At 38.0% G+C, this 134931-nt stretch overlaps 13 protein-coding genes, 4 non-coding genes and 2 pseudogenes across 25 annotated transcripts; 10 read left to right on the top strand and 9 right to left on the bottom strand.

The window, feature by feature from the left end:
* Nucleotides 1–44: 44 nt before the first annotated feature.
* Nucleotides 45–3908, top strand: LOC121780736 (annotated as a pseudogene).
* A 2804-nt stretch (nucleotides 3909–6712) lies between these two features.
* On the top strand, nucleotides 6713–10640 carry LOC121781689 (annotated as a pseudogene).
* A 14321-nt stretch (nucleotides 10641–24961) lies between these two features.
* LOC121780536 (4-coumarate--CoA ligase-like 6) lies at nucleotides 24962–28326 on the top strand. The gene is made up of 6 exons (XM_042178113.1): nucleotides 24962–26302; nucleotides 26439–26628; nucleotides 26712–26857; nucleotides 26981–27048; nucleotides 27832–27934; nucleotides 28022–28326. Exons 1-6 carry the CDS (start codon nucleotides 25220–25222, stop codon nucleotides 28133–28135), a joined length of 1704 nt encoding a protein of 567 aa, XP_042034047.1. The 5' UTR covers nucleotides 24962–25219; the 3' UTR covers nucleotides 28136–28326.
* A 1001-nt stretch (nucleotides 28327–29327) lies between these two features.
* Nucleotides 29328–30801, bottom strand: LOC121781971 (G-type lectin S-receptor-like serine/threonine-protein kinase At1g67520). The gene is made up of 2 exons (XM_042179667.1): nucleotides 30311–30801; nucleotides 29328–29956 (listed from the first exon to the last, which is right to left on the bottom strand). Exons 1-2 carry the CDS (start codon nucleotides 30799–30801, stop codon nucleotides 29449–29451), a joined length of 999 nt encoding a protein of 332 aa, XP_042035601.1. The 3' UTR covers nucleotides 29328–29448.
* A 2418-nt stretch (nucleotides 30802–33219) lies between these two features.
* LOC121781687 (G-type lectin S-receptor-like serine/threonine-protein kinase At1g11330) lies at nucleotides 33220–40679 on the top strand. The gene is made up of 9 exons (XM_042179395.1): nucleotides 33220–33478; nucleotides 33596–33755; nucleotides 38069–38712; nucleotides 38924–39022; nucleotides 39113–39291; nucleotides 39381–39591; nucleotides 39668–39905; nucleotides 39989–40139; nucleotides 40214–40679. The coding sequence occupies exons 1-9, from the start codon at nucleotides 33220–33222 to the stop codon at nucleotides 40520–40522; spliced, it is 2250 nt and encodes a 749-aa protein (XP_042035329.1). The 3' UTR covers nucleotides 40523–40679.
* Nucleotides 40680–43533: 2854 nt separating this feature from the next.
* On the top strand, nucleotides 43534–46170 carry LOC121782939. Its single transcript, XM_042180952.1, has 3 exons — nucleotides 43534–44087; nucleotides 44613–45559; nucleotides 45635–46170. The coding sequence occupies exons 1-3, from the start codon at nucleotides 43561–43563 to the stop codon at nucleotides 45985–45987; spliced, it is 1827 nt and encodes a 608-aa protein (XP_042036886.1). The 5' UTR covers nucleotides 43534–43560; the 3' UTR covers nucleotides 45988–46170.
* Nucleotides 46171–46360: 190 nt separating this feature from the next.
* On the bottom strand, nucleotides 46361–48823 carry LOC121780862. Its single transcript, XM_042178504.1, has 4 exons — nucleotides 48521–48823; nucleotides 47815–47927; nucleotides 47635–47719; nucleotides 46361–46854 (listed from the first exon to the last, which is right to left on the bottom strand). The coding sequence occupies exons 1-4, from the start codon at nucleotides 48731–48733 to the stop codon at nucleotides 46765–46767; spliced, it is 501 nt and encodes a 166-aa protein (XP_042034438.1). The 5' UTR covers nucleotides 48734–48823; the 3' UTR covers nucleotides 46361–46764.
* A 786-nt stretch (nucleotides 48824–49609) lies between these two features.
* LOC121782583 (putative F-box protein At3g52320) lies at nucleotides 49610–62343 on the bottom strand. 4 transcript variants are annotated; one of them, XM_042180481.1, is made up of 4 exons: nucleotides 62106–62343; nucleotides 61363–61646; nucleotides 61231–61243; nucleotides 49610–49854 (listed from the first exon to the last, which is right to left on the bottom strand). In XM_042180481.1, exons 2-4 carry the CDS (start codon nucleotides 61638–61640, stop codon nucleotides 49795–49797), a joined length of 351 nt encoding a protein of 116 aa, XP_042036415.1. In that variant the 5' UTR covers nucleotides 61641–61646; nucleotides 62106–62343; the 3' UTR covers nucleotides 49610–49794. The 4 variants fall into 4 exon arrangements, 2 of the variants coding, with proteins under 2 accessions (XP_042036415.1, XP_042036416.1); XM_042180482.1 differs by lacking the exon at nucleotides 49610–49854 and adding an exon at nucleotides 50678–51063 and having other exon boundaries at nucleotides 62106–62338; XR_006046431.1 differs by lacking the exon at nucleotides 61231–61243 and having other exon boundaries at nucleotides 62106–62337.
* A 2638-nt stretch (nucleotides 62344–64981) lies between these two features.
* Nucleotides 64982–72938, top strand: LOC121782306 (protein TOPLESS-RELATED PROTEIN 2-like). 4 transcript variants are annotated; one of them, XM_042180101.1, is made up of 25 exons: nucleotides 64982–65822; nucleotides 66261–66440; nucleotides 66533–66646; nucleotides 66780–66938; nucleotides 67094–67271; nucleotides 67367–67484; nucleotides 67578–67684; nucleotides 67795–67933; nucleotides 68076–68185; nucleotides 68309–68378; nucleotides 68480–68553; nucleotides 68638–68733; nucleotides 68796–68891; nucleotides 69028–69155; nucleotides 69758–69992; nucleotides 70098–70265; nucleotides 70354–70461; nucleotides 70553–70696; nucleotides 70801–70911; nucleotides 70995–71177; nucleotides 71306–71434; nucleotides 71540–71635; nucleotides 71763–71948; nucleotides 72018–72190; nucleotides 72495–72938. In XM_042180101.1, the coding sequence occupies exons 1-25, from the start codon at nucleotides 65743–65745 to the stop codon at nucleotides 72685–72687; spliced, it is 3375 nt and encodes a 1124-aa protein (XP_042036035.1). In that variant the 5' UTR covers nucleotides 64982–65742; the 3' UTR covers nucleotides 72688–72938. The 4 variants fall into 4 exon arrangements, with proteins under 4 accessions (XP_042036035.1, XP_042036036.1, XP_042036034.1 ...); XM_042180102.1 differs by having other exon boundaries at nucleotides 64983–65822; nucleotides 67581–67684; XM_042180100.1 differs by having other exon boundaries at nucleotides 64983–65822; nucleotides 67358–67484; nucleotides 67581–67684.
* Nucleotides 72939–75500: 2562 nt separating this feature from the next.
* On the top strand, nucleotides 75501–80087 carry LOC121780938 (DNA (cytosine-5)-methyltransferase CMT2-like). Of its 2 annotated transcripts, none has more exons than XM_042178598.1 (11): nucleotides 75501–76316; nucleotides 76698–76729; nucleotides 76822–76927; nucleotides 77120–77224; nucleotides 77318–77437; nucleotides 77540–77630; nucleotides 77705–77907; nucleotides 77989–78054; nucleotides 78130–78434; nucleotides 78514–78580; nucleotides 78768–80087. In XM_042178598.1, the coding sequence occupies exons 1-11, from the start codon at nucleotides 75576–75578 to the stop codon at nucleotides 79923–79925; spliced, it is 2994 nt and encodes a 997-aa protein (XP_042034532.1). In that variant the 5' UTR covers nucleotides 75501–75575; the 3' UTR covers nucleotides 79926–80087. The 2 variants fall into 2 exon arrangements, with proteins under 2 accessions (XP_042034532.1, XP_042034531.1); XM_042178597.1 differs by having other exon boundaries at nucleotides 77537–77630.
* Nucleotides 80088–80728: 641 nt separating this feature from the next.
* Nucleotides 80729–83011, top strand: LOC121781138. Its single transcript, XM_042178836.1, has 5 exons — nucleotides 80729–80867; nucleotides 81164–81492; nucleotides 82080–82159; nucleotides 82229–82287; nucleotides 82530–83011. The coding sequence occupies exons 2-5, from the start codon at nucleotides 81175–81177 to the stop codon at nucleotides 82832–82834; spliced, it is 762 nt and encodes a 253-aa protein (XP_042034770.1). The 5' UTR covers nucleotides 80729–80867; nucleotides 81164–81174; the 3' UTR covers nucleotides 82835–83011.
* An 8515-nt stretch (nucleotides 83012–91526) lies between these two features.
* On the top strand, nucleotides 91527–104837 carry LOC121781021 (myb family transcription factor PHL11-like). The gene is made up of 8 exons (XM_042178698.1): nucleotides 91527–91575; nucleotides 91827–91828; nucleotides 96475–96577; nucleotides 103795–103871; nucleotides 103944–104013; nucleotides 104223–104286; nucleotides 104375–104444; nucleotides 104523–104837. The coding sequence occupies exons 1-8, from the start codon at nucleotides 91527–91529 to the stop codon at nucleotides 104835–104837; spliced, it is 750 nt and encodes a 249-aa protein (XP_042034632.1).
* A 41-nt stretch (nucleotides 104838–104878) lies between these two features.
* LOC121781020 (isoflavone reductase homolog) lies at nucleotides 104879–107199 on the bottom strand. Its single transcript, XM_042178697.1, has 3 exons — nucleotides 106668–107199; nucleotides 105213–105657; nucleotides 104879–105126 (listed from the first exon to the last, which is right to left on the bottom strand). The coding sequence occupies exons 1-3, from the start codon at nucleotides 106995–106997 to the stop codon at nucleotides 104963–104965; spliced, it is 939 nt and encodes a 312-aa protein (XP_042034631.1). The 5' UTR covers nucleotides 106998–107199; the 3' UTR covers nucleotides 104879–104962.
* Nucleotides 107200–114971: 7772 nt separating this feature from the next.
* On the top strand, nucleotides 114972–116818 carry LOC121780799 (bifunctional pinoresinol-lariciresinol reductase-like). Its single transcript, XM_042178427.1, has 4 exons — nucleotides 114972–115409; nucleotides 115551–115791; nucleotides 116274–116477; nucleotides 116597–116818. The coding sequence occupies exons 1-4, from the start codon at nucleotides 115080–115082 to the stop codon at nucleotides 116758–116760; spliced, it is 939 nt and encodes a 312-aa protein (XP_042034361.1). The 5' UTR covers nucleotides 114972–115079; the 3' UTR covers nucleotides 116761–116818.
* Nucleotides 116819–117685: 867 nt separating this feature from the next.
* On the bottom strand, nucleotides 117686–117782 carry LOC121783130. The gene has a single exon (XR_006046545.1). It is a non-coding gene; the product is annotated as a small nucleolar RNA R64/Z200 family (small nucleolar RNA).
* Nucleotides 117783–117836: 54 nt separating this feature from the next.
* On the bottom strand, nucleotides 117837–117922 carry LOC121783129. Its single transcript, XR_006046544.1, has one exon. It is a non-coding gene; the product is annotated as a small nucleolar RNA U54 (small nucleolar RNA).
* Nucleotides 117923–117983: 61 nt separating this feature from the next.
* LOC121783118 lies at nucleotides 117984–118061 on the bottom strand. The gene has a single exon (XR_006046534.1). It is a non-coding gene; the product is annotated as a small nucleolar RNA SNORD18 (small nucleolar RNA).
* Nucleotides 118062–118148: 87 nt separating this feature from the next.
* LOC121783128 lies at nucleotides 118149–118262 on the bottom strand. The gene has a single exon (XR_006046543.1). It is a non-coding gene; the product is annotated as a small nucleolar RNA Z199 (small nucleolar RNA).
* Nucleotides 118263–119881: 1619 nt separating this feature from the next.
* LOC121782131 (protein ENHANCED DISEASE RESISTANCE 2-like) lies at nucleotides 119882–130228 on the bottom strand. Of its 2 annotated transcripts, none has more exons than XM_042179854.1 (24): nucleotides 129957–130228; nucleotides 129650–129795; nucleotides 129301–129558; nucleotides 128937–129011; nucleotides 127672–127725; nucleotides 126697–126762; nucleotides 126459–126562; nucleotides 125018–125085; nucleotides 124821–124937; nucleotides 124620–124660; nucleotides 124410–124510; nucleotides 123882–123977; nucleotides 123459–123523; nucleotides 123299–123370; nucleotides 122998–123153; nucleotides 122283–122512; nucleotides 122171–122210; nucleotides 121921–122075; nucleotides 121708–121809; nucleotides 121505–121549; nucleotides 121287–121427; nucleotides 120696–120791; nucleotides 120224–120325; nucleotides 119882–120089 (listed from the first exon to the last, which is right to left on the bottom strand). In XM_042179854.1, exons 3-24 carry the CDS (start codon nucleotides 129442–129444, stop codon nucleotides 119967–119969), a joined length of 2193 nt encoding a protein of 730 aa, XP_042035788.1. In that variant the 5' UTR covers nucleotides 129445–129558; nucleotides 129650–129795; nucleotides 129957–130228; the 3' UTR covers nucleotides 119882–119966. The 2 variants fall into 2 exon arrangements, with proteins under 2 accessions (XP_042035788.1, XP_042035787.1); XM_042179853.1 differs by having other exon boundaries at nucleotides 129650–129790.
* Between the last annotated feature and the right edge of the window lie 4703 nt (nucleotides 130229–134931).

Here is a 134931-nt window from a genome sequence, read left to right as displayed (position 1 = left end):
CCCTCCCTATATATCTCCCATTTTTTCATGTAAACCAAGAAGAGGAGAACCATTAGCAATGGCAGTCTCCACTATATACTCACTCAACTCAATCTCCACACCACCAAAAACCCCACTCCCCCTTCTTCCCCCAAAAACACATCCTCTTCTTCACACCACCACAAAAGACCCCTCAGAGGTCGGCGCTCCGCTCTGATATCATGCTCTGCCGAGGAGAAGACCGTCGTGATCGCCTAGCCGCCGACTCGGGTGCGGAAAGTCCACCTTCATGCGGCGGCTGACCTCCGTCTTCGGAGGAGCAGCCGAGCCCCCGAAAGGCGGGAACCCGGACTCGAACACGCTGATAAGCGACACGACGACAGTGATATGCCTGGACGACTACCACTCACTGGACAGAACCGGACGGAAGGAGAAGGGCGTAACCGCACTGGATCCCAGAGCGAATGACTTCGATCTAATGTATGAGCAAGTCAAGGCGTTGAAGGATGGGACGGCTGTTGATAAGCCAATTTACAACCACGTTAGTGGTCTACTGGACCCGCCGGAGGTAATCAAGCCTCCCAAGATCCTCGTTATCGAAGGCTTACACCCAATGTGAGTATTCCTTATCCATAATTCTATGGTTAGGAATTTTGCTTTTGTCCATGTCAGCATATCTGCTGCTGACCCCATGCACTCTTTATCAACGATAAATCCAATCTTATCATTTTCTCCACTTTAACTATTTATCATCATTTTTATAATATAAATGAGTACATAAAATTAAAAGTGATTACTAATGTGGTACTGAAGAGAATAGTCGACTAAATCATAAAATTTCATTTTGTTCAATTTCGTAAGAAAAGAAAATGGAAAGTTAAATAAAGAAATTTCAATTTTTTCCTTTACTGTCACATTTCTGTATAAAAGATGTCTTTTGGTAATGCATAAACAAGGTCGTTTCAATAAACTAATTCTTTATATTTACCTTTCTTTATGTATTTCTATCTTATTTTAACAAAAAAAATCGCTATTTTTGAAATATCAACCAAATATTTAATGATTAGATATCACTTTCATAGTTTTGTGAGACAGGTCAACCTTTTATCAAATTTTAATTAAAATGACTATGATTTTTGAATGAAAAAACGTAAGCACGTTTTTGAGTTGTGATCAAAATAAAATTAAGAGGGAACCTCTTTTTTAGTACACCAAAGTCCCAAATGAGCAAATTTGATCTGTAACACTTCATAATATCTTTTAAGGTCCATCACTATAAGTTAATATCAATTCAACTACTTTTTGGCTATTTTCAATATTTTCATGACCAAAGTATCCTTAAGGCAATTAAGGCAATTCAATCTATTTATTCATCCACTTTTTTCTTTTTTTCTAATTTATTTGGGATTAACTTTAATAGATCTTATACTATTATTACTAATATATACCATACCTTATTTGAATACTATGATAGTACTTTCTAGTGCTAGTTAGTACTTTTATATGATTACATTCTCAATTATTTAAATAAAACTAAGATAAATATTTTATTTTAATTAATCTCGTATTTTATTAAACTGAAATTTAAGTTAATCATAATATATAATATATACTACGTTGAAATAAAATTTAATAAAGTAGAAAAAATATGATTCACGAATAGTAAAGGGAATAGATATGGGAATTATGAACAGTTTCATGATGTTGTAAATGACCTAATGATAATATTAAGACGCGACATTATGAGCTTAAACAATTGATAGCAACTATTAATTTTTTATTTAATTAAACAATCATAAATTTAAATTAATCATATATTCAACTAAGAATGTCATTGTCTTTTTTATTAAATTGATTATTGATAATTTCAACTATTTTTTTAGACTACAATTACTACTTAAGAGTAGATAAAATAAAACTTAGTTCTTTTGAATTATTTAAGATTCTATGTATGTTAATAAATTTTATTTTATTTTTAATTATCAATTTTGTATTGTACTTAAAAATAACATATTCTATGTATAGCTTTAAGATTGAAAAATTAATATTCCATCTAATAAATTGAACTACTTTTATATACAAATATTGTATAAGTATAATGTTTACATATATTTATATCTAAGTTATTTCACTATTAATATAAATATAGTACAATGATTTAAAATATTACAAATAAGTAAAACTAAACGTAAATAATTAAAAGTAATGGAATATTACTATCATTAAGATATTTTTATATTGAAATTAAAATTAGAGGGAACATCTTTTTTGGTACATCAACTATCCCAAATTACATACTACTACTTTAATGAAAATGAGAGGGTAAATAGATTGAATTGCCCTCATTGGCCTTAAGGTACTTTGGTCATGAAAATATTGAAAATAGCCAAAAAGTAGTTGAATTGATATTAACTTATAGTTGATGGACCTTAAAAGATATTATGAAATGTTACGGACCAAATTTACCCATTTGAGATAGTTGGTGTACTAAAAAAGAGGTTCCTCTAAAATTAATTCCTAATGCAAAATTGCAGAACCAAAACAGGAAAGTTACTTTTCAGAATCATTTTAGTCCATTTAGAAAATTCGAATTAGAAAAACATGAGGTGATCATATCAAAGTATAAGTTTCTTAAATGAGCAAAAAAAATGTTATCTAAAAATGACCTCAATGATCTCCATGTTTTAATAATAGAATTTTCTAAAATGAATTTAAGATTGAATTTTACATATATCATAATCCTATATTTTTTTGTGTACTAGTCTTCAAAATTAGTTTTATATCATAATCCTATACGTATTTTTTTTGTGTACAAGTCTTCTAAAATAGTTTTATGTTATGTGTGAAGGTACGATGAACGTGTTAGAGACCTCTTGGACTTCAGTATTTACCTTGACATCAGCAATGAAGTCAAATTTGCATGGAAAATTCAGGTAATTTCCCCTAAATAGGAAAAAAAGCAAACCTTGATCATAATTTTCAAGTAGGTATTTTGGGCATGATGAATGGTGCAGAGGGACATGGCTGAAAGAGGGCACAGCCTTGAAAGCATCAAGGCCAGCATTGAAGCCCGAAAACCGGACTTCGATGCTTACATCGGTAAATAACCCTAACAACTTCCTCTGCATCTTCACAAAACACACATTCAATAGATGGTGATGTTGATGATGATCTTGAACTAAAATGCAGATCCACAGAAGCAGTTCGCGGACGCTGTGATCGAAGTGTTGCCAACGCAGCTGATCCCGGACGACAACGAGGGCAAAGTTTTGAGAGTGAGACTTATAATGAAGGAAGGTGTCAAGTTCTTCAACCCTGTCTACCTCTTTGATGAAGGCTCCACCATTTCTTGGATTCCCTGTGGAAGGAAGCTCACTTGCTCCTACCCCGGCATCAAATTCTCCTACGGCCCCGACACTTACTACGGCCAAGAGGTATGTATGTATCCCTTCATTTCCAACCTTGTTTCATCTCATAAATACCATATTGAAATCTTATGTTTGTATTGAAATTTGTAGGTTTCTGTGCTGGAAATGGATGGGCAGTTTGACAGACTGGATGAGTTGATCTATGTGGAGAGCCATTTGAGCAACCTTTCGACCAAGTTCTATGGAGAAGTGACGCAGCAGATGTTGAAGCATGCGGATTTCCCTGGGAGCAACAAGGGACGGGGCTTTTCCAGACGATCGTTGGGTTGAAGATCAGAGACCTCTTCGAGCAGATTGTGGCGACCAGGGCGGCTGCTCCCCTCGCAGCTACAAAGGCATGACGAGTTGAGATAAGTGTTGGTGTTGTCTGTTTGTATTTTTTATCTGAGTTCAAACTCTGTGGAGGCTTGTACCATAGAGAAACGACTTTTGCACATATTTGAAATGGAGGAATCCTATAATCATAAACACATCAAATCAAAATATTGATTTTTATCAAAAGAGTTCAATAGATTGGGAGAAGCAGCCTTAGATCAAAATAAAGAGTATAAACAGCAATCAACACAAAAGTTTAACCTTCCGACAATTATAACAAACAAACAAACTAATTCATCATCATTCAGATTTATACCTACAACAGGATTGACGCCAGAATCATTCCCACCCTAAAACAAAGATTCGAAATCGACTGACGCAGGTACCAAGTCGCCGAGGTCGATCCATCTCCCGATTCTGCAGATTTCACCACTGACCTTTTCTTCAGATGCGATTTGTTTGGAACAACGACCCGGAATTTCGATCCGAGAATTAGGGTTCATCGCGATTTCTCTGAGAAAATGCCATTCCTGGACATGGGGTGAAGAGAAAATGGTGGCGATTGGGGCGAAGAAGAGAGGGAAATGGAGGAATTGCAGACACAGTTTATTCCGGGAATTTTTTTCTTTTTAAATTTACAGTTTTGTGTTCGTTGCTTTTGTGGGTCCCTTCACTGGAGTATTAAACTCTGCTACTCGGCAATTTTTTTTAGAATGTCTATTTCATTTTTAAATAACTATTATCTCGTTATACTATTGAATCTTTTTTAGGTTTAGAACAAAAGTGCCAATTAGTTAAAAAAAAGCGTTTTTTTTCTACCAAGATTATGATTATCGTTAACTACGTGACTGATATTGGCTCCTAAATAAAAAATAAGCATGCACAATCCTTCCTATTGTTTTTTAAATTTTATTTAAATTATAAAATTATCACTTTTTTATGCTTGTATGATTATTTAATTGTTTTTATATATATAACTCGTGTAATTCTCTAAAAAAATACTTGGTGCTTGTAATTTGAAAATCACAGTGTATGCTAGCTTCAAATTTCGTACTAGAATTTTGTTAATTATCAAAGAAGTATCTTCTCTGCAATAAAAAAAAATATCTTCTCTAAATGTTGATCACCAAACTGTTTGACATGATCATTCGACTCATAACTCATTCCCTAACAAAGTAAAATTTACAATCAACACATATTCTAAGATATAAGTAAAACATGATTAGATACAATATTACATATACATACTATAGTTAAAGAATCATATTGACTAAGATTACGGGTTTTTTTTTCCAATTATTGAACTCTATATGCCAATTCTTAAAAAAGAATAAAATAAATAAGAGTCGTCGTTACGTGTGGACACAGTATGCATACAAGTTTATTTAGGTTTTATGAATGTGGTGTGCTAATTTCGATGCAAATATTATAGTTTGATGCGTAGATACCTAATATAGATTATTCCTCACACTCTGTAAATTACAGTATATACATAGGACTCATTTGGTCGTGGTTGCGTTAGTGTACTAACTAATTTATAATAATAACTAATAATTTTAATTTTTTTTTATTAAATTATCAACACAAGATATAATTATCCATACAACATGTAAATTTAAATATTAACATAAAGACATAAGTTTATCAACACAAAAAGATTGATAAATTTATATCTTTGTGTTGATATTTTTAACATACAAAATTGATATTTAGTTATTAGTTATTACTATAAAAACCACACTATAATTGATTAATTGTTTTATGTCCAACTTTCAAGGGTCCACTATAATTGATTAATTGTTTTAAAATAATACTCCATGAGCAACTTGCATAAATTACTAAAAGAGAATAGAATTAATACCTCACGTTATGTTGCTTTTGGTAGAAAAAAAATAAACATTCCACTTTGCAAGTTCAATGATGTCTTTATATCTCTCTTTTTTTCCATTCCTTTTACCTTTCTCATTTGAATACATAAAAAATGACAACTTTCTAGGCTTTTGTTATACAAAAGAACATCCTATTATAAAATAATCATGTGTTAGTTGTTACAGAATTGATTTTTTTTTTAATGAAAATGAACTTAAAAAATATTCCAGATAAGCTTTGGGATCATGAGCTAATCTAAACTACGTTAACTCATAGTCAACCAAGCTTTGTCATCTGCAATAACCCAAAATCGCGGCGAACAATCAGCGATTTGCCATGATCAACCACCGCCTCCCCGCGGCGGAGCACCGCCAGAAAATCAAGAACCCACCCACTCCCAAAAAAAAGAAGAAAAGAACCTTTTCACACTTTGTCAACTCTACAAACCCAGAAATCATTGCGCCACCTCCACTAATAAACAAGGCACAATCACGAGCACAAACCAAAACCAGACATTTCCAATCCCCATCTTCTAAAATTCTTCTCTCTCAGTTACCAAATCCAAAAGCAACAAAAAAATTCGTCACTGGTCCCAATATTCCACACGACACACAAGCATGAGCAAATTTCTATATACTAATAATATTCCACCTAAAAATAAACTAGCCATTACCCATCATGACCCACTACTACTATAATCAATGTGCACAGATTGTATACATCCCATTAACTAGCCCTTTTCCAGAGCATAAAGACAAGGAAACAAGCCACCAAAAACACAATTTTTTTCAGCAAATGAGGTGTTTGTAGTTTTGTGATTGTGCCAATTAACAGCAATGGATAACCAAAACAGCATCTTCATTTGCTACACCTTTGATAAAGTTCTGTTACATGACCTTTCTACTAACTACCCACTTTTCTTCTACTTCCTTCCTTTCCCTTTTCAAAAGATCACTTTTTTTGTGTGTGTTTGAGTTGAGGAAATGGCGAGTCTTGGGGATATAGGGGTGTCGGCGCTGATCAACCATAATCGGCGCCTTCACATTCTTGCTGGCCTTTGCCTTGCTGAGAATCCAGCCAATCAACGACAGAGTTTACTTTCCCAAATGGTACATGCTGGGAAGAGGACCAGCCCCAGGAGCTGGGGTGGGGTGGTGGGCAAATTTGTCAATTTGAATATCATGACTTACTTCACCTTTCTCAACTGGATGCCTCAGGCGCTAAAGATGAGTGAGTCTGAGCTTATTAGCCATGCTGGGCTGGATTCTGCTGTTTTCTTGAGGATTTACACTCTTGGGTACTTGCAATTTTCCTTCTTTTCTGATTACTAGATTCTTGTGATGAAGTTTTCCAATGATGAAATTTGTAATCTTGAGTTGAATTTTGTGTTTTTAATGGTTTCGATCTGTGGTCTTGCCAAAGTTTTCATCTTTTTTGTGTGCTCTGGAGTGGCGAGACTTTTTTACTTCATATCAGAAATGTATGATTTCTGGTATAAAAATTTCTTCTTTTTACAATTTTTGTAATTTAATGGTTTATATACCTGGTGGCTTAGTGCATCTTCAGAATTCAAGAAGAAGCTCATATGATTTTGAGGATTGATTCTTAAGATTCTTTTTGAAGTTGATTTTTACTTCATATAGTATGTAGGAAAGATTCCCATACCAGTACAATGTACAATGTATGTTGTTACACAGTTTCTAAACTCAGCTAATTTCATTTAAGAACATCACTTCAAATAGGCATCCTTGTACATACATTTTGTAACATTTCTAGGATGAAATGAGATACAAATTAGTGTTCGTAGTTGGTGGGATTCTTTTGACTGACTGTTTAAAAGGAAAAAAGCTCTTGAAAGTTTTTTTTAGAAAATCAGCAAATGTCCTGTTTTGGGGTCCAAGCATATTTTGATCAAATTTTGGTGTTTGCTAATAATGTTTTGATTTGTATCCTTTTTACCTCTATCAGGTTGAAAATATTTGCACCAATAGCAACTGTGGCACTCTTAATTCTGATTCCAGTGAATGTATCTGATGGAATTCTATTTTTCTTGAGCCGCGACTTGGTTGTCAATGACATCGACAAGCTTTCAATCTCAAACGTTCGCCCCAAGTCTTATAAGTAAGTTTGTGGCCCTCTTCCCCCCCAAAAATGTCTTGACCTACTAAATAATTTCAAGTACATTTTGCATGAAACATAAAGCATAGTGTTTGGTGATGTCCATTTTTGCTTTACAGTCTATTTCCTTTTCTTTTTTTTACCTCACCTCACGATTTCAAGGCCGAGGAGATGAATTTGGTTGTTGAATCTCAGGTTTTTTGTCCACATATCGATGGAGTACTTGTTTACTTTCTGGATATGTTACATGCTTTATAAGGAATACAGTATAGTTGCTTCAATGCGGCTTAAATTTTTGGCTTCTCAAGAAAGGCGTGCTGAGCAGTTCACGGTTAGTTGTGTGGTCTTTTCTGTAACTCGAAACGTGATACTTGATCAAGAGTCAATCTGATGATATCATATAGATATAGGATATGCTGTATCATGAGACATTTACTTATCGAAGTTATTTAATAATCCACAGGTTCTTGTAAGAAACGTACCACATATTTCAGGACGCTCGATATCTGACAGTGTTCAAACCTTCTTCCAGAGAAACCATCCAGATCATTACCTATGTCACCAGGTGCTAGAATCTCTCATACAAATTTTCTTCTGAGCAACAGACTCTTGTTCATTACCTTTCATGTGCTGTTACCAGGCTGTGTACAATGCTAATAAGTTTGCCAGGCTCGTTAGGACAAAGACACCGTCTTCAGAACTGGCTCGACTATCACCAGCTGAAGTTTGAGAGGCATCCAGACAAGAGGCCTAAGACGAAGGTACAATTCGTAAAAAACAAGTTTCTCTGGCTTAAGACTTAGTCGAGCTTTACTGGTTTTTATCGTGTAGAGAGGCTGCCTCGGGCTATGGGGTAAAAGAGTGGATGCAATCGACTACTATAAGGGGCAAATAAATTATCTTGACAAAAAAGTAAGTCTGAACACTAAGCTAAGCTTGATCAACAACTTATTTCATCTTGTCCTGACAAGATACGAATTTTCATGCCTTGCTCTTAGTTGACGATGGAACGCCAGAAGATTCTAAAAGATCCTAAAACCATAACACCGGCTGCATTTGTGTCGTTTAGTTCAAGATGGGGAGCGGCTGTTTGTGCGCAGACACAACAGAGCAAGAACCCCACACTATGGCTGACAAATTGGGCACCTGAGCCTCGTGATGTATACTGGAGGAACGTTACCATACCATTTGTTTCACTCAGCATCCGACATCTAGTGATATCGTTGTCTGTGTTTGCATTGGTCTTCTTCTACATGATACCTATTGCTTTTGTTCAGTCCCTAGCCAATCTGGAGGGCTTGGAGAGAGTTGCACCTTTCCTCGAGCCATTAATTGAATGGTAAGTGTCGTTTTCCACATCAAAGCATATAATTTACTTCGTGTGCAGTTTAGTTTCTACACGAAAACGACATCTGTATGTCGATTTGCAGGAGTTTTGTGAAGTCATTCCTACAAGGTTTCCTTCCAGGTCTTATTCTTAAGATCTTTTTATACTATCTCCCTGCGATCCTAATGGTAATGTCGAAGATAGAGGGGCACATAGCATTTTCCGTGTTGGAACGAAGGACTGCTGCAAAATACTACTACTTCATGCTTGTCAACGTGTTTCTAGGCAGCATCGTGGCAGGAACTGCGTTCCAGCAACTTGATGCTTTCATTCACCAATCTGCTGAGCAGTAATGTTCCTTCCTTGATTCTCTCGTTGTTTCGTGTTGGAGGCTTCAGACTAATTTAGACTCGTTTTGGTTGCAGAATCCCGAGAAATATTGGTGTATCAATACCAATGAAGGCTACTTTCTTCATCACATACATAATGGTCGATGGCTGGGCTGGGATCGCTTGTGAAATACTCCGGTTTAGGCCTTTGGTGATTTTCCACTTGAAGAACATGTTCATTGTGAAAACCGAGAGGGACATGGAGTTGGCGATGGACCCTGGAGGTGTCGATCTCCCAGAGGCTTTACCGAGCCTTCAGCTGTATTTCCTTCTAGGCATTGTTTACATGGTCGTTACGCCAATCCTCCTTCCATTCATCCTCGTCTTCTTCGCCTTGGCATACTTTGTCTATCGCCATCAGGTGATCAATGTGTATCACCAGCAATACGAGAGTGCTGCTGCGTTCTGGCCTCATGTTCACGGCCGCATTGTAGCAAGCTTGCTCATTTCACAGCTCCTCCTGTTGGGCCTATTGAGCACGAAAGAGGCTGCAAACTCGACTCCGTTGCTAGTGATGCTGCCCGTGCTGACCCTGTCGTTCCACAAATACTGCAAGAATCGCTTTGAGCCTGCGTTCCGGAAGTACCCTCTTGAGGTAATCTGATTGAACTTACTTCAGGATCAAGAAATGTGGTAGTGTCAAATCGGGTTGTGATATATGCAAAACTCAATCTTAATAACAAACTACCGAATCAACACAAAGGTCATTATTGGTCAAATTTTTAGTTCATTTTAGAAAGGATGACCTAAAATGATCTAAAATGACCTCCGTATTTATAAAATCTGGATATTCTAATCAACTAAAATAACCTCCGTATTATCCAAAAACGACAGTTGTGCAGTTTTTGCATTGGGAATTAGTTCTATTTTGATCACAGTCCGTGTCAAATATAACTTCAGGAAGCCATGTCGAAGGACACACAAGACGGTGCCTCTGCATCTGACGTGGACGTGAAATCCTACCTGGCAGACGCGTACCTACACCCCATCTTCCGGTCATTCGAAGAGGTGGATCTCGTGGAAGTGAAGGTCGACACGGATCCAACCCCGACCAAGGAAGCCAGCCCTTCTCCGAGCGAGCCCAGTTCGCCCTCCCCTGCTCATCATGAGCACAAAAAGGAAGAAGAAGACGAAGACGAAGACGAAGAAGAAGAGGTGTCGCACACTGTGCAGCACCATGAATTCGGACAGGCCTCACGGCGCGTACCAGTATGAACTGGATCAGCATCATCAGGTGTATCAGTATGAGCTCCAACAGCCTCCTTACAATGGCTATCACTATCATCATGAAGTGGAATCACCCACCAATGTACATAGATATGATGAGAGTAGTGAGCCTCACTATCACTACTATCACTATTGAGGTATGGTTTCTGTGTAATGGTTTGGTTTTCAAATGTAAAGAAAGCTCTTATCAGAAAATAACTACCATCTGCAGTTACATATGTAAATGAGTTGTTCAATTTAATTACTCCATCCGTCAATAATCATCCCAATTTACCATTTTTGTCCATCCGTGAATAATTGTCTCTTTTTGACTAACTTTATTTTACTCATATTTATTATAAAACTAATATATAAAAATATGATTCCGTGATTTAGAATGAATGACTATTTTCTCATCATATGGACATAGTAATTTAACAAGGCACGCAAGATACAATTTATTTTATTATTGGGCCTTTATCGGCATACATTAGAAGCAATACTTGGCATCAGATCCAACACTTTATTCAACGTAACTTTAAAATTAAATAAGGAAAAAGGAAAGTTGGATTTGACGCCAGACTCCAAAAGATATAATTTTTAAGTGATGAAGGGAGTGCGAAGGACGTATCCACATTCATCAACCCAAACCCAGACGCGATCACAGCGGAAATCCTTGGTGACGGGAGTTCCGTCTAACAGGATTATCGCATGCACAAACGGATTCTCACTCTCTATCACAACGGCCGCCTCTTCGCCCTTCTTCCCCACTAGCTCTGGCCATGAATCCTTCCCTGTACATAGGCAAAGCCAATATTTCATCTCAAGTGATATACTACATAAAGACATATTTAATGAAAACGAAATGAAGAGAGAGTTAGGTGGTACTTGCCTAGACACTGTGATACATCCACAATTGATTCCATGATTTATTTTTGTTGAGTTAAGTAGATGATTGTTGATGATATGTTTGCACAAACTTCAATCCATATTTATATAAAGAAATGCACACGTGTTTGAAAGTAATTTTTTTTTGAAATTGGTAGAGACAAAGAGTATATGTATCACGTTTACAATGAAGTTTGGACAGTTGTTGATTTCAGTTGTTATGTAGTATTTGTGAGGAGATAGATGATGGTCCAAACTTTCACCCTTCTATCCATCACACACACAACTTTGATCTTATCCTTTTTCTATAAAATATCAAGATTAATTGGTAGTACTAATTGTTTTTTATTTTTTTATTTTGTTACTACAATTTTAGTTTTATATTTCAATTTTCAATATTCAGTTTTCGTTTTTCCGATTTCAATTTTATTTTAATTTATTCAGTTTAAATTTTTCTAAAAAAAATTGTTTCCAGCTCCACTACAAAAAAAAGTGTTAAATAGTAACGGAAATTAGTGATGGCGGTTGCTAGCTCAACAACTAGTGACGCCTATGTTTCCGTCAAGGGGTGGATAGTAACTTTAGTGCGGAAAATTATGTCACTAATATTTTTTGATAAAAAATTTTTAATGACGGTTTTGTGGAAACTTACTCTGTCACTAATTTGTTAAGTGAGGAAATTTTACTTATTAGTGATGGATAATTTCGTCACTAAATAGCGAGTTTATTGTAGTGTCTCCTTGTAATTTTTGAAAAAAAGTGAATCGAGATGAAGGGACTTCGATAAGGAACAACAATGAGACTAATTTGCGAAATAGTGTTATTTTTTTGGAACATTTTGGGACGGTTTAAAAAAACTAGAACTAATTTAATGGAATGGTCAAATAACTTTTTTTCCCAAAATGGTAAAGTAAATGTCAATCCAAAAAAAAGTTAACACGTTTATTAAGTCCATTAAATAGAATCCGACAGAGTCAAAGCCCTTAAGTTGTTCAGAGATTTAATTAGTAAGAAAATAAAATATATATCTTGTACTCCAGCAAAAATATTACAACTCCATCCATCAAAATATTATCTATTTATATTGTTTTATTTATATATTTTTATTTTGTTTTACCGCCTCTATGCTGTTCTTCCCCACCAACTATGGCCACGAATCCTTCCCTATATATACACACATACATTTATTAATAAAACTACAACTCAAAGTGATATATAGACCTATTCAATGAAAACAAGATGTAAAGAGAATTAAATAAGGAGATCTTGCCTTGACATTCATTTATTATCGATTGCATTTTTAATTCCTGCTTAGTGAAGTAGATGATTGGTGATGCAAGATTGGCATAGACTTCTGTTAAGGCCTTATTACCTCAACGTGATCGGCGGCGGGGTTGCGCGGCGATCCAACGATAACTCCGGCGTCCTACACAGGATCGGCGGCGTCTTCTAGCAGCGGCTGTGCGCGGAGGATTCTCCGTCGGGCAGCGGCGAACTAGGTTTAGATAAACTCACGTATTTTGTGGGCAAATATTGTAATTCTTATTCATCCGTAACTTGATAAACAAAGCCCTATTTATAGACTAAGGACCCTAGGGTTGGTTCGACTTCTAAACCTAATGCATCTCGGGAAAGAACCAACAAAGAAAACCCGAAACGGAGCTTATAGATATGCTCGACTCATTAAAATAACTAAGTTACCAAAAATAAGAAAGACATAAAAAGGAAATAAAATCTAAAAGGAAAAAGAGAATCCTAATTCTACTTCGCGACGTAATCGCCGAATCGGAGAGGCGCGCGCCGAACTCTTCTTCCCCTTGTTGTCGCGACCGACGTCTGCATGTCGTTCTCGCCTCTCGCTGATCTTCCCTCCGATCTCTCGACGTCGCCATGCAGATTTTCGGCGTCGCCATGCAGCTCGGCATTGTGCTCTTCGGCGTCGCGCAGCTCGGCATCGTGCAGCTCGGCGTCGCGCAGCTCGGCGTTGTGTTGATGCGGTGGTTGCCTGGGAATCGTATCACTCCCCCCTCCATAGCAACCTCCTTGTCCTCAAGGAGCACATTTGGAAACTTGCGCTGCACTAGTTCCAGCGGTTCCCACGTCGGCGACTCAGTTCCATCGGACCAACGAACCAACACATGCTCCAAGGGTCGATCATCGTGCCATAACATGCGTCTGTCCAACACCCGGACCGGATAGACAACCGGCCGATCTCCAAAGAATTCAGACGGCAGGTCCATGCCCATTCCCGAGTCGTTGCCTGCCACAAACGCGCGAAGGAGGCTCACATGAAATACGTTGTGGATCCTACTCCCTTCCGGCAAGCGCAATCGATATGCAACTGGTCCAATACGCTCTAATATCTCAAACGGGCCATAGTAGCGACGAGCTAGCTTGGCCGACCGTGGACGAGCCACCGAGTGCTGCCTATATGGTTGGAGCTTCAATAGGACCAAGTCACCCACCTTAAACTCCAAGTGGCGACGATGTTTGTTAGCGGATTCGCGCATACGCTGCTGTGCGCGTTCCAAATTTCGCCTTAACTCCACCAATAACTCCCCTCGTTGGCGTATCAATTCCGCCGCCTCCGGTGGCGTCGACCTCGAAGGTTCCGCAAAAATCAAGCTCGGTGGGTCCCGGCCATAGAGGGCCTTGTACGGAGACATTCCCAAGGCCGCATGATGGAAACAATTCAAAGCCAGCTCCGCCCAAGGTAGAAAATTTGACCACTTGGATGGACGATCGGCAGTGAACGCTCGCAGATACTGCTCCAATCCCCTGTTCCGTACCTCCGTCTGACCGTCCGATTGCGGGTGGTAAGCCGTTGAGAAGTTCAATTTCGTGCCACTAAGCCGCATCAAATCCTTCCAACATTGGTTTAAGAACACCGAGTCCCTGTCCGAGACCAACGTCTTCGGAAAACCGTGATGGCGAACAACTGTATCAATAAACACATTGGCCACTTTTATCGTATCAAAATTCGTCGGCAATGGGGCAAAATGTGCATATTTAGACAAACGGTCCACGGCCACCATGACTACAGTGTAGCCCCGTGATTGCGGCAAACCCGTAATAAAGTCCATGGAGACATCCTCCCACACTTGGGACGGAATTGGTAGCGGTTGTAACAACCCTGCAGGCTTCTGGGTAGAGTACTTCGTCGTCTGGCACACCACGCAAGCTTCGACGAACTGCTTTACCTCCTTCTTCATATTCGGCCAGTAAAAATCCGCAGTCACGCGACGCAGCGTACGCTCGAACCCAGGGTGGCCCGCTGATTTCGAGCTGTGGTATTCGATCAATATAGGCGTCCGTGCCGATGATCGTGAGCTCACAAATATTCGACGATTGTAGTATACCAGCCCGTTCACCAATGATAAATGCGGTAGGGCCCGCCCCTCCTTTATGTCCCTCGTGATCTCCCGCATCTCCGGGGACGAAGATGTTTCCTGACGAAGCAAGTCCACAAGGTGCGGAATAGGATGGGACGCTGCTGTGAGGAGGGCGCACGCGTGCGCTGCTTCGTCGCCCTCGTCGGCGTCCGAGGTCGTGTCTGTGTCCAGGTTCGCCTCGGCTGTCGAGGACGCGTCTTCGTGCAGGTCAGGCTGCTCGGCTTCCTCGCGGCGGGACAACGCGTCGGCTGCTCGGTTTGTGCTCCCCTTCTTGTACTCAATACGGAACTTATATCCCATGAGTTTGCGCGCATACAGCTGCTGATCCGGCGTTTGCACTATCGCATGGAGCAATTCTTTCAAGCTCCTCTGATCACTCCGAATGACAAACTCCCTCCCTAACAGATACTGACGCCATTTCTGCACTGATTCGACGATGGCATATAATTCCTTGTGATAAGTGGACGCGACCCGTCGTCGCGGACCCAGTTTCTTACTGAAGAATGCAATTGGGGTGATTGTCTTGGAGTAGCACTGCCCCAATGCCCGTGTTCGAGGCATCCGTCTCGACGCAGAAAGTCTTATCAAAATCTGGCAGACGAAGTACGGGGGCTGTCGTCATTGCTCCTTTCAGGTCTAAGAAACTCGAATCTGCTTCCGGGGTCCATACAAAGGCATCCTTTTTCAACAGATCCGTCAAGGGAGACGCAATCAAGGCGTATCCGGCTATGAAGCGGCGGTAATAGCCGGTTAATCCCAAAAACCCGCGAAGCTGTCTCACATTCTTTGGTTTCGGCCAAGCCGTCATTGCACTAATTTTATTTGGGTCTGCTTTAAGGGATCCATTGCTGATCAAGTGTCCCAAATATTCCACGGTCGATTTGCAGAAAGAGCACTTTGATAATTTGACGACGAAACTATTGGTCTGCAGAACCATCAATACTGCGGACAAGTGTTCTTCATGAACTTCCATAGTCGGGCTGTAAACCAGTATGTCGTCGAAAAAGACAATGACGAACTTTCGTAGCATAGGTTGAAAAATCGCGTTCATTGCCGCCTGGAATGTAGACGGGGCATTCGTCAACCCAAAAGGCATCACCAAGAATTCGAAATGTCCGTCATGGGTACGAAAAGCCGTCTTAAATACATCTTCGTCATGCATCCTTATCTGATGGTAACCTGATCGCAAGTCAAGCTTGGTGAAAACACGAGCTTTACCCAATTCATCAAAAAGCTCGTCCGCTGTCGGGATAGGGAAATGATCCGGCACTGTGGCGGTGTTCAGCGCACGATAGTCGATGCAGAAGCGGAAGGTACCGTCTTTCTACGAATAAGGAGTACCGGTGAAGAAAACGGACTGTTGCTTCTCTGGATGATACCTTGCTCGAGCATCTCTTTGACCTGCCGCTCTATCTCGTTTTTCTGAAAGTAGGGATAGCGATACGGCCTGACGTTGATTGGCTTCGTGCCTGGCAACAAATGTACCCGGTGATCATAGGGGCGTGACGGAGGCATCCCGGATGGCATGTTGAACACCGGTCGGAAGGTCTCCAACACTGTCGTGATGGGTGGTGTTAGATCAGCAGGAAAATCCTCCCGGACATCTTGTGTGGTAATAGTGGTTTCCGGTTCCAAGAGCATGATCTCAAAAACCTCTAACCCGATCGATGGAGACATCAAAGCAGCCAAGGACGTTCTGTCTATCTTGCGGGGCGGTGGTACCACCCCCTTCAAAGTAATAGGTCGCTCCTTGTGAGTGAATTCCAAAGTTTTTCCTGCGAAATCTGCGGTCACCTTGCCCAACGACTCCAGCCAATCCATTCCTAGAATTACATCTGGGCCGTGAATAGGCAGGTATATGTAAATCCACCAAGAACACCGACCCTTGTACCTCCAACTTCGTCTGTTTGGACACGTGAGTGCACAGTAAGGCCCCCCCGTTGCCTACAACTACCTTGAACGGCCTTATCGGCGAGAGGGGTAAGTGTAACGATTCCGCAATCTTAGGGTGTAGAAAATCCCTGTCGCTACCCGTGTCAATTAAGACACACACCTCGTGGTCCTGTATGCATCCCACGACCTTCATCGGACGAGAACGACGACCACCGTCCATCGCGTGAATATGCGAAATATCTGTTGGCACAGACTCATCAACCGCTTGGTCCTCCGCAACACCGTCGTTCTCATCGTCCTCCTCCGCATAGCCATAGCAATCGCTGTTTGCACACGTGCCCTACAATCCACTTCTCGGGGCAATAATAACACAAACCCTGACGAGCTCGCTCCGCCTTTTCCGCTTGGGATACCCGTATCATGCCGGGTCGCGGCCTTTCCCCACTGCGACCCACTGAACCCGTGGTCTGGCCCACGGCGGTTGTGACCGATGCGGATGTCGGTGCTGCCGAGGTACTTGACTGCCCCCGTCCATCACGATTCTGCCAAGCGCGACGAGGCACGGTTGAAAAGGCTGCCTGTGCCCCACGGTCATGTATCTCCTCCGTCCACTCCAAATCAAGGCCATCGCGGCTGCCAATGATTCCGGTCTGTGCAACTTCACGCGCTCCTGAATGTCCGGTTTGAGGCCAGCTACGAACAAGTGAATAACTCTGATTCCGGGACTCCATGGACCCGATTCAAATATTTTTCAAATGTATTGTGGTACTCCAAAAGTGATCCCGTTTGCGTGAGTTTGGCCAACAACCCAAAGTAATTTTGAAAACTCTTTCTATCGAAACGGTGGCGAACGTCCCCCAGAAACTCATTCCACGTGACGAATTCGTTATTCGCGCAGTAATTAAAGACCCATTCAGCTGCAGGTTGATCAAACAGCATCACCGCGTAATGTAATCGTTGAGCCTCGGGCATCATAAGGTGATTGAAATAATATTGGACCTCTTGCGATCCAATTAGTCGCGTCTGACCCGTCGAACCTGGGCGGATCCATCTTTACCCCCGGTGGTCTGTCGAAACCAGGCACGGTACCCTGATATCGCTGGGGGGGGTCCCAGCATGTCGGAGGCCGGTCGTATGATTGATCGAACCCTCCGGGCGCCAGCCTCGAGTTGGGGGTTCCCTGCATCGTCCATCCCGGACCATGGCGACCCCATTGATCGCGTCTCAGCCTCGTGTCGGGTTGCCCCTCGCGTAAACCCCAATTAGGGTTTTTACCCCCGAACAAATGTCCCTCCGTTGCGCATGCGACGTGTCTCATCAAATCCCCAATCGTCTTCGTCGTCATACTCTGGCGGATTCACCGCTCCGCGTGACCAAGAACTTCCAAGATTCCCGCCGCGGCGATCCGGATCTTCCCTCGCTGAATCGAATTTCTCCAAACGTTCCAACCTCTCCAAAACCTGAGCCAAGGTAGTAGTGTTGGTCTCTTCCCTGCGCGACTCCTCGGGTTGGCGAATCTCCCCCTCGCCGTCGTCCCCATGTTGTCGGTGGAAACCCCCACCGTCGCGGCGGTTCGTCCTCGGCGGACGACCCCCGAATCTGTATGGCGGGTAGGAATCGTTGTGTCCCCCCCCCCAAACGGCCTTGCCGTATTGTCGAAACCTTTCATGAGTACTGGATGAAAGCACCAGATGTTAAGGCCTTATTACCTCAACGTGATCGGCGGCGGGGTTGCGCGGCGATCCAACGATAACTCCGGCGTCCTACACAGGATCGGCGGCGTCTTCTAGCAGCGGCTGTGCGCGGAGGATTCTCCGTCGGGCAGCGGCGAACTAGGTTTAGATAAACTCACGTATTTTGTGGGCAAATATTGTAATTCTTATTCATCCGTAACTTGATAAACAAAGCCCTATTTATAGACTAAGGACCCTAGGGTTGGTTCGACTTCTAAACCTAATGCATCTCGGGAAAGAACCAACAAGAAAACCCGAAACGGAGCTTATAGATATGCTCGACTCATTAAAATAACTAAGTTACCAAAAATAAGAAAGACATAAAAAGGAAATAAAATCTAAAAGGAAAAAGAGAATCCTAATTCTACTTCGCGACGTAATCGCCGAATCGGAGAGGCGCGCGCCGAACTCTTCTTCCCCTTGTTGTCGCGACCGACGTCTGCATGTCGTTCTCGCCTCTCGCTGATCTTCCCTCCGATCTCTCGACGTCGCCATGCAGATTTTCGGCGTCGCCATGCAGCTCGGCATTGTGCTCTTCGGCGTCGCGCAGCTCGGCATCGTGCAGCTCGGCGTCGCGCAGCTCGGCGTTGTGTTGATGCGGTGGTTGCCTGGGAATCGTATCAACTTCACACCATATTTATATATAGAGAGAGATATGATTATATGAACACGTTTATAATGAATTTTTTTAAAATGCGTAGATAATGAGAGTACATATTTCACGTTTAGAATGAAGGTAGGACAGTTGTTGATTGGTATTTTTATTTGCAATTTTGGTTGTTAGGGGTGTGATCAAATACTAACTTTTTACAGTAATAACTAATAACTAAATATCAATTTTGTATGTTAAAAATATCAACACAAAGACATAAATTTATCAATCTTTCTTGTGTTGAAAATTATGTCTTTGTATTGATATTTAAATTTACATGTTGTATTGATATAATTATGTCTTTGTGTTGATAATTTTAATATACAGAATTGAAAGTTATTAGTTATTACTATAAATTAGTTAGCACACTACTAACGCAATCCTTGGTTGGTTGTTATGATGAATTTTGGTTGTTATTTGCAAAATTTGATCATATCACATTTCTAAGTAGCATTCTCCCCTTCAAACAAACAACTTTAATATATCATTTCCTTGCTATTCCATCTGTCCCTGAAAGTACTGTATTATAAATTTTAGATTGAAGTAAGTGAGGCCGGAAGAGAAAATATAATGAAAGTAGTGCTATAACGTTAGTGTAGAATGGAATCTACATTATTAGTAATGTAATTGAATTTTCAAAATTATACTTTATTATATTTTCAGGAACGGACAAAGAAATAGTTCATACTTCTCATTTACGAATGGAATATGACTTAGCACATTTTTTATAAATATTTTTATCATACATATTTGTTGGTCTCTGTATTAATAGATAACTCTTCCCATCCTAGAAGTGAAAATATAATTATAATTTAAATATCTTGACATAGGTATACGCACCACTAAATATGTAGTAGTAGTATCAACGTTTAAATGTGATTTTGTAACTAGTTTACGCAAGTATTTGATTTAACGCAATATTTTCTTGAATATATATATTATATACATGTAGAAATGTGATTTTGTCACTAGTTTGTCCCGTATTAGATTAACGCAATATTTTCTTGAATTGTTTAGTGAATACAAATTGAAAACTTTACTTCTCACACAAAACATTTTTTTCTATCAGAATATATTCCTGAAAAAATGAATTCCTCGGTTTATGCCCATCCCCTTATAATTAAGAATACATAATAAAATCCACATTTTTTTAAATTAACGTCAATTTTGCAAAAAAATATGCAATTCTCTCTATCTAGAAAGGCTCTACCCACTATAAAACTGAAAATATGATTAAAATTCAAAAATTTTAGCTTATATATACGCACCATTGTATATTTTTTTATAATTTTGTAATTAGTTTATCCAATATTACACTTAACGCAATATTTTCTGGAAATATTTACTGATTATAAATAGAAAATGCCAGTTCTCACAACACTTGACATACATTAGGAGCAATACTTGACATCAGATCCAACACTTTGTTCGACATAACTTTAAAATAAAAAAAGGAAAAGGAAACGATGGATTTGAGACCGACTCCAATGATATATGATTGTAGCTTTAAGTGATGATGGGAGTGCGAAGGACGTATCCACATTTATCAACCCAAACCCTGACGCGATCGCAGCGGAAATCCAAGGTGAAGGGAGTTCCGTCTAATATGATTATTGCATTCACAAACGGATTCTCACTCTCTATCACAATGGCCGCCTCTTCCCCCTTCTTCCCGTCTTAGTTCTGGCCATGAATCCTTCCATGTACATAGTCAAAGTCAAAATTTCATCTCAAGTGATATACTCCCTCCATCTCATAGTAGGAGTCACTCTTATTGTAGGCACGAGTTTTAATAAATATAAAGAATAGTAGGTTGGAAAAGTTAGTGGAATATGTGACTCACTTTTCATATTAGTTTTATAATAAAATATGAGTGAAGTGAGTTAGTGGAATATGAGACCTACTTACTTTTCATGGTAAAAACGAAGTGTGACTCTTATTGTGGGACGACCAAAATGACAAAGTGTGACTCTTATTATGGGATGGAGAGAGAGTTAAGGTGGTACTTGCCTAGACAGTTTGACGCATCCACTATTGATTCCATGATTTATTTTTGTTGAGTGAAGTAGATTATTTTTTATAATAGACTTGCCCAAACTTCACACCATATTTATAGAGAGAAATGCACACATGTTTAAAGTGAATTTTTGTAAAATAGGTAGAGACAAAGATATTGAGAGTATAATTCACGTTTAGAATGAAGTTTGGCCAGTTGTTGATTGGTGTTTTTAAATTTTTTTTTTCTAATATCTGTTGTTAAGTAGTAGTATGTATTTTTGAGGAGATAGATGATGATCCAAACGTACACCCTTCTCTCCATCACACACACAACTTTGATATTATTTCTACAAAATATCAAAAGATTAATTGGTAGTACTAAACTACTAATTGTTTTGGCATTAGTTGACTTTGAATGTTAAACTGTTATAAAATCTTAGTTTCATTCACAGTTAACAGTCTTTAAAATATTAACACAGTATATCAAATTGAGGATTATGATAGTTTTAAAGTTATCTTGTCATTTGCTTTGATGTCGTGTGATGAATTGTATTGCATCATCTTTTACCTTTGAAGAAAGTAGGATATTTGTGTGTTTTCTTTCAAATTTTTTATTTTTTGGATTTTGTTAGTACTCCATCTGTTCCTTCATAGTTGAGGTGAAACTTTTTAGCACGGAGTTTAAGAAAAAAATGTTGAGTGTGTTAAATAAATCGATTAAAAAAGTAGGAGAGAGAAAAAAGTAGAGAGGATAAAATAAAAAAAAAAGTGAATAAATTAGAGAGAATAAAGTAAGAGGGAGAAAAAGATTACTATATATGGAAAAAAACTCAACTATGAAGGAACTTTTCGAAATGGAAAAACGTCTCAACTATAAGGGAACAGAGAGAGTATTCCTACAATTTTAGTTTTTTTTGTTTCGATTTTCAATATTCGGTTTTCGTTTTATCTGTTTCAATTTTATTTGGTTTTAAAAGATTGTTTACAGCTCCTTACAATTTTTGAAAAAAAAATGAATCCAAATCCGAATGCCAATACAATTGGTGAAGGGACATCGATAAGGGACAACAATGAGACTAATTTGCGTTAATTAGTTCTTTTTTTTTTTCGCATAAAAACATTTTGGGACGGTTTCAACTTTCACAACAAACTAGAATGGAATGTAGATATATACTTAGATTAAATGTCAAACAAACTTTTTTCCCAAAATGGTTAAGTAGACTTCAATTAAAAAAAATAGTTAAACTGGTTTATAAGTCCACTAAATAGAATGGAAAGTAGATACATACTTAAGTATATTTCTTACTCGACTTCTGATGAATGTAAATCATGTAACAATGTAATTATATACTTCATCTGCCATGAAAAATAGTTCCCATTTTATCATTTTAAGGTTTCTATGATATAAAAACTTTCTCTCATATTTTATCCATTTTCCCCCTCTTTTCTTTTTTTTCTCTTTCTTTCTCCTACTTTATTTACTTTTTCTCCAATCTCTTGTACTTTACCAATTTCTTATTAAAATTCATGTTGTCCACAAATAGAACTATTTTTTCGTAGACACATGGAGTACTAATGTTACACAACAGATGGATACTTTAATTGCCATGACTGTATTTTCGTAGGTTTAAATGCACATGGATATAAATTTTTTTCTACATACTTGTATGCTTACCTCTAATTATATGGTAGTACTAATATAGATGACTCAAAATACTACTCTTTGATGATGAGACTACGAATTCCGGATTACATGTAAGCTATTAATAACACTTCGTAGCAGATTTATGTAAAATAAAAATTATATTATGATTTGTTCAAATATTACAATGATTCCAAAAAATCTTTCAATAGCCACCTCTATATAACTGTACTACAACTCACGCATTGGTACGATTTGTACAACAAATCTCTTGAAAAAGAGAAATTTTGAATTCTCAACTTTGATGCCTTGATGGTGCGTGAATATATATAGTTTTAGATTTACAAGAACAATTTCTTATTAAATCTAAACGCCAAATTTATTTCCCAATATCATTCACAATGTATTATAACAAGACATGCAAGATGCAATTTATTTATTGGACATTTCTCGCCCTACATTAAGAGCAACACTTTATGTAACAATACTTAAAATAAAAAAGGGAAAGTTGAATTTGAAGCCGTCTCCAAAGTTAGGGAGTATAATAAAGTATTCAAGTAATGATCGGAGTGCGAACAACATATCCACAACCATCAACCCAAACACAGACGCTATCGCAACAGAAATCCTTGGTAATAGTAGTTCCGTCTTTCAGGACTATAGCCTTCACATATGGATTCTCACTCTCGATCACGATAGCCGTCTCTTCGCCCTTCTTCCCCACCAACTCCGGCCACGAATCCTTCCCTATACATACACACATAATTCATAGATATCAAATGACATATAGACATTTAATGAAAGCAAGATGAACAAGGTGGTACTTGCCTAGACACCTCGACATATCAAAAATTATTGCATGCTTGATTCCTGACAAGTGAAGTAGATTATAGTTAATGATGGATTTACACACTTCACACCATATTTATAGAGATAGATTGAAAGAAAGAGATTCACACCGTTTAAAAAAAAAATAAAAGAAGAGAAATAGTGATACTTGGAGAGTACATCTTTCACATTTTCGAACAATTATTGATTGGTTATTTTTATTTACAATTTTCCTCTTATGAATTTATGAGGAGACATCTATATGGTCCAAACTTTCACGCTTCTCTCCTTCACACAAAGCTTTGATAATTGATAACAACTAGAAACAATTTTACTCACATTCAAAATACAAGTTATATATCATAAATTGATCAAATATTACAAAGATTTCTAACAATCTTTAAAATATCCAAGTTATTTAAATTAGACCACCTCTAAATAAAATTGTAATACCAAAAACCTCTTAATAAAGAGAATATTGAGTGTATGTGTTCGATTTCCTTTTCTTTTCTGCCCATTTGCAGAAAGAAAATTTTCTTGAAGAAAACATCTTCCAGGCTATAAATAGTCTGGGCTGGAGAATGTCTGAAGACAGTGAGCCCAAATTATAATTAATGTCACTTTAATCCAATAAGATATTGTCAATTACGTACCTCCACACCATGCCCTCTATACTTGAGAGTATTTTGAGCCGAAAAATATCAAAAAGTTAGTATAACAATTCTATATATGTATCAAAAATATATTTATATATAAAATTATAAATGGCTTCATAAACATATGTAATGTAGAGACTTTTCATCTTCTCATATTTGTATACGTTAGTTTATGAATCATATTTTTTCTTTATTGGAATTTTTTTGTTCACGTTATTTATAATTTTTATATAAATATATTTTTTATAATTAATGTCCTATATATGTATTTTATTTTTAACTGTCTCATTTAGTTACAAGCCATTTATAATTAAATAAAAATAATCAAAATTAAATGTTGTAACATGACATCTTGATAATTAAATTTATGATTTCAATTTTATATTTAATACTATATTTAAGAATTTTATAATATTTTAATTTACTTTCTAAACTTTGAAGAGAAAGAATAAAATAGGATTTAATATAAAGTGATTGAAAAATATCAATTCAGGTAAGGAAGATTATTAGTATTGGACATAAATGTTAGGTTTCACTCTTCCCGTGTGTATGTCGGCCTTAGAAATTCGCAGCCGTTAAAGTTTCCATCAATCTTCGATCTTCTCCCACTTTCTGCACTTTCAGCCACATATATTCATATCGTGATTTCCATCTTATTCCAGTTTTATTCCAAATTGCCTAGCGGATTTCAGGACACATAAAATTTTGATTGATAAAAATGCTGTCTTTACATTTTTGAGGAGATACGCATCACAAGTAGTGTGGGATTACATTTCATATCACCTTATTTTGTGGTGCTTTTCGCAGATTCCTTTGTACTCTTCTGGCGCTACTTTAAATAGCCAAGAAAAATATATGCTCGTCTTAATTTAAGCATTTTAGCCTTTCATCCTCTCTGGTCTCTCCATGGCTGCATTGTCGAAAGCCCATGTTGAGTTGAGTGATGGGATTAATGAAACAATAAAGTTGACAGAATCCCATCCTTCTTGGTATTCACCTCAAACAGGGATATATTCCAGCAAATACCCTTCAATCAACCTCCCTTCTCAGCCTCTTCTTGATGTTGTTTCCTTCATTTTCTCACATAAACACAATGGCCTACATGCACTCGTTGATTCGGCATCTGGGCTTTCGGTTCCATACTCAAAGCTCTTACCTTTGGTGAAATCCATGGCTGCTGGCCTCCACCATTTGGGAGTGAAGCAAGGTGATGTAATCTTGATTTTGCTGCCCAATTCTGTTTGTTTCCCTGTAGTTTTCTTGGGTGCTTTGAGTCTCGGTGCAGTTGTGACCACCATGAATCCCTTGAGTAGTTTGTTGGAGATAAAAAGACAGTTTCTTGATTGTAATGCATCTTTAGTATTTGCTGCCATTGGTAAAGTTGATGAGTTAGTTAATGCCTTAGGGGGTTGCCATGTAGTTGGAGTGCCCGAAGCTTTAGATGTCAACTCTCTGTCTAGTAATGATTCCGTTTTCCATAACCTGATTTCTAGTGATCCTGCAATGGCACCGAGGCCTAGAATTGTGCAGCAGGACACTGCCGCGATTTTGTACTCATCGGGCACTACTGGTAGGTCTAAAGGTGTTATGTTGAGCCATGGGAACTTCATAGCTATGATTGAGCTTTTTGTGAGATTTGAGGCTTCCCTTTATGACTATCCTAGTTCAGAGAATGTCTACTTGGCTGTTATCCCAATGTTCCATGTGTATGGATTGTCTCTATTCGTTTTGGGATTGTTGTCGTTGGGGGGTACTATTGTCACTATGAAACGATTCAATGCTATTGAAATGGCGAGATCTATTGAGAAATATGGTGTCACTCACCTTCATTCTGTTCCACCTATACTGGTAGCATTGACAAAGAAAGCTAAGAAAGGTTGTGCCAGTAGTTTTCGGAGTTTGAAGCAGGTTTGCTGTGGGGCAGCTCCGTTGAGCGAGAAAAGCATCACTGAACTGGTTGAGTCACTCCCCTATGTTGATTTCATTCAGGTATTTCGTATGCAGATGGCTTTATCTTACTTAGTTTATGGCTAATCCCTTTGTGATGATTTAATGGTTAGAACCTGCATATACTATAGGTAGTTTGTTCCAAATATATCGAGAATGACAATGATTTTTTGCTCAGGGTTATGGTATGACAGAATCAACAGCTGTGGCAACTCGTGGCTACAATACCATCGGAGCTCACAGATATTCGTCTGCAGGACTTCTTTCGCCTAATGTTGAAGCTAAAGTGGTAGATTGGGTCAAAGGCGCTCACTTGCCTCCAGGTTCCGTTGGTGAGCTATGGTTGCGCTCACCTGGAAACATGAAAGGTAATTGATTTTCCTCTTTGTCGTTAACATCATAAACTCAAAGAAGTTCTGTAGATATTGATGTTCGGATCATGTTGCTACAGGGTACTTGAATAATATTGAAGCAACGATGGTTGCACTCGACAAAGACGGTTGGCTACATACGGGGGACATTGTTTATTTCGATCAAGAAGGATACTTGTATGTGATTGACCGCTTGAAAGAGGTCATCAAGTACAAAGGCTTCCAGGTTTTCCTCCGTCTGCGCTAATTAAGCAACTCCAGTTGCCTATATTCATGAACCATAAAAGTTTGATGTAGAATTACTGCACTGTGGTTATTGATTCTGGTTTGGTCATTCTGTTATATTCAGATTGCTCCTGCTGATTTAGAGGCAGTTTTGATGACACACCATGAAATTCTTGATGCGGCTGTTACAGGGTAAGAGCGAGTTGTTGAAAGATATTCTGTCCATTAATTGATATCTATATTACGTTAAAGTTTGACATGGATCTTATAGTGATGAACCTACGAAACCTGGTGTTTTTCCCTACTGGTTTTATACTTGAATTTGTTGATTTTGCGAGGAATGTGTCACTGCTGATACTTGATATGGATTAGTATTTGGATTCCAGGTCAGAATAAATTGATTTATGTGGAGTATCACACGGCATATTGCTATGCAGGTCTGCCTGTCGTTGAGTCCTAGTAATTCTTGCTTTTGAGACATGAGGAAGTTTATGTGTATAACAGATGCTGTTGTTTTGATTCAATTGCTTGAGGGGTCATTGTTAGTTCATCTTATGCTCTGAAACGAAAACTCATAAGGTCGGATGACTTAAATGGATCTCGCTCAGAGTATCGTTGATCAGTGAAGACTTATCCTTTCTATAACTTTTTCATAATGTAGATCTTAATTGCCTAGCCATCAAATTTTCAGAAATGCAAGTTTTGTTACCAGATGAAAGTGCAATAGTCATCTCAATTTCTCTAACACTGATCTGATCCTTATTTCGCCAAAAACTCGTCTTGAAATTCTCGTCTCCTCTTCATGAAAACTCCTAGTTAATCTGTCTGTTGCTTTACTGGAAAACTGCTGGTTTGAGTAAACAATAGTAATTCATGTGTTCCTTTGGCATGGACAAATTGTTTTTCAAGTGACTCTGTAATTTCTACTAGTTAATGAATTCTGACCAGGACATTTTGACCCTTCGTACGAAGCAGTATGAAGGACGAAGAAGCTGGAGAGATCCCCGTTGCATTTGTTGTTCCCAGAGAAGGGAGTTTCCTCACCGAAGCAGCTGTGATGAACTACGTGGCGAAGCAGGTCCCATTCTTGCTGCTTTCATCAGCTAACCGATACTGTTATAGCTTTCGTTGTATTGTTGTCACAATTTAGCGTCGTTTGATGCAGGTTGCACCTTATAAGAAAGTGAGGAAGGTCTACTTTCGCTCGTCTATACCGCGATCGCCTGCAGGAAAAATACTAAGGAGAGAGCTCAGGAACATGTTAATTTCCAAGCTTTAGGCCTATATACATTTATATACAGAAGCAGTCTACAGATATGCTGTGAAAAGATTGTGACTGAAGCAGAAGAAGAAAATTGCATTCTTTCATGTGCATATTGGGATCACCTTCATGTTTTATCAACAAAATTTGTGCATTGATCTTTTCTTTTTGCCATTGCAATGAAATTAAGATCCCATTCAATGTATTAACCAACAAATAGATATTTATGCAGTATTATAAAAGTCTATACAAGTTATTGCTCATAATCACTATTTTTAATATGCACTAGATAAATTTCCTATCGTGAAATAGTCCATAAATCACAAAAAGTACTACTATTTTGTAATTAATGTACATACCGCCTTCGTCCAAAAAAAAAATAAATTTTTAAAAATATTATAAATGTTAATGTAAAATTAATTAAGTAAGAAAACAAAAAATAACTTAAAATATTTTTTCATGTAAACCGAGACCAACACATTAGAGGATAACTTACTAAGTTACTATATATAGATAATGATTAATTTTGGTAGACTGCCCAAAATAGAAAATTATTTATTGTCGTGAATAAAAATACTTCATCCGTTTCACTGAAGATGACTCACTTTTTTTTTGATTTGTCAGAATCAAGATGACTTATTACTAAATATGGAACATCTTTATCTCTACCTTATTTTATACTCCCTCCGTCCCAGATAATTTGTCCCATTTTTCCATTTCGGTCCGTCCCACATAATTTGTCACATTTCACTTTTACTATTTTTGGTAGTGGACATCATATTCCACTAACTCATTTCTACTCACATTTTACTATAAAACTAATATATAAAAATATGACTCACATTCTATTAACTTTTTCAACTCACTTTTCATTACATTTCTTAAAACCCGTGCCCGGTCAAAGTGAGACGAATTATCCGGGACGGAGGGAGTATTTCTTACTTTAGTCCCTCTAATTTACACACAAAATAAAAAAAAAACTGCATAAAATCTCGTGTTGTCGTGTCATTTTCGTTTTGATAGAAGTAGTAATAAATAAGGAGCTAAAGTTGGCCTAAGAATGGTCATCAGTCAAAGTCAAAATCAATATCGATTCCACATTATATATTTCTACATAACATGAATTCGAAAAGGTCAAAATTAACGAGTGTTTAAAGACTGTTCAATTAAAATTAATATGTTTATGATATTGTATTGTCCCCCCTTGAAATTCAAAACAATAAAAACATTCCACTCCCATCTAAATATATAAATAAGGTCGATTTACATGAAATTCTCTATATAATATCAACAAAACATAGTAAACAAGTAATCATAATGCACACAACAAATTAGATTACAAACAGCACCAAGTCCAAAACCACCGCCGCGAATGCAAAACCAGCCCACGCACGTAACCCCGCCGCCGCACTATCAGGCGGCGGTGCCGGCTGCTCCGCCGCTGCATCAGGCCGCGCGAGAAACATGGACCTGTCGACGTCAACTATGTCTCCATCGGACTCCAGCCTCCAGCCCGACAAAACCGGCGCCGGCGACCCGGGAAACGGCAGCACCGTGAACATAACATACTCCTCCTCCTCCTCTGCAGTGAAGTTGAAGTTAAAGTTAAACACATCGCGCCCGATACCCACATTCTCGAACTCCGCCCGTGACTGCCCCGCCTCGTCGCGGTAGTATTTCAGCTCGCCGCTCCTCCATATAGCAGCCCCGCGCCTCCTCACCACCAAATTCCTCGAGCTCGAATCCCACTCCATAGAGTAAGCTCCCGGGGCCGGATCGTTCTCGGCGGCCCAAGAAGTCAGTGTCCAGTTCCTCTTGATGCTTCGTTCAACGCCGAGCCTACAAAATAAAAAAAGAATGGCTAAGAAATTATTTTAATCCAATTAAAGGCGTCAATTTATGTTTATAATTATACCACCGACGCTTAAAAAATTCGTCTTTATTTTTGTGTTTCAACTAAATTTAGGGAAGACAAATGAAACATCCCAAAAAACAAAAGAGTACTACTCCTAGTTTTTAATGATTTAGTTAAATAATAGGGTCCACTTACTTACCTAAAATGGGGGGAAAAATGAAATTTTAAATCGCATATGTAAAGCCTTTCTATAAAGTGGAGTAATTTTTCAAAATTTTCAACATAAGTGAGTACGTCTCTATTTTTGTGTAAATACTACTAGTAAGTTTTCGTAGTACCTCATCCCTCCGAGGAGGGTGTCGGAAGGCTGGTCGAAGCTGTGCCAGAAGAGGCCGGCTGGCCCGTTCGAGTTCACCAGGAAGTTCCCCGTATCGGTGAGTGTGGCCGTGACGTTTTCCACCTCGGATGATCGGCCAGCGTAGAGATCGATAGGCGCGCCGCCGCCGTCGTGGGTGATGGTGAGCTGGCCTCTGGCGCCGAGTGTTAAGGTGGGGTTTGAGTTGGTAGGGATAGGATTTCGTCGGTTTCCGATCCAGACGGGGGAAGAAAGCCTGGATCTACCGGTGAACCAGAGGGCTAAGTAGGTGGAGTTGGAGTTTGGTGGAGTGTAGAAGCGGAGGGAGAAGGCACCATTGTTGGAGATGAGTTGGGATGTTGAGTTGAGATTCTCTCCTTGTCTGAGAGTGTCGATGGAGGAGACTTGGATGGCTAAGCAGTGGAGAGAGATTAATAGGAGAGTTGATGCTAATGAAAGTTTAGGAGATTGCATGGTTGGAAAGAGATGGTTTGAGTGAGATTGAAAGGGGGCTTGCCATCCCTTTTATAGGGTTCATAGTTGGATGAGTCGGTTATCTTGTTTGAATTTTTAGTTTGAATATGTCTCAGTAGAAATGTCAAATATATCAATCTTTTACAAACTCAAGCCATGCTATATTATTTATACGTGTTGAAAGTCAAATTCACCACGACCGTACATAATGCGATCGATAAGTATGCAACTCAGTCTCGGTGTAGTTGTTTCTTAGTAGGTCGCTTGATTGATTAAGTCGGTTATATAATTATAAAAGATTATCATCATTAGCACTGTACAATATGCCGAGCCTTGAAATTATATAATTACAGAATGAGTTTTATTTGTGATTAAAATAATCATAAGATAGTGAGATTGGTTGAAATGAGTTTTATTTGTGATTAACTTAGCATTGGATTTTATGTCTTTTTGGTTGCCCAAATTATGTGTAATATTTATACTTTTAGTAAAGTGATTGGTAAACGTAATAACAAGATTAAAGAGTATTAGTTTCAATTTACTTAATAATATAAATTTTATTATACTCGCTCATATATTTGGGATGCCACTTATTTTATGCATAATTTGTAAAATAATGGAGAATGGGGCTCACTCCATTCGAAAGAAGAAGAAGTTACCAAAAGAAAAAAGTTTATTCATATGGAATGAACCAAAATGGAAAAAATCTATTTTTATAGAATGGGGAGAGTATTAGTTGATAGAATGAATATTAATAAAATTTTATTTAATTATTGTGAAACAATAAATAATCGGTCAATAATAGCCCTAGCTACTAATTTTATTTTTTCTCATTTAGAAAGAATCAAAATTATCTACTATGAGCTCAATAATCGATAACAATAACAATAACATCGATGCTCAATACTAATATATTTTGTGTTGTGAATTATTAATGTATTAGAAAACTGAAATGATTTTCAATTCTCAAAGTTTTTACGAAAACCACCTATATTTGATTTCATGTTTTTACTGAGGTCAACTAGAATCACATATAAGTGAAGCGTGTTGTGGCCTCACAACTAGAGTTGTTTTGATGTTACTCAAACCTCACAAAAAATGAAAAAACACTAATCCCCATCGTTTCCAAACACCGATGAGTGTGACTCCTTCAATTTTGCAGTGGATATGCATCACAATGTGTCTCGGCATCAAAGCAGTTTCCTCCATCGGCACAAGGAGACTATCTCGACTCGTCGTCTCAGCTAGACTCCCCCAACGGCCTCTTCACGCTACGCTTCTACGCCCCTGAATCCAACCAATCCACACCTCAAGATTTACTTAGCAATCGTCTTCAACAGCAAAGCAATCTGGATCGCCAACCGCGACAACCCCGTCCTCAAAAACTCCGACCCCCTGCTGACCCTCGGCTCCCGAGGCGACCTCACCATCACCCACGATGGCGCCCATCCCATCCCCCTCTACACCGCCCGAGGACCAAACACCACTACAACTAACATAACCGCCACACTCCTCGACACCGGGATTTTCATCGTTCGCTCGAATCATGAACCACAACAAGTGTTATGGCAGAGCTACGATCACCCCACCAACACTCTTCTCTCATGAATGAAACTATCAGCAAACACCAAGATCACTTCATGGCTCACGCCGTCTAATCCTGCGCCCGGCCCTTTCACTCTGGAGTGGGATCTGAGTCCAGGTTGATAGAAATCCGCATGGTTCCATCCTCAAACTTTTTCAGTTTCAGCCAACGACCCGCTCTGATACTATAATAAAAAAATAATTCATATTGTTACACTAATATGGGATTCTTAAAGATGGTAATCGAGAGATGCGAGATTCATGAGGCGAGATTCAGAAGTAGAAGATGATTTGTATTTCTTTGTTATTTTTACAATAGAATTCAACACTTCCTATCTATGGAAAATACAACCAATCTATTCTAGGACAATATGTAATTGTATCAATCCTAGTCAATCAATAATTCTTCACAGTCAATCTGCAATCTTCTCTCCTCTTGATATGTTTTGACACTCCCCCTAAAGTTGAGCAATGGTATCTCTGATGCATAACTGGCCCAATATTTCTTTGAAGACCTTTGGATAAACAGCTTTGGTGAGTATATCCGCAAGTTGCTCCTCTGAGCGGACAAATGAGAATTCAATAATGCCTCCTTCCAATTTTTCTTTGATGAAGTGGCGATCAACTTCCACATGCTTCGTCTTGTCGTGTTCCACTGGATTTTCTGAGATACTAATAGTCGTCTTGTTGTCGCAGAACAATTGGCTTTTCCGAGTAGGTGGAAAACCAATTTCTGTCAACAATCTCCTCAACCATAGGATCTCCGTAAGTCCACTATTTATATATTTCGTTTCAATTGCCAACACAGGCGAGCTGGTCATCAGACGGCGGGGGATGGCGTACTGGAGGAGTGGACGCCTCGTGGACTTTCACGACGACGATTTGGGGAATGTCAAGAATTTTGAGAATTACTATATGAGGCCTGATCACGACAACTTCAACTATAACTTAACTAGCGGGGGAGACTACTTCATGTACACAGTGATCCAGGGCGGGACGTTGGAGAGCCGAAAGGCGACTTCAGGGTGGTTGCTGGACGAGACAGGGAACGTGTCGACCATCGATAAGGGTGTGAGCTGTGGGAGCTGCCCAAGTGCAGGAACATGAATCAGGTGTTTGATCGGCGGTCGGGAGATTTCAGGGACGTAAGAGGGAGATCGGTTATGCCAACTATCGATGGAAACGAGAGCCTTATCCTGAGTGACTGCAGGGATACCTGCTGGAGATGGAGTGATTGTGAATGCGCGGGCTATGCGAATTATATGGGGCAAGACTATGGGTGCAGCTATTGGATTGGGGGAGATTTGGAGTGGCTGCAAGATAATTCTGGTGCCGATGACAAGATATATGTTCTTCAACTCCACCAAAAGGTACCTTGCTATATGCATATGGTAACATTAGTTGTTCTGATATCATGATAAAAAAAAATATAATCCTGAATAAGCTAACTTACAAAAGCAAAATTGTTTATAGGAATAATCCTTGGTGATAGGAGGAGTGTCTCATGGGATTTATATACTCATTTCTCATAATAGATGGCACACTTAGGGATTGACACGAGATTTTATGTGATGTTGTTTTGTGTATTAGGTAGGTGGAAAGAGAAAATAGTATATTTATATTAATATGAGAGGGAGTTTTTTTTAAAAGAAATGTGACATCTTTTGTGGGACAAACTAAAAAGAAAAGTGTGACATATATTATGGGACGGAGGGAGTACTAATTTCAGTTTTCCATTGACACGGATGGAAAGAAAGAGTGAGTTAATTATTACTTCATTTTCTTTCCTAGTTAGAGTTTGGAGGAGTATAGAAACTGAGGGAGGCGCCATTGTTGGAGATGAGTTGAGATAGTTGAAAAATAGAATTGAATTGTGGAAATATAAATACTAAGTCTTTTCTATATTATTTTTATTTTTTACTTTATCATTTTTTCCACTTTAACTATTTATTATTATTTTTACATGGTTGGATTGTGTTGAAAGAGATGATTTGACTGAGATTGAAAGGTGGCATGGAATACCTTTCTATAGCAGTAGGCTGAGTCGGCTATCTTGTTTGAATTTTCAGTTTGAATATTCCCAGGAGAAATTTATGTTGGTGCGGCCATTTCAATATCAATACCATTTTTAGAGTCTCACGCGCATGACTGTTGCATATATTGACTGTTTAAAGTCAGATCCCCTCTGGCCCATATCACAACGTTTATATAATTATAAAAGATCCTGATTATTAGCATTTAGCAGTTAGAGCATCTCCAGTGGGCGGACATCCCACTCGGACATCCACTAGGACATCCCAAAAACACCTCCTGCCACGTCACTAGGACATCCCACCCCACTGCCACATCACTAGGACATCCCCTGCATATCCGCCCTTCCCATCGCCCTTCCCACTAGGACATCCCGCAATTAAAAAAATCACAATAATTTAATTTTAACATAAACAAAAAGTACGGGAAAGCAAAATACGGAAAAATTACGGGAAATACTTGAAAAGGGCAAACATACAAAGTCATAAAACATAAAAAAAAAACAAATTTAGGAAAAAAAGAAAAAATACTTAATCATGAAAAAAAAATACATAGTCCAACATCCCCGGCTCACTCCGCACTGTCCTCGTCGCCCGTGCCGTCGCCGCTACCAGTGCCGCCCCCGTCGCCCGTGCCTGGCCCGTCGTCCCCTCCGCTTATCTCGGCGCCATCATCTCCAATGGGTGGCATCCCCAAATCGCGCCGACATCCATCGATGATTTCCTTCAGCATCCTCTTGTACGTCGCATCGGTCGCGCCATGCCACCTATGCATGGTCCGGATATAATTTTGGGTTATTTGTGCGCGGGCGAGGCGGTTGAAATCTTCCGATTCAGCAGGGGCCCCCGATTCGACCTCGAACGACCCGCTTCCACTGCTGCTTCCCCGACCCCTCCGCTGCGCTGCTTTTTGCCCAACCGGGCGACGACGACGGCGAGCGTCTGATTGAGGTAGCGGGGAAACCTCATCGGCTTCTGGGAGCTCGTGCGAACCAGCACTGCTGCTGTATTCACCGGAAGCGTTGATCTTCGTCCGCTTCCAGCCCGATTCGACACCCCCACAGAACTTTGGGGAATCCTTCACCACGAGAAAGGCCTCCCACTGGTCGAATTGTTTGAACTTCAAGGCTCTGTCGGGGTACTGAGAAAAGGAACGGCTCCGGACATCCTCCTCGGACATACCGCTGCTTGCCTGGCGGAGGTTGTTTTGGTAGATACCAGCGAATCGACTAAGCTTAGGCCTCAACCGCTCCCACTGTTTCCGGCACTGTTCCGAAACGCGACGCTTCGCCCCAGCCGGTTTGTGTGTGTGGTAGGCTTCAGCGATACGATGCCACAGTCTGTCAATATGCTGGTTGGCACCGACATAGGGATCCTCGACTATTGCCACCCAAGCCTTTGCAAGCGCAACGTTTTCCCACGGGCTCCAGACCGTCCTCTTTCCCATCTCTTCCTCATCCTCCTCCTCTGCCACCGTTCGAGAGGAAGAGTCCGGGGCTTTCCCCTTGTCCTTGCCACGTCCCATCCCCCTGCCCCTGCCCCTGCCCCTTGCTGCTGCCCCCACATCATCGGGAGTCTCCCTGATTGGAGATAGCCCCAACTCCTCAAAAGAGAAAGTTTCCAAGCCGGTGAACTGAGTCTCCGGAACATAAGTGGAGGGGGTATCCGTAGACAGCGTAGCCATCACCGGGCGATACACATCGTCCGCTACTGGTTCATGACCCCTGCCACCCCCCTCCCCCAGGCATCATCCCGGGCATCATCCCCGGCATCATCCCCTGCATCATCCCGGGCATCATCCCCGGCATCATCCCCGGCATCATCCCACCCATACCCATCATATTTGGGGTCATGCCCCCCATCCTCATACCCGGCATCATCATATTTGGGGTCATACCCCCCATACCACCCATCCAATTGTACATATAAGGGGACATCATCCCACCCATTCCACCCATTCCACCCATTCCACCCATCCCACCCATCCCCGACATTCCCGGAACCGTTGACGCACTTCCGCTAACGTTTCCCTCCAGATCTATGGGAAACGCCGGAGTCTGCGACTCGCTCGTGGCCGGGGAGTTCCTATCGTTCTCCATTAAGTAGAAATGAAATTTGTAGTAAAAGAAGAGAGAAACTTGTTAACACAAGTGGTGCAAATGAAAAGAAGTTCAACGAGCCGTATATATAGAATTTAAAAAAAAAAAAAAAAAAAAAATCAAATATCGGACGTCCGACCGGGACGTCCGACCTTCGCCACAGTGGCGCCCGTCCACCCGCCCTTCCCGGGGACGTCCGAGGACACCCGACGTCCTCACGGGACGTCCGTATCCGACCTCCGACCTCCCAACGGCGGACGTCCCGTCGCCCTTCCCGGTGTCCGACCGGACGTCCTACCGGAGGGGCGCCATAGGAGATGCTCTTAGCAACATACATTATGTTGAGACTTAGAAATACATATATAGGAAAAATTGAATAAATTTTATTAATAACGTAGTATATCTATTTTAACCAAACCGGATCAATGAATTCTACTACTGTGGTAAAGAAATTAAGTCAATTAAAATGACTTAGAGAAGAGTATATGTGTAATGCACAATTGTCCGTTATTAACAAATCTTATGGAATATAAGAATATGGTTTGTGATTCATTGAGATTTTTTAGCCTAATTGAGAATTGGTATGATTTATCAACCACTCATTTTTGTTAAATGAGTGGTCAGAATTTGTCACATGAAAAATATTTTTAGATTAATTAATTATGAAAGGGCATAATGATAATTTCATGGTACATTTTATTTAATAAATAATTTTTTAAAAATTTTTTCCCACTATATATACAATTCATGTCAACTACACAAATATAATGTCAACTACATATATAATTCATGCCAACTACACAAATATAATGTTAACTACATATACAATTCAGGTCAGCCATACACATATAATGTCAACTATAAGTTGTTGACATTTGATGTGCAGGCTATTGACAATAATATCCCGAGTTGACATAATCTACTTGCAGTTGACATTTTGAAAATGTTGTAAATGAGTGGCTGAAAATGTATCTCAATTCTCAATTAAGCTAAAAAATCTCAATCTAACAGGACTATATAACAATACTTGCTTTAAGTTAAAAAAATAACATAGTAATAAATGATAGTACTGTATTGCAACAATCAACGTGGCAATAGTCAATATATATTTATGCATTATGATTTATGAGTAAAATTCAAACATTTATATACTTGCTTTAAGTTAAAAAAATAACATAGTAATAAATGATAGTACTGTATTGCAACAATCAACGTGGCAATAGTCAATATATATTTATGCATTATGATTTATGAGTAAAATTCAAACATAAATTGATGCATATAACATAAATTTATTTGGAGTATTTATCTATAGTTTACGTGGCACAATAACAAAATTTGCAGAGATGTACATCAGCTGATATTTAGTATACATGCTAATATGCTATACATTAAGTACTAATATTACTCGTATATTTACTATTGTTATTCATCATTTCTTTTTACGCCAGTAGGATGAGTCGGTTATCCGGTTTTAACGTATCCTTCTTATAATTTCCAACCATACGAAGTGTGTTTGAAAAATAGACTACGTATTTTTGTTTCTTTTTTTAGTCGCTTAATATTAATTATATATAATCCGATATACAAGTACTGGAGGAGCGGACGCCTCGTGGATTATCACGACGACGATTTGGGGAATGTTAAGAATTTTGAGAATTTCTATATCAGCCCTGATCCTGACAACTTCAACTATAACTTAACAAGCCAAGGAGACTACTTCATGTATACAGTGATCCAAGTTGAAGGGCGGACGGTGGACAGCCGGAAGGTTACTTCAGGGTGGCTGCTGGACGAGGCGGGGAACATAACGACCATCGATGACAGGGGTATCACCCTGGTTATGGCCAGCGTTTGCTATGGTTACAACTCTGGTGATGATTTATACGACAAAGGGTGTGAGTTGTGGGAGCAGCCAAAGTGCTTGAAACGGCGTCAGTTGGTTGATCTGAGGTCGGGATACTTTACGCATGCCAACACGACACCAGTGGAACGAACATCTGACAGCAATGCAAGCCTTAGTCTGAGTGACTGCAGGGATGCCTGCTGGAAATGGAGTGATTGTGAATGCGCGGGCTATGCGAATTATATAGGACGAGACTCAGGGTGCAGCTATTGGATTGGTAGAGATTTGGAGTGGGTGCAGAATAGTGCAGGTTCCGATGAGAAGATATATGTTCTTCAATCTCCACCAAAAGGTATGTTTGATAATATATTCTCACATGAAATGATCAGTTGACATCATAAAACATATCAGTTCGCTGACACATGAATATTAGTTACTACATTAGTCAGTTGATATGATTTTCAACTCTCAGAGTTCTCCTTTTAACAACGTTATCAAGAGAACCAATCGATATAAACCAGTTACTTAATCCTGAATGAGCTAACTTGAAATTTTTGTGACAGCAAAAGCGAAATCGTATATAGGAATAATCCTGGGTGTAGTAAGTGCAGTTGTACTGCTTATGTTGGCAGTTGTTGTTTTGATCATGCGAAATCGTAAGGGTGAGCATGACATGTTTGTATTTCTTTCTTTCATTACCTCGAACTCAGTAATCTCAATTCTCATCCTATATTTGGATGGATGATCATCAGTGAAAAGGGAGGAAGAATTACATGAACTCCTGACAATGGAGGGATACACAGGAAGTTACGAGCTCGATAACAATGGTCACCAACTTAAGCTTTTCACTTACTCATCCGTCATCTCTGCCACAGACAACTTCTCCTCCAACAACAAACTGGGAGAGGGTGGTTTTGGCCCTGTTTATAAGGTCAGATCATTCACATTTTAATGCACCAATTCTTGTCTACTTTGTGAAACATCCAGTAGTACTCCATAAACATTACTACTAATGTACAGGGTAGAACAGGAGAAGGCCAAGACATAGCAGTGAAGCTTCTTTCGCGAAAGTCGGGACAAGGCTTGCTTGAGTTCAAAAATGAGCTCATACTCATCTCTGAGCTGCAGCATGTCAACCTTGTCAAGCTTGTAGGATTTTGCATTCACAAAGATGACAAAATGATTATATATGACTACATGCCTAACAAAAGTTTGGATTGCTTTCTCTTCGGTAAGTCTCCTCATCCACATTTCATTCATCAAATAGACAAGGTTAGTTTAGTGAATACAAATTTGCACAAACACAGGTCCATCCGGGAGGGAGCAGTTAGATTGGGAGAAACGGTTCAACATCATCGAGGGGACTGCTCAAGGGCTTCTTTATCTTCATAAGCACTCCCGCCTCAAAATCATCCATCGAGACATGAAACCAAACAACATACTACTTGATCAAAACATGACTCCCAAGATCTCTGATTTCGGCCTTGCAAGAATCTTCAAAGAAGCCGCTAGTGAAGTCAACACAAACAGACGCGTTGGGACTTAGTAAGTCACAGTATATGATTAACTCCTACACACCTTGATGCATAATTATTCCGAACTAACAAAATCAGTGTAATGTGTCGCAGTGGTTACATGGCCCCTGAGTATGCAATGCAAGGCATATTCTCAGTCAAATCCGACGTGTATAGCTATGGAGTTTTAGTACTAGAGATTGTGAGCGGTAGGAGAAACGGAAGCTTCCATGAGATTGAAGGCCCTTTGAGCATCGTGGAATACGTGAGTTTCGTATGATTTCATTACCTCTCATCAATTTGTGTCGAACTCTTGGAAACGAACGTGTTTAATTGCAGGCATGGGAGCTGTGGAGAAAAGATAGTGCACTCGAACTCATGGATCCGATGTTGAGGGAGGAGTCATGTGTGTTAGAGCAGCTGCAGAAATGCATTCACATTGGGCTTCTGTGTGTTGAAAATCATGCAGTGGATCGACCAACCATTGAAGATGTTTTATCCATGCTCAAAAATGAGACAGCAACCCTGCCAATGCCCAAAAATCCATCATTCATCACAAGAAATAGTGTGTTTCAACAAACTGACAAAGCTACACCGCAGCAGTCATCAGAAAATCAAGTCACACTTTCTCAGATGCAAGGAAGATAGAACCAAGAATAATTGTCCATTTTTTGGTGTATTTTGTTCTTCATCCAAATATTACAGTATTATTCCTTTTGTAATGTCCAAATTAAATTTCAGTTACCAACATTCTGTACCATTCAATATGGGGCATTTTTTTAAAAATTGAATTCCTAATCCCTAATTTGCCTCTAAAATGAAACTTGAGTTGCTTAAATATAGTTTCACATCATGCATGGTTTATAGGCTGTTGATACAGATATAGATTTATTGAGAGACTCATGATAGTAAAAAAAATTCAAAATTATTTTACTATGTCTTAGTATAACTTTAAATGATTAATTAGGGTTCACCGATCAAATTAGAGTTTATATTTATTTTTCAATTTTTATTAGAAATAAAATGGGTCATGGTCTTTTTTAAATCGGTTCTGGCCATTCAGAATAATGTGTTCGACTGTACCACAACTGTGGTCAACAAATGCCCAGATCAAGATATCCATCAAATTAAGTCACAGTCACATAAAATAAAAAGTAAATCCATTTTTCAACAATCATATCATATGTTTCCCAATGATGAAATTGGTTATAATTTCACTCCAACAATATTGTCCAAAAGTTAACAACCTCTAACGGCACAAATCATGGAACTATTGGTAAAGTAATGCTTGCTTTTACTTTAGGGCACCCGCAACGCTGTGCCGTTGCGGTTCCTATGCCGTTCCGGCGGAACGGTTCCGCTGCGGCACGCGTTGCAGGCTCCGTTCCGTCGCCATTCCGTGCCCATGCCGTTCCTATGCCCTGTCGCGTTCCGTTCCGGAGGAACGCGGAACGAAACGTTCCGCCACGCGCCGAGGCGACGTGGCGGCCTCCCATTCGACGCGTGAAACCCACTCGCTGCCCCGCGAGTAGGCTTCGTCCCGGTGACGCAATAATTCAATTTTTTTTAAAAAAATTCGAATTTAATATTAAAAAAAATTTTGCAACGGTAATGTGACCGTTTTTTATATCCGTTTTGTATTTTTTTTTTATTTATTTATTTACTCTATAAATACTCCTATTTCATACTCATTTCAATCACAAACACACATCTATTCCTCTCTATTTCCACCCCAATTTTCATCTCAAATCAACTCTGCTTTCCTTCTCCCAAATTTAATCAAACTAATGGATCCTTTTGAACAAATGCGTCAAATATTGCAACAATCACTTGAAGAAGATCGACGACGGGAGGCCGAAGTGTGTAATTTTTAATTGTGTGCTTTTTATTTTTTTAAGTTTAAGTTGTAATTTTTTTTAATGTTGTGTGTTTTTTAATAAAGTGTGTTTGTTTTTTAATAAAGTGTGTTTGTTTTTTAATAAAGTGTGTTTTTTTAATTGAATTTAGTTGGAAATAAAAAAAAACGGTTAAGGAACGGAGGGTTGCAGGTTCCGTTCCTTAGTAAAGGAATGGAGTAAAAAAGTACAGTGGGGCCATCAAATAGTAGTTTAAGGAACGGTATAAGAACGGTATAGGAACAGCGTTGTGGATGGCCTTACCCCACATCACTAATGTCAAATACAGTAGTATTTCTTTTACTCCATCCTTTGATTTATTTATTCTATTTTTATAGGAATTCACCTTCTTTGAACTGATGAAATTAAAAAGTACTTAGAATTCAAATAGAAATACACTCCGTGATCTTGATTGCTAAATTTAAGAGCCGAGAGCCGAGAGGGAGCCGCGGCCGCAGCCTTCACGCGCTCAGCCGTGTGTTCCGCGGCCCACCACTGCAGCGGGCCGCATTTCGTGGCCCAGCCACCGAAATTTTTTTTTCTTCTTCTTTTTTATAAATACACACCATTTTCCTCCATTTTTCTACCCCAATTCAAACACCACTCTTTCCAATCTTTCCAATCTATTTTAATTCAACTTCTGAAATATGGATTCCGACGATGAACGACACCATTTATTTACTATCCAAATTATTTTATTTTAATTAAAATTATAAATATCATATATTATAGTCTAATAAAATTTATTGTAGTTAAATTATAAAATATCATTAAAAAAGCAAACAAATTAATTTTTATTTTGGAGCGGGCCACATTTCGTGGCCCTTGTTATTTACCATTGTGGAGAGCCAGGAGAGCCACATTTGGTGGCCGGGCCAACTTTGGTGGACACTCTTAACCTTTACAGTTGAATCCATAGCTTTCAGTCTATAAATAGGCATATACTCCATTCGTCCTATAAAAATATGAGCAATAGATATGACACGAGAATTAAGATAAAATTGGTAAAGTAAGAGAGATAGAGAGAGGATAATGGTATGGTAAAGTAAGAGAGACGCGGAGAATGATAGTTAAAGTAGAGTTAGTGGATAGTGAAACCTATATTATTAAATTGATAATATAATTTTCTAAAATGGAATGCACATATTGTTATGGGATGGATGAAAATAATAAGTGAACATATTTTTATAGGACATGAGGTATTTTTTTCTCCATCATACCGTGTCAGTACTTTTTAACAACACTTCTATTATCTATCATATTTTTATTTCTTTACACTTTATTATTTCTCATATTTTTATTACTTCATTTCTTTGTTTTATTTTTTTCGGTCTTTGATATGGAGTATTATACTCACTTCGCCTAGCCAAAAAGTGATGCTTATTCAATTTTAGAATGTGATATTGCTTATTTTGGAAATAATATCTCTTTATGGAGTATCTTTTGATCTTTCCTATTCTATTTTATACTAGTATTTACTTTATTTTAGTACTTCTTTCTTTCCCGCTCTATCCTAATTTATTCACTAAAACATCATAATCCAAATTCATTAATTTGATTTATATGAGATGAAGGGATAAGGGAGTATACCCTGTAAAGATTGCAGCTATCATAGCATGAAATAAACGAAACATAAACATTGATAAACAAAAGTTAAGATTATGTATGTGCCGTTATGTAGAAATTGAAAGTGACATTTTTCTGTCACCTTATATTATATCGTGGTATAGCAGCTATGATCGTAGTATGGAATAAACCAAACATAAAAATAACAGCACAAAAGATAGGATTATGTGCCGTTACCTACTCAAACCAATTCAAATCATAAACCCTCGAAAACACCCCAACACCAGCTGTTACGCTAGCTACATAGCTATCACTCCCTGCAAATTTCTCCACACCTCTGCCCCTGCCCCTCCACTCTTATTGCTACTGCCACACTCCACAAATTCAACCCACACCAGTCACCACCTCCTGCTGCGCTATATATCTATCCATCTATCCACACGACCAATGGCAGAAATCAGCTCGCACCAAAAGGAAGCAGCTATGGCTACTACCACCCCAGACTCTCACAATGTGGCCGCGCAGGACATGTACAAGGCCGGCGGCGGAGCAGGAGTCGAGGAGAAACCCTCCAAACCTGAAGTTCTCGGCTGGTACATGTACGGACTCTGCTCCTACTTCGTCCACACCGTCCTCATCCCCATCGTCTTCCCGCTCATTATCAGCCAGACCGTCTCGGATCCGCCCCCGCCGCCGCAGGGCTGGGAGAGGAGCTACCAGAATGTCACCTGCAAGCACACTGAAATGCTACTGTAACTTCTCTACATACTTATCTTCTTCCCAGACTTGTCAACTTACAAAACCCTAGCCCTAATTTTCTTTTACTTTCTCCTCAAACTACTCATCCCCCCCCCCTGTCATGCTTTAGCTGCTACACCATGCAATTTGTTGATTTTGTAGATTTTTCTTCGTTTCTAGTTGTTTTACTATTTTTTGAGCATTTTTACCGTCGTAAATTCAAAATACAGCATGAATGTGAGCGAGGAACACAAAAATCACCTGAGAATGGAATGTTTTTTTGAAGAAAAACAACCTAATGTGGCCGTGTAGGCAGCTTAGGCTGGATTTTTGGAGTTAAAGTTGTAAAAAATGTTCTCAAGGATTTGAACCGTTTTAGATCTGTTCATTGCTTCAAGGTACGTAGATTAGTTAAATTAAAGCAAACTGCAAAAAGCCATAGGCAATTAGTTATGAACTGTTTTCAAACATTTGGAAGCAATTTCTGAAGTTATTAACTATTGAAGTATTTGTTTGAAGTATTTGTTTGATAATCGCAGATATGAAGAACTGGTGCACAGGGCAATTAAACTGGGTGGGAAGAATGTATCCCCGCTGGAATGGACTTCGATCTCTTGGTTCATGGGGCTAATTCTCTCAGCGCCTGTATTGGGCATTGTTTCGATCCTCCTTGATTATAGCCACTATCAGCAGCTTATAGCTGGTGCGGCCACCATAATCGGAGCCATCTTCTGCCTCCCAGCTGGCTTTTTCAAGAAGTCGTGGATCTTTCCACCATACATTGCCATCATCGTGGCAGCAAACACCATTGTTGGTGCAGCTCATGCCCGCCATCTTGGCCTAATGATCCGCGGATTCACAGGCTCGGTCATACCGCAGCAACAGTTTGCAAACAGAAGATCCTTCACCAGCCGTCTGTCCCTCTACTCAACAGCAGCTGGCTGCTTGGGAGCTGCAATCATGTCTTCGTTCACATACCACATGTTCAGCCACAAGGACCACTTCACCGCAATGTGGGTTGTATCCATATTCAGTGGCCTTGTTTGGGGTCTAGGATTGCTCCACATTTTCAGCACGGACAGAGCCACGACAACTTACAACGACGCACCATCACATTCTGCGCCCATAACACACGTGTTGTCCATCTTCAGATACCCGCATGCTGCAGGGAGCCTTGCAGGGGTTTTCCTATCATCTTTTATGTCAATGTGCATTTTCGGAGCAGCATTGCTTCATGCCATGGGATACAGTTGCTTCCAAACAAAGAACATATTGTTTCTATGGCTAACATATTTCATGGTTCCTATAGCTTCTCTTCCATTGGTACATCCACTTCAGCTAGCCATGAAATTAGATGCTGAGAAGATGCAGCTTCTTGGCTTCATATTGTCTACTTTGGCATCAGGGTTTGGTTTCTATTATAAAGGAGCCATGTGGACTAAAGGCAATCTGTTTTTCTTCGCAGCTGTACAGGGATCCGCCACAGGTGCATACCGATCTTTTTTGAGTCCCTACTATAATGCAAATGTGTTATATGCTGAAAAATGATACACTTTGACAGGTTTCCTGCATGCTTTCGGGAGGGTTCTGTGGTTGGATTGTTCCCCTGCAGGTAAAGAAGGTGCATTTTCTGTGTGGTTTTCATGGGCACGAGCACTGGGAGCTTGTGCAGGATTTGCCGTAGCAACTTCCATACCTGGAAATGTTGGCAGAGCGTTTGGAGCATCGTTCTGTGCAGGGCTTGTAGGGATGGTTATTCTGATATTCGGAAATATCAGCAGCTTCAAAGGAGCGAAAGCAGCCGGGCACGTCATCAAAAGTGGGAAGAACTCCCCTGCCCCTGAATTTGTTGCTGATCATTCGAAGACTACTGTTTTATCTGAGGTTTTAGCTAAAGGAAAGGCTGAAGTTTAAAAGGCTGTTTTGCCCTTTTCATTTATTCGTTGTTTGCTTTTTCTTTCTTCATTTTCTCTTTTTTGATGTACTTGGCTAGTTTGGATCTATTTCATATTCTTTTGTAAAAGAGGCGTGCCATGTAAAGTTAACTTGTGTTGCTTCTCCAAATTGTGAGGGATCAGAAGAAACTTTTTAGGATAACCAGTCCACGAATTGCTGTTTTGTCAACTAATTTAGAGATATATAATAGCCCTTTTCTTTTAGGCAAGTGTTGGGTATAAAGAGATACTAAATGTAAGAAATTTCCTAAATCAAAGAATGCATTTACTTAAAAGGGGCTGATTTAATTATCTACAAAATAAAATCTAAGAAATAAATCGTAATCTGAAACTTCATAAAGCAAATAACTTTATTGATCCTGTATAAGAATAGCAGCGAAAGGTATACAATCAAAATAAGCTCCACATGCAAGTAGCTAATATTGCAAGCACAAAATATACTGCAACCCCACATTATACATCTCAGCCTTTTGGGCAGTTGTCTTGTTAAGGAAAGCACGATTGAACCATCAAGACAACCAATTCAAACAAACACAGTATGCGCTCCATAATATAAGTAAACGCAAATCCCTCTATCCAGTAGTGCAAAACTGCAAATCTGGACTAATCTATCAATCTGTTAGAGGAGTCATGACAAGCTGACTTACAAGCATCTACAAATCATGAGATGAAGTATGTTTTGATGACAAGGGCAGTCTCCTAGCAACAATGAGGCTGCTGCAGAGCGAATTTTGCTTCAAGCGCAGAAATTTAGCTTCTTCATTACTTTTGCATAAGCCGCAGGAACAACACCAGGTTGTCTCAATCGTCGTTTTGACTTCTTAGACTGCAATAGTAAGCAGAGTAATTGTATTATATATATTAGTAAAGGTGTATATCTATTTAAAGTGCCAGTGGAAACATTACAGTAGAGGAATCGGAGTCGGAGAATGATTTTGGCAGAAAAGGGAAAGGTGAATCAAGTAGATTGAAGATAAAATGGAACAGTACTGGATCAGCTATAAAGATTATTTGCCAAATATGTCTGATTGTTGGCTATTTTGTGAAGCACACAAACAAACTATTTCAAAGAATACTCACTGTTCTACAAACCTCATGATTTCTGCTACTTCTTAAATGATAAGCCCCAGAATGTTCTTATATTTTAGATGGGATCCTCATCGATGCAGATGGAAAGTTCAGTACATACTTAAGAAAACTTGTAATAATAATAGCTAAACCTTGCAATAAGTATAGCTAACATTTGTATACACCAAAGTAGACTTTTACATTGAAGTACAATTAAAGAAATTATAGCTAAAACTTGCAATTCTCAATGTACTAACTTCTTTCTTTTACATAGAGTGTGAAAGGTCTAACACCCAATGATATTAACTCAACAGAAACTTCCAAAACTCTTCCATCGTTGAGAAGATCTGTGATCATATGATATTTTACCAGGTCAAGGGCTCTATTAGGGCTAGAATACTTCATCTTTAGCTAATAAAAACTGAAATAGGAAGACGTCTCAAGGAACATGTTTGACGACATCGCTGTCCATAATAGCTACTCGTTTCTTATTTTCGCTTATTTATTTAATTATCTAAGAGATGCTTGGTATGCAAACCTTTGAGAATGCATTATGCCGCTTCCCCTCCTTCCATCGCCTGATCTGCCCATCATTCATAAGCCTAAATCTTCCTTTGTAAGACCTAATAATTAAAACCATCACATTATCAGTGTTTCTTGACCTGCTCCAGAAAATTGACGAAATATAGTGCATCTATAGAAGGCATTATATACATACGAGTAGCCTTTGATTTTGACTTTTTTGACTTTGGAAACTACTGGAGTCATTGGCTTCCTACTCTTCAACTTCCTCTTCCTCTGCTTGGCAGTGATATGCCGTACTTGGATCAACTAAAAATATACCATATGAATATGAGACATGAGAAGATGAGAATAAACAAATTCCTAGCACAGCAAACATATGTTGAATATATCTTAGTGGTATTGACAACAAGTAGTACAATTTTGATAGCAAGAAACAAATGGAGAAAATGCAACAATCAAGACCAAAACGACCACAGACGGAGGGGAGTATGATGAAAAAGTGTGGGGAAACTTGTGAAATCTCATTTAGATAACAACAATTAAGATTAACAGTTTACACTGACCCAGGACTCAATCGAGTTGGATGACCCGACATATGAACAGATTCCAATACAAAGTAGCAACCTTTACAGAAAAATGCATCACATTCTACCATTAGGCTGATAATGAAAATAGCAATTAACGTTCCTAATTATTTGATATCGATAAACATCTCCTAAAATTTCAATTAAAATGGTGGAGGGTGGGGGAGCAATGTCATCTAAAATGCGCAAACATCTTCAAATTCTGATATGGAAATAACCCAACATCAAGCAAAAAAGGCTGCATTCCACCACCAGGAACGAACACATACATAATAAAACAATAAAAAGGCGCGAGGGCTAAAATGCGACACTTACAGAGAGAGGCGAGTGTGTGATAGGAGAGGGAAAGGTGGAGGCGCTGATGTGGGAGGAAAAATAGGGTGCAATTAGGGAACGAGTGGCGATTGGGGGTTTGTGGAATAAACTGGGGGAAGTGTGGAGAAGACGAGCAGCGGCGGGAGGGCGAAGGTGGGTAGAGGAAGCAAGGGCTGCCAAAGAGCGGAGCCTCCAGCACCATCTCTGCATCATCTCTATGTTCTTCCAAATAGGGGAATCAGAGCCTGGTCAGTAAACAGTAGAGAGTGATTGGAATTGGTGGAAATGTTTACTTTTACTATTTATCATACTTTGGGGTGCGATTTGGAAATATGTGCAAGGCATTTCAATTTTGCAACTCTCAAATTACATTATTTCAAATTTAGTCCTTTTGACAATTTTTTATACGAAAATACCCTTTTAATATTTGGGCAATTTTGTCTTTTCAATATTTTTCGCTTTTTTATGGCAGCTCATATTAGAGCATCCACAATGGCGTCTGTCCCGATGGACGTCCGACCGGCGTGCCGGACGTCCGCCATTGTGCAAGGGTGACGCGGATACGGACATCCGCTGCGGACATCGGAGTTCCGCGGGGTTCCCGGGACGTCCGCCATTGCGTTGACCCCACGGACGTCCGCGCGGACGTCCCGATTATTTGATTATTTTTTTTCAAAAATTCTATAAATACGGCTCGTTGAACTTCATTTCATCCGCACCACTTGTATTAACGAGTATCTATCTCTTTACGTTTCTTTTATATATCCAGAGTGGCTGATAGTGGTAGTGGTAGTGGTTTTGGTGCGGGCGGTAGCGGTGGGGGTATGATGACATAATGAGGCGAATTCATGCACGTGTGCTGGAGGCAGCAGAGAGGGAGATACAGGCGGTCTTAGCGCTGGCGGTACATCGACCCATCCATCGTCGATCTATAGTACCGCCAGCTTCACTATGGGCAATTAGTTCAGGGGCATGGATAGAAGAAATCAATTAACACTGCCATCTTCACCATCTCTGCCGCTACCAGTGCTACTAATACGATTGCTTTGTTCAAGTCTAATTGCAGGTCAGGTCAGGTCAGACACCTAGTGAATTAATAATAGCTTTATTAACTTCCCAGCAATCATTTTGGGTCCTTCTAATTCCTATATTTAGAGCACCATGGCCATCAGAACCCATCTCATGTTTAGCTTTCTGCTTTTGGCTATGATTCCGCTTCACTTGATAAATGCCACAGCCCAAGCTCTCCAAGGCATCTACGATCTCCATCCGCCTTAGCACGCCAAGAATGGAGCCGTCAGGCTGTACTGCGCATCTTCTCCAGCCTCCTGCATCTGTAATACATAATGACGGGAGGATTAGACGCCACCACAGTTCGTGAACCGCCGGTTCACGGTTCGGAACCGGCGGTTCCAGTTCAAGAATTGGTGGAACCTGAACCGGCCCGGCCAAGACCTCACGGTTCCGGTTCATGAACCGTGAACCGGCGGTTCACTTGAACCGGCTGAACCGTCGGTGGTCATCCGGTTCCGGTCCGGTTCGGGCGGTTTGGCAGTTCAATCCGATTTTTTTTTTTACATTGTAAATTGTAATTCAAGTTAAAAATGTAAAAAAACTTGCGTAAATAAAATTAGAATGAAGCGATGTACAAATGTAATTTTATTGATACAAATTACAATTTCAAAATTACAAATTACAACTTTAAAATTACAAATTACAAGTTAAAATTTACGAATTACAACATAAAAATTAGAAATTACAACTTCAAAATTATAAATTACAAAAGACTTAAAGTCTTCATTACAATTTACAAAATTACATATTCGAAATAAAGGGGCAACTTGTGCTCTAGTAGAAATGAAGAGTAGGGGGTACCGCCAGTTTTATCGGTGGAACCGCCGATTTCCGTCCACGATTTTAGTCAAAACCGGCGGCCGCGGGAGTGGTTTCTGAAAAGGCTAGGGAGTAGGCTTGAAATTATGTCGGAAACCGCCGAACCGCCGGTTACGGTTCGCCAAAAATTGGAACCTGAACCGGCCCGTCGGAACCGGCGGTTCCGGTGCCGGTTCGGTTTGGTGATGTCTCGGGAGGATGATATTAACCAAGATGGTAGATGAGATAATACAACAAGACACAAGTACCTTGTGTGATATCCGATTGAAATAAGGATCTATGATGATATTCTACCAAGATTTCAGACTAATGGGACATTGCCACTGCATTCTCAAACAGCACTCAAGATCATAAAAACAATACCGAGGAAGGTCTTGAATATAAATGATTCAAAACTTGTTCACAGCAAGAACATGCATTTAAGTATATAATCAATTTTACCTTTCCTGGAACGGTTGGTTCATCTCCACAAATACGTCCAGATCAAAACAGCCCATGTGAGCGCAAGGCTTAATTAAACCTTGCAGCGATCTTCATTCTAATACAAGTTGCAGCGATCTTCATTCTAATACAAGTACCACTCATTTGAAGAATTCGATCATAAGAGTAGAGGCTATTCAATTTCATCATAAGTGCAGCACAACACCAACCTTAAACAAAGAAAGCAGAAATACTGATTCGTGGTGGCAAATTCATAACATTGACTATGCTACAATCTTACTAATAAAAATACGAAACAGGCATATGATGAACTTCAATATGATGAATCTTACTAATATTTAGGAAACTATACACAGATATTTCAAAAATAGATAGAGGGTTTGCAGATACAGATGTAGAGGTCAAGTAAACCAAAGTTTTTAATACAAGTACAGAAATAACACTGCACTCGTAGCTCATAAAATGAATCAATAGCAGACTCCTTAGATTTCAGACAACAGAAAAATCTTATAGGTGCAATAAATGTGTCATTATAAAGACATACCAAAGCCATGGTAAGTAAGGTACCCCCACCTCCATACCGACAATGTACACACTCCAAATCAAAATAGTTCCTCATGACCGCTCCAACATCTTCAAACTCGTTGTCGTCTATAAGAACAAACTTGCCCAACGTTTTAGGAGGCAAGTGACTTTCAAAAGCCTGCCAGAACTTACGAAATACCGTGGTACAGTAAAAATACTCCCTCCGTCCCGCACTATTCGCACGTTTCATTTTCGGCACGGAGATTAAGGAATGAGTGTATAGCAAAGTCAAATATTACGGCTGTAGGTGAAATTTTTTACTAAAAATGGAAAGAGTGCAAATAACTTGGGACGTCCAGAAAGGAAATAAGTGCAAGTAGTCCGGGACGGAGGGAGTACAATAGCAGATGCTAGCTTCCCAAGGCGAAGCATTTGTAACTATTCGACAGAATGCTTAAAAGCATCTGCAGCACTTGTGGTTGGTACTGACCAGCCCTCAACATCAATAACCCATATGAATTGATCATTTGATTTTTGTGGGTAGTATGCCTTTAAAAAGAACTCAAACACATATGCCACCTTCCTATGCAGCGATACTTCCGTATCCTGTAATGAAAAGGCAGGACAATTACATATAACTCCAAGTAACTAAAATAATTAGTAAATAGTTTTTGACATGCCTTCATTCCACCTGCTCTAATTATTATAACATTTCGGCCCTTCTCATCCTTAAAGGTCCCTCCGAACATGTATCCAATCTGCAAATATAAGAAATATATTTGCTCAATCATGTTGCGATAATCATCATGAACATTATGCGCTCTTACAGTTTGCTTCTGCTCATCAGAATAACCAGGCATGCCATCGTTGGAAGACATCTTGTCTGTCAAAGCAGCACAAAATTTTAAAAGAAAATCAATAACCAAATAACTGATCAGATTAAACATGATCAAACAACAAAAATCACAAACCAAAAACTGATCAAACACCAAAAAAATTGAGGCGTACGAGAGTATAGGTCTTGTCCAAATAGCAACAGAGTAGCTAAAATTGAGGCATTGTAATAAGGATTAACCTTCCACCAGCCTGCTGATTGTGATTTGAATTAATATATTGAAGAACATATGGGAATAACTTTGATTTTATTATTTTTAACTCTAAAAGCACAAAATCACATTTATGTTCACTTTCGAGAGTATTTTATAATCCAATTGGGAAGGCATGACAATGAAATCATTTTCCTCACATTATACATCACAACAAACCTTACTGCATTCATAATTTTTTAAGCTTCATTATTGTTGTATAAAGAATTTTATAGCAGAGATCAAGTTCCATTTGCATACGACACTTACATGAACAAAATTGCTTCAGCACAACAATTAGCAAAGCATGAACAAAATTGCTTCAGCACAACAATTAGCAAAGCATGAACATAATTATCTCAAGAAATAAAGTCTATTTAAAATAGAAGTATACAAACAAAACACATACATCGCATAAGAGAGATTTCACCTGAAATACCTAGGAGTAGATATGTATGCCAACTAGCATGAAAGTGTAGGTTAATTTATGAAAACAAAAACGAATTAGGTCAAAAAAAATGAGTGTAAATTCAAGTATAATCTACAAAAGCATATTGATATACGAGGTAGATATATGAATTGGGTATAGGCCGGAGCAATTTTGGATGAACAAATGAAAACGAAGTAGGGCAAAACGTCAGTCCACGAACGATATTCTCAATAAAAAATATATTGAACACCACTTTACTTACCAAAATCTGGACGGGGAGTCGTCAATTCAAAACCTCAGTAGTTGTATGTTCGAGTAATGGTCCTCTTCTTCGTCAGTCTTTCTAGCCCTAATTTTAGCTACGAATGGTAGAAGGGTTTAGGTTTTTTTTTTCCTCAAACACAATCACGGCGGGGGTTAGGCGGACCCCCAACCTGTCTATATCAAAACCAATGTAGTGTCATACGTTGACCAAGCCCAAAAGTGACTTGGTCCACAAAAGAGAAGCAAATAAAAAAAGCTAATAAACTACCTAGGATATCCCCACAAGCCGGGTACTATCTATCTAAGATACGAGAAAAGAAACATGATAGTAACATGGGTGATGACCAAGCCCGAAGGAAGTACAGAGAGGACAAATCAAAAACAAAAACCAAGAGTAGTAGTAATCATTCATCTCGATATCTGAATCTGAAGTTCGGATAACCCAACTGGTCCATCCTCACAAGTGACTTCAAATATCGAGGCACTGTATCTGCATCATAGAAAGTGATGGTGAGGGTCTGGACCCCCTACCTCCAAGAAAGTTGGCTGCCCGGTTACCCTCTCAATGGATGTGAGAGAACCTAACCTGCAGCTGTGAGAGCAAGATGCAGATGCGAGCCATGTGATGTCTCACGTTCGCCGCTCCCTGAAGTGAACACTGCGACCACTGCTGCTGCGTCCATCTTGACCCAAACCTGTGATGAGAACTCCATAGCCATTGTCAACCCATGAAGAAGAGCTAAAAGCTCCGCCTCGAAGGCCGACGCAGCTACCGGGGGAGTGCAAAAGACCCTCAAAAGAGAACCATCTGAACCACGAACCACTCCCCCACCACCAGCCTGTCCCGCCGAGGTAGAGAAGGCCCCATCTGTGTTCAGCTTCACTCAAGGATCATCGGGTGGATGCCAAAGCACACTCAAGGACCTCAGAACTCGCCGGCGAGGAGGAACTGAAGGCATGAAGTCGACAGTCGGGGTGCAACCGCGCCAATGAAGGGGGACTAGCCCACCCGCCGCCACAAGAATCCGCAAATGCTCCTGCCAAATAACATGGGAAGAACGAAAAGAAATGTCGCGGTGCTTGCAGCTATTCCTCCCCGTCCAAATGAACTAATATACCAAGTAAAGAATAATAAAACTAATGTGTAAGGTGGGAGCCCTGGGAGAGGACCTCCACCAAAAACCTAATCTAAGTGCAATATCATTACACGTGTGAATGTGTGTGCTAATATAAGGGAACCAGCCATCGAAATAATCCCAAACAGATCTCCCCAACGGACACGACACAAACAAATGCTAACACGACTCGACTGAAAAATAAGAGACACAACACAGACACTTGGATGCGAGAGAGATACCCCGAGTCTAAACATGACACTCAACAGGGACCCTCTAGACTAGGAAGCGTCATATGAAGATAGAGATAGTCGGGATCAACCCAGCATTCCAAACCATGCGGAGTCCGAAATGTCTAGGGGACCGTGTCCGGATGAGCTCCCAAGCTGAGGCCGTCAAGAACTCGCCATCACCAGTCAGGCTCCATCGCATCACATCCCGTCTGCCCACCTCAATCGAAACAGCCCTGATAATATCCAAAACATACAAAGGCACACCACACAAAGCCAAATAATCATGCAATTTTTCACTATGTCAAGTATGATCACGCCAAAACCTAGAGACGTCAGCGGCAGGAAGATCAGTCCCGAGCGGACAATTGGTCCTAAGGGGGCGATCCCCGACCCACACGTCATCCCAGAAACTAATCCGCCCTTCGTCGAAGGACCATCTAATGAAACCATGCACCTGACCCCTAACATAATTGAGACGATTCGAGATAGGACCATCATGCGGAGAGTGAGGAGAAATAAAAGCACGACCAGCATGGAAACAATACTTGCGCATGGCGAACTGCGCCCATAAAGAATCATGTGCGAGAAATCTCCACCAGAGCTTGATGTTGAAAGCTTTGACGAGCTCACGAAAATGACGGATGTCGAGGCCTCCCTCATCCAATGGGAAGCAAATCTTCTTCCGCTAGCTAACCTAGTGAATCTTCCTCTGTTGCCCAACCGTGCCCCAAAAGAACCTGGCCATGATCTGCTCAAAATCCCTCATCCAATACTCATACGGCTTCAGGACCTGGAAGATGTGAAGAGGGATAATGACTAGGGTGCTCTTGATCAGAGCAAGGCGACCTCCAAGAGAACTTATCCGCCTCAGCTCCCCGCTGTCCCTCTGACACTGTCCTCGCCGAGGAGGCTTTCGCCTGCCTCTTTTCCCGACGCCTCTCGCTGCCTCTCACAACTAGCTGCGCTCTTGGTCTTCTTCTTAGGCGCAACGAAACCGTCGTCCTCTACAACCTGTGAGCCATCTGCGGCTGCTGAAGAAGACCCTGGATGTAAGACAAAACTAGGGGCCGTCTTTCGATGGGGAGGCCTCTCTGTGGCCTGGCTTGCGCTAGGCTGCTGCCGCTGAGCCTGAGGCTGTTTACCAGCCGCAACACTCGCAGCTAGAGGCTGCTCTGCATGACGCGACTCTTCCTCTCTGTTGGGAGTCGGCCTGTGCTGTGGGGCAGCCCTTGAGAATAATCCCTCTTAGGAGGCATATGCCGTTTCCCAGAAGCATAGCAAGTCATCGCCGAGCGGCCCATGTGCTTGCACTCGGATTCACAGCTTCCCTCTTAGGGGGGCTGAAGGCCGACTACCTTTTAGAGATCCGACAGAAGAAGGTGGACCGGATTCACAGCTTGTCTCATAGACATCTTTCTCTTGGAGGTCGTCTTACTCTGATTAAGAGCACCCTAGTCACTATCCCTCTTCACATCTTCCAGGTCCTGAAGCCGTATGAGTATTGGATGAGGGATTCGGAGCAGATAATGGCCAGGTTCTTTTGGGGCACGATTGGGCAGCAGAGGAAGATTCACTGGGTTATCTAGCGGAAGAAGATTTGCTTGCCGTTGGATGAGGGAGGCCTTGGCATCCGTCGTTTTCGTGAGCTCGTCAAAGCTTTCAGCATCAAGCTCTGGTGGAGATTTCTCGCACAAGAGTCTTTATGGGCGCAGTTCACCATGCGCAAGTATTGTTTCCATGCAGGTCGTGCTTTTATTTCTCCTTACTCTCAGCATGATAGTCCTATCTGGCATCGTCTCACTGATATTAGGGGTCAGGTGCATGGTTTCATTAGATGGTCCCTCGACGAAGGGCGGATTAGTTTCTGGGATGACGTGTAGGTCGGGGATCGCCCCCTTATGATCTATTGTCCGCCTGGGACTGATCTTCCTGCCCGCTGAGGTCTCTAGGTTTTGGCGTGGTCATACTTGGCATATTGAAAAATTGCATGATTATTTGGCTTTGTATGATGTGCCTTTGTATGTTTTGGATATTATCAGGGCTGTTCCGATTGAGGTGGGTAGGCAGGATGTGATGCGATGGAGGTGATGGCGAGTTCTCGACGGCCTCAGCTTGGGAGCTCATCCGGACACGGTCCCCTAGACATTTCGGACTTCGCATGGTTTGGAATGCTGGGCTGACCCCGACTATCTCTGTCTTCATCTGGCGCCTCCTCCTCCAGAAGGTCCTTGTTGAGTGTCATGTTTAGACTCGTGGTATCTCTCTCGCATCCAAGTGTCTGTGTTGTGTCTCTTCTTTTTCAGTCGATTCGTGTCGGCATTAGTTTGTGTCGTGTCCGTTGGCGAGATCTGTTTGGGATTATTTCGATGGCTGGTTCTCTTATATTAGCACACACATTCACACGTGCACTGATATTGCACTTAGATTAGATTTTTGGTGGAGGTCCTCTCACAAGGCTCCCCATTGCACATCAGTTTTATTATTCCTTGCTTGGTATATTGGTTCATTTGGACGGGGAGGAATAGCTGCAAGCACCGTGGCATTTCTTTTCGTTATTCCCATGTTATTTGGCAGATGATTCAGCATTTGCGGATTCGTGTGGCGGCGGGTGTGCTAGTCCCCCTTCATTGGCGCGGTTGAACCCCGACTGTCGACTTCATGCCTTCAGTTCCTCCTCGCCGGCGAGTTCTGAAGTCCTTGAGTGTGCTTTGACATCCACCCGATGATCCTTGGGTGAAGCTGAACATACATGGGGCCTTCTCTACCTCGACGGGACAGGCTGGTGGTGGGGGAGTGGTTCGTGGTTCAGACGGTTCTCTTTTGAGGGCCTTTTGCACGCCCTTGGTAGCTGCGTCGGCCTTCGAGGCGGAGATTTTAGCTCATCTTCATGGGTTGACAATGGCTATGGAGTTCTCATCACAGGCTTGGGTCAAGATGGACGCAACAGCAGTGGTCGCAGTGTTCACTTCAGGACGCAGGGGAGCGGCGGACGTGAGACATCACATGGCTCGCATCCGCATCTTGCTCTCACAGCTGCAGGTTAGGTTCTTTCACATCCACCGAGAAGGTAACTGGGCAGCCGACTTTCTTGCAAGGAGGGGGGTCCAGACCCTTTCCATCACTTTCTATGATGCAGATACAGCGCCTCGGTATTTGAAGTCACTTTTGAGGATGGACCAGTTGGGTTATCCGAACATCAGATTAAGATATCGAGATGGATGATTACTACTACTATCGGTTTTTGTTTTTGATTTGTCCTCTTTGTACTTCCTTCGGGCTTGGCCATCACTTGGTCATCACCCATGTTATTATCATGTTTCTTTTCTCATATCTTAGATGGATAGTACCCGGCTTGTGGGATATCCTAGGTAGTTTATTAGCCTTTTTTTTATTTGCTTCTCTTTTGTGGACCAAGTCACTTTAGGGCTTGGTCAATGTATGACACTATGTTGGTTTTGATATAGACATGTTGGGGGTCCGCCTAACCCCCGCTGTGATGATGTTTGAGGAAAAAAGAAACTATAAACCCTTCTACCATTCGTAGCTAAAATTAGGGCTAGAAAGACTGACGAAGAAGAGGACCCTCACTCGAACATACAACTACTGAGGTTTTGAATTGACGACTCCCCGTCCAGATTTTGGTAAGTAAAGCGGTGTTCAATCTATTTTTTATTGAGAATATCGTTCGTGAACTGACGTTTTGTCCTACTTCGTTTTCATTTGTTCCCCCAAAATTGCTCCGGCCTATACTCAATTCATATGTCTACCTCGTATATCAATATGCTTTTGTAGATTATACTTGAATTTACACTCAATTTTTTTGACCTAATTCGTTTTTGTTTTTATAAATTATGCTACACTTTACTGCTAGTTGGCATACATATCTACTCCTAGGTATTTCAGGTGAAATCTCTCTTATGCGATGTATGTGTTTTGTTTGTATATTTCTGTTTTAAATAGACTTTATTTCTTGAGATAATTATGATCATGCTTTGCTAATTGTTGTGCTGAAGCAATTTTGTTCATGTAAGTGTCGTATGCAAATGGAACTTGGTCTCTGCTATAAAATTCTTTATACAACAATAATGAAGCTTAAAAAATTATGAATGCAGTAAGGTTTGTTGTGATGTATAATGTGAGGAAAAGGATTTCATTGTCATGCCTTCCAAATTGGATTATAAAATACTCTTGAAAGTGAACACAAATGTGATTTTGTGCTTTTAGAGTTAAAAATAATAAAATCAAAGTTATTCACATATGTTCTTCAATATATTAATTCAAATCACAATCAGCAGGCTGGTGGAAGGTTAATCTTTATTACAATGCCTCAATTTTAGCTACTCTGCTGCTATTTGGACAAGACCTATACACTCGTACGCCTCAATTTTTTTTGTGTTTGATCAGTTTTTGGTCTATGTTTTTTGTTGTTTGATCATGTTCTTGATATTTATAATCTGATCAGTTATTAGTTATTGATTTTCTTTTTAAATTTTGTGCTGCTTTGACAGACAAGATGTCTTCCAACGATGGCATACCTGGTTATTCTGATGAGCAGAAGCAAACGGTAAGAGCGCGTAATGTTCATGATGATTATCGCAACATGATTGAACAAATATATTTCTTATATTTGCATATTGGATACATGTTCGGAGGGACCTTTAAGGATGAGAAGGGCCGAAATGTTATAATAATTAGAGCAGGTGGAATGAAGGTATGTCAAAAGCTATTTACTAACTATTAGTTACTTAGAGTTATATGTAATTGTCATGTATTTTCATTACAGGATACGGAAGTATCGCTGCATAGGAAGGTGGCATATGTGTTTGAGTTCTTTTTAAAGCCATACTACCCACAAAAATCAAATGATCAATTCATATGGGTTATTGATGTTGAGGGTTGGTCAATACCAGCCACAAGTGCTGCAGATGCTTTTAAGCATTCTATCGAAGAGTTACAAATGTTTCGCCTTGGGAAGCTAGCATCTGCTATTGTGTTTAACTGTACCCCGGTATTTTGTAAGTTCTGGCAGACTTTTGAAAGTCACTTGCCTCCTAAAACGTTGGGCAAGTTTGTTCTTATAGACGACAACGAGTTTGAAAATGTTGGAGCGGTCCTGAGGAACTATTTTGATCTGGAGTGTGTACCGTGTCGGTATGGAGGTGGGGGTACCTTAATTACCATGGCTTTGGTATGTCTTCATAATGAAACATTTATTGCACCTATACTTGCCCAATATATCTCCTGCTGTTCCTATACTTAAATCTCATGCATTTTTTAGATTACATGCCGTGGTTATTTTTCCTGCTGAGCCGAAACCAGACTCTTTGGAGTCTGGTCCCCTTGCAGCTGAGGCTAAGTCTTATAATATGTTTGATGGTTCGTTTAATTAACCTAGGTCCAAGTTCTCTTGTTCAAATTGTTGTTTATATAATAAATATTGCTGCATGCAGCACATGTTATTATAATTTACTAGTAAATTAATAACAGAAATGAGGCAGAGCATGTATGGTGTATGAGCTTTTTGTAATTAGCAATCATATTAAGTAAAAGAATGTATGATGTTTATTGGTCCTGTCTGTTTATTTGAACAGTCTTGTTTATGTGTCAAAAGGTTTAGGCCGTAACCCTAATCATTTGATTAGTTTTTGGTCTATGATTTTTGTTGTTTGATCATGTGTTACTTATAAGTAAAATTTAAATTATATATTCTGATCAGTGATTTGGTTAGTGATTTTCTTTTAAATTATGTGCTGCTTCGACAGTCAAGACGTCTTTCAGCGATGATGAGCAGAAGCTCAAGGTAAGAGCAAGTAATGTTCATGATTATTAATGCAACATGATTGAGCAAATATATTTCTTATATTTGCAGATACATGAGTTAAAGAATTCTTTGGGATTAATAGCCACTCATGCACTCAATCTACCTTTTAGTAAATTTCTTGACGCATGGAATTGGAATGTAGAAGATGTGGATGCCATGATCAGAAAGTCGGTGCATTGGAGAGCAAATAGGCCTGGATTACCAGAATTTAATTGGGTAACATAAAATTGACACTTTTTTTCTTTATTATTGTCCATTATAATTCTGACTTTATCATATGCATTGGTAGGCTGCGATAGATTGCGAGATTGCAAAAATGTTTGGAGGAGTCTTTTACGATGAGAAGGGCAGACTTGTTTTTATAATCAGAGCAGGAGGATTGAAAGTATGTTTGAAGCTTCTTTTTAGTTACTTGGAGGTATATGTTATTGTCTTTTTTTTTCATTACAGGGATACAGAATCGCTGCATATGCATTTTGCATATCTGATTGGAATCATTGAGATGGGTGATTGACCTTGATGGATGGTCATTACCAGTGTCAAGTGTTGATGCTTTCAAGGATTTTGTCAAAGTGCTACAAGACAGTTGCCCTGACATACTAGGTGGTGCTACATACTAGGTGGTGCTATTATGTGTAACTATATTCCGTTATTTCAAAAATTATGGGTGGTATGTATTCTTTGTTCTTTGGATATTTATAGACTCTATTATTAGTTTACATCATAAGTTGGGAAGTAAATGTTTTTCATTGCAGGTTTTAGAACTCACTTGGAACAATCTTATATTGACCACTTGTTTTGCTCACTCCAAATCCATAAAAAGAACAATCATTGAACTTAGATAGAGGAGGGAGCTCGACATGCTCTCGAGTCATTGGATTGCATATAAATAGAATGTTATACCTTTGATCCCACACTGAAAGCAAACCATTAGCTGAAGCAACTATAACACGATAGTGAGCAGTAGAAAATTTATCATGAGATAGGTAACTGAATTGGAAAAGTGGCTTTATGGCCTCATCGCAGACAGTGTACCTCATTTCCAAGTCTCCATACACGAAAAATTGGCATGGTTTCGGAGTATACGACATCCCCTCAATCAGATGGCGCCATGATTTAAGAACACACTTGCACGCCATAACACTCCTAATGGGGAGTCTTTGTAAGATCTCTATCGTAATCTCTTCCGGTAGATTTGCAAACAAAATATCTCTCAGTTTCGTGTATTTTCTTACAGATAAACAACCCTTTTTGGCACTTTTGTTCATTATGCCACACTCAGAATCCCCTTCCAAAAGGTTAGAGATCTTCATTAATACCTGAAAATAATACTATGAGATTAGCAGATGAAGAAAATCTACTCTATTGGATTAATCCTATTCTGAAAGGGATGCAATTGAGTCAATCAAATCTACACAAGAAAAGGGAACAGGCGTGGCAAGAAGCACAAATTATAACATACTATCAACAAAAAAATCAAATCTTTTATACTGTAAGCCATTACAAAACAAGCACTGGATCAAAAAAATGAAATCTTTAATACTATTCATAATCAAAATAAAAAATTCGTTTGCCCTAATCGGTCAAAAATAGATCTTTTTCATAAATCTGTCAAAAATAGATTTGTGAAATTAACGGGGAAGATGTCTGTCCACAATAGAAAGATGATGGCTTTCAAAATAATATTCAAAATCTCAGCAAAATACCAACTCAGAAACAAAATTAAAATACTGAAAGAATCATATTAAATCAACTAATAAAAAACTGCCGGAGCACACCGGAATCCGACGGGGCTGGTGAAGCAGGAGGACGGTGAAAGAAAACCCGGTGAGGAAGGGCGGTGGGCGTGGCGGCGAGGCAAGGAGAGTTCCGCCAATTGAGAGAGAGTGGAGCGCCGATTTGAAGGGAATTTTAGATGATGTACGTGTTGGGGTATGTGGGTACTCGGTTCTTCGGTTAACCGAGAATTGAATCGAAGCTGGTCAATTATCGGTTAATCAAAAATCGATATTATCGATTATCGGTTCGGTTCCGATTCTTTAATTTTCCCAACATTGGTTATCGATTATAACCGATAGATTATCAATTAACCAATATTCAATTCATTTTAATTTCATTATATTTTTAATTAATAAACATTTATAATATTTTTATATGTGTAATTATCTTCTAAATTTTGTCAGAATTTCATATTGTTCTATCAAAGTCAAAATATCTAAAAATTATTTTTAAAATAGGATATCTCTTCACTTTTTATTATCATAACCTGAACAAATTTATGTATAACTAGAAAACTTAGTATCAATCACATGCGTTGCACGACCCATTGAATTATGTTGAAGTTAAAATTAAACAAATTTGAAATAAAATTTAATAAGCAATTAATCATTTTCTCGTAATAATTGAAACTCCTAATTTTGGATTCCTTTCAAATTGATGAATAATCGTTAAATGTCAAACATTTGAAATAAAAAAATTTGTTTATGTATATCTTTGATTTTCATATACTCATTAATCCTTATTTATCTAACAGTTATAGTTTTGGTATACATTTTATTCTGTACGAATTATTTAAAAGTCATTTACTTTTAATCTTATTCCTCTTGTCTTGTACTCTAACCGTTATAGTTTTGGTAAGATTTTTTTTATATATGCGCATAACTTAATGATATCTAGTATTTCTATTAGGAGTATTAGTTATAGTTGATTATTTTTTTCTTTTTTTAACTCCACGTTATAAATTATAATTTTTTTTTGGTTAATTCAACTAACCGAATTCCCATCGATACCGGTTCCGATTTTTTTTCCCAGTTTTTTATCGGTTAACCGACCGAATACACACCCTTAGTGTATATATATTGAATAGACTTTGTGCTCAAGACTTTAGTTTACCAATTGAGATTGTAATAGAGAGTTTAAATTATGTTTTATGTAGGTTAAATTTAAAATTTTATTCGTTATTACTCCCTTCATTCCACAATAAGAGTCACTTTTTACTATTTCTATTCGTCCCACAATGAGTTACTATTACTATTTTTTGTAATGGACCTCACATTTCCCTAGCTCATTCTCATTCATATTTTATTATAAAACTAATATATAAATGTATCCACATTTCACTAACTTTTTTCAGAAACAATATACTATATTTCTTAAAATCCATGTCCACGATTATTTCTTAAAAATAACGGTAGGCAGTACTCTAGGGCCAGTTCGAGAAAATTCGACTGAGAGATAATCCAATTATGATCATATCCTAGTGTTACCCATATATTATGATTTCTAATTCCACTTCAAGTGTTTAACAAGGACGAGTAAAGAAGAAGTTATGAGCTTCCGAATATTCTAAAAATAACGGTAGGCAGTAAGAACCCTATGGCCAGTTCAAGAAAATTCGACTGAGAGATAATCCAATTATGATCATATCCTAATGTTACCCATATAATATGATTTCTAATTCCACTTCAAGTGTTTAACAAGGACGGGTAAAGAAGAAGTTATGGGCTTCCGAATATTCTAAAAATAACGGTAGGCAGTAGTACCCTAATGCCAGTTAGAGAAAATTCGACTGAGAGATAATCCTATTATGATCATATCCTAATGTTAACCATATAATATGATTTCTAATTCCACTTCAAGTGTTTAACAAGGACGAGTAAATAAGAAGTTATGGGCTTCCGAATATTCTAAAAATAACGGTAGGCTCCCTATGGCCTGTTCGAGGAAATTTGACTGAGAGATAATCCAATTACGATCATATCCTAATGTTACCCATATAATATGATTTCTAATTCCAATTCAAGTGTTTAACAAGGACGAGTAAAGAAGAAGTTATGGGCTTCCGAATATTCTAAAAATAACGTTAGGCAGTACCCTAGGGCCAGTTCGAGAAAATTCGGCTGAGATATAATCCAATTATGCTCATATCCTAATGTTACCCGTATAATATGATTTCTAATTCCACTTCAAGTGTTTAACAAGGACGAGTAAATAAAAAGTTATGGGCTTTCGAATATTCTAAAAATAACGGTAGGCAGTAAGTACCCTAGGGCCAGTTCGAGAAAATTCGACTGAGAGATAATCCAATTATGATCATATCCTAATGTAACCCATATAATATTATTTCTAATTCCACTTCAAGTGTTTAAAAATAATGAGTAAAGAAGAAGTTATGGCTTTTGAATATTCTAAAAATAACTGATAGGCAGTATTCACTTGTGGACGAAACAAATTTTTTACATCTTTTCAAAATTAAAAGTTGTAAAAAAATTGTAGAGCCTCTTTTGAGTTTTGATTATTCATGTATGTAATTCATTTGCCATTTTCAAACAAAATATCAACTACGGAATATAAATTTAATTTTATCCCATGACCAATCGACAAAGCTTTTTTTTATCCCAATAAAATAAAAAAGAAAAGGAAATTGAAGAAGATTTTTTTTTTTTGAAATGAGCCATTTTCCCCTAACAAAAGTACCATGAAAATTAACAAGACGACAAAATCTATCCACAACCAGACAAATCTCTGATACTTCAAAATCTCATTTATTGTAATTAGCAGAATTTAAGGTTAAAAAAAACTCTAATCAGTACTAATAATATGCTGTGGGACTGTCGTAATCTTGGAAGGCATAAATTTAGTGGTCGCATGCCCTTAATTCAGCGTCATACATAACAAGCGGTTGCTGTTTTAGAGAGAGAAACGTGAACAAGAATTATCCGTACACATATATAGACGTAGACGTAGTAGTCCAAAGGAGGAATGTGGAAGCTGTGGTAGTGTATCTACGACAAAGAGAAAAGACAGTAGAAAGAAAAGAAAAGGAGGCTTCTTTACCTCGCTGAGAAACCAAACCCTACCTTGTGGAGCCACTGGGATTGAATCTAATTTCTTTCCTTTTACTTTTCCTTTTTCTGATTAGAATTGTGCTTTAGATCTATTAGCAGTTATATTTTCCATAGTTTTTTGTGGGTTGTGACTTATTTTCCGATAAATGATGATTTTTGGATAGGGGAAGGTTATTTTGCAAGCAAGTTTGAATTTTTAATTCTGGGGTGTTTCCAAGTTTCCCTTTTTCAGTTTTGTTGGTATGTAGAAAGTGATATTCTTGCTTCAAATGTGCTAGTGGTATATGCTGAAGTGAATGTTGAAAGAATGTTTAGGCACACAATGTGATTTGAGTTGTGTTATTCTTTTTATGATTGAAGTGGCTTAGGTGTTCTAGAAATGAATGATTCGGGATTTGGTGAATCACGTTTCTGAAGGGAATGTTGTGTGTCTCTGAGAAGAAAGGGGTGCATAGTTTATCGGGAAGTTGGTAACGTAGTCGAGGTGCTTGTTTTCTGACAATATATGTGATCTAACCACCATTGGAGATTTGCGCTGGAGTGGTTGGGCGTGCCCGGGACTGTCACGATGTCCTCCTTGAGTCGAGAACTGGTGTTCTTGATACTGCAGTTCTTGGACGAAGAGAAGTTCAAGGAGACTGTACATAAGTAAGTTCATTTCTTGGGGGTGTTAAAGCCATTGTTAGAGGCAGTGTTCGTTTTATCTGGCTCATGGTTGATTAAACGCATTTCGTAAAACTATTCACTTAGGGGAAAAAAGCATCTATACGGAGAAGCTTCAGAGTAAACTCTGTAATAGCCATTTCTGTACATTCAGTGTGCTCTACGGATAGAGAAATACATAGAGTTGAACGTAGTAAAGTAAGAAATTGAAAATTTTCATTGAAATTGTTCGTTTGGAATTATTTCGAAAAGCTAACAATTTATATGATGAGAAAAGTTTTTTCTCATTTTAGCATATATGGCACACAGCAGCTTCATCGGGAGCAGGCTGCTTCCCAGAAGCTTGTTGCATCATTTCTGTGAAAAGTCAGTTGAGTTTTATGGTGTGATAATTTATAATAAGTCTTGGGACTATTGTTTTAGGTTGGAACAAGAATCTGGCTTCTTCTTCAATATGAAGTACTTTGAGGATAGTGTCCAAGCAGGTGAATGGGATGAGGTTGAACGCTACTTAAGTGGATTTACGAAGGTTGAGGATAACCGATATTCAATGAAAATTTTCTTTGAGATTAGAAAGCAAAAATATCTTGAAGCTCTTGATAGGTACAACTTCTTCAGAATTATGATGCATTGCTTTATTATTTTGTGCATTTAATTAATGATCCTTTTCTGCCAATTGTCCCCAAAACATTCAGAGACGACCGGCCAAAAGCAGTTGAGATCCTCGTGAAGGATCTCAAGGTGTTTGCCTCTTTTAACGAAGATCTTTTCAAAGAGATAACTCAGCTTTTGACTCTTGACAATTTTAGGTAAGTTGAGTTTCATCCATATGTAGTTCTCAACCTCATTGCACAAATTTATTTATTTATTTATTTATTTATTATTTTTTTTGAATTTCAAGTTTTCAACCTGTTGGTTTGATAAATGTTTACATCTTTCTAGGCAGAATGAGCAGCTCTCCAAGTATGGGGACACAAGGTCTGCGCGGAACATTATGCTAGTTGAACTTAAAAAGCTTATAGAGGCAAATCCGTTGTTCCGCGACAAGCTCACATTGCCTACATTCAAGGCTTCAAGATTAAGAACTCTAATTAATCAAAGGTATGGACTAGCTTTGACATGTAGAATATTCATCTGCAATACATCTTGATAGACTATGTTGTGTTGCTTTTGCTTCTTGCACTGTTAGGTTTTATTATATTAGACTCTTTAAAATTATTGGTACTGATCATGCCAAATCTATCTGCCATTTTCAGTCTTAACTGGCAGCATCAGCTTTGTAAGAATCCACGCCCGAATCCAGATATCAAAACACTGTTTACTGATCATTCTTGTGCTTCGAGTAATGGCACACGAGGGCCACCTACTAATAATGTTCCTCTTGCTGGATCGGTCCCCAAGCCTGGTCTCTTTCATCCTCTTGGGGGTCATGGTGTGAGTAGAATGATTGCCATTGATGTTATATTAAGAATTAATGCACATCCCTGGCATTCTAACTTTTTTAAAAATTTATTTTGAAGCTTTTCCAGCCAGTTGTCTCTCCTCCTCCAAGTGCTATTGCAGGTTGGATGTCAAGTCCTAACCCATCTATACCTCATGCAGTTGTTGCTGCAGCTTCACCTGGTCTCATTCAGGCATCTAGTTCTGGTCAGTAGTTTAAAATTTCTATGTAACAAGGTTAGAGATGAAAATTTGTTAAAAATGATGTCATAATCAGATAAGGTTTCCCCTTATTCTCAGCAGCATTTCTGAAACATCCAAGAACTCCTGGTGGTCCTGGTATGGAATACCAGACTGCTGACTCAGAGCATTTGTTGAAACGTCTTCGAGCTGGACATCCTGATGAGGTGCTAGAAAAATATAACTGTCGTTCAATTATTTTGACTTCCCCCTTTATACATACTAAAATGCTTGGTTGACCTATCTCCATGTTGTGACACACTGTTGATTTTTCTAGGTTTCATTTTCTGGTTCTACTCATCTGCCTAATATCTATTCACCAGATGACCTTCCCAAAACAGTTGTGCGAAGTCTCAGTCAAGAGTCAAATGTGATGAGCATGGACTTCCATCCACTACAACAGACAGTTCTTTTAGGTTAGCCATTGTTTATTGCGCTCTTTTGTTGCGCTCCTCAATCCTTAATTTTCTCATTATAATATTTACCTATTACTATATATTAGTAGAATATTGATTTGCAATTGCTCGAGTATGTAACTGACTGCAATCTTCATTGTAGTTGGAACAAATGTTGGTGATATTAGCATATGGGAAGTTGGTTCTCGTGAACGGTTAGCTCTTAAAACATTTAAGGTTTGGGACATATCAGCTTGTTCAATGCCATTTCAAGTGAGTGCTGTTACCTGTATAATGTGCTTAGGTTTCATGATTGAAAGTTGACCTTTATTTTCTGAGCTCAAGTTTTCCTTGTTACTTAAAGAGTAACTAATTAATTCCACTTGACTTATTCAGACAACCTTGGTTAAAGATGCCACCATATCTGTCAATAGATGTGCTTGGGGCCAGGATGGATCTATACTTGGTACAGTAATTGTCGTGTTAACAGAGCACAATTATTTTTGTGAATATGTTAAAATCTAGTACTGCAGTTGATGATATTTCTCATAATAAATTTTGGTTAAGGTGTTGCCTTCTCCAAGCATATTGTTCAGATATATACATATAATCCTGCCGGAGAATTAGGACAACATTTAGAAGTGAGCATTTTTTGAAGCATTTCGTTATTTAAGATTTATCTTATGTAGTAGTATCAAGTACTAATGACTCATTCAATCTTGTAGATTGATGCTCATGTAGGCGGTGTTAACGACATTGCCTTTGCTCATCCAAATAAACAGCTTTGCATTGTTACATGTGGAGATGACAAGACAATTAAGGTATGTAAATTTGACTTTGCAACATGAGACTCGAAGGTTTCACTTGGTAAGTTGTGTCACAGGTATGGGATGCTGTTTCTGGGCGTACACAGTATACATTTGAAGGTCATGAAGCTCCCGTTTACTCTGTTTGTCCACATTATAAAGAAAATATTCAGGTAGGTGATTACAGTTTACTTATTTTTTATGTTCCTGAGAAATCTCTCACTGAATCCCGAGTCCTCAAAAATCTCTATTGGTGTCTGTTGATATACGTATAATACAACAAAAAAAACTAATCCTATTTTTCTGCAGTTTATATTCTCTACAGCGATTGATGGAAAAATAAAGGCATGGCTATATGATTCCTTGGGATCAAGAGTAGATTATGATGCCCCTGGACTTTGGTGCACAATGATGGCATATAGTGCCGATGGAACAAGGTGTTTATTCCCTTATTGTCTTTGCCCCAAAAATGTGATTGTGATCGATAAATTTAGCATATAGTTGCACTACACTTTTCTTTGTTCTGAAAAAGTAGAAATATAATGGTTTCAATGTTCAGATACTGAGAATGAGAATATAATAATATCTCATTGTTGGAATTAGCCGAAGATGAGATCATATAAGATAACAAGAGCTATCTTAGTGGACTTAGAATTGCAACTACACAAGCTATCAAGAGTATATGAAGGACGTATTTCAAACTTAGTTTTGTGTGATTTTGGAAGCAAGATTGATTAGGTTTTCACGTTTTTTGTGTTAAAGAAGAGTTTGGTGGTCTTTTTGCTAAGAGACTGAATGTAGAAATGTTAACACATAACACCCAATTAAAAGCAAAACCTCTTTTTTGGTTGAGATTTATGTTCAATTTCAGCACTTACATTTTCCTGAGGAAATACTCGTTTTTTCCCTTTGGTTTGACACTTTTTTGGGCAATTGTAACATATCCTGTAAGTATAATTTTCCTGAAAATAATTCGCTTCAGGTTGAAAAATGATATTATTGCTATTTATTTATTTGTTTATTGGGACATCCCTTCCAGACTCTTCTCTTGTGGAACTAGCAAAGAAGGTGAATCTCACCTAGTTGAGTGGAATGAAAGTGAAGGTGCGATCAAGAGAACATACTCTGGTTTTCGGAAACGCTCTTTAGGAGTTGTGCAGTTTGACACTACAAGGAACCATTTCTTAGCCGCTGGTGATGAGTTTCAGATAAAGTTCTGGGATATGGATAATACCAACATGCTTACTTATACAGACGGTGATGGCGGACTTCCTGTTAGTATTTATGATACGAATCCTGCATGGCTTTGTGTTGTTATTGTGTGGTACATCCGTACATTAAGTGATCAGAAAGTTTTCCTTTTGCAATGCTTTCTTTAGGCCAGCCCTAGATTACGATTTAACAAGGAAGGCTCGTTGCTTGCTGTTACAACGAGTGACAATGGAATTAAGATATTGGCCAATATTGATGGACAGCGCATGTTGAGAATGCTGGAGACCAGAGCACTCGATGGTGCTCGTGGTTATTCTGAAGCAGTTAATGCCAAAGTAAAATTTATTTTCTTTTATTATCTAGTTTTCTATCTATCTTTCTTCATATATGTGGTTCCAATCTTATGCTACTTTATATCCACAGCCTGCAATTGCTGGTCCATTAGGTCCCATTGCTAATGTTTCTGCCTCTGCATCCCATGTCGTTGAAAGAACTGACCGGATCCCACAGTCAGTGTCGCTTGGCAATCTAGTAATGTTCTGTTCAAAATTTATTCACTTTTTAAAAATTGTCAAGTAGGCGGTTTTACAATTTTGATCATGGACTTATTCGCATGAGACAGGCCACTTTGGACGGCAGCAGAACTGCAGACGTGAAACCGAGGATTGGTACTGCTGAAAAAATTAAAAGCTGGAAATTCGCAGATATCACTGATTCATCTCAACTCAAGACTCTGAAGTTGCCCGATTCTCTCACAGCTAGCAAAGTATGATCTATGATACCATGATACCGCATACCTTATCTGCCCGTGTTTCTTTCTTTTCACATCCTCCTTTATGCATGTTTCCAATAACCAGTGTAATATCGTAGATTGTACGCCTGCTATATACAAATTCTGGTTTAGCTGTACTTGCGTTGGCTTCAAACGCTGTCCATAAGCTGTGGAAGTGGCAGCGCAATGACCGGAATCGCACTGGCAAGGTCTAACTTTAGTTTCCAATTTCATTGTGAGACGATGCCAATCATGTTCGTCTTGATCTGAATTCTTTGATGTGTATTTTCAGTCTTCTGCCACCATTGTGCCACAGCTGTGGCAGCCTACTAACGGGGCTCTCATGTCTAACGACGTAAATGATGCCAAACCAGCTGACGACTCCGTTGCATGCATTGCCTTATCCAAAAATGATTCCTATGTGATGTCTGCTTCAGGGGGAAGGGTCTCATTGTTCAACATGATGACTTTCAAGGTTCGTTAACATCTTATAAGAAAATCAGTGAACTGTTTTCATTGATCGACTGAAACTATACCATGGTTTTAGAAAGTTCGATCGTTTCAGTATTTGATTTACTAATATCGTTCAGTTTCGTTTTTCAGGTCATGACAACGTTCATGCCACCGCCTCCTGCAGCAACTTATTTGGCTTTTCATCCTCAGGACAACAATATAATTGCTATTGGGATGGAAGACTCGACAGTTCAAATTTACAATGTTAGGGTTGATGAGGTAAACTCTTCTACCTTTGATGAAGAGCTCCTTTTGAATGTGCTCTTTCTGATTCGTTTGGATAGTGTTGTTGGTTTAATCCTTTCTTTGACGGATTCGCAATAGGTTAAAACCAAGCTCAAGGGTCACCAAAAACGGATCTCGGGGCTTGCATTTTCACAAAGTTTGAACGTATTGGTGTCATCAGGAGCTGATGCACAGGCACGTTTTCGCTGGATAAAGATATCTTTTCCCTATTTGAGCATGTGTTTCGAGATAAAAGCCTTCCTTGATTTTGGTTATATTATCTGAGAAATGACGACTATACGCCTTTCTATGGTGAATGCAGCTGTGTGTGTGGATTATTGACGGATGGGAGAAGAAGATGTCACGGCCTATCCAGGCACCTCCGGGCCACCAAACTCCCCTGGTCGGAGAAACCAAAGTCCAGTTCCATAACAACCAAACTCACCTGCTGGTTGTTCATGAGAGCCAAATAGCAGTTTACGATGCTCAACTTGAATGTTTACGCGCAGTGAGTGTCCAAAGCTTGAATCCAAAGCTTTCACATATTTATGTGTTTTGATCATCTTAATTCTTGCAGTGGTATCCGAGGGATTCACTGTCCGCCCCCGTTTCAAGTGGTATCTACTCATGTGATGGTCTGTTGGTATTTGCCGGATTTTGTGATGGTGCTGTTGGAATCTTTGATGCCGAGAGCCTAAGCCTTCGTTGTAGGATAGCGCCATCTGCTTACATACCGGCCTCAGTTTCCAGGTACGCAGCTTGAAGAAGAAGCTGCTGATGTTATACTACCACCGTTCTTTAAAAATAGAAAGTTTAGAAACGACACAAGTTTTAATGCACAATTGGTAACGTAATACTAGAAAGAAAAAGTGATTAAGTGATTGAAATATTATTAGTGGAGACTCATCTTATTAGGGAGAAAAAAAGTTTCCTAAAATAGAAAATGCATAATTTAAAGAGACAAGCGAAAATGAAAATAATTGCTATTTTTAAAGGACGAAGGTAGTACTATATATAGAAAAATTGAGTTAGAACATGTGTTGTGCTTGTGCAGCACGTTCCCCGTGGTTATTGCAGCGCATCCGTCGGATGGCAGTCAATTTGGGCTTGGCATGAGCGACGGGGCAGTTCATGTGATGGAGCCCTGTGATGTGGACACAAAATGGGGCGGTGGAAAGACGACGACGGCGTCTCAAGAGAACGGGATCCCGTCGAGCAGTCAACCGTCGGAAACTCCATCGAGGTGACTTACATTTTGGAGAAAAAGCAATACGGATAGTTTAAGGGTCTAATATTAGTAAAGTGAGGAGAATTTGAGGGATGATTTTTACATTGTTGTTTAACACCATCACATATTTCTCACATGTTTTAGCCTAAAAATATGATAGTTTACCATTTTGGTATAGGACATTATCTTGGTTGCTTCTACTTCTAATCATTACTAATCAATCTAAACTGAAAGTGACATTAAATTTTAACAGCCAACTTTTTGACCCAATTAGTCAATTAAAATGGTCTTTATAGTTTTTGTTAAATTGATCCTCAAATTTACAATTGGATTGCAATGTGGAATGTGATTTGTATTTTTATATATTTTATAATGAATAAAGATAAATTGACAAAAATTGTACATACAAAATGCCCTTCAAATTTGAATAGGATAGGATAAGATAAAATGCCCTTCAAATTTGAATAGGATAAGATAAGATGCAAGTATTTTGAATAGGTAGCATCATTAAATGCATACTTCTATGACTAACTTGACCCTATTTACAATTATATAATGATAAATATACTATTACAATTTTTCCTTAATCATTTATATTAAAAAAATATGTAATTGATTTTATTTTTAAAACTATCTACCGTTATTAAAAGATTCACAAATAAAATAATAGAATAACCATTCATATTTAAATGGAATAAGTTTTTTATTCATGTTAGTTCAACTATCACAATGAAGTTAGTCTTTTGAATAAAGGATAATATAAATAAATTTATGAAAAAATAAGTTTATAAATTAAGTTTTATAAATAAAAAATGTGAATTATTGAAGAAAATATTTAAGATATTTGAAATTACAAGCTTCGAATTATATTTCAAATTACAAATATTAAAATAGTTGAAGAAAATGAAATAAAATACAATGTACATATGAGATTCAAATTGAAAAATATATATATTAATTTATTTTTTAAATAAAAAGGATAATATAAATAAATTTCTGAAAAAATAAGTTTATTGGAATTTTTTATAAATAAAACAACGTTAAGTATTGAAGGAAAGTGGAAATATAATATACTAGGAAAATTAATCTTTAAATATAATTTTATATTAATATATATTATTATATTATTTTTAAAATTAATTTTACTTAATTAATATTAATTCAATTATCAACATTTTCACTGTTTTTTTATTTGTGCTTTTAACTTATTTTCATATTTCTTGTAAAAACTAGAAAAAACCTAATGTAAAATATTTGTTTAAATTTCTGAGAATAATATTTTTATTAGAAAAAAAATTATGTATTTTCTTTTTTATATTTAGTTGAAAATACTATAGTTCATTCCTTAATTTATATGGGGGTTATAATGTAAAATTGAAGTACAATTAAAATAGGTAAATCCTTTAATCCTGCAAATGATAAAAAATGACAAATATACCCCAACTCAATATATACAATTTTTCTAATTTATCACTACTCTTTTATAATATGGGGGTCTATTTATAAAAAATAGTGGTATAAATGAAATGTGACATTCAATGTTTGACAAGTAATCAAAATCCTGAAACAAGTAAAGTTAGTACAACTTTTCAAGATTCTGAATCATAACTTTTCTTAGGTATTCTTTTTCCCAATTTTAGGATTCTTACATATTTAATGCAATATAGTACAGTTTATTATTATTATTATTATTATTATTATTATTATTATTATTATTATTATTATTATTATTATTATTATTATTATTATTATCATCATCATCATCATCATCATCATCGTTATTATTTATTACAATGTTTTAAAAATAATTTAAAAGTATAAACCATACTTAATTTCAGGATAATAAATAACTATAATTCAAATTATCATAATTATAACTATATTATTAATATTTATTTTTATTTTTATAATAATAATAATAATAATTTATTAAATAATTAAATATAATTATAATTATATAATAATATAATAATTATTAATTTATAAATTAGTAATTAACAATAAAATTGTAATGAAATTTTAAATTATAAAATTTATTCAATTAAAAATTAAGTAAATATGATGATGATAATAATAATAATAATAATCTTATTTATTATTATATTATTATATATTATGATGTATAATCCATATTTAAACCATCCATCGTAATAATAAATAAAATAATATAATTATTATCATTTGTAATTAATAATTTATAAAATAATATGTATTATTATTTTTTATAAATAAAAAATGATAAGTATATTTTTAGTTTAGTGTTTAAATCAAATATATATACTTTCAAATCTTGATATTTTCCAAACACTGGAAAGTAAAGTTATTAGAAATCATATTCCCGGGATTCATTTTCCTAGGAATCATTTTCCTTGTCAACTTTACTTTCCCGCCAACCAAACATGGCATGATTACTTTTTCTCTCTATCTGTCTCTTACGTTACCAATTTTACATTAAATACTGTGTCGAACTCATACTGCATATTTACTGAGGACGGATGGAGTAATATTTTGAATCAAAATCATATGGAACTTAGATACTTCAATAAATTTTTTATTCCACTCCCAATGATACTTGTTAATTAAATTAAATTAAAAAATTTGTTAGTTAACATGTGGCCAAAATATTTGCCAAAATTTTCAGAAATCGACATCCTCATATCAAGGCACAATTGGGGGTATTTTCCCTTTCCAAAATACAGAAAATGAAATTATACTACTAAATAGACTCTATTGGAGGTAGTTATAATTAATTAGACATTTAAGAGCATTTGACATGTTTACCGTTGGTATTATTAAGTCACAGTTAGAATAATAGTCAAGTCATTTCTCTTTTTCTTTTGGCAAAAATATAATCATCTCTCTCTCTTTCTCATTGTTCCTCACGCTCAAATCTAGCCGTCACCGGCGATGAAGAAGCAGCTCAAGCTACCTCAGCAGCTCCCCTCCAGAAAATCCCCTAGATTCTCTTCTTCTCCCGCTGCTGCTGCAACCCGACCGGACGATGCATGGGCCCTCTCATTGCCCCAACAAGGCAATTCACTCCGCAGATCCACCAGATTCGCATCCAAAACTCCCCCTCCCCAATCAAGAACATCGCCGACATTTTCCTCCCCCTCTTCGTCGGCTCCGGCGTTGACTTTGACTGGCGGCGAGAATGTGGTTTTGAGCGAGAAGTGCTTGAGATCGAGAACTGTCTTGATGAAGAGAGTTGTGAGTGAGAGGAGAGGGAGAGGGAAGGCAGCTGCTGAAATTGAGATGCTGGCATTGACTCCAGTTTCAAGAAATGCGAAAACGCAGCTGCTGGAACAGAGTGTTGAGTTGTTGAGTAAGGAGAAATGCAACTCAGAATCAGAGGGGGTGATCAGTGCGAAGCGGTTGAGGTCTAGAATTGTTCAATTTAGACACAATGTGGCTGAGGATGCTGCTAGGAAGCGTGATCGGAACGAAGAGAGCGCGGTGAGGTCTAGGAGTATTCAATTGAAACAGAATGTGGCTGGGGATGCTGTTGGAAAAGCTGATCAAATGGGAGGAGATAGGCCGGGGAAGAAGAAGAAGAGGAAGGAGAAGGGTGTTTTATGCTGCTTTGTAGGGGAGCCGATTCCGGAGGAAGAAGCTCGGAGAAGATGGCAATGGAGATTTGATTTAAAGGTGAATGCTTGCTCATTGAATTCAATGTAATGATATGAGTATCTAATTCTTGTTTTGCAGCTTAAGTTAGATGATTTAGAATGTCTGTTTGAAAGCCTCTCTCCTTTAACTTAGGTCTATCATTCTCGCCTGTTTACTCGTTTTTATCGAATGAAACTGCATAGCCGTAGCCTTTGTCGATTTATACATGTATAAGTACACTATCTGTTTGCTTATGTTCAGCACTTCCCAATAGACTATATGGCTGAGTTCTCGTTGTTAAAAAGAAAGAGTTGCTAGTATCTGTGTCTATTATTGCATTTATCTGGCATTTTGGCTTATCAGAATTGTCTACACAGTGACACGAACATTTCTAACTATGATTGATTTTGTACTGCACAGAGTAGAGGAAAGGGCAAAAACTGGAAAATAAAGTGAGTGAACCTATCAACATTTGTTATCTACATCTTCCTCTCTAACATTTTCTACTGTGTCTGAATATTAAATTTTGCGTATTCGCGTTCAGCACTAATGATGATGATGATGAAATCATACTGAATGTGGAAAGCCATTACGCTCAAGCCAAAGTAGGGATCTCTGTCTTGAACATTGGAGATTGTGTTTTTGTTAAGGTAAATTTCATTTCATTTACAACGTCTTGTTTGGATGTGTTTTTATGTTCGGAAGTCATGCTATGCTCGGTGAAAATCATCATCTTTGGTTCAATTCTTAGTTATTGGAACTCTAAAGAGTAGGTGATTAGCAATCACTCATCTGGTTATGGTTTAATATTGCAAGATTGATGTCCTACGCAATTCATTCAGGGTGAAGGAAGCAAGAAACACATAGGGAGGATCTTGGAATTCTTCAAAACAACGGAGGGAGAAGACTACTTCAGGGTTCAATGGTTCTTCAGGGCTGAGGATACGGTTGTTATAATAACTCGTTTCCTGATCTGCATCTTAAGTTTTTGTTTCTTTCACATTTGAACCTAATTTTTGTTTGCCATGTGGACTCTTCAGGTTTTGAAAAACGCTGCTTCATCGCATGAAAAAAGGCGCATATTCTACTCCACATTAATGAATGACAACGTATTAGATTGCATCATCTCAAAAGTTAATATAGTAAAAGTACCTTCTACGGTATGTTACCCTTTAGAGTGCTTTCCTTTATGTTATTTTGTACAATTTCTCGCTACTCTTTTTTACTATCGTATGGTCTTTCTTCTCATCAAACTGCAGCAGTGCTTAAAAAGAAACCCTGTGCCGTCAGCTGCATTTTATTATGACATGGAGTACTCCGTGAATTATTCAACATTCCGTACATTAGTTACAGGTTCGTATCACTATAAACAACATATCCTTTCCTAAGTGGACTTGTTACTCATTACTGTCTCATTTTTATTTCAGAAACTTCCACGGGGACTGAGCCATTCTTGTCGAACTCAAAGCCTCCCGAAGAAGAACTAGTTACGTTGACACCCCTGGCGCTTTTGCCCGAGTATGAGTCTCCTGAGCAAGAATTAGCGCTACTGGACTTGTACGCAGGATGTGGTGGAATGTCCACTGGATTATGTCTTGGTGCAAAACTTTCGAGTGTAAATCTCAAGACGGTAATCACGATCAATCATAAATCTTGATTTAAGTCCTTGTTATCTTATCATCAGTCTAACTCGTTTCATCGTTTTACTCAGAGATGGGCTGTTGATTATAACAGTGCTGCATGTGAGAGTTTGAAACTGAACCATCCAGAAACAAATGTAACCAACTCAAAAAACACATTTCGATGAAGTTAGTCTGTTTGGTCACGTGACGATATCTGAATTGTTCTGCAGGTCAGAAATGAAGCTGCTGAGGACTTCCTAGAACTACTAAAGCAATGGGAGAGTTTATGCAAGACGTACGTCTGTGATATAGAAAGAACACTGAAATGCGAGATAGATGAACTTCAAGAAGCCGAAGAAGCCTGTTTGTCTTCATCGGATACAGAGGAATCTAGTGATGAGTACGAGATCTCTCATCTGGTTGACATTTGCTACGGTGATCCTAACGAAAGTGGAAAATGTGGGCTACACTTCAAGGTACGTTGGAAAGGGTACGGCCCAGATGACGATACATGGGAAGCAGCCGAAGGATTGAGGTGTGGAACTGAAACTATGAACCACATTAGCAATCCTTATGCTGATTCACTTCCTGTTAATTCGTCTTGTCTGTTTCAGCAATTGCCAAGAGCGGATAGAAGACTTCGTTCGACAAGGATTCAAGTCTAAAATTCTACCACTCCCTGTGAGTTCTGTTGAAAATCTCATAAATCTTGTCCCATAGCGACTTTTGTAATAATCATGTCTCATCTATAAGTGTGAATAACCCTACCCCTTTACAAGACTCTTTCAGGGTGTGAGTGGTCCATTTCTAATAAGTTCAATATGTCTCAAACACCAACATAGTAAGTAATGTTGGTTGTATTCTGCAGGGTGATGTCGGTGTGATCTGTGGAGGGCCGCCGTGCCAGGGTGTAAGCGGCTACAATCGCCACCGAAACTACAAATCTCCGTTGGAAGACGAGAGGAACCGCCAGATTGTGGTGTTCATGGACATAGTGGAGTTCTTGAAACCCAAGTATTGCCTGATGGAAAACGTCGTCGACATCATAAGGTTCGACAAGGGCTCTCTCGGTCGATACGCTCTAAGCCGTCTCGTGCTCATGAAATACCAAGCAAGGCTCGGCACCATCGCCTCGGGGTGCTACGGCCTCCCGCAGTTCCGTCTGCGTGTCTTCATCTGGGGGGCCCACCCGAGCCAGATGCTGCCGCAGTTCCCGCTCCCCACGCACGACGTCGTGGCCAGGTACTGGGCCCCCATCGAGTTCGAGAGGAACATCGTCGCGTATGACAAGGGCCAGCCGCACGCATTGCGACCCGCCATCGTCCTCGGGGACGCCATCTCCGACCTCCCGCCAGTCACGAACGACGAATCCCGGGAGGAGATGGAGTACGAGAAGCCCCCGGAGACGGAGTTCCAGAAACGCATCCGGATGAGCAAAGACGAGACGACGACCGGGAAGATATCGGCCGGATCACATGGCGTCCTCTACGACCACCGGCCGATGAAGCTGGCGTGCTCCGACTACATGCGCGTGTGCCAAGTCCCGCACCGGAAGGGAGCCAACTTCAGGGACCTGGCCGGAGTGGTGGTAGGAGAGGACAGGGTGGTGAGTCGTGATCCGACACGAGAGCCGGTGGTGCTGCCAACCGGAAGGCTGCTCGTCCCGGACTGCGTGTTGACGTACGAGCTAGGGAAGTCGAAGAAGCCGTATGGGAGATTATGGTGGGACGAGACAGTGTCGACGGTGGTGACGTTTCCTCATATCCGGTCGCAGTCGATACTGCATCCGGATCAAGATAGACGGCTAACCATACGTGAATGCGCGAGGCTGCAAGGGTTCCCAGACTACTACAGATTTCGTGGCACCGTTAAAGAGCGGTATTGCCAGATAGGGAATGCCGTCTCCATGCCGGTGTCGAGGGCGTTAGGCTACGCGCTAGGGGTAGCGTACCGGAAGGTTGCCGGAGACGGGCCGCTGATGATGCTGCCGCCGGATTTCTCCTCCATGTTGCCTTCTTCTACTTGAGCTTGCTAGGTTGTGGGATTGATACATGTACCATTTCTCCCATGTAACATTTTTATTACTGATGATAAACATGCTACATGTTGGGTGTGACATTGTATTAATTCGTTCATACTCGTGATTTAGATCACTAATTTAAATTCTAATATTATCCGTGTCCAATTATTTGGTTCATTCATTTTTTCTGATTTTTACATATCCGTATTTGTCATAAATTCTAAATTTTTCGCATATTCTAATTTTAAATTTCAATATTAAATCTACCTGAAAACTAACCAAGTTATTCTTTTTTCTAATTTTGCCGCCAATCAAAAGTATGCCAAATTGTAAGTAATAGTAAAACGATATCTTGTTATACTAAATTATATAATTTCCTTTTTTATAATTCCTTCCATCTCATTTCTCATCTCTAGTTTATCAGTTTCCATTCTAATATAACTTTAATTCAACGAATGAAATTATTTAATTTAGTATAATACGATAGTTATATTGGTGCTTAACATGATAGAGTCATGTAAATAAGTCACGATATGCCTATAAACCATTAATTGATTGTAAAATTAAAGCGAATTATTAATTAACTCTAAAATCAAAATAAATTAATAAGTTCATTAACTTGCAGAAAGATTTTACAAGCAAAACCAAAATTTTGGAAAACTAATTGTTAATTTATTAGTACCAAACAAAAGGAATAAGTAATTATAAAATTAATAATTTCAAAATAAAAGGAATAACAATATTTGGAAAATTTATATAATTCAATTGATAATAAATCAAATTTCTTTTTAAAGAAAAGGGAAAATTATCAAGTTTTTCAAAATAGAAAATCTGCCAAAACAAATTAAATATTGCAACTCAATTTATTCGTCGAATCACTTGAACACAAACAAAGAAAACCTATTGCTCTCTCTATTGAAAGGATCAAGCGGCTTTTGCTGTAATCAGGTAAGCTGGATACAAATGTTGGGCCAACTTTCACCCAGAAAATCAAACAAGGCGCACTCTCGCTTTATATATACGTTTTACTTTTGGTGTGACCAACTGTTCGATGAAAGTCCTCACTGAACTGCATTTCTGATTTGCTCATGAAACCCCGATCAACTGGTCTTCTTCTATTTGCCTGATAATGTTATGTCATTATGGATTACCTGTTGTTTCTATGGTTTCTAGCATTCATGTTTGAGACTGTGCCCCAAGAAATTATAGTATCATTGATGTAAATTCGGATTGTTTGATTTCAGAAAAGATATATATGATGCATCACTTTGTGTCCAAGGCTTCGAGGAGGGTATTGTGTGTGGTTAGAGCTCTCAATGGAAATGCTTCATGTTCTTCTATGGCAACACGACATTATTTTGGTGTAGTTCCAACTCTGCAAAGGTATTTTGACACTATGCAGAAGACTCGAGTGCCTAGAAATTTCTTGAAATGGGGATCGCAGGAGTTCTGCAGGAGCTTGAGCTTTGCGACTGGGTTTGCACCATTGAAGGCAAAGCCTTTGGAGACAATCCTTGATGTTGAAAGGGCTAAGACGAAATCACCTGAAGAACTCGCTGACATTTGGGATGATGTATGTCTATTTATATCACATGATTCAAATCCGATGCTGTTTTGACTCTTTCTGAAGCTTTGGTTTCTCTGTGCATCTATACTTAATTCAAGAAAGCATGACAAATTGACTTTAGCTGTGAATTCGGATGGCAACTTTCCCGTGTTATATTGCCTTTCTGCTAATTTTCTTGCCACATAAGGGAGCAGCTTGAAATTTGTTTAATTAATTAATGCCTGCGGATTACGGTGCATGATTGGTATGTTATACACCGTAGCTCTGTTGTGAAATAGCCAAAGGTTGAATCTTCCATGTTTGAAGATGCGGAACATGTCTTGATTTTGAATAATGTTGGATCTTAACAGTGTTTGAAGAATGTATTTTCCCATGTAATAGTACTTTAAGCATTTTGTTTTTCTGTCTGGATGGCATAATATCTAAATTTGTTTGCTGTGTTCTCTTAACACACACAGATGCCCTTAACAAATCTTATGTCATAAATTGTCAAAACGAAGTCTAGTAATTTACCTGTTAATCTTTTCTTCCATAGACATTACATGCCTTTTTCTGCTCATAATATCTGGTTCTGACAATTGCTGTTTTTGCAGTTTCATTTGGGAAGGGGTCATATTGGTATATCAATGAAAGCGAAATTGTACCACCTGATGGAACAAAGAGCTTCGGATTGGTAGTACTCCACCTTTTTTTCTTACATGTCTTTCTCAACAGGTTAATGATCTTGTGTCTTTCTTCGCAGCCGATATTTTGTGATTCCCGTGTGGAAAGGAAATGGGTACACCACAATGTTTGTGCAAGGTTAAGAGGATTACTTCTTTCAGTTTTATGCTATTAGATATTACAGGTGGCCTAGATGCTGAATGTGAACAAAATTGTGCAACTTTTTTAAGTAAAATGACTTCAACTTCTTTACTGGTCTGTATGACAATCGCAGTACCCAGATTTTACTAAACCTCGTGTTAAGTTAGTGTCTCTGTTGTCGCTGTATTCATAATATCTGTATCATGAATCCTTGTATATCGGACTTGTTTGTCTTACAGTTGAGATGCCACACATGCTTTTCACTGGTCTTGAAGATTACAAAGCAAGAGGAACCCAAGCTACTCCATACATGACAGCGTCGTATTACAAAGAATTTGCAGAAAGCAAGGAATTGGTGCTTGTTCGTGGCGACATTGTCTTCACTAGCAAGCTAAGTGATGAAGAAGCAAAGTGGCTTCTGGAGGCTGCCCAATCGTTCTACCTGAATGACGTCAAGTATAAACTGGTTGAGCTTTTCAACAAACAAACTCGCGAATTTGAGTTCAAGGATGTTTTGCAAGCTTTAGAGATGCCCATATTGTAGTCCAAGAGAAACAACCATGGGGTTTATTACCTATTATGATTTGCGTACCGAATACTGCCTTGTTACTGTGTTCCCATCTTTATATCGTTTTTTTTTTTGGTAATTTAGAGGTCAGAATTTAGGCCAAACACCAAAAAAAAACAAGTGTTATTGATAATTAGCAAAAGGAATTGCTTCTTTGCTCTTGTTGTCGTCGTTTATGGATGTACTAGAATGTTAGACCCATGTTTGGGGCAGCTAAAATTTGAACATTATGTTTATGTATAACCTGATGCAAATTATGGCAACATAAAGAGAGTGGCTTTTAGGATAAATTGTCAAAAATATAATATAGTTAAATAAAATTCTAGTCAATCCCGCACCTTTCGCGAATAGAAAATAATATTACAACTTTTGCAAATTTGTATATCACTCACAAAAGCAACAAATTTTAATATGAAAAGTATAGAATATAAGATTAGACTAAAGTATTTTGACTTCCAAATCATATACTCCTACAATTTTCCTCAAAATCTAAACACAATTGAGAAAAATATCAAAATTGTAATATAATTGACTACTTTTTTAAAGTTGCATATTAACTAAAATTTCATCATGCATATTTTTTGTGGCAAATCGTCCTACTCGTATTAAATTTTGTACTATAAAAAAACCCATCAAACTCTTTGCAATGCTTATGCATTATTGCGGGGTAATTACATGTTTCATACAAAATGTTTTACCTTTGTTTCAATTTAGTACAAAAAGTATTAAGTTTACATATTTTATACAAAAAGTTTACTTAGTGTTCCAAAATAATACATTCCGTTAAATATTTTAAACACCGTTAGTTAGTTTATAATTTGTCCAACTTATCATAATAATAAAAGAATAATTAGAGATCTAATACAATTAACCACTTTAAAAAAATAACAGTCAATATCAATTCTTCCAGCAATTGATCGTGGTTCAAAAAAATTCTGTCTCTCAATATATTCTATTTTTTATTGTATTTTTATATAACATAGTATAAAATAAGTCCATATTTCATCTTTACAAAATGACTAATTTAGCTTCAAACAGTCGATAAGTTAATATTTAATTTTACAAAAAAGATTCAATATCTTTTTAGTTGTATTCTCCATTGTTACATGAGAAAGCTTCGACAATAAAATGCAATTCGTTAATTTGAGGGTGAAGAGTGGTGATTTTTTTTCTCTGTGTTTTTCATTTTTATGAGTAATAAAAATAACTGTGTTTGAAATAATTAATGGAAAATTTTAATTTAAAATTTTTTGTACAAATTTAAAACATTGGCGAAACTTTTTGTATGTATGATGTAATTGGAAGTAACGGTGTTAGTAGATACTTAACGGAATGTATTATTTTGTAACACTAAGTAAACTTTTTGTATGAAATATGTAAATTTAATACTTTTTGTACTAAATTGAAATAAAAGTAAAACATTTTATATTAAATATGTAATTACCCCGCATTATTGCATCTTGTTGACCAATTTATTTATTCGAAATAAAAAAGGATTGTAACACCTTATATGAGCAAAGTAAATTGAATGACAAACATAAAAAATAGTCCAAAAGACATTGCAGCATTTTCAAAAAAAAATATTCTCATGTCACTTTATGTAACGTGTCAGTGTTATTGTATATCTTGTCTTTCAATAAGTCTCTTAACTTTTTAAGGCCATCCACAATAGCGCCTAGCGCCGGGCGATCTATTTTAACCGCCCAGCCATTTCCGGAATTAAAAACCGCCTAGCGCTCGGCGGTTCCGTGTCGCTAGGCGGTGCGCTGGGCGATCCGCACGGCGCTATTGTAGCGTCCGGATCGCCTAGCGCGATTTTTTTTCCGAAACACTATATATACGCGCCAGATACGTCATTTGATCCGATGCGCATCAAATTAATGTACTTTTTAAATTTTAATAATATTATTAAATTTTCTCGTATATGTCTCGTAAATTAAATTGCGTATTTTGTGTGATTGTTAATTATTTGTTTTATATAATTTTGAGTGATGTGGCTATTGATGTGGCTGAGCTATTTATGATGTGGCTAGGTTATGGCTGTGCTATTTATGATGTGACAGAAAGATTTTTAGTGTTGATAATGTGGCAGGAAGAGTTTGTGGCTAAGCTATGACTGGGCTATTGCTGGACTATTCCTATGGTGGATGACCTAAGGAACCGACAGTTTCCATATATATCAACCCAACAATAGTAGATTAGTAGTAGTACGTTGTTTTTTTGCCTTTAATTTCTTCCCAATCGCGATAAAGAAGTAGAAAAACATTATCAATTTTCCTAAGAGGGTATATAATACATATTTTAGGTGTATATATACATATAGCATGACTCGAACGACCTCATATAAAATCTTCTGCTCCTATTTGACTTAACCAACAAAAAAATGATTTTGTCCAAATTAAACTAGTCTGGCTGCACAAACTGGTCAAGAACATTGTCACCCACCATTCACTGAACTTAGTCTTAAAATGTAAAATCATAATGTAAAGAATGAGGAAAAATTGTACTCTCTCCGTCCGCAAATAAGAGTCTCATTTCATTCTGACATAGGTTTTAAGAAGTGTTAAAAAAAGTGAGTGGAAGAAAGTTAGTGCAATATAGACCTCACTTGTGTATGTATTAGTTTTAAATGATATATATGAAATTGTGAGTGGAATGTGAGGTCTCTTTACCATTTATAGTAATAATGAATCGAGACTCCTATTTGCAGACAGACCAAAATGGAAAAAAACGAGACTCCTATTCGTGGACGGAGAGAGTACTAATAGAGTGAGTTTTAATTTATATATATGAGGGAGTACATTTTTATAATAAATTGTGAGTGAAATAAGTTAGGGTGAAATATGTGATCATTAATTAAAGTAACAAAAAGGAAATATGTCATTAATGATATACTTATATCTCACAATGAAGATATAATTTTTTTTATAATGTCAGCCGATGTGAGTAGTTTTCTCATGTAATACTTAGAGCATCCACTTAGGGCGCCCTAAAGCCCATCCTATGTACCGCCACATCAGCATTTTATCCTCATGTCCTTCCACCTGCAGTGGCGCGCGCCCTAAGCATTTTCTTCTATTTGAATATTTAAATAACTACAAAAATTGGGAAAAACCTTCATTTCATTTATAAAATTAATACTCCCTCCGTCCCGCACTACTCGCACCTTTCCTTTTGGGCACGGAGATTAAGGAATGAGTGATAGACAAAGTCAGCAATTACGGCTGTAGGTATAAATTGTTACTAAAAATGGAAAGAGTGCAAATAACTTGGGACGCCCAGAAAGGAAATAAGTGCAAGTAGTGCGGGACGGAGGGAGTACATTATAATACGAATTTAAAAAAAAGTACGCAAACTCAGTGACGGCGGTTACGGGCCCACACTTCTTCAATCATGTCGTTCATGAGCTGCGCATGGTCGTGTTGGTTGCGTATTGAGGCCTGTCTAGATAGAACCTCATTGAAACCCGTCGATAATCCTTGAGCGGGGGGCGGGGTCGCTGTGCTGGAGGAGCTAGATGCACCTTCGTCATCGGTCCAATCGGTGATGCTCCTACCTTCATGTTTGACTATCATGTTGTGCAAGATTATGCACGCATACATGACATCGGCGAGGACTTCATTGAACCAGAGATGCCCCGGCCCTTTCACTATTGCCCACCGTGATTGGAGCACACCAAATGCCCGCTCCACATCCTTCCGCGCCGCCTCCTGCTTTTGCGCAAATAAAACTCTCTTATCACCAATTGGGCAGCTGATCGTCTTCAGAAAAACATGTCACCTTGGGTATATGCCATCGGCCAAGTAGTACCCCAAGTAGTATTGGCGCCTGTTGGCAGTGAACTCGATGGCCGGGCCGTTGCCATTGCATTCCTCGGTGAAGAGGGTGGATGAGTTGAGGACGTTGATGTCGTTGTTCGACCCGGCTACACCGAAGTAAGCATGCCAGATTCAGAGCCGATGGTCAGCGACGGCTTCGAGGATCATCGTTGGGTGGCTGCCTTGTATCCACTAGTGAATTGACCTCTCCATGCCGTCGGACAATTCTTCCACTCCCAGTGCATACAGCCGATGCTCCCTAGCATCCCAGGAAAGCCGTGCGCTGTCTCGTGCATTCTCATTAAGCCCTGGCAATCTACAGCAGTCGGCTTTCGCAAATATGTGTCATTGTAGGCCTCCACAACTCTCCTACAAAATCTCTTCAGGCACTCGCGGCTTGTTGTATCCTTGACGTGGAGGTACTCGTCGAACATGTCGGCGCTGGTGTCGTAGGTCAACTAACGGAGTGCAACTGTGCACTTCTACAACAGCGTAAGTCCGGGTCTGCCGATGCCATCTTCCCGATACTGGAAGTATTCATCATGTGACTCCAACGTCTGGACAATGCTGAGAAAAAGGTAACGAGGCATTCTAAACCGGCAGCGGAAAACAGTCGGGCCCCACCGTGGTTGCTCGGCAAAATAGTCTGCAAATAGACGTTCGTGAGCTGCGGCGTGTTCGCGGAGGACAAACGTCCGACGTCGAATAGGCCTGGGGATCTACTCTGCCGCCGCCTCCGCCTCCTCGCGTTGCATTATGGCTAAGCATTCCGCCATTGCGTCTTGCACAACTGTATTAATGCTCGAGTCAAGGTCAGACTACCGTCCTCCGAGGAACTCCGGTCGTCGTCGTGGTTCATTTTGGTTTGTGAGAGATGGAGTAATGTGAGAGATGAGAGAAATGAGAGATGCGAGAAATGTTCGTATGAAAAATAGAATGACAATCGAGGTTTAAATAGACAAATTTCAAAAAAAAAATAAAAACGTGTTGCATCGTCCGCTTCGCCCACAGTAGGCGGACGATGTCGCGGACGATGTCCTATCGTCCGCGGACTAAGCTTAGGGCGCGGATGACGCTTCATCCGTCGTCCGCGCACCCATAGTGGCGGACGATGGCGCGCCCGAGGCATCGGACTGCCTATCGTCCGCCCCACTGTGGATGCCCTTACTCCGTTCACAAAATTAGTCATATTTTTCACTTTGGGTTTCCTATTAAAATTAGTATGTACTACTCTAGAGTGTTTTATTTATAACTACCTCCGCCTTCAAAATAGAAATTATTTTTATTTTATTCCGTCTCTTAAAATTTAATTTTTTTTATTTTATAACTCTCTTCTTTCCAATGAGCTGAGCAGCGGCGGATCCACAAGGTGGGACAAATGCCCCTCCTCAAATATTTTTAACACATGCTATTTTGTTAATTTTGCATTTTTTTTGAAATTTCTTTATATTTGCCCCTTCTTAAATTTCCCTTGCATATAATTTTGCCGCCGTCCATTTATATTCTTTGATCCCCCTCTGGAGGTGAGACTCGTTTTCTATTAATAATACTTTAAATAATTTTTTATTTTATTTTATCACTTGCTTACTTATTAATTGTGTATTAAAATTCACGAATGTTGTATTTTAAAATGATAGAGACCACATATTTTAATGACTTTTACTCTACTTTTATTTAATTTACCAATTTTATGAGTATTATAACTCGTGTTGTATTTTAAAGATTTTTTTGTGGTGGTTGGAGTTGGAGATTGTATGGTGCAAAGAATTGCAATTTGATGAATACAAGGGAATTCTGTTCTTGCATCAGCAGGCTTTTCTCCACTGCATCGCACTCGATCTCATCCTACACCGTCCGTAGATCTCACCGACTGCCAAACATTCCTACACCGCGTCACACCAGATCAAGATTCTTCATTTCTCATGTTTCTTCAGATTCGTCGCAGAATTTATCTCCCCATTCTCCTTTTCTTTATTCCCCAACAAAAACCCACAGCATAACTCCAAAAATTCATGATGCCATTCAGTTTGTGTGTATATCTGTATGCATGCATGTTACGATTTTTTTAGACTAAAGTCCTAAAATGGTCCTTAACATAATGTGTTTTTTTTATTTTGGTCCAAAACATTATCTTTTGAATTATTCAGTCCCTCACGTTTGAAATCGGATCACATTTAGTCAATTTTGGACGGTTCCGTCAAATTTTTAACGGTTTTAATTACCGGGTCACAAATCCTTCACTAATCCGTCACTAACTGGGAGAAACGGATCCGTCACTAATCCGTCACAAAATCCGTCACTAATACACGCAGGGTGCGGCCATTGTGGTTGAGGGAATTCCACGGTAGGGTTTCGTGGCTAAGCCCAAATTTTGGCTGATTAAGCCGATCTCGTCGATACCCTACACCAAAAACACAATTTCAACACAAAACCTCACTCGCTATAATCAATTCAGCTAATAATCCCAAATTTTCAGCAACTTAATCAGCCAAAATTAACCAAATCAAATAAAAAACACACACAATCAGCTCATTTTTCAACGAAAACATAACCTTCCGACGAACAAAATGAAAAAAATCAAACAGATTGAGCTTCAATTTATTCACCTTTCAAAAAATAAACAGATTCAGATCCGACAGCGAAAAATCAGCTGGAAGTGAATAATCAAAAAAGGAATGAGGTCAGAGGTGCAGTAAATTGTGAAATTTGAGGTTTGAGAGAAATCGGAATAGCGCTTCTCTCTCTAGATTTGCTGCGAAGTTGGGGAGAGAGAAAGGTATAAAAATGTGACGGATTAGTGACGGATCAGTGACTCCAGTTAGTCGCGGACTAGTGACGGATTTGTGACCCGATAATTAAAACCGTCAAAAATTTGACGGAACCGTCAAAATGGACCAATGTGATCCGATTTCAAATGTGAGGGACTGAATAATTCAAAAGATAATGTTTTGGACCAAAATAAAAAAAAATGCAATATGTTAAGGACCGACTTTAGTCATTTTTTTATTACACCAACATGAACAGTTGAAAAGTTTAAATTCACTGGTTTGGTATGTTGTTGGAATAAATTTTTATGAGTAGAAATTATTGTCACGGTGTGGTGTCTTTTCCTACTCCTTTTATATGTATCCAAAAATTTGTAACATATTTTCCTTTATCAATTTTTTATTAAAGTTCATGTCGTCCACAAACGGAACTATTTTTTATGGACAGAGGGGGTATTTTTTATGATGGATCTTACGTTATGTGAAACATTTGCTTTTAAATATAAGATTTTAAGTGGTGTTGTTTAGTGAGTTAAGTGTAAAAATAATAAAATAGAGATGTTATTTTTTATATTTTTTAAAAGAGGGAACATTATTTTTGGTCCACGAACTTTGCCAAAGTATCAATTTAGGTCCGTGAACTTTGAAAATATCATTTTAGGTCCGTGAACTTTGAGTTAGTATCATTTGAGGTACTTTTTACTATTTCCAAATTTTTTTGGACGAAAATATCCTCAATACCTTAAAGTGTATATATTTTTAATAAATTTATCATATACTCATATTTTTTTATAAATATCTTTACAATATATTTTTGACATGTTTTCTAAATATAATTTGACCTTAAATATTATCACTTAATTTTGTGACATGCAAGTAAAATTGCTTCTTCAATTTTTTATATTAATTTTTTTTTTAAATTTAATAAAGAACTTTTCTTTAATAATAAAAAATTGAATAAAGATCTTTTTATAAATATCTTTACAATATATTTTTGACAAATGTTCTAAATATAATGTGACCTTCAATATTATCATTTAATTTTGTGACATTCAAGAAAAGATCTTAATTCAATTTTTTATTATTAAAGAAAAGTTCTTTATTCAATTTAAAAAAAATTAATATAAAAAATTGAAGAAGCAATTTTTTAAGTGATAATATTTAAGGTTAAATTATATTTAGAAAATTTGTCAAAAATATATTGTAAAGATATTTATAAAAAAATATGAGTATATGATAAATTTATTAAAAATATATAAACTTTAAGGTATTGAGGGTATTTTCGTCCAAAAAAACTTAGAAATAGTAAAAGGTACCTCAAATGATACTAACTCAAAGTTCACGGACCTAAAATGATATTTTCAAAGTTCACGGACCTAAAATGATACTTTGGCAAAGTTCGTGGACCAAAAATGATGTTCCCTTTTTTTAAAAATATGTCATTTTTAATTGGACAACCCAAAAAGAAAACATGTCACTTTTAGTGGAACATATGAAATATATGAAAATAGGACAAACATTTCACTAACTTTTTCAATTCTAGTATATTTCTTACAACTCGAGTCAACTTATGTAACTCAAACATAGACAGAGGGTGTATAAAATATAGTACTATTGAAAAAGTAGGTATTGTATTTTATTAATTTTTTTTCTTTTCATTAAAATCGTTTCGTTCCAAATAAGAAGACCTAGTTCTTAGATGACACGAGATTTTACAGAATTTTTTTACGTTTGTGTGTTAGGTATAGAAAATAAAGTAAAAGAAATGAAATAACACATAAATAAAAGAGTTTTCAATTTTAATAATGGATGGAACAAATTAAAAAAAGAAAAGTGGCACAGAAGGTGTCTGAATCATTGAATTTTTAATCGTCGGTCTAAATAATTAATGATGGTTGATCTCATCCTTTTTATCTCTTCCTCGTACTATACTTCATTAATCCCTACACACAAAGATACAAGTCTATATATATATATATATATATATATATATATAATCGACTCCCTTCTTCTCCGTTGGATTCTTTAAGTCTCTTTTTAGCTTTAGTAGAGGAGTCATGAGGTGAATTCGGGTGGGCGGTGGCGATGGAGAGAATGTATGCCGGTGGCGGCGGAGTTGGTGGGAGCGGCGGCTGTCAAACTTACCTAAATCAAAGGAGGCAAATCGGGAGTCAATAAGGAGACAAATTGGGAGTCATTATGTAGAAATCGATACTCAATTGATATGCATACTTTGTTCTAAAATAGATTCCCTCCTATATGAAGGAGAGGAACGATTGTAACATTGACACAAGAAAAAATAATACAAACTCTTCTACTCCCAACTCTTTTTTGCCAATATGTCCATCGCCTATCTCGATAACCATCTTTAAGATGGTATCAGAGCAGTGTCGATCCTGTGGATCGGTCACTAGATTGACACCTTCCACAGAAAATCTCACAAATACAAAAATCGTGAGTACAATCCAAATACCCCATATTCTCGATTCTGAATCACTCCTTGAATGCATATCAAAGTTGATTGCTCAATACAAAGAAACAACCTACCAGCGGTGCAACGAACAACATGCCGCCTCTTGTGGGAGAGGATCGACATCCTCCATCAATGTTGCAACCGGGACAGAATCAGTCCCTCCAGCCACCGAGAGACGATCTGCAGCACAAGCAGCGGCCGCCGGCGTGAGGAGAGAGCCAGCGGCTGCCTACGCCGGGAAGGAACTTACCAACGTCGTCATGCGTCGCCAACCTCCATCGTATGCCGAAGTAGTATCCAATTCCGGCGACAGAGACAAGGCAACAAGGTTCCCCACTGGAGAGGATCCGGCTGCGCCCGAGCCTGTGGAGAAAAGCTCTTCCTATAGAGAAGAGAGCAATTTCCTCTCCGATCTCAAATATCACGAGAAGAAGGCTTTAAACAAGCTCAAAACCAAGCTCGAAGCAAACATCCTCAAAAACTCCATTTTCACCAAGAAAGAATTCCCCAAAAAGGAGACTGCTGCTGCGGCAGTGCCGGAGGAGAAGAAACCCTCAGAAGAAACATGTGAAAAGAAAGAGGAATCAGAAGTCTGCGAGGCAGAAACAAAGAAGCCGGCGGCCGAGAAGGCCCCTGCGGAGAAGAAAGCTCTGGCGGAGAGAACGGCTAGGGTTCCTGGAGGGAATGGAGAATTTCCCTTAAAATCCCCCAAGTCTCAAGAACCCAAAACTGACCCTCGAAAAAAATTAGCCTCCCAGATCCTACCCCATAAATCCCATAAATTACACAACCACCCCATAATCCTTAAACCACCCGATATTGGCCCCCAGAAAACCCGAAAATTCCACTCTGACCCCCACACAGCAAAAACCTTACAGATTGCACCCCAAATTCTTGAAAATTTTGAAAACCTACCTTCTATACCATGTAAAAACTCCTTTGATGCCTTAGCATGTTCCTCTATGTCCCAAACAGGCCCTACAGATACCCATTGGATTTTTTATTGCGGAGCAACTGACACAATGTCGTTTGATGCTTCTGATTTTCTGACTATCTCAAAACCCACTAAGTCCTATGTCCAGACGGCCAGTGGGGACCTAGCTAGAGTCCAAGGGGCCGGAACAATCAATATTTCACCCACTTTACGCCTATCTAACTGCCTTTTTGTCCCATCATTATCGCATAAACTCCTATCTATCAGTCATGTGACTAAGGAGCTCAATTGCAAACTACTGATGCAGCCTCAATTTTGCATGTTACAGGATATCAAGACGGGGACGATAGTTGGGCGTGGCACTGAGCGCAACGGACTGTACTATGTAGACGAGATAGCCCAACAGAGTGCTGCAATGCTGACTCACGGACCGACTGACAGGCAGGCTTGGCTTTGGCATCGTCGGTTAGGACACCCATCCATGGGATATCTTCGCATGCTTTATCCTAAGTTAGGTACCTCTATGAATTCTTTTCATTGTGAAACTTGTTTGTTAGCCAAAAGCCACAGACACACCTTTAAGTTGAACAATACGAGAATGAAAACACCTTTTGCTTTAGTCCATTCTGATGTTTGGGGCCTTGCTCCTATTATTGGGGGACAATGTTTTCGTTATTTTGTGCTATTCATTGATGATTATTCTCGCATGACTTGGATATATTTTTTGAAAAATAAGTATGATGTTTTTGACAAATTCACTGAATTTTATACCCTAATCCAAACCCAGTATCACCAAAAGATTCAAATCCTTAGGTCAGATAACGGGGGGAATTTGTCAACACAAAAATGCAAGGCTTTTTCCGAGAAAATGGAATAGTTCATCAAACATCTTGTGCTTATACTCCAGAACAAAACGGGGTCGCCGAAAGGAAAAATCGATATATCCTCGAAGTAACCCGAGCCCTTCTACTTGAATCTAAAATACCCAAGTCATTCTGGCCCGAAGCCGTAGCTACTGCAGTTTACCTGATGAACCGCTTACCAACTAGGATTCTAGAATTCAAATCTCCCTTAGATGTTTTTTCAAAACATTACGAGCTCCCATCCTCCTTATCTCTAGAACCTAGAGTGTTCGGGTGTACAGTCTTTGTCCATATCCCTAAGCATGAACGTACCAAATTTTCCCCATGTGCCCTCAAATGTGTCTTCCTTGGTTATGGGAAGAATCAGAAAGGCTATAGATGTTATGATCCAACCACTCGACACATACACACTACCATGAATTGCGACTTTGTGGAGGGCGAGTACTTCTACAGCCAATCTAGTAGTCAGGGGGAGACACAACCTTCAGATAATCATCCGAACAATGACCTACTAAATTGGCTGCCTGCACCCATACCCAACACTGGTCCAAGGGAAATACACTCAGGGGGAGAGTCACAGCCAAGCCCTGTCGCAGAAGTTGGTCCAACAGAGGAAGTTAACGGCACCACCGGGCAGTCGAGTCCCGTAGTACAGAACGAGGTGCAAGGTGACATTGACCAAGGATCAAACCCGTCTTCGATTCCTGAGGTAAACCGTTCCAATAATAATGATAGTATGTCTTCAGAGAATACTAATGTTGATAGGAACAATGGAGTCGAATGCGAAACGAGTGGCGGATATGTGGAACAACCGTACGAGCTACCCCCAAGAAGTACAAGAGGAGTTCCACCGCGGAGACTCACCAGAATGGAAAGGGAGACGGGCCAGATATGCAATAGCAAATACCGCACACGGGCAGCTATCAGAAATGGCTCGAGCGTTCGAAGCAGCGTTGTATGAAGATGAGGAAATTCCTCAATCATTTGAAGAAGCATCCAGGCATCGACATTGGAGAGAAGCTATGAAGAAGGAGATAGATGCTCTCATCAAAAATGAAACATGGGAAAAGTGCACATTGCCTAACGGGAAGAAACCAGTCGGATGTAGATGGATCTTCACCATTAAAAGAAGAGCAGATGGTACAATCGAGAGATGCAAGGCAAGACTTGTGGAGAAAGGATACACCCAAGTGTATGGAATAGATTATGAAGAAACCTTCTCCCCGGTTGCAAAGATGGACACCGTCCGAACCTTATTGTCTGTAGCAGCCTGCAAAGATTGGCCCCTACACCAGTTCGACGTCACCAATGCCTTTCTCCATGGGGGCATTAGAAGAAAACAAGGAAGTTTATATGGAAGTACCGCCAGGTTTCTCGGCAGAATTCGGAAAAGGCCAAGTGTGCCGTCTGAGGAAAACACTGTACGGATTGAAGCAATCTCCAAGAGTCTGGTTTGGAAGATTTTGCCAGGCAATGGTTAAGCAAGGGTTCAAACAAAGTATCTCCGATCACACACTCTTCACGAAGAATAGGGGAGACAAGATCACTTGCCTAATTATCTACGTGGACGACATGATCATCACTGGAGATGACAGTGAAGAAATTCAAAGCCTGAGAGAGAATCTGTTTAAGGAGTTTGAAATGAAAGATCTTGGAGCATTGAAGTACTTCCTTGGAATTGAAGTGTTGAGATCTACACACGGAATATTTCTACGACAAAAGAAGTATGTCCTAGATTTGTTGGCAGAAACAGGCCTATTGGAGTGTAAGCCGGCAAAAACTCCCATGATCCCAAACCACTGTTTAAGAATAGAAGAAGGAACTGATCTTGCAGACCGCGAGCGATATCAACGACTAGTAGGGAAGCTTATCTACTTATCCCACACTCGGCCAGACATTACCTATGCAGTTGGCGTAGTTAGCCAGTTCATGCACCATCCTCAAGCTGCTCATATGGAAGCAGCCTTAAGGATCGTTTGGTACCTAAAAGAAACGGTGGGCTATGGAGTATTCCTAGCTAAAGGGGAAGACTTGGAAGTCGACGGATACACAGATGCAGACTGGGCGAGCAATCCCGTCGATAGGTAGTCCACGGGGGGCTATTTCACCTTTGTTGGAGGCAATCTTGTCACATGGAGAAGCAAGAAGCAGAAAGTGGTGGCTTTATCGAGTGTTGAAGCTGAATTCAGAGGAATCAAGAGGGGACTCATGGAAATCCTGTGGCTTAGGAGATTACTCACAGAAATTGGGTTTCCACCAACCCGAAAGAGTCAGTTATTCTGTGACAACAAAGCCGCGATTAGCATCTCAGAAAATCCAGTGCAACACGACAGAACAAAACATGTGGAAGTTGACCGACACTTCATCAAAGAAAAAATGGAAGGAGGCATTATTGAATTCCCTTTTGTCCGATCAGAAGAACAATTGGCGGATATATTAACCAAGGCAGTTCACCCCAAGATTTTCAAAGAAATATTGTGCTAGTTAAGCATTGGATATACCATTGCTCAACTTGAGGGGGAGTGTCAAACTTACCTAAATCAAAGGAGGCAAATCGGGAGTCAATAAGGAGACAAATTGAGAGTCATTATGTAGAAATTGATACTCAATTGATATGCATACTTTGTTCTAAAATAGATTCCCTCCTATATGAAGGAGAGGGACGATTGTAACATTGACACAAGAAAATATAATACAAACTCTTCTACTCCCAACTCTTTTTCGTCAATATGTCCATCGCCTATCTCGATAACCATTTTTAAGAGCGGCGTTGTGCTGACAAGAGACCCAAAGCCGCGGCTGAGGTGGACTGCTGATATGCACGACCGTTTTGTCGATGCTGTCACAAAGCTTGGTGGCACTGACAGTCAGTCCATTTTTTCTCCAATCTTTATCTTACTCTGTGTGTTTAAGGAGATTTATGCAAGTTTTTTTGTGAAATTGTGATAAATATGCAAACTTTTATGGTACTTACATTTCTTGATTCTGTTTTGTTGACCAAGTAGTTTGGAGTGTCAAGAAAAAACAGAGGTCTGATTTTGATCAAATTATCATAGAGGACTTCCTAGCTAAGTGAAAAACAGGGGTTTCGAAGTTCCATAAATTGAAGATGAATAAACTAATTTAGTACTATGAGACTGATGGTTTGGCGAATTTTTGATGGTGATGAATGCAGGAAAATACAGATCACGACACAGAGATTTACGTGGTTCGATTTACTGAGGTAAATCTACGTCCACGGGAAGAAAAGAGGGCAGAGTTGTATTGCTTGATCTGTTTTCTACAGCTTACAATACAGACTTGATATTTGATATTTTATCTCTAGAGAGCTTCTTTAGAACTTAACCCTTTTCTATCTGATCTAAGTTCTATTTATACATTGAACTAAGATCGTGGCTTGCATCACCACTAATGATGGTTGTGGATGTCGTGGAGGTCATGGAGATCCTGCATGGGTCCACTATCTTGCATTAGATCCTGCATGAGTCCACTATCTCTGTACTTGGTCCACTATCCTGCATGAGTTGACTATCTTCCAGTTCGGTCGAATACTGAGACCGAACTGCTGAACTATTGCCGAGCAGCTTTAGCCGATCTGAGAGTAGAGCTTGACTGGTCGGCTTTTACCGAGCTGTAGGCTGGGGCCGAACTCTTTGGTAATGCCGAACTGATACTCTTCCTTGGGCTTTGGGCTGATGGGCCGTCACTGCTGTTGGGCTTGTTTAGTCCGTACCCCATCACTACCCCCCCCGAAAAACGAAGTGAATCACTTCGGCGAAGCGAGTCACTTCGGCATTTTGATAAAGGTACGGGGGAGGCTGACGTCAGGGGACGTGCCTTGCGCGTGACTGCATTAAATGCGACAGTAAAATCCGGCCGTTGAATCCTAAAAAGGTGGGATTCGAAACGGTGCGATGATTTTGAAATCTTCTCCGAATCTGATAAATACGCCCTTTCTTCATCCTTTGAATACTTTTGCTATTGCTTCTTCTGCACTCTGTCTCTTTTGCGTAAAAATTTCCTTCTGCTTTCAAGAATTTCTTCAGAATTTCTTCAGATTTTGCAAAGAGTAAGAACCATGTCTTCTTCTTCTTCTTCTGAGTTGGGTAGCGGTAGGAAAGGGGGCAAGGGGTCTTCTAGCCGGAAAGAGTCCGGGGAGAAGACTGTAGAATACTTTCACAGCGTCTTGAGTAAGGACACCGTGATATCTCTACACGAAAAATATCTTCTTCCCGGGGGGAAGGCGGTGGTTCCCGACGATGATCATAGGGCTAACGACCCGCCGGAGGGTTATGCCACCGTTTACGAAGCCTGCTTAGAATGCGGGCTTCGTTTCCCTCTTCCCCCACCTTTTGTAGAGCTTCTTGATTTTTTTCAACTCCCTTTAGGTCAGGTGACTCCGAATTCTTGGAGGCACTTGTCGGCTTTTGCTGCCGAACTCCGTAGGCTAGATAAGGATCTGTCTCTGCGGGCAATCCTTAATTTTTTCCAGTTTAAAAGGAAGGGATCTTGGTTTTACTTGATCCCCTTACAGCCTTTTAGGGCCTTCTGCAAAACCAAGTGGCCGAAATGGCAAAACCGTTTCTTTTTTTATAATAGGACTTCGGCTCCGGGCTTTCCTTGGAGAGGGCCGAAGTCCGTGATTCCCCATCCTCGGTTAGAACCGTTGGCCGAGCTCGAGGGCGAGCTCAATAAGATTCCTATGATTAGGAAACAATACTCGGAAACTGAGCTCGTCAAGGGCGACCTCGTGTTCAATATCTCGTCTTCGGACGAAGAGACTGAGGGTGAGGATTTCTTTTTTATGCCTTACTGCTTTAGCGGCGAAAACTAACCTTGTTTCCTTGTTTTTCGGTAGTGAACATATTGAATAAGCTGAGCCGCAAATCTTCGGAGTCCAAGGAGCCGGAGAGGCCGAAAACCACCAGCTCGGCGTCTGATGCCGAGAGGACTCCGAAGAGGCAAAAAACCTCTTCGGATCCGAAGAAGCCGGAGTCGACTTCGGCAAAGGGGAAGGGGAAGGCCCAGAAGCCCCCAAGAGCGTCGGAGAGAGACATCGTCATGGGGCCCCCTTCGGAAAATGTCTGTGAGCCTTTTGCATGGCCCACGGACTTCGCCGAGGTGAATTCTCTTCTTGATTTTCTGGCCTTGCTTTTTTCCTGTATTTTTTTGTGGTCCCTCTGTTGACTTTTTGCTTTTTCCATTTTCAGAGGAACGATATGCTCTCCAAGCTCGTCGCCGTCGAACTCTCCAAAGCGTCCAACGACTATGCTGAGATGCAGAGGAAGTTGGCGGCTGCTTGTCACCGGGCCGAGCAGGCTGAGGCAAACTTTGAGAAAGCCAGAGCTGCTAGGATTTCGGCCCAGGATGAAGCTCAATTTGCCAAAAACCAGCTCGTCATCCAGCGAGAGCAGACGAAACGGAGGGATGCTGCCGCCGTGGTTGCCCAAGGAGAGGTTCTCCGTGCTTTCGTGGAGAAACTCTTTCTGAGCAACCAATTCTCGGCCTTTGTCGGTGATCTTCTGAAACTGATGACCGATAAAGCCGAGCAGGGGCCTGAAGTCGTCCTGCCGCTGTACGGCCGGGAGATAGCAGCTCGGCTCCAGAGTCTGCCGGTGCTTGAGGAGCTTGCTTCGTCCTCGGTCCTGCTTTCTGCGGACCAAGTTCGTAGTTGCCGAGCTGACCGCGATGAGAATATGGAGGCTATCTTTGCCTCCATAGGGTCAGTTTCACCCGCTCCAATTTTCCACGGAGAGGGTGAGACCGAGCAGCTTGAGCAGCTGGTCGGTGATGAGCAGGCCGAGCAGGAGGCGCAGCAGATCGGCTATGGGGGCGCCGAGCAGGCTGGGGGGAGCAAGGAGGCCGAGGCTGAAGCTGAGGCAGACAAGGAGAAGGAAGCTGAACCTCACCGAGGAGCCGGAGACGAAGCTGGCGGAGTATGATTTCGTCTCCCTTCTCCTAGTTTAGTTTCTTCCTTCTTGTAAGATGGCCTTGAAGCCCTCCTTGTGTAAAAAAATTTTTTTTCCTTATGTATGAAAAAATTCTTCTGTCTACCCTTGTGTCTTCGTATAGCTTTTCGTACTCTCTTACTCCTGTTGTGGTTTACTACCTGCTCGGTAAGCTGAAATGCCGAACTGACGTAGCTGCTTTGTATTCTTAACTCTCAAGGAGCTGGAGGTACTTCACTGGAAGCGGCTGTACTCTTCGGCTTTAGACGAAGCTGAGAAAAGAGCTATAGCTGACCAGATGAAGAATGACGAACTCTTGGCTCGTTCAATGAAGCTGGAGGCCGATAATAAGGACTTAGAGTCCGAAAAGAAGGATCTGGAGGCCGAGCTGAACACTGCCGTCGCTGAGAGGACTGCGTATGAGGATTTCATCTGCAGGCGTGGGGGAATGACCATCTCTGAAGTTCAGGAACGAGTTGACGAACTGTGGGAGGAATATCATGTACTCCGGAGGAACAATGCGCTGGAGAGCTCGGCTTGCCAACAAGTCGTGAAATCATTGCGGCGCTGGGCTTCTCGGTACGACATAGTTCTTTCCCGGCGTCCCTCAATTGAGAGATTCCTCAGGCATTTCCCGCCAACAGATGCTAGTACTCCAGCTCAAACCTCTGATTCACTTGCTCAAAACCCTACTCCAAGTCAGCAACGAACTCAGGGACAACCAGAGACGTCAAGTCGAGGACGGACTGAAGTTCGCAGAGGAGCTGTGGTTATGAGTGAGCAAGATCAACAAATGATTCGTGAAGAGACTATTCGCCGCCGAGGTGCTAGAGCTTCTCGGGCTCAGGGAAGAGGCGGCAGGTCGATCAGAGCATCTCGTCAACCTGCTTATTCTTCAGCTGCCCGGAACGCCCGAGCTCGGCTTCATGGGGATTTTGTGAATAGGTGGCTCAACTTTAGCAACCCTGGACAGTAGAATAGTCCTTTGTAATAGCGTAACGCCATTTTGTAGGGTAGCGGAGTTGTATGCCGAACAAGATTTGAAAAAATGAAATTTTGTTTTCGCTTCTAACACTGTGTATTTACAGCTTAGCGAAAAAATTTCATCGTACTTGTCCTCGGTCTTATGAAGTAAACTTCTTTGACCGGACTTGGTCCTTGGTCTTATGAAATAAACTTCTTTGACCGGACTCGTCTTTGGTCTGATGAAATAAACATCTTTGACCGGACTCGTCTTTGGTCTGATGAAATAAACATCTTTGACCGGACTAAGCTTGTGTCCTAATTTGGCGAGTTTTATCGCTTGGATCGGACTTTCCCTTGTCCTAATTCGGCGAGTTTTATCGCGTGGATCGGACTTTCCCTTTGTTGCAGTTCGTTTCAGACGAACTGCTTGTTTCTTAAGCCGAATTGTGGTCTTGTATCCTCCTTAGAAGCTTGGACTCACAATCGTTGGCTTATTGTTGCAGTTCGTTTCAGACGAACTGCTTGTTTTTTAAGCTGAATTGTGGTCTTGTATCCTCCTTAGAAGCTTGGACTCACAATCGTTGGCTTATATATGTTCTAAAAAGGGGATCAGCCTTTGAAGAACAAGATACCTCAGTAACATTTGTAAGAGACGACACGCACATAGACAGACAAAACGTACAGACAAACAAAACGCACATAGACAAACAAAGCAAGCACATACCCCTAGGACCGAACTAGACACAAGACTGACTGACCGGACTGTCTCTTACAAATGGAACTTCTTGAGGTTGGAAACGTACCATGTTCGGGGTGCTTGTTCTCCTGACATGTGAGTCAATTTATAAGACCCTTTGCCGAGGACTTCTGGCACCCGATATGGACCTTCCCATGTGGGTTCGAGTTTGCCCAGCTTTTCTGCTCGGCTTACTTCGTTGTTTCTCAAGACGAGATCTCCCACTTGAAATTGCAGCTTTTTCACCCTTTGGTTATAATACCGGGCTACTTGCTCCTTGTACTTGGCTGCTTTTATGCAGGCCAATTCTCTTCTTTCTTCGGCCAGATCTAGTTCGGCTCTCAGTCCGTCCTCATTCAGTTCTGCTGAGAAATTAAGAGTTCGGGGACTGGGTATGCCGATCTCAACTGGAATCACGGCTTCAGTGCCGTACACCATCGAGTTCGGCTCCGGTGTGACTTCGGTCATTTCGCCTGCCTCTGACTCCGGCTGCTGTGATTGCTATGCTTGATGGTGCCGAGCTGATTTGCTCGGCACTTTTAAGCGCAATCTGCAAACACTCGCTTTTTTTTTTATCACCTCGGATGACCTCTATCCCTCCTTTAGTGGGGAGGGAGTTCGGCGAGGAAGCCTCTGATCGCTATGATCGGGCTTCTTTTTGTCTTCTCTAGATGAGCTGTCTAAAGACCGTTTTCGACGGTCTGCCTCATCGGCACGAGAAAACTGGTCCGCAATGTCCCACATCTCTTGAGCTGTTTGCGGACTGCATTCCACGAGCTTTCTGTAGAGAGCTCCGGGCAGGATTCCATTTTGGAATGCCGAAATGACAAGTAGATCATTGAGATAATCTACTTGTAGGCATTCCTTGTGGAACCTCGTCATAAAGTCGCTGATCTTTTCGTCGCGACCTTGACGTATAGAAAGCAGCTGAGCCGAAGTGATTCGGGCTTCCGCTTTCTGAAAGAACCTCCTGTGGAAAGCATCCATTAGATCTCGGTAAGATCTAATGCTGCCTTGGGGGAGGCTATCGAACCACCTTCTTGCGTTCCCGATAAGCAGCTCGGGAAACAGCTTGCACATATGGACCTCGTTGAGACCCTGGTTCACCATGTTATACTGATAGCGTCCCAGGAAGTCATGAGGATTCACCAACCCGTCATAAGTCATCGACGGAGTTCGGTAGTTCTGTGGAAGGGGAGTTCGGGTGATATCGTCCGAGAACGGAGTCTTTAATGCTCCGTACATGGCGAACCCGACATCTCTTCGGTATGGAGGAGATGGAGATCTCCTGTGATTCCGGTACCGAGGAGGAACAGGAACATGTCGGGGTTGAGGATTCTTCTTCCTGGAAGACACGGCACTACTGCGGTAGTGACTTTCATGTCTGGAGGAGGAGGGAGAATCCACCGTTTTCGTCTTCGGCTGTTGGCTCTTTTGCAGGAAGGCTAAGAACTCATCCTGCTTCTCAGCCAAGAACAGCTTGACAGCCTCATTCAAATCAGGCTGCTGGGAAGACTCGGTGTGTGGACCTTTTGAGCGGCTTGTTCCTTCATCGTGAAAACTGGAAGTAGCTGTCTCCCGAGGCTGTTTTCCGGACCTGCGGGCTGGACTAGCTTCCTCATGGTTTTCACGAACGGTATTACGGGTAGTGTGTGATCTGGTATGCATTTTTTTGGGGTGGAAAAAGGGTCAAAAATTCGCTTTATCACAAATTTGGTTCTCTGTTTCCCACAGACGGCGCCAGTGATGGTTTGGCGAATTTTTGATGGTGATGAATGCAGGAAAATACAGATCACGACACAGAGATTTACGTGGTTCGATTTACTGAGGTAAATCTACGTCCACGGGAAGAAAAGAGGGCAGAGTTGTATTGCTTGATCTGTTTTCTACAGCTTACAATACAGACTTGATATTTGATATTTTATCTCTAGAGAGCTTCTTTAGAACTTAACCCTTTTCTATCTGATCTAAGTTCTATTTATACATTGAACTAAGATCGTGGCTTGCATCACCACTAATGATGGTTGTGGATGTCGTGGAGGTCGTGGAGATCCTGCATGGGTCCACTATCTTGCATGAGATCCTGCATGAGTCCACTATCTCTGTACTTGGTCCACTATCCTGCATGAGTTGACTATCTTCCAGTTCGGTCGAATACTGAGACCGAACTGCTGAACTATTGCCGAGCAGCTTTAGCCGATCTGAGAGTAGAGCTTGACTGGTCGGCTTTTACCGAGCTGTAGGCTGGGGCCGAACTCTTTGGTAATGCCGAACTGATACTCTTCCTTGGGCTTTGGGCTGATGGGCCGTCACTGCTGTTGGGCTTGTTTAGTCCGTACCCCATCAGAGACATTGGTCAGAATTTAATCAAATTAATTTACCTTGACATATATAGTAAATTGTTTGTTTGATTTAAGTGGCTGCTGTTTCCAGAGGCTACTCCAAAATCAGTGCTGAGAGTGATGGGGCTAAAGGGGCTCACATTGTATCACTTAAAGAGTCATTTACAGGTAAATTAGTTACACGATCATCGTTGTCACTCTGATCGATTCGTCTCCTCATTATACTTGTTCCGGGCGCAGAAGTACAGGCTTGGACAGCAGCATGCTAAACAGCAGAATTATGCTCTTGACCATAACATAGACAGCTTTGGTGAGTCTCCTTATAATAATATTGCTTCGTTGTTCGCATAGTAGATCTTTACGGATGATTGGAATGTGCGCGTTCGTCTATAACTAGATAGAAAATCTGATCTATTAGGAGATCATAAACTTAAAAATCTGTAGAAACATTCACAAAATTCATCTAGTACTAATTTCTCCCATGGCTCAAAGTTGGCGTTTCTGCTTTCGTGTTTGTAGAGAATCCGTATATGCACATTGCAAGTACAAGCACTAATTCATCGAGCATGAACAGCGAACAAGGGTACGTAGATGCTGCTCATTCCATTTTACTTTAGACGCAGCAAAATTCTTCGTTGGTTGAAACTAAGAAATATGAACATGATGTGCAGAGACGTTCCCCTCGCTGAAGCAGTAAGGTGCCAGATCGAGGTGCAGAGAACGCTACAAGAACAGCTCGAGGTAAACATTCAAGAAACATAACAACTCTAGTTTACACCTTTATTTTGATAATAGGCGAATTCGTGTTGCTACAAACAGGTGCAGAAGAGATTGCAAATGAGAATAGAAGCACAAGGGAAGTACTTGCAAGCCATACTAGAAAGAGCCCAACTGAGCCTTTCTGCTAACTCGAATCACTCGACTAAAGCTCAGCTAACAGACTTCAACTTGGCGCTATCGAGCTTCATTCACACCGTCAATGGAAACAACAGGAATGGAGAGGAATCACATGACACAAAAGACATCAAACTCGAAAGGCCTTCCATCGAGTTTGACCTCAACTCCAGAAGTAGCCACGCCTTCATTGGCGTCTCCGGATCAGGTTTCAAACACAAAACACTTCAAAATCGATGAGCTATGATGTATCTAACTTAATTTTCTAGTATACTGTATTATACAGATAGAACATAGACCTCTTCATTAATGACTTAAATGTGAACAGTTTGAGAGTAGTTTTATTGATATTACAAGCAATATACTTAGAGATAAAGTTTCAAGTATTCATCCATGCGCTTGTACTGGACTTCCGGATAAAGTCTAGAAGCTTCTTCCCCGTCTTCTCCTATCTCGAAGCTTGTGAGGCAGCCGTCATAGAAAATGTGATAGAAATGGCCTAATCCAACTTGGCCAGCGTAGTCAGCATCTGCATTTCATGATAGTTGAGTTGTATTCCTTTTTAGACTGTCTCAAGTTAGTTGAGTCTGTTTCTCTTTCTGGAAAAAAAAATACCTTTCATGAGAGCGAGAAAGTCTCGGCCGGAAATGGAGGTCTTTTCCAACGTATTCCCGGAAAGATTCTCCCATATCTGGACGAGCTCTCGCTGGGAGAGGATGTTTTCAGGTGGGCGAATGTAGACGGTCTTGTTGAGGGTGCGGGGGTCGTCAACGGACTTGATGGTGTAAGTGGCGATGTCGTCCTCGTCCATGAAGACGGCTTTGGCGTTGCCGTCGCCGTAGATGAGGACTTTGTCTTTGGGGGGGAGGAGGGTCCCCATCTGAGAGAGGTTGCCGACGAAGTAGCCGCCGAAGCAGTTGGCGGAGATGTAGGTGTAGGGGATGTTGGCTGCCTCGATGGCCTTCCTTACCGTCATCTTCTCGTCGAATGTGACCCTACCTGGCTCAAGCGCGTGCATCATTTGGGCAGGATCCATGCCGAACTCCGAAGGCAAGAAACGCTGCAATAAATGTTAATCAATTACTCTCTTCGTTCGCGAATAAAAGTCTCGAAATATTTACAAAAGGGTAATTCTATTCGTAGTCTAATTTCTTTTACAAAATGGTAATCTGTTTACTCTAATGTCTATTAGTACTATAGGTCCATAGCTCGTAAATAAAAATAAATAACGAATTTTATTCACAATTTTCTTTTCAATCAATCCTTAAAAAATTGTCAATTTACATTTTTAGTAGTATGATCCGCACAACTTCCACACATACCATACATTTAAAGTGACACTACTTTTGCTTCACTCATCCACTACTAACCATTTATTGAGTAAAGATTAAATCATAATAAAAATATATATTTGATTTAGATGATCATTTCTATACATATATTGCTAATTTTTTTCTACCAAATTATCACGTACATTTCACCAGATCTCATTCTCAAACCTTATCCTAGTAGTTAAAAATAATACTGCACTAAATTAAATTCCAAATGTTTAGCTAAAACTATTCGAATAATATAAAAGTGACAACATTTAAGTTGTGTAGATGATAAAAAATACCAAGGATAAAACGGAACTAAATCTCACTAATTAAAATCAAGACTATTTCTCTCATAGGGATGGCTAGGATGATTAACCATACGACTATTTATCCTAGATTATGTAGTGAACAGCACATTAATTATATAGTATGTTTTACAACACATCATTATTTACTTAATGATATACAGATGGGTGGTTATAGTAAGAAAATTTTTTAAATGACAATTTTGAGAACTGATTTTCTAATACATTAATATCAGTTGATATCACAAAATATATTAGTTCATGATATTAATGAATCAACAAATTGATATTAAATCAAGAATTTATATGTTTTATGATTGCTATTAATATATTTGTGAACTGATATAGCAATAACTATTATGTATCTATGGATCTCAATATTGACTATTTGAGTCTATCGCGACGCAATCTTTAAATTTATATTATAAAAATATGCATATGAAAAAGACCTTGATATTTCCGGCTTCTTTAATAGCATCAACAAGCTTAAGCTGCATCAGCAGATTATGGCTCCGGAAATGCACCCCGGACATGGTGCATACAACCACGTCGACTTGCTTCACCGCCTCCACCAGGCTCCGGTGATCGGAAAACGACCCCTCGACCAGCACCGCCCCCTGCCTCTTGAACTCCAGCAGCACCTGCAGCTTCTCGATGTCCATCCCGATTTCCGACCGCCTTAGAATGTAAGTCGGGTGGCCCTCCGCTAGGCTGGCCTTCACAATCCTCCTTCCCACGTAACCGGTCCCACCTACAACAAGAATTCTACTTTTTCCCATTTTTTTTAAATTGAAATTTAACAACTTTTCTAGTTAATTTGCCTTTGACTGGGAATTGAGAGAATGATGATATATATAGAGAGAGAGAGAGAGGTATTTGATTGAAATATGTAGTAAGCGTTACTCAAAATATTAGGTACTACTATGTATGTAGGGATATTGATCAGAAAGATAATGAAATTTAACCAACATGAGTAATGTGAAAATTCAGTTGATTTGGCTGTGCTTTTTATATAGTATGTTTTTGCTTGTCACTTTATTCATGAAAATGTTAATATATTCTGCTCAACAAGTGGTGCAATTAATGTTTATGTTCTATCATTGCTTTTCTTCTGTAGAAGGTTAGGTGAGGATAAGGAATTTAATTAGAAATTTTTAAATGGAATTTAATATTTTAATTTGGTTCACATCGATTATTCAAATTATTTATGAATATTGTGTTCACTCCTATTGCTAAGCATCATGAATAAAAAATCACATATGCTTTTAATTATGTGAAATTAATTACAAATTTATAATTTATTGGAGGTAGATTTTGTCAAAAAAAATTGCTTAATTTTTGTGAACAAAATTAGATTGACATATATTTTAAATAGCATTGACTACAACATATGTGAGGATAGAATAAAGTAGAAGAGATAAAAGAGAATACAATAGCATATAAAAATGAATAAAGCAGAAAAGAAAATAAAATATTATAGTGTGAGATAAGAAAATAAAAAAATACAAAATATAATAAATTATGAAATAAATATGAGTTAATTATTTTGGCAAAAGAAAATGAGTCAATTAATTTAATGTTCCAAAAAGAAATGTTACTTCACTACGAATTAATTAACTTGGGATGGACGAGTATGCAATTTAAAGACATAGATTAGGTTAATTGACTTTTACTGTTAAAATGTCAACGATTTGTGATGTGACATAGATGTAGGATTACCAAGCTTAAAAAATACCCATTTGAGTAATTATTAGTCAATACTAATTACTACTGAAGAGAGGTCCTTTTGAGCCTACACAACAGTACTAGTCCTTTTGGTTCATGTCTATGTTGTTTGGTAGGCTGCCCTAATTACTTGTTCCAATTTGACATCACACCCAAACAAATATTTTCAATTTTCGTTTCCTATTATTATTATTATTATTATTGTTATTATTATTATTATTATTATTATTATTATTATTATTATTATTATTATTATTATTATTATTATTATTATTATTATTATTATTATTATTATTATTATTATTATTATTATTATTATTATTATTATTATTATTATTATTATTATTATTATTATTATTATTATTATTATTATTATTATTATTATTATTATTATTATTATTATTATTATTATTATTATTATTATTATTATTATTATTATTATTATTATTATTATTATTATTATTATTATTATTATTATTATTATTATTATTATATTATTATTATTATTATTATTATTATTATTATTATTATTATATTATTATTATTATTATTATTATTATTATTATTATTATTATTATTATTATTATTATTATTATTATTATTATTATTATTATTATTATTATTATTATTATTATTATTATTATTATTATTATTATTATTATTATTATTATTATTATTATATTATTATTATTATTATTATTATTATTATTATTATTATTTATTATTATTATTATTATTATATTATTATTATTATTATTATTATTATTATTATTATTATTATTATTATTATTATTATTATTATTATTATTATTATTATTATTATTATTATTATTATTATTATTATTATTATTATTATTATTATTATTATTATTATTATTATTATTATTATTATTATTATTATATTATTATTATTATTATTATTATTATTATTATTATTATTATTATTATTATTATTATTATTATTATTATTATTATTATTATTATTATTATTATATTATTATTATTATTATTATATTATTATTATTATTATTATTATTATTATTATTATTATTATTATTATTATTATTATTATTATTATTATTATTATTATTATTATTATTATTATTATTATTATTATATATTACTATTATAATTACTATTATTATTACTATTATTATTACTATTATTATTATTATTATTATTGTCATTATTATTGTCATTATTATTGTCATTATTATTGTCATTATTATTGTCATTATTATTGTCATTATTATTATTATTATTACTATTACTATTATTATTACTATTATTATTATTATTATTATTATTGTCATTATTATTATCATTATTATTATCATTATTATTGTCATTATTATTGTCATTATTATTATTATTATTGTCATTATTATTATTATTATTATGATTATTATTATGATTATTATTATTATTATTATTACTATTATTATTACTATTATTATTACTATTATTATTACTATTATTATTATTTTTTATTATTATTATTGTCATTATTATTGTCATTATTATTGTCATTATTATTATTATTATTGTCATTATTATTATTATTATTAAGAAAGTTGTTTAGTGTTGGTGACCTAGGTGAAATGCAATAATATTAATTGCACTTGGTAGAGCTATATTGTTCAACGTCTAATGTCTTTGTGGGAGGGTAGCTTGAGTTTTACTTTGTGTTGAAGTTTTGTCGCTAAAACACTTTATACACATAACATTTATTCATTATTAATATACCGAAGTTAGGTTATTATATACGTTGAACTTATATTATTATATACTCCATCCGTCTCATATTAGGAGTCACACTTCTATTTCTACACTCATTTTATAAAAATAATAATAAATAATTAAAGTGGAAAAATTATAAAATGAGAGAAATGCAGAAATGGAAGTGTGACTCCTAATATGGGACGGAGGGAATAACTGATAGTATATTTATTAATTATAGTTCAAGTTGGTATAGATAATAAGTAGAGAATTATGATGCATCATTCAAAAATGAAATATTATAAATGTAATACTCCTTCCTCCGTCCAAGTTAGTTTCAACGTGAATCTCATGTTTTCATGTGGCAATAAAATGCAAGATTATAAACATTACTCCTATAATGTAATATTCCTAATGTTTCATTAGTGTTGTCATCTTTTTTTCATACTCGTTTTAAAAAAATGATACTCCATTCGTCCATGAAAAATATGATCTATTTCCTAATTAGTCCGTCCCTGAAAATATGAATTTTCTAATTTTGTACTTAAACAACACATTGCCTCAGCAAATCATTTTATTTATAACTTATATCATTACGCTACACTACTAATGATGTCGAGTTCACTCTCCACTAACACTACCATTTCTCTCTCTCTCTCTCTCTCTCTCTCTCTCTCTCTCTCTCTCTCTCTCCCTCTCTCTCTCTCACTTTACTAATTGTACATTAAAACTCATGTCGAACTAAATGTTCATACTTTTCAAGGACGGACGAGTAATAAATAATAGTTTAAGTGAAGAGTATAATGTAGAGAAGAGTCATTAATCTCTCTCCACTCTCACTATTTCTTTCTTAATACAATTTCTTAAAAACTCGTACCGGAATGAAATGAGATTCCTATTGACGGACGGAGAGATAATACTCCATCCGTCCTATAAAAATATGTGCAATGAGTATGATACGTGAATTAAGACAAAATTGGTAAAGTAAGAGAGATTGAGAGAATTGTATAATAAAGTAAGAGAGGGGGTGAGAATGGTAGTTAAAGTAGTGTTAATGAATAGTTGGACCTATATTATTAAGTTGATATAACATTCCGAAAATGGAATGCACATATTTTTATGGGACGAATGAAAATGGAAATTACACATATTTTTATGGGACAGAGGGAGTAGTATAATTATATGAAAATCCAATTACATTGTCCAAATGTATAATATTGCATTATATCATTAATAATTTTGAAATATATGTGTCATGTGGTAGTACGGGATTAAAAGTATGTTTTATAGATAGTTGTTATTTAAGCATGTCCCTAGATAGTAGTAGATACTGAGGTAATTATATATGTGAAGTTAAAATTTCATTATAACATTTTCGTCATGCTGACCTATGTAATTAAGAGTCATGTCATAATAATTTTTGTCAACAATAATGAAAAAGAAAGGCCTTCCGATGATTTGGACTTTTTCTTTTCTTATAATTTGCTAATATCTTTGGCAAATATCTAGTTAATCGCTATTAAGAGATATAATTCCAGAAATGTCTGAGGAGAGGTACACTGGTGATTGGTGAAATGCAATTTAAATCCAATATTAGCAATTAGTGATGAAAACGAGATCTAAGCTTACATCATTGACTTTTTCTCTAAGGGCATTAGCAACGGGGCGCTCTATGCATCACCACATCATCATTTTATCCTCCTACCCTTCCACCTGTAATGGGGCGTCCTATCGGCCGCCCTAAGCATTTTCTTTATTTGAATTAGTAAAACACTACAAAAATTGGAAAAAAAAATCATTTCAATCACACAACATAATCATCTTAATAACTCGAAGAAGCAAATTCTCGTTTCACCGAATTCTACTTTTTAATCATAAATTATCACACCATATTCAGTCATAACTAATGTGAATTTTTATTTTTGTCATATCATTCTCATACGAATAAAATAACTTAGTTTTCAAGATATCTCAACTAGCGTTTGTAGTCCAACGGTTAGGATAATTGTCTTCCAAGAAATAGACCTGGATTCGACTCCTGGTAAGCGCATTTTTAATTTAATTATGATAAAAAAACGCGTGGCATACGTTTTCCCTTTTTTATTAAAAGTAATAGTAGTACAAAAATAAAAAAAAATTATTCATCCGAATTATTAAATTTCACCTCTAAAAATAATAGTAGGAGTAATAAAAAGTACACCTCGCATGATCTAATAAAACGGTAATAACTCGGAAAATGAATTATTTAATTGCCATAATGCTACAGAAAAGAAAAGAAAAAAAAGAGAACTCAGCGGAGCGGTTATCACACATGCCACCAATTATAACTTAATTAAAATATAAATTTACATAAATTTTAGAAGGATATTGGCCCAATATCATGAAACTTTTAAAAAATTGGATTTTTCCCATGAAATTTGAAATTGGTAAATAATATCATGATACGGATTTTTTTCATAATTTCTCGACACCAACTTCGAGAGCTTCAAGTGTTTCAATCTTTCAGAATAGTTTTTCTTGAAGCACACCCTTCAAATTTGTTCTTCAATCTATTAATATAGCAAGAATTTTTTTATTGGTAGGAAATAACAAACTCGGGTTAAAGTTTGTGATATTATTTGTCAATTTCAAAGTTCACGGAAAAAACCCAACTTTTTGAAAGTTTAATGATATTAGGTGTCAATATCCCATTTTAGAATTAGATCGGTTGATTTGTTCAATCTATTTTCTTTTTAGTAAGAACTAAAAAATTTGACATTGTTTAAAGGAAAAACACATATATTCTTGATAAATAGTATTTGAATTCAACCCTTTTCTCTAATTTGAAAATGGGGAAATGGTAAAATTTGAATCTTAGATATTCTGTTGTTTGAAGAAGTTCGAATCGATTTAGTGTTTTTGAGGAGACATATTGGATGCAAACTCAAATAACAATGTTTGCTGATTAAGATCATGATACTATTATCGATAAACCAATAATTATTCTCCATCCTAATATGTAGATATTTTGAAAAGTAAGATAAAAAAGATGGGATAGATGCTCCATATCCAAAAACATAAATCAATCTACTAAATATTTAACTAATAATGAACCAAGTCTCATATTACTCGACTATAATGTTACTGTTTAATTTATCACCAACCTACTAAAATCCACTCAACATTTTATTAATAAAATGGATCTCCTATACTTCTAGAAACGGCCACGATAACTCTTCATGTCGTTCAAAGATTGGGCTCAATATTTCTAGGCAAAAAAAGTCAAAGTGCACTTATAGTGCTGATTGAAAAATTAATTCCTTAATCATAGCGGTAACATTTATTAGGTTGAATGGGAAAAAAAAGTTAATAGAAATTATAAAATTACTTCTAGAAATAAAAGGGCTATCACAAAAGCTATATATACATAACTTTTAAAATTTTATTTTTCTTACATTATAAATTTGTAATGTACTATAACTAAATTTTAAATCATGAACAGCAAAGCATGAGTAACTTGGACGCATTTATGTAGTCGTTATCAAACATTTTTGTCAAATATTTTTTGCATTCTTTAATTTTAAGAAAAAGTAACAAGAAATGTGCTTCGGATGATAATTATCGTTAAAGTTTTATGTTAATATTATCAACTAGTTAGTTGTTGGGTGGATTTATTTGTTTTTTGAGGGTTTAATTTCGCATTTTTTTTCTAGTAGATTTTCTTTCAATATTAAAGGAAATGATCTTTGCAATATGTTTTTTCTTCCTTCTAAAGTGGCACAATATTCAAAGAGAATTTATTGTTCCATATGAGCCCGTCTCATATGAGATAGAAAGAAAAGTGTGTTGGACATAGATGAGTCTCACCTTATTAAAAAGAGAATTCCTAATATAATTATGAAAAATAGAATAAAAAGGTAAAGTTTCTATTTTTAGCGGATAGAGAAAGTATCATATATACTGGTACTTTATACAATTAATGAAGTACTTTATTAGAGACATTAATACATTATTAATTATTAGGGGATCCAATAATATACCATGAAAAAAACATCTAGAGAGTACAGCCACGATATTCTTCACTCAATCTTTTTTTTTCTATCTCCGAAATTAAAAGTCAATTTGTCATCTGTGGATCTTTTATCTAACAGTCTAACACACATGGTGTTGAATTTCTGATAGGGAAGATTTATTTTGGTCGATGTTTTCCAATGAAAGAAAATCAATGTTGAATTTCCTAATGTATAGATATTAAAAGGAAATTTATTATTCAAATTATAATTTCTGATTCTGGTCAATCTCTATCAGTGAACGACAGTTACCATTTAACTTAATTTTTAATTGACTTCTGAATAAATTTGGCATTGTTCTATTTATTATTATTATTATTAAGTTATGATTTTAATGGAAGTTTTCTGTAAATAAAATTGTAATTGTGTGCCAACGAAGTAAAAAAATATATACCTTAGGATATTAACTTAACAAATGAGAATCATATTTTACTCACAACATAGATAACCAATTCATTATGGTGATAATAATCTTTTAAATTATGAAACTTGGTCAAATTTAGTCATCCCATAAGGTTGGAAAACAGAGAGTAGAAAATCACAAATTTACTCCTACTTTTAGTTTTGAGCTATGCACTACACAAAAACCATGTGCAATACATAGTTTTGAGTAGAAACAAGAGAGTTGATTTGGTTGTTTAACTAACTTGCACGCATCCATGGCAGTAACGACACCTAGAAGTCGAAGCAAAGCTGAGATTCAAACTTTTTTAAATCTTTTTTCCACTCTTTAATTTCAAGACATCATTCTCGTTGGCTTGTTGTTGGTGCAAATTTAATGGGTTTTATTTGTATTTTATTTCTTAATTAATCATTGTCGTCGTCTTATTTCATGTACATTTTCTTAAATTGAGAAAGAGGAATGATTTGGGTGTATTCCCATCTCATGCAACCTATAAAGATGACCATATGAGAGTAGTTGCTATTTACTTTTGAATTTGATGATGATATCTTGTTTCGAATATTTCTTTAAAGCGTTTTGGTTAATTTTCTATTTATAAAATTGTAGTACTACTCTACTACTCATCATTTTCACTTTTAAGTCTTCCAACTTGATGGAAAACTTAATGACATAAAAATTAGAAATGATAACTCAATTATAAAATAATACTAGTACAGCAATAATTTCAACGTAACTATCAGAATGCTTCTATTATAAGCTAAAACAATTGAAATTTTCATAATTTTGAATTAGTGGGTATTTTCGTTTTATGTCAATAGAAAAATAATGCCCTTGAAAGATTTTCCCATTCGAAGGAAGAAAAAAAAAACATCAAGAAAGAAAAACACAAAGAGTTATATCTATAAATACATAATCTCAAGAATCTCTTGTAATCAATTCAAATACATAAAAGAAGATAGGGATAAATGGCAAAAAGCAAAGTGCTGATAGTAGGGGGGACTGGTTATCTCGGAAAGAGACTGGTGAAAGCAAGTTTAGGTGAAGGCCATGAAACCTTCGTTCTGAGCAGGCGCGAGATTGGTGTGGACATAGACAAAGTAGAGATGTTAATATCTTTCAAAATGCTAGGAGCACACCTCGTCCCCGCCTCCTTCAGCGACCACGCCAGCCTTGTAGAAGCCGTTAAGCTCGTCGACGTCGTCATCTGCGCCGTTTCCGGGGTTCACATTCGGAGCCACAGCATCATGCTGCAGCTCAACCTTGTTCGAGCAATCAAGGAGGCGGGAAATGTCAAGGTTTATCATTAAATGTTTTATTTTATTTTTATTATTTTGATAAATGGATTTTGACTCATTTTACTTATAATTTTATTATTAAAATAATAGTACTAATAATATATAAAAGTAGGACTCACTCACCATTAATTATGTGTAAAGAGGTTTTTGCCATCGGAATTCGGAACAGATCCGGCGAGGATGGAGAAGGCGACGGAGCCGGGAAATGTGGTGTTTCAAGACAAAATGGTGGTGAGGAAAGCCATTGAAGAAGCCGGGATTCCGTACACGTATGTTTCAGCTAACTGTTTCGCGGGCTATTTTGTTGGAGGTCTTTGTCAGTTTGGTAAAATCCTTCCATCAAGAGACTCCGTGATCATACACGGAGATGGCTATAAAAAAGGTCTATAGTTCAAACTTCATTGCTCGTATTCTAGTTTTATGTTCACATCCACATTAATTAATTATAAGGTGAATTATAAAAAAAAAACCACCATGCAGTTTGGTCAAAATCTCATCTGTTTCACAAATTTGAAAAATTTTGTCGGAAAAATCTTGAAACTTGAATCGTTATGCCATGATGTAAAAAATCTAGATGAACTGTGTCTAATAAGGAAGTCGGTAAATTATACATAGACGTAATGAGTCAGATGACGTCGTCTATTCATTGACAAAAATGGCGTCGTTTGGTTGAAAACATCATCAATGTATTTCACACAGCTAGCCGTATTTTTTTATCGTTTGATAATTGAAAATAAATCCAAAATTTATGATTTTTCCATCTGATTTTTAGCAACAAGAATTCCAACAAATTTCATAGTTTTTCATGCATTATGCCCCCTTAAGTAGTTATTGATAGTTGTCATGTGATGTTTTTGTGTATAGCAATATATGTAGTTGAAGATGACATAGCAAGCTACACCATAAAGACAATTGATGATCCAAGAACACTCAATAAGACGTTATACATTAGGCCTCCCAAAAACATTCTTTCGCATAGAGAAGTTGTGAACATTTGGGAGAAGCTAATTGGAACAGAATTAGACAAGATTACAATTTCCAAAGAAGATTTCCTAGCTTCCATGAAAGGTGATTTCTTTGCTCAACTCAAAATTTTCAAAATCTTTATTCACATATAAACAAAAAAATAGTAGTCCATACTTGAAGATAAGGTTGCTGATTGTTTGTCATGTTTAATTTGATTGTAGATCTTGATTATGGACAGCAAGTTGGATTAGGGCATTACCACGACGTATTGTATGAAGGATGCCTCACTAATTTCGAAATAGGAAGTGAAGGAGAAGAAGCTTCTCAGCTCTATCCCGGTGTCAATTATACTGCAGTTGAAGATTTTCTTAAACGTTATGTCTAATATATTTATTCCAAAATACAATGACATAAAATAAATAAATAAATAAATTATTACTATTTATCTTTGATCTAAGAACAAGTGAATTAAAATGCTCTGATTGTTTCATTTATTTCTGTTTGGCGGAGGATTATCAAATCGAACTAAATTGTTTGATTTGTCTACAATCGTATAAAATACTTTTATGGAAATCGAGACACTTGATTGAAATTGAACGTTGGATCATCGAAGCAATATTTAAGTTAGTTGGGAAACTCTGCTATTTTAGGCTGGATATTTAAGGGTTGTTATTTACTGTATTATGTGTACCAATAAAAAAGAAGTTCCATAGAAATTCTATATCGTAACATGATTTCAAGTTTAATTCGAATTAATTATACAATATTTAGTAAGAATTTTTTTTAAAATATTCAAATATTTAAATTAAAATTTCAAATTTTTTGAAGTGTTTCAAAATAATTAGTATAAAATTTATTTTAAATTAATTAATATTTATAAAACAATTTTTATTATAAAATATTGAAAAAATGTTCAATTATGTACATTTTTCACTGCCAAAAAAATAATCTCATTTTAAAAATTAAAACTCTCCAACTCTATTCAATTTTCTCATCTTTTTTAACTTTTACTCTAGTACCTTTTTTACACTCCTCCCTCTTGGGGGAATCATTTTGCCATTTTTATAAATTCCATAATAATGAAGTCATTTTTCTCTTTAGTAAAATAATATATATTTCTTGTAGGTTTCCACAAATGAGGGAATATTATTTTCCACAAACGAATAGTAGGTTTTAACTGACCAGTGACAATGAAAAAAGGAACTTCTATTGACAAAGCAGAGTACATGAATTGAAATTCACACTTTTGAGTATTTTGATTCTGTAAAAGAAACCGATCCATAGTTTTGAATTGTTTAGTGCATATACAAATTGTGCTCAGGAATCATGAAATAGTCTTCTCATGGATTATAAATAATCTCTGAAGTCTGACATGTGAATTAATTTCATAAATCATCACAGCAGAATAGACAAAAAACGAGAAATTAATAAAAAACAAAGAAATAATTTATAGAAACAAGCAGCTCTCATACTAGAAAAGTTCTTCCACATGATGATTATCAGAATAGCGTATATCGCCTGAAAATTAGGCAGATAATCACAGAGCCACAGAAAAAATTGCCGATTTGTAAAAATAAAAATACAATAATTAATGTATCTGGAAATGAGGAGATCAGAGGTTTGGAAAGGTTTATCAGTCAGGGTTAGTTCAGAAACACGGACCAAATAATGAATTCTTCATATCTCCTTCAAAGTTCAAATCATTTTTAAAAATAATGAAAAATATTAGAAGTAGAAAAAGGGGGATCAATGGAATGGAATTGAGAAATGAGAAATCATCAGAGACTTAAATACTAGGAATCATAGAAAATATTCCGATCATATACTAGGAATCATAGAAAATATTTCGATCATATTGTTGCAGTTAATTTTCTCATCACATGATTTCAAGTGTGAAATACAAACAAGCAAATACAAGAAGATAGAATGAGGAAAAAAAATTAAACAATCTGAGAAATAAAAAAAATATTGAGAGTGAAGAAACCTAGATCGAGCGGTGACTGAATGTGAAGGATGAGGTTAGACGAGAGAATTCAGTTGAATATATAGGGAGGAAGCGGCGCGCGAGAGAGAGCCGTTGTGAACCCTAAATCGAGAGGCGGCGTTAACAACACAAAAAATTGATAAACTAAAAAAATAGAAAAAAAAGTGGGTAAATTATGAGAAAAAATGGGTAAAATAATAATAAATTTTTTTTATTTTTGAAATGTGACTATTTTCTACGTATAACTAATCTAAATGACAAATTGAGACTATTTTTTCAATATTTACGCTCTTTATGAAAAATAGTTATTTTGACTAAAATTTTCTACAAACGACCAAACCTATGATATTTTCTTATTTTTCTTCCAACGATGGATGTTTCTTAAATCATTTACATTTGATTGAAATTTGGATATAATTCATAAAAGAATTGTTGTCTAAAAAAATAAGTATTAATTTAATAGAAAACATTCTATATACATTAGGTCATCCACAACGCTGTTCCTATACCGTTCCTTAAACCACTATTTGAGGGTCCCACTGTACTTTTTTACTCCATTCCTTAACTAAGGAACGGAACCTGCAACCCTCCGTTCCTTAACCGTTCCTTAAATTACTATTCATTCAATTTCATTTTTTTATTTCCAATCCAATTCAATTTAAATAAACACACTTTAATAAAAAACACACACTTTATTAAAAAACACACAACATTAAAAAAAATTCAACTTAAACTTAAAAAAAATAAAAAAAGCACACAATTAAAATCCTAAAAAAATAAAAAACATAAAATAAAAAACACACAATTAAACGTGGGAAAATAAAAAAACTACTCCGCCGGCGAATCATCCTCCGGAGGCGGTCGAGGTTTAGGGGGAATTGATGTTGATTTAGGAAGAGTAGATGTGTAGTTGTGTGTGAAATGTAATAAATTAGGTGTATTTATAGAATAAGAAAATAAAAATAAAAAAAAAGTTAATTTTTTTTTAAAAAAAATCAATTTTTTTTAAAAAAAATTAATTATTGCGTCATCTGCTGACGTGTCCCACTCGCGGGCCGGCGAGTGGGAAGCACGCACGAAGCGGGGAGCGCCACGTCGCCCCAGCGCGTGGCGGCACAAGCCGTGCCGCGTTACGTGCCGTCGGCACCCGGCACGGAATGGGAACGGAATGGGAGCGGAATGGTGCGCCGCAACGCGTTCCGCGGCGAAACCGTTCCGGCGGAATGGCATGCGGAACGCCGGCGGCACGCGTTGCGGGTGCTCTTAAGAACGATTTGACGGGAAATAATTATGAACTGTGTCAATTGTGTTGTACATTACATCCACAAAGTGGGAGGAACAAGATCAATAGCTAGAACCGAAGTTGAAAGTTCAAATATTCTCAACCTGATTTCTTATAATCTGACTGGAATGGAATGCCCACAAATAAAAAAAAGGGTAAAAATAAAAGGTTTTAAGGGTGAAACTAATGCGAGATGCTGAAGTAAAATCAAGACAATTAATTTCACACTATTGAACTCAATTGTCAGGAAAAATAATTTCATATTAAATGAATTTAGTAATATATGTACTTGAATAACAATATCATTTATACATCATATAATCCATTACGTTTTCTGTGAATCTGAAGAATCCGTCTCCAGCACCGGCACAATAGCTGATGATAATTCTATATGAGACACTCTCACAGCACCGATCAACCGCTCCGGCAACTCATCTGTACTGTTTGCCTGACCGTTGCACCAATTCACAAAATCACATTAACAGTATATATCAACATAATTTCGTCATACGAAATTAATACATGAGCTATATAAGTTTGTTCCCAAGATTATATGAGGTATTGTCAGATGAGATTGAATACCTGTACAAGAAAAGCCATGTCGACCACAAGTGTCGTAATAACACCAATCACAAGGCCCAGGACTCCATTTGCCACAGTGGAGGAACCGATATCAATATCAACCTACAACAAATTAAAAACCAAAGTGGTGAAATCAGATGAGAAATGTACACCTGCAACCTTGCTCTACGGCCTCTGTGATGGATAGGGTGGATTTCTAAGAACCATCCAACTTTACTTGTCTTCATTTCAAATAGGTGGATAACCCAAAGCCCCTTCATTGTTTTGGTTTCAACTGTTGAGTGATTAACTGCAATTTATTTATGCCACTAATGACATGGGATATGATTTATCATCTCTTTCTTCTAAATGTACAGTGATAATAGATGTATCATAATTTTTTTGTATCCTACTCCTACCTTCTATTTGCTAAACTATCCACTCACCAAATTATGAATTAAAAATCCTTAAAAGTACAAAAAAACGGTCTTACTTCCAAATACGTTTGACCACGTATATAGTTGCAATCAACTGCTTTCCCCAATATACAAGGGGTGCTGCCAACACTCTGGCGTACAATCCAAGAACCCTGCGTGATTTGCACTTTTAGTAAAAATTAGAATGACGTGGATTGCATTGAAACAAGAACAAGAGTTTTAAATCTCTGAAATCAGTAAAAGGACTCCTAGTTTCAGTCATTTGAAATTCTGATTACTTCAGATTATCATGTGAATCCTGGAACTTGTGAGCAGACATTCATGATGAAGAAGGAAGTCTTAGAAGGTTTTTCTGGGACAGAATGACTTGCATATATGTATGAGTATCTATTTATAGGCAGATAGACATTTCAACTATTAACATATACAGATCTTTATAAGCTCTCTTTTCTTTCCTGTTCAGATATATTTAGTTATATGTTACTACTTGTTATAGTTTCAAAAGCCTTAGTGGCTCAAAGAAGTATGAGCTCCACAAAATCTAACATAGTTGGCTTCAAATATTTTTTTAGCATTAGTGAATAGGCACTAGTAGCTCTTATTAATGGGCACTGGAATTCACATGCAAATTGGCAGAAGAAAGCTACCTTAGGTACTGATGGAATAAGCTTCAGCCTGCTATTACGGAACTCATCATCTCCATCGACAAACCTCTGCAAAAGAGATCCTGGTACTAGTTCCTTGGACACAAAATAAAATACCATGCTGTAGTGTGTCGATCCAGGTACCTAGGAGGGAATATTCTCATTAACTGTACAAACAAACAAAATAAATATGACTGAACTCAGCAGCATAATCAACTCACTTGAAGATTAAACACGATAGAGAAAAGTCCTTTATCTGAAGCAACCTAAAAAGAAAGACATAATATTGGTTATATATCAAGAGCAGGAATGAACAAACTGGAATTTAATCAAATAGGCAAAAGAAATTCCTTCGAAAAAAATTACATTATCAGAAAGGAATTCAGATCTAATAATGAAAAGATAATCAGCCATAGAAATTCACCTGAGCTGCACAACCCAGGCGTCGAGCTACATGGTCCATTCTTTTTGTATCTTTAAACCAATCTACAGCAACTAGATCCATAAGATGTTTGCCTGCAGGAATCTTCAGAAAGTGTTGCAGAAATTCAATTAGACTTTTTGTTAAACAAATTAAGCAGCCTAGACTGCAATCAGAATGTATCTGCAACTGCAACAAACAAGAAAGTATTATTACTTTTGATTTGTCATAACAGAAGTGCTTGCTCCGAACTCTGAAGTTGTTTCCATTAGACAATGTCCAACAGTTGCGAGCCTTATCGTGATCATCACGTCGAAGGTTACCAGAGAATATGGACAAATCTATTTGGTCTGTAGATTCTTCCTCATGGCCTAAAATGTATAAAAGAAAAACATTACAAATGAATTGCAGCGCAACATTAGCATAATTCCATATCACTTAGACAATCACTAAAGTAGATATATACCAGTTCTCTTGTCTTCAACCTCAAAGGCAGACGACAAAGCCTATAGATGATAGAAACCCAAACTTTAGTATAAACCTTAACTATACTATACACACATAAGTATTATGTGAACCTCTTGATCTGCCTGGAGATCTTCATCTTCATCAGAGTATTCATCCATTAAAACAGCATTTCTATTTGCTGCATGTATTTGATCAAGTGAAGGACTGCGATGGTGCGCAGAAGATGACTGGAGCTTCTTACTCCTCTTTGAAGAGCTGGATACTGATGTCATATTAACCATAACAGGAATCCGAGGAGCCACTGGTCTTTCATCAGTTTGAGAGTAATATTCTCGCAATCCTAAATACAGAAGGGGAAAAAATCATATCTACATATATCACACCAAATTCATACAAAAGAATTAAAGATCAGGGTCAAGAAAAGAGATATAGCTCATATTTGAAGCACCAGTGTCTTTATCTTTTTTTATACATATTTTAAACTTAATTTGGCTACAGTGCAAAAAATAGATCCAAAAGTGCAGAGGACAATATCTAACTATCTCCGTATTAGTCTGTCCCTAAAAAGTATGAACTTTCTAGTTTTGGAATAGTTAAACAACACATTACCCCTACACATCATTTTATTTACAACTTATAATATTATACTACACTACTAATGATGTGGAGTCCACTCTCCACTAACACTACTTACTCTACCCTTTATCTCTCTCTTTTACTTTACCAATTATACATTAAAACCCGTGTCGAACCAAATGTTCATACTTTTCAGGGATGGAGGGAGTACATCTCAAGAATTTAAATCACATAAAAAAGAGATCTCACCAGCAACACTATTTAACATTTGAAGGAGACAATGCTGCTGAAATGATGATACATAACCCACTCCCCAGCCTTTTAGATCAATTTGCATAAGATGTTGGACCTGTGTTCTGGGCCTCCCATTACGAGGTTTCAGAGGTGAAATATTGTATCCTCCACCTGCAATTGGTTCAGGTGAATCTTACAGCATGACTATAACATAAAACGAAGATTGTAAAAAGATTCAATTAGTATAGACAACATGGCTTGAGAATTGATTTAAGAAACAGCCGTTTATATACTAATAAAGCTAAGCTGAACTTACTTTCAATATGAGCTCGCACAAATCCAGGTTGAGGGCCACAATTCTCATGCTCCCTAGAACGGAATAGCACAACTGCAAAGTAACATGGATTAAACCAGACAGATTTGCACTAAAATATTATAAGCACATAAAATAGGAAGGAAAGCACTAAATTTTTTACCATAACTCCCATCATCATTCCGACGCCAATAGCGCACATAGCAGAGGTCACGAGGCCATACAAACCTGTAATGGGTTACAATATTTATAAGGACTCTTGATGGTGTATCATGCAAATGTATTCAAAGAATATATGCACACAATTTTTTGTATGACATATGAGTTGCGTCTTTCAATAGGGAACAGATCATTGAACTATACAATCCATATAATGCCACCATAAAAAGAGACGAAGACATAATTTTATTTGCTGACACAAATTTGGCTAACTAGCAAATAAAAGAGAAATTAAGAAAACCGCTGAGTATAGTATCTTTAAGAAGGAGCTTTATCTACATTCAGTTAAACCAATGCTCAGGAAATGGCACTGAAGACAATGTAAATACCAACACATTCTAGAAAAGATATGATAAGGGCACATTACGTCGGAAACCAATCTAACTGAAGTCTGTGGTAAAGTAAAGCTGTATGTCCATCTACTTCTTCCACTAAGCTACCATACTGGAAACTGCAATCCCACCTACATGCATAATACACTTCTGTTAACATAGAAGAACAAAGGTTATTAGTTCTGATCTACATATTGTACTGAAATTATGAATTGTGCCATAGTGAACTTTTCCTTTTGTATGCTGCATAAAGAATATGACCAGATCCACAAACTGGCTGCAATTAAAATAAGTGCAAAATTCACGGAACATGAAACACAAATCGATTTAACCAAAACAAAAAAATTGAGCAAGTCCTGAAGTTGTCTTCACTATCGTAACTTATTTCAATAGCAAATAGTATGATACAAGGAAAAAATAAAAAAGTAACCTCCTTGATGTAAACTGTAACTTTTCCTACTATTGAGCATTATCTATCACAAACACAAACTACTCCCAACATGCAACAAAAGCTCATAACTTGGGAATTCTCAAAATCGAATTTAAAAGTGACGGAGACCTACTCGCATCGTGTTGTATCCATGCCCATGATTAGTTCAAATATTTCTTCACAGGTTGCTTCCACCACCCCAACAGCTTTCATTGCTCTACTGCAGCTCTTTGGCTACATATATAAACTTGTAAGTAACACATACTCTACAGAAATCCATGTAAAGCCTATACAAAACCACTTCAACAATATGTTGGCAATTAACACGAAGAAACTTTCTTACAAGAATATCTACTTCATCAAGCTCCTCAAATATCCGAAGACCTTAAAGTTCACATAAAAAAATACAGTCGTGAGAGTTAGAAAGTTTCCCATAAAGATCAAGATAATATTGTTTCATATATTATCCCATGACAAACTAAAAGGATTGTAAAACTTGACAGCAAATATATCAAATTCGACGAAGTTATGAACATCAACACACCATTTTGGCACTGTAGAAGGCGCCAATACTTTCTAGAAAATGCCTGGTTGTTTGAATTTTGATTAGCCAAATCAGAATCAAATTCCTTTGTCCAGTCATAAACGGACTCAGGTGGGCCTGCTACATGAAAAATTAGTGGTTAAGTTTCAGCATGAAATAAATTTATGAACCAAGTGGACAAGTTGAAGAAGGAAGACCATTTCCTATTGTTGTTCTACGTAACAAACTTCGATGAGAATCATCTTCTTCTTCTGCAGCACTAAACCTGCAGAAGAAAAATATCAACAAATTTAAAAGGGGAAAGCATCAGAACGACATAGAAATAACAGCTCATAAGCCCTCCAGCATTCATTGTATATGAAATAACATTTGCTAGGCATAGAATCCAATACTCAACGAGTATCATAAAGCAACAGTAATGTACTCAAAAGGGTGTTCATCGATGTAAAGATATAGAACAAGATTTTTATAAAGAAAATATCAAAATATTAGTTAATAGTTCTGTGTAAGGAAGAAACTGCAAAAAGTACATATATAATTAATTAAGGACAAGAAAGAGAAAAATGAGGAATGACCCTCGAAAGCCTAAAAGATAAGATTAAACGGATGACAGTGCAAGAAGTGTCCAGGAGAAAGGAAAAAACTTAGACACCTACATTCTTAATTCAATTTCCTTAAATTTTTTCGGAACCTGGAATAATTGATACTCAGCAAGGTTTATGATAATCCAGGCGTTTTCAGGACTTAGCCAAACTTTGGGGATTCTCAAACTGTAACCTCAGGAACCATGCCAAAACTTAAGTACTTAACCATGGTTTGGTTTGACTTAGATTGACAGAATGTAACGCAGTTGTTTATATTATTACTCCCTCCGTCCCACAAGAATATGCACTTTCCAATTTTGAAAACTCTTTTATCTCTTATGAGGTGGGACCCATTTCCCACTAAGAATACTTTAATTACTTTTTCTCTCTACCTCTCTCTTACTTTACCAATTTTGCATTAAAACCTGTGGCAAACTCAAAGTGCATATTCTTTGGGGACGGAGGGAGTATTAATTTTCAAAGTTTTCTTGACATCTTTATTGAACAATCCTACTAAATGCTAAAAAAATACAATCACCATAATCATTTGAAACCGCCTCATGCTTAGATCCGAATCCCTAGAGCAACATCATGGGACACATGCAGTTTACCATGCCCATGGCTACAATGATTAATCAGCAAAGCAACAATAACTCTACCATCTAAAGCTGCTCCCTTGTCTCTTGAAAGGAAATCCGAATAAACCAATGCAACATAAACAATTTAGGCGCCGCAGTTGCTGTCAGTGAAGCATAATACTTGCTCAGATGCAAAGCAATTCAATACAAAACCATCCACCATCTACTGACTTACCCTCATGCTTAGCAAAAACCTAAAGAAAGATTTTACTAAATCTAGAAATACATTTATCTTTTACATGAGCAAGCTAGCAAAAGCCTTACTTAAGTGATATGTAATCTAATGAAAGCCTGTGCATAAGATCCACATTCAGAAACCACTTACTGACAATCATGCTATGCTGAGGAAGCTAACAGAAGCATCAATCAGAAAACACATACCAAAGCTAACAAAGCCTGTTTCAGAAAACACTTACTGGCTATCATGTTCTGATGATGAAGCATTCCTCCCATTATCCACACCAGATTTATATTCAAAAGAAACGTATTTGTTACCATTAGTAGCTTGAGATTCTTGATGCTGCATGCCGAGAACTATTTGTCAGTTTTTTCACCAACTAAAACATACTGTGGTGTCTTATAAGAAAAGTCAATTCAACAGTGATATAATAGCAAAATAGCAAATACTGGAGGAGTCAACAAGATAGGAGAAACCTGATCGATAACAGATTCAATTTTCTCTTTCCAAATGAGTGCCTCCTGAATGTTGAAAGCTGCCATCTGGACAAGGATTATCAATATTTATCACAAGGTGAATTCACAAAGAAATAAGATCCCAACAGCAAATATTACAGAGTTAATTGCTGGAAATAGCACAACGCTTACCTGATTTGCAATTTTCATATGACTTTTAAGACATTGCAGTTATAACCACTTTTATTTTGTTGCAATTACAACATACCCAAGTTTTTAATGATAAAACTTCGTCGTTTCATTTGAAACATGACGTCATTTTAGAGTACACATTGGATAAATTTTGTTGATAAATCTGGGATGCTGTATGAGGAACAACACGGAGCAAGTTGAAACAAAATCCAGACAGCTCACAACATACAACTATATTAATTCGCGCATGTCAATGTTGACTTCATTCATATTCTTGTATTCTTAAACAACTTGGCCGAAATCACCCCTTATAAGCATTGCTAGAACGTCAAATAAACCAGAAGCATTACATCCTCCTTTTAAAAATTCTGTTTATCCCATGCAAATTATGTCATGTTTATTCATCAATCAAGTCTTGTTCATTGAAGTTCTAGTTGCTAATAATATCTCATATTCAAAGAGCTTTAACTAAGAATATATTCTATAGGGCTTATCAAACTAAATTGCCAGAAAATCATTTTATTGAATGGCATACCAGATGTAAAGATAGAGACAGTAAAAGTCTGAACTTACAAAAGTAGTACTGAAAATATGCTTAAAGAGAACATCATAATTATTTTAAAAGGTAAGAAAATATGAGGGGATAAATAAATGAAAGATTCCTGTCATGTATGTTAAAGCAAAGGCTCTCATACATGTACGCAAAACACTACTATGATAGGATTCCTAATGGCACACTGGAAACATAATAATGTTAACCAAATATAACAACAGCAAATATCTCCAGATGCAAAAGTAACGTACTGTGATTCGATTATATTTCTCTTTCTTGTTGTATACAGACAGAACGTACACCATCTGCCAAACACCATCAATAGAAACAGTTAAAACATCAAAACTATCACATGTATTCAAATCAATTAGTGCATATGTACCAAAAGAATGCTCTTAAAAGGACAATAGATTTGGAGAACAGGGACAAAAGGCAGCATTTCACGATCAAGTAATAAAAACATAGATCATAAATAGTAAACCTAGCTAGTAAATAATGACACCTGATGTTGTTGGACTCAGCTTGGCGTACTAACAATAGACTTCTATTGCTTAAAAATTGTTGGTTTGTGGCTGAATATGCTGCGTACTAGTATTATTTATTAAAAGCCAATCAAGTAAATTATCCAGTATCCACCCATTACCGTTCCCACAGTGCATAATTATGATCCAAAACTAGAAGTGAATTCACACTCTCAGGGCATCATGAAAACAAAATGGGACATGATCTACAGAGCTGGGATTCAGTACTAAAATATGATACCCTATAAGGACCATCTCTAATCTTGACTGCTAGTCTGCTAGGAGAGATCATAAGCTAGTAATCCAGTGCCATCAAAATCATGACTAATTCATTGCAAGCATTCAGTGAACACTAAGTACCTAGAATATGATACTTACAGTATTGTCTCTTTTTCATTAATATTTTCAAACACAATTCCTAACAACATGCTCCTCCCTTTTCTTTAGTGAATACAAGTATTCAACTATACATGTGCACATTCCTTAGAGACCAGCTAAGACGGTGAACATGGAATGTGTTAGGTCCTGAGTCTGTTGTCTTATTCTTTTTGTTTTTTCTTTCCTTTTTAGGATCTTCAAGTCATTCTCAAATGAGTTTATATCTATTGATCAAATTAATTTACAATTTCACATTTTCTCTACTGAAGAACCAATGCATCTTATAGAGGGAATTCCTCGCACATCAATATTTCAGCAAGTATTAGTAACTGAACTATAAAAAATGAATATTGAAATCCATGTTATTTTTTTGAAAAAGGACTCAAGTTTGCCGATTTGAGATCAACAAACTGAACCGCATTAATACTCACGGTAACTGAAACAGTGATATGTTGAACAAAATGATCCAAGAACAATATGTACCACTCTATTTTTGGTCTGTCTCCTTTGAGAGTGAAACAGTAACTATTGTTTACATTGTTTCAAATCACAAGATAACACAAGGTAATATTCAGCAAGGGTATAAAAAAGATTAAAAAAATGTGACTTTATCTCACATGACCATGATTGTTCTTCAGTCCTCGGTCCTCCACCCTACAGTTTCCATCTATAAGAAGCGTCTTGGTCGGCACCTTGCCACACGAGAAGGAGCAACATAAAATAAGTTCCATATGATTGTAATCAATAGAAATGGAAAATAGTTTCCCTCTAAAAATGAGCAAATTTGGTAGCTCCAAGTCATATGAACTAGACAGTAGGATATCCTCTAAAGTTTGAACTGCAGTCATCGTACATGATTCAGTAGCATGATCCTTCTTGGTAGAGGGAGAGGAGTTCGTATCTTAGAACTCACAATCTCCAACAACACCAATTAGAAATACTACATATAAAGGGGAAATAATCGTTACAAATGAAATTTACCACATTGTCTTGGGGCTTCTTCTTGTAATATGCCAACAACCTAGACTCAAGCACAAAATATCGCATGTGAATAAATGATCTTCCGATCTTCCGGCGCCCATATCTCACCATCCATCCTTCATAAACCACCTTCGAGTTTGACATCTCTGGACGTATGTCTTCTTCTGCACTTCAAAGTTCCAGCAGCAAATTCAAAACAGTTCTGGAAACTCCGAGCTAATCCTCACTTCTGGAAAGTTAATCAAGCCTATGCAACTCCTAAAGGATCATTTACAGTAGATAAAATTGGAAAGGTCCCGATCTCGGTAAACTGAAGAAATTTGATTTCGACGAAGAAGAAAAAACTAACCTCTATCTCACGGAATCAACTTCTCAAGTGTTGAACAGTTGCACCTAACAAAAGATAATTACACCAAATAAACACAAAATTGGCCGCAATTCCTGCCAAACCAGCACCAACTGATCATCGATCGCCTCCAACAGCAGCGATCTGCTCTAGCAAATTCAAAAAACAGCAACAACTCAAAATATTAGAGTTGAGAAAATGTCAAGCCAGACAGCAGGTGTAATGCATACATTCCAGCACGTCATATACGAGAAAAATACCAACACATAAAATAACAGAGAGAGAGGGGGGGGGGAGATTCGAGCAATACAGTAGTGACGCCCGTGCCAGAATCTTCAGAATTCACCACTTCGCCAATTAACACAGGCGCATCTGCAATTGATTGCTGGCGTGATGAACAAGTGCGTGTGTTTGTGTGCGAGAAAGAGAGAGAAGCAGACGAGAGCGGGAGAGGGGAAGAGAGAGAAAATTAGGGAAGTTAATTTTACAGTTAGTGATCTGAATATGTTTCAGGCAACCGAATAATAAATAACGCCGGCAAGTTGAAGGAGAGTTTGAAATGGAGATGAAAATAACAATGAAATTTTAAAATAGAATATACCAAAATATATTTGGAGTTATTTTTTTATTTTTCTTTATTGACTTTTATTTCTGCTTGCAGTGGGATTAACAACAGAAAATGTTTTTAAATTCTAAAGTTCAGAATGGACTGGGGATGTTGTTTGTCTTTATTCGTAGGGATCAGAGCATCCGCAATGGCGGATTACCCGGCGGACGTCCGACCGGAGTGTCGAGTGTCCGCACGGGACGTCCGCCATTAAACGTGAGAGGCGCGGATGCGGATACCGCATATCCGCGGCCATCCGGCGACGTCCGCCATTGCGGTGCCACGACGGACGTCCCAATTTTTAAATTTTTTTAAACTCTATAAATACGGCTCGTTGAACTTTATTTCATTTGCACCACTTGTTATAACGAGTTTCTCTCTTTATACTTTCATGTCCTTTGAAGATAAATGGAGTACCATGATAGTGATTCCCCCGCCACGAGCGAGTCACAAACGCCGACGTTTCCCGTTAGAGTTGGGGGAAAAGCCTGCGGAAGTGCGCCGATGTCTAGGATGGTGCCCAAAATGACGCCGATGATGCCCCAGCCCCAAATGGCGGGGATGATGCAGGAGTACTACGATAGGTACCCCCTTGGTGTGCAGGGATGGGTGGGATGATGCCTCAAATGCCCGGGATGATGTAGAACATGTATGTCGCTGCCGGGGGAGCAGGCAGGGGGTCCCCCAATCACCTGGGGACAATGCCTATCGCCCCTACATGGATTTATTGTCGAGTGATTACCCCAGAGTACTCCTCTAGAGACTCAGTTCACCGACAACGAGACTTTCTCTTTGGAGGAGTTGGGACTATCTCCGGTCAGGGAGTCTCCCACTGAAATGCAATCGGCGGCAGGGAGGATGCGGAAGCAGGGGAGAGGGAAGGGCAAGGGAAATGGCACTACTTCGTCCTCACGTGCGGGGAACGAGGGTGGGGCGGGTGCCGAGGGGATGGGGGAGGAAGCCGACGGGAGAAAAAGGACCGTCTGGAGCATAGGGGAGTGTGTTGCGCTGGCGAAGACCTGGGTTGATGTAGTCGAGGATCCCTACATCGGGGCTAACCAGCACATCGACCGAATGTGGTGGCGCATTAGCCAAAGCTACCTCCAATTCAAACCGCCAGGTGGGAAGCCTCACGATGGAGAGCAATGCCGGAAACAGTGGTAGCGGCTGAGGAGGCAGCTCAGCCGATTTGCCGGCATCTACCAAAACAACCTCCACACGCTAACCAGCGGCATGTCCGCCGATGATGTGAAGCTTCTGTCTCACGAGCAGTACCCCGACAGTTTATTGGGTTTCAAGGAATTCAAATATTGGGAGGTCTATCTTGTGGTGCAAACTTTCGCCAAATTTAGTGCGGGCTGTTGAAGCTGGCTGGCCGAAACGGACGAAGATCAACGCCTCCGAGGAGTACAGTAGCAGTGCCGGTTCCCACGAACTCCCTAACGCCGAGACAGAGTTCCCGACCCCTCAATCGTCTTCCCGCCGCCGTCACCCGGTTGGGCAAAAGACCGCGATGCGGATGGCTAGGGGAAGCACCAGCGAGTCCCCCGAGGTCCAATCGACAGCTCCTTCCCAAATCGATCTCGAGCTCCCCTCACTCGCCCGCATGCAACAGCATTAGAGCCTGATAGACAACATGGACAAGTGGCATGCCGCGACTGACCCCTTATACAAGTTAATGCTGAAGGATGTCATCAACAGTTTGCAGCGCGATTTGGGGATGCCACCCCTGCCCGTGAGTGACGACGGGACTGGCGGCGGGGACGACGAGGAGTGAGACGGGGGTCGCATCTGTCGAAGCTTGAGGTTGTATTTTTTTAACTATGTATTTTTTTAAAAATAATTATGTATGTTTTTTGTTTTAAATAAAGTGGTTGCATTTTCTTCGTATTCGTGTCTAAATTTTAATTCCATAAATTGTTTAATTTGGTGAATTTGTGAATTTTTATTATTGTGAATGTCCGTCGAGATGCCCTTGGGGATGTCCGTCACTGTGCAGTGAGATGTCCTTATGACGTGGCATGAGGTGTTTTTGGAAAGTCCGTCGGGTGTCCGCGCGGGACATCCGCACCATTGCGGATGCTCTTACTACTATTTTCTTAAAATATTTGTATTAATAATTAATTGGAGTTGGATTTAAATTTCCTTTAATAAAAAGAGTCGAGTATGAGTAAATATTCCCCTAAAAAATCCTATCACTCATTTCCTTTTTGTAATATAGATTTAATTTGTGCTATCCCGTTCCTTAAAATGAATATTATTTCTATTTTAGTATGCCTATTAGAGCATCCACAGTGGGACGGATGATAGTCTGCCCGGTGCATCGGGCTGACTATTGTCTGCCACTGTAGCCATGCAGACGATGCCCGGTGCATCGTCCGCGCCCTATGCTTCATCCGTGGACGATAGATGTTGGAGCACGCATCGTCTGCGGTATCGTCCGCCCCACTGCGGGCAACGCGGACGATACCGCGGACGATGCAAAGCGTTTTACATTTTTTTTTATTTTCTGAATTTTCTATTTTATAAAATTGGACCACAAATCCTCTAACAAAATTTTTATTATTTTATTTTTTATTGTGTATTTAAAACCCGTATAATTTTGTATATTTGGTGTGCATATTATTCAAATCACATGTAGAGTCAAGAAATGGCTCTTGAGATGGTATCTAAGGTTGGTCTTATCTTTTCTATAGCCTATAAAATCAACGTTACTATATCTGGTAAAAATATTTAGATATTTTAAGATTGCAAAATATATAATGATGAAGTAGCTACCCAACTTAAAATATTGTATATTTAGATTGAAAAGTAGAGTATGAAGTGAGTTACCATTGCCCAAACTGAATTACTTACACAAAATATGCAGTTCACTTTTTCTTTTAAACAATTTATTCATAACCTTTTGAGCCATCTCAAGTTAAATAGTCATTTATTCTTTTAGTAAAAAGCCAATTAATTTAATCTCCTTTACTTTATTATATATTTTATTTTATTTGTACTTATTTACTCTATTTTTTCTCCTATTTTATAGTACTAAAAAACATCTACACTTAAGTCACTAAACATCAAAAACACCTCGATTAACTTGAGCGTATATGCACATAATGATTATGCATAGTATTAATATCATTAATTGAGATGATTAAATATTAATCATGATAATTAGGTTTTAATCACAATATTAAGCTGCTGAGTGCATAAAAGACCCACTCATTAGAGAATGATTTTTGCTTCTTTTTCTTTTCAATATCAAACTTGGAGTTGCGAGGAAAAGGCAACTTTTTTTGAACGAAAAATTCGGTGATGAGATTTTAGACAGAATTAGACTGCCTTAAAACGATTCCAAACTTTGGTGTGTTTTTATGAAAAAGTTATTCCTAACTTTAGTTATTGTTTCTACACCTAGTCTGAAACACCCAAATATGTCATTTGATTGTGCAAGCTTTTCAAAATTAAATGCATGTGTCATCAAGAATGGCAATTAACTTTATTAGCCATTAAAGATATGTTTGGTCTGAAAGTATTAAGAAGGTTAAATTCGTCCAAAAGCAGTCCTACTTCAACTAGATTGTGCTTCACATCCATGGTGAGTTATGCTCATTTGGGTATAAATCGGTGTATGATTGTAACTTGATACTACAAAATAAGTTAGTATATCTCACTAAAACCGAGTGTCAACTTTAGAATAAATACTTAGTGACAAAATAAGTTAGTCTATCTCACTAAAATCGAGTGTCAACTTTAGAATAAATACTTAGTGGTCCTGCCGATGGATATGAAGCAACCTCAAATTCTTGGGATAGATAGTGGCATGGTGCCTACAAATTAACACATGAAATAGTCACTGATATTGTTGTAAAAAAATGAACAAGAACAATCAATGAAGCATGGACCGAGAAGAAGAAGTATGAGTGTGTGAGATGAAGCCAAATCTTATTCAATATGAATCAAGAAGTGTTTACACTCTATGAATATGAAAACTACTTTTCACTAATCAACTAACTAACTATTTATACTTGATCAAAGAAGAAAATAAGTGAAGGAAGCTTCACTTCAAGAATCGGTTACAAAACTAACTAACTAACGGCTAGTAAGTTTAACTACTTCTTGAACTCCTATTTCCTTGCTTTGATGATGTGTCCACACCTTAAGTTCCTATGCACTTCCATGCGCACGACTTCACTCTCATGCACACGCATTGATCTAACAAAAAAATGTTTGGATTATTTGATTACACGATTCTAGGGGTGAGCAAAATAATCGAAACCCGAATGTCCTATCTAAACAAAAAAATTAAATTCACTTTGGTTTTTTGGTTCAATTCGGTCTAAACTTTCGGTTAATTTCGGCTTTTCGGTTCGGATCGAAAAAAGTTCTCGAAAAAACCAATTTTTTATATTTGTATATATAATCTGTACCTAAAATAAACTTTTTATGTTGATTTATATTAATAAATGTAATAATAATATTTAGATTTTATAAAAATTGTAAATTTGGAGATATGTTAATTGGTAGATACTCTATCCGCCTCGCAATAGGAGTCCTATTTAGTTATGGTACGAGTTTTAAGAAATGTAAAGAAAAGTGGATTGAATAAGTCAGTTAAATATGTGCCTCACTTATATTAGTTCTATAATAAAATATGAGTGGAATGTATGGTCTACTTATCATTTAT

The sequence above is a fragment of the Salvia splendens genome, chromosome 20 (genome assembly GCF_004379255.2).
Source record: "Salvia splendens isolate huo1 chromosome 20, SspV2, whole genome shotgun sequence".
Classification (NCBI taxonomy): Eukaryota; Viridiplantae; Streptophyta; class Magnoliopsida; order Lamiales; family Lamiaceae; genus Salvia; species Salvia splendens.
This window is presented reverse-complemented; position numbering and strand designations above follow the sequence as displayed.

Coding starts and splice junctions, on each gene's coding strand:
- LOC121781971 (XM_042179667.1), bottom strand. CDS start 30,801: ATGCAATCTCCTAAACTTTCATTAGCATCAACTCTCCTATTAATCTCT. Junction 29,957..30,310: donor ACCCTCCTCGGAGGGATGAG/GTACTACGAAAA, acceptor TTTATTTTGTAG/GCTCGGCGTTGAACGAAGCA.
- LOC121780938 (XM_042178597.1), top strand. CDS start 75,576: ATGAAGAAGCAGCTCAAGCTACCTCAGCAGCTCCCCTCCAGAAAATCC. Junction 76,317..76,697: donor AATGGAGATTTGATTTAAAG/GTGAATGCTTGC, acceptor TGTACTGCACAG/AGTAGAGGAAAGGGCAAAAA. Junction 77,438..77,536: donor TAGTAAAAGTACCTTCTACG/GTATGTTACCCT, acceptor ATCAAACTGCAG/CAGTGCTTAAAAAGAAACCC.
- LOC121781020 (XM_042178697.1), bottom strand. CDS start 106,997: ATGGGAAAAAGTAGAATTCTTGTTGTAGGTGGGACCGGTTACGTGGGA. Junction 105,658..106,667: donor AAGAAGCCGGAAATATCAAG/GTCTTTTTCATA, acceptor CATTTATTGCAG/CGTTTCTTGCCTTCGGAGTT. Junction 105,127..105,212: donor CTTTCTCGCTCTCATGAAAG/GTATTTTTTTTT, acceptor CATGAAATGCAG/ATGCTGACTACGCTGGCCAA.
- LOC121782939 (XM_042180952.1), top strand. CDS start 43,561: ATGTGCCGTTACCTACTCAAACCAATTCAAATCATAAACCCTCGAAAA. Junction 44,088..44,612: donor AAGCACACTGAAATGCTACT/GTAACTTCTCTA, acceptor TGATAATCGCAG/ATATGAAGAACTGGTGCACA. Junction 45,560..45,634: donor TGTACAGGGATCCGCCACAG/GTGCATACCGAT, acceptor ACACTTTGACAG/GTTTCCTGCATGCTTTCGGG.
- LOC121780536 (XM_042178113.1), top strand. CDS start 25,220: ATGGCTGCATTGTCGAAAGCCCATGTTGAGTTGAGTGATGGGATTAAT. Junction 27,049..27,831: donor CTTGATGCGGCTGTTACAGG/GTAAGAGCGAGT, acceptor CGTACGAAGCAG/TATGAAGGACGAAGAAGCTG. Junction 27,935..28,021: donor TGAACTACGTGGCGAAGCAG/GTCCCATTCTTG, acceptor CGTTTGATGCAG/GTTGCACCTTATAAGAAAGT.
- LOC121782131 (XM_042179854.1), bottom strand. CDS start 129,444: ATGTCAAACTCGAAGGTGGTTTATGAAGGATGGATGGTGAGATATGGG. Junction 124,511..124,619: donor TTGATGAAGTAGATATTCTT/GTAAGAAAGTTT, acceptor TTATATATGTAG/CCAAAGAGCTGCAGTAGAGC. Junction 121,428..121,504: donor CTATCGTGTTTAATCTTCAA/GTGAGTTGATTA, acceptor ATTCCCTCCTAG/GTACCTGGATCGACACACTA.
- LOC121782583 (XM_042180481.1), bottom strand. CDS start 61,640: ATGAAGATCTCTAACCTTTTGGAAGGGGATTCTGAGTGTGGCATAATG.
- LOC121782306 (XM_042180099.1), top strand. CDS start 65,743: ATGTCCTCCTTGAGTCGAGAACTGGTGTTCTTGATACTGCAGTTCTTG. Junction 69,156..69,757: donor TATAGTGCCGATGGAACAAG/GTGTTTATTCCC, acceptor CATCCCTTCCAG/ACTCTTCTCTTGTGGAACTA. Junction 71,435..71,539: donor ACAATGTTAGGGTTGATGAG/GTAAACTCTTCT, acceptor GATTCGCAATAG/GTTAAAACCAAGCTCAAGGG.
- LOC121781138 (XM_042178836.1), top strand. CDS start 81,175: ATGATGCATCACTTTGTGTCCAAGGCTTCGAGGAGGGTATTGTGTGTG. Junction 82,160..82,228: donor GAACAAAGAGCTTCGGATTG/GTAGTACTCCAC, acceptor CTTTCTTCGCAG/CCGATATTTTGTGATTCCCG. Junction 82,288..82,529: donor CACCACAATGTTTGTGCAAG/GTTAAGAGGATT, acceptor TTTGTCTTACAG/TTGAGATGCCACACATGCTT.
- LOC121781021 (XM_042178698.1), top strand. CDS start 91,527: ATGGAGAGAATGTATGCCGGTGGCGGCGGAGTTGGTGGGAGCGGCGGC. Junction 96,578..103,794: donor AAAGCTTGGTGGCACTGACA/GTCAGTCCATTT, acceptor TGCTGTTTCCAG/AGGCTACTCCAAAATCAGTG. Junction 104,014..104,222: donor CCATAACATAGACAGCTTTG/GTGAGTCTCCTT, acceptor TCGTGTTTGTAG/AGAATCCGTATATGCACATT.
- LOC121780799 (XM_042178427.1), top strand. CDS start 115,080: ATGGCAAAAAGCAAAGTGCTGATAGTAGGGGGGACTGGTTATCTCGGA. Junction 115,792..116,273: donor CGGAGATGGCTATAAAAAAG/GTCTATAGTTCA, acceptor TTTTGTGTATAG/CAATATATGTAGTTGAAGAT. Junction 116,478..116,596: donor TTTCCTAGCTTCCATGAAAG/GTGATTTCTTTG, acceptor ATTTGATTGTAG/ATCTTGATTATGGACAGCAA.
- LOC121780862 (XM_042178504.1), bottom strand. CDS start 48,733: ATGATGCAGAGATGGTGCTGGAGGCTCCGCTCTTTGGCAGCCCTTGCT. Junction 47,720..47,814: donor GTCAAAATCAAAGGCTACTC/GTATGTATATAA, acceptor TTTAATTATTAG/GTCTTACAAAGGAAGATTTA. Junction 46,855..47,634: donor GGCATAATGCATTCTCAAAG/GTTTGCATACCA, acceptor TTACTATTGCAG/TCTAAGAAGTCAAAACGACG.
- LOC121781687 (XM_042179395.1), top strand. CDS start 33,220: ATGGCGTACTGGAGGAGTGGACGCCTCGTGGACTTTCACGACGACGAT. Junction 39,023..39,112: donor GATCATGCGAAATCGTAAGG/GTGAGCATGACA, acceptor GATGATCATCAG/TGAAAAGGGAGGAAGAATTA. Junction 39,292..39,380: donor GTTTTGGCCCTGTTTATAAG/GTCAGATCATTC, acceptor ACTAATGTACAG/GGTAGAACAGGAGAAGGCCA.